Here is a 140,000-nt window from a genome sequence, read left to right as displayed (position 1 = left end):
GAAAGGGGGACACAATGGATCTGTAAGGTCGAAGTGATTAACCCCCCTCCCACTCATTCTAAATTCTAATTCTAAAAAACTGGACCAGAACCGTTCTGTTTTCCAAACGGGAACCAACTGAAAGCGGAACTGAAGAATCTGGAAGACTCCATCCGTAACTTGGAATGGGTGTCCTCCAACGGTCTAAGACACTCGAAAAAGTTCCTCAGAACTTACAACCGAGAAAAATCAAAGGTTTTCCTTGATTTAAGTAAAAACAATCTTGGGATTGTTATGGGGTTTCTAACAGGACACTGTCTCCACCACGAACACCTCATTAGGCTGAAACTGAGAAACAACGGCGAATGCAGATTTTGTGGGGAAAATGGGGAAACACCAGAACACCTTAATACTGAGTGCGCCGAGACGACGACCATTCATGCCATGAACCTTGGTACGTCTGATGTCGAGGATGGAGAGCTGGCCTCTGTGGAGCCGTCTCAGATACTGGCTTTTGTTAAAGCCCTGAGACTGTATGATGAGTTATAACTCGTTATAACTCAAGAAAGGTGAACACACAATAGATCTATACTCTGTTTTTTTTCTCAGGTAAGATTTCGACAGACGATGACAGAGGAAAAGCAGATGACGTCCCATACCAATCTATTTATTTTACTAAAAAAAGTTTCTAATAATTTTTAAGTTATCTATGGATGGGTTTAAATATAAATCCGTCATGCGTCGTGTCTTGTTGTTTTTAACCAGTTTTATTGGTTTATTTAAAAAATGACAGATCGTATTTCAATTTTATTGGTTTGACGGAACGATGAACGATAAACGGACGCCGATGCGTATGAACTCGCCTTTAGATTTTGTCATTTTGACGCTTGTCAAAGTCTTGCCAAATTATAGGTTATAATTTTGTGTCAACTTTTGTTAAATACCCTGCGGTTTGGAAGATGATGCATTTTGATTCGTATTATTAGGTGTGTTTTGTGTCTTTTGAAGTCAAGTGGAGGAAAAATCGAGTGAAAATTAACTGTAGACCCAGAGCACAGTTTATGGTTAATACTCGCTGTCCAGGCAGAAAGTCTTATACACCAATGAAGTTGCCATCGTTAAAGTTTGTATACCATTTCGTCGTAGATAAGTGCAATCTCGTAATAAATAAACTCGTATATGGTAGAAGGATCAAACTAAACACATACTAAAAACTGGAGTAGCTGTAAAATATCGACATCACACGATAGGTAAATAATTGATTTTAGTTCTGCAGAAAAAGAATGTCAAAAGGTACTGGTTTAAAAAAATTAAGATTAAAGTTAATTAATCAACCTTTAAGGTATAAAATTTGGTAGGTGTTATTATTAATAAAATAGTTTGTTTTATTTACCTATGTTGTTTTATTTATTCCTGTGGAATATTACAAATTTGTATTTGTACATAAGTTATATTGATAAATATAATCATAAATGCGGGTAGTTTCATAAAGCTTGAAAGTAAAAAATAGTTCTTTTTCATATTTTTTTGGTATGTAGTCTCTTGTTCTTGTTTGTTTTGTATTAACATATACCGTTTTTATTAAATAAAATAACTCGATTACATTTTTTCAGTTTTATACAGTTTTTTTCACAATATTTTGAAGTAATCACTTGTCATCTTGTCAATCAAATTTTAAATATTTCTTGCTATGCGTTCCAGTTGTACCAACTTATTTCTTTGTAAAATAAAATAAACTAATTTGAAATTAAAATGACAGACACATCTATCACTGTCAAGGATCTTCTCGTTGGACAGACTATATAAGGTCGCGGTGATTAACTCCCCTCCTAAACATTCTACATAGTCAAAAATAGATAACAATCGGGCTCAATTACAAAAATATATTATCTAGATATGTGAGGTTTTGCTATAGCATAATTGGAAATGAATGAAATGGTTGAATAAGCTGAATATGATGATTTATTTCATTTCAGACATTTTTTCACGATTTAAAACATGTGACTAAACAGTAGGTACGTCTTTAAAATTAACCAACAAAATTAAAAATTACAAAAATTTCAATTAACTAAAATATGATATTTTACATAACATAAAATTAGCATCAACTCAGCCATCAATAATTTAAAATAATTACTAGTTCTTGCTCATTTATACAGGGTTGTTCGCCACATACGACGCGGAGTATTGTAGCTAAACATTTAGATTTTTGCAAATTGTAAGTTTTGTGTTCGTTGAAGGACTATTAGAGCTACAATTTAAAAATATTTTTAAAAGACATAGACTGGCCGAAATAAATAAAAAATATCACAGTTGTATTTTTTTAAATAGAACACCCTGTATATTATTACATTTTTAGTTTCTACGATTAAAATAAAGGTAAATTTGATTAAGGTTTACAGCATTTTAATCAAAATACAGTAAATAATTTAATACAGGTTTTTGTCAAAATACAGTAATAATTTTAATGCTTTATTTCTGTAGGTTTATTTAAGTTTTTAAAAACAAATATTGTACTGAAGTATTTCTATTTGCTAAATTTTGTGTTGCAATAATAACAATTATACTACCTTATACAGAGTGTCTAAAATTTATTTTAATTAATAACTTGCTTTAAACGGCAATAACTTCTTTAATTTAAATGGAACACCCTGTATATTTTATGAGAATCAGATCCATAATTTAATTGTCTATCAAATTGTATTATATCATTTTTTACCTATGTCTTCAGGTTTTCGTAGAAAATGCATTTTCTTATAATTTAGACCTCAATTATCAATATACCCATGGAATATTGACGTTTTAGATTATTTTTAAAGATGTAACAAATTTTTAAAGTGTACAGATACTAATATTGTCAATATAGTTCGTTAATGTCATTAAAAAATAAAAAAAAAATGTTTAAATATTTGTAAAAGAGGATCAATTAATATGATTCCAGTATTCAAACTACATTAATTGACTGTTTGCGTTGATTAATAATCGCTCCAAATACTAAAAAATTCAATTTTGTATGTGTATTAGACAGTGTGGTAAAAAGTAACACCTTAAAAATTTTATTTCATTTTTTGACGAATGCTTATTTATATATTCATAACTTATTATTATATTGATTCCTGATTCCAAATCCACAATTGTTTAGAATAATTTATTAACAAACACAATTAAATATGTAATTAATTAATATTTGGGCGGAAATAATGGTGGTATATGTTTAATTAATGGTATACTCTTTTATAAAGATTTAAATAGTTTTATTTTTGTATACAAATAGGCTGGTAATATTATCGTTTTTAGCATCTGTACATTTTATACATTTGTTATTTTAAAAACAATCTAAAATGTCAATATTCCATGGCTATATTGATAAATGAGGTGTAATTTATAAGAAAATGCATTTTCTACGAAAACTTGAAGGGATAGGTAAAAAATGGTTTAATATAATTTGATGGACAATTAAATTGTACATCTGATTCTCCCAAAATATACCGGGTGTTCCATTTAAATTAAACGAGTTATTGCCGTTTAAAGCTAGAAATTATTTAAAATAAATTTTTAGACATCCTGTATAAGGTAGTATTATTTTTATTATTGCAACTTAATAACTGATCAATAATTAAACTTCAGTAAATATTTAGTATCAAAAACTTTGATACCCTTGGAGAAATGAAGCCTAAAAATATTGTTACTGCAATTTCACAAAATTGAAAATATTTCAAAAATTGTAAGGTTTATGGGTGATAAACCTTAATCAAATTTACCTTTATTTTAATCGTTGAAACTAAAAATGTAATAATATACAGGGTGTTCCATTTAAAAAAATAAAACTTTGATATTTTTTATTTATTTGGGACACTCTGTATCTTGTAAAAATATTTTTAAATTGTAGCTCTAATAGTCCTTCGACGAACCCAAAACTTACAATTTGTAAAAATCTAATCGTCTAGCTACAATACTCCGTGTCGTATGTGGTGAACAACCCTGTATATTAAAATAAAAATATGTGTTTAGGGAAACCCCAGGCTTTGAAGTGTTTCTAAATTATTTTTTAAATAAATAAATGTTAAATAAAAAAAAATACCATGAAAAATACGAGAATTTAATTTTGTCTCTCCGATAGTTAAAAAATAAATTACTTATGTTTAAATACTATTTACAGAAATTCTGCGATAATTTTGTATAATATTTTTCCTTAACTCAATATTTTGAAAATAATAATCATCAATAATTCTTAAAAATAATAAATAATATTATTTAAAATATGAATTCATAAAAAAATGAATTTATGTTTTTATTTTGCTCTTATCTTAGTAGAGACTTGAAAAAAGTATTTAAAAAAATTTGAAAAAAGGTTAGTAACCAAAGACCTCCTTGTTGTTATGTACAGATATAAAAAATAATATAACTTAAAATGTTATATTAGGGTTAATAAATATATATCTTTAAACAATACTTTACCAGGTTGAAATAAACAAAGAGTCGTACCTAAAATCACCGCGAAAGAACGAAAAAACTTGCCCTGGTCGTACCCAAAGGTTTCCAAGTACTAAAGCTCTTCGAAGCACACAACTGTTTGTCCTGCAGGTTTACCGACTGACCTGCTTGTGGCTACCTGTAGAATTTTTGTGGCGGAGAACCATATTAAGCACGTCATAGAAATTAGCAAACATAAATATCTATTTTAAACGCGTTTCCACTATAGGAACTTTTTTTTTCAATTCACAATTAATCGTATTTGTGCTATTCTTTTTTATTAATTATGTTAGTTATGTCGGTAATGAACATTTTATTACGTAGAACTCGTTTAAAAAAATCATCTATTAAAAGTATCAAATAAAAACTAGTATTTCTTCTTTGGACAGAGAACAAATGTATAAATATATTTATTAACGGAAATCTAATATAACACTGACTGAAGAATATAATAATGCTTAATTAAACCTGCAGAACACATACAGGTGTATATTCTATGTCCTTGACATTACTTTACTTGAGATAGGTGTAAGAAATTATTCAAATTTATTATGTATCATCAAAATTTGTCATTGCAGACAGAGTATCATGTTTGTCAGAGTTTCTATAAAAAGGGTTTTCGCATAAGCATGCAAGTATCTTTGATAGATTACACAAAAACTTCCGACTGTTATATTGGACAGGGTGGACCATTTTGGTTGTTTCTATAGGGTATCTAGGAAACCGTGAGAAATATTCAAATTTTGATACTGCAGTTTCGGGTTCTTTTTTTGAAAAAATTACAATGGCGCAAACGGATCGTGGCTATCTTGATCGGTTTCGAAGCTACAGGGGGATTCTCAAATTTTGTACTTTTTGAAGATGTTCGATAGTTTGTTTATATCAGCAACCACGGAAAAATAAATTATACATTCTAAAGGCACTTTTCTGTGTAGAATGCAGTGGCGTAGTCAGATTTTTTTCGAAAAAAATATTCTTTGAGATGTTAATTATACTTATGTTTTTTTTTAAATAGAACCCCCTGTATATTTTTAAATTTTCTAATTCGGCTTGGCATGGGGCTTCTCGAAAATATATAACACTCTATTTTTATTTTCACTATTAACCTCAACATTTCAATTTTTTCTTAAAATATCCACTTAGTAGATAGTGGGCCGCGCCGAGTAACAAAGTAAACGGTGGTCATGGTGATCGGGACATACCTTTGATGGATACGTGACATTTCATTTCAACAGATTGAAATTTGTGTATTTTAAATAATAAAAAAATGAGTAAATTTGAAAATTTTGAGAAATATATGTTAGAATGTTATATTGAGTCTAACAAACATAAGCAAATGGCAGCTGATTTATATTTTGAGCGGTATCCAGAGCGCGAGCAACCAAACCCAGCCATTTTTAAAAGGTTAGAAGATAATTTAATCAATTTTGGATCTTTTTAAAAACCGCGTCCGAAAAATTATCAGAAAGAAGATGAAGAAAATCAATATGTTAATGTCCTCGGAGCCGAATACATGAATTAGCAATTAAATAAAATCGAACAATACGAAGCAAATAAAAAATAAGTGTGACAGAAACAAAAGAACATATTTTAATGTAAACTCAAGAGGTTACTTCAATGCAGACAGAGTATCATGTTTGTCAGAGTTTCTATAAAAGGGTTTTCGCATAAGCATGCAAGTATCTTTGATAGATTACACAAAACTTCCGACTGTTATATTGGACAGGATTGGACCATTTTGGTTGTTTCTATAGGGTATCTAGGAAAACCGTGAGAAATATTCAAATTTTGATACTGCAGTTTCGGGTTCTTTTTTAAAAATTACAATGGCGCAAACGGATCGTGGCTATCTTGATCGGTTTCGAAGCTACAGGGGATTCTCAAATTTTGTACTTTTTGAAGATGTTCGATAGTTTGTTTATTTCAGCAACCACGGAAAAATGAATTATACATTCTAAAGGCACTTTTCTGTGTAGAATGCAGTGGCGTAGTCAGACTTTTTTCGAAAATAATATTTTTTGAGATATTAACTACTGTTTGACCAGCGGATCTGTAGCTACGGAAGGAATGCGAGAAAAAAAAATCGATATTGCCACGTTTATCTATAAAATTGCAAAATTGCCAGACATGAACTATAAATTTAATATATTTTTATTATATATAATGTGTTTAGCATATATTCTGACGTATATTACTAAGGAATTTTAACGTAGTTCATATTGTTCGATATGTTTTATTTAATAACTTATTTCTTTCATTCTGTATAATCTGCCTATTATGAAAGTTGAAGATTTTCAACGATATCATTGGCAAACCGGCATCGCCGCGCATGGCCGCCTATTCATCGAACATGATTGGCGAGTACGTCACAGGATTTGTTACCTTTTTGTTACCACGCGGTTGCCATGGCTTTTACGCCTTTCCTATTCGCTTGCTTTATCCCCAACTTCACGGTCTCTTCTGAAAAGAGTAGGAATATTGAATACTATTGAAATATCCAGTGGCGGCGTCATTTTTTTGATCATTATTACTTTATTTCATTATTTTATACCGGTTATCCTAAACTTTATTCCTATATTTTTAGTATATTTGATAGTTAAGTTGTGTTTTATTGTTTTGTTATCTTGTTATAATGTTTTTCGTTCGTAGTTTTTAATTATTAATATCAAGTTTGATCGTATATTTGTGTTTTAAAACGAATAAATTTGTTAAGGGTAAGACGCTACATAGTCAGACAAGAGAAATAATAGCTAATTTATATAGGTAAGTTAATAATAACGTGGATGAAATCTCATTTGGTGTATTTCCTTGTGTTCATAATAGGGTTTGCGATGAAGAAGCTACAGAGAGTTCGCTTGAGTTGCCGCTTAAACGTAAACTTGAGCGGATATTTCTTTATACCGGAGTTAGCGTATCGGCTATAAAAAAATTCACACAGAAGATAAAAAAAAGGCTGAAAACTAACCCCGATAAAATGATATCCTCTCTGGAAAGAAACGACCACGTGAGACTGCTGTCGAAAAGCTCAACGACTTTTTCGAAGTGGTCAGGAATTTGATAAATAGATTTTATCTCGAATTCAAACTCGTCCCCACAATTAGAAAGCTTTTGCAAAAATTGCAGGAAGAATCGAATTTTCCTTTTGCAGGGAAACGCTTAGGGGGTTATTAAAATCAAATGAATTTTTTTGGCGTAAATGTTAAAATAACAGATAAATATTAATGGAGCGGCCCATTATATTGCAGAGAGAGATATAAATATATATACGCGAAATTCGAAAATATAGCCAAGTATTATCTATTTGGATGTAACATATGGGTAGACAATGACCTAACCTTTAAAAACTGCTGGCGGAGCGATACCATATCTGGTGTAATAGGCAATATTGGATCTACTGGTGAGTAAAATTATGTTTTGTTTGCGCTTCCAAAGTTAACTATTTTCAAGATTTTTTTTTTGCTGGAAATAGTTATATCTAAAATTATGTATTATAGAAAAAAATATAGTTAGTACCGATATAAATAAATATACCTCAAGACTCAGTCTTGATCATCTGGTGATGGCAGACATGGTTAGCGAAACGTGCGTCCAGTGTAAAATTAAAAGTGTTTTGGTGTATTGTACTGATTTAGTGTTTTATTTTGCTGTGTAACACCAAAGGTTCCAATCCCCAGCTGTAATTATTTCTTCTATTATATTAACAACACAATAATAAAATGATTCAAAATATTTAAGGGAGCTTTAATAAAAGCTTTTAGTGTTTATCTGCTAACTCAACAGTAACGATTCAAACAGCATAAAGTAGAGTATTATATTTATGATACACATTATTTTCATATAACACCGTACGCCCATGCCTATTTTATGAATGAAATTGGGCGTGTTTTGTTTACAACTGTGTTCCCCTGTCGATACCCCGTAGCTACAGATCCGTTGGTCACACTATATACTTATGTTTTTTTAAATAGAACCTCCTGTTAATTATAAACCTCATGGTTAAACCGCCACTGGTACATACTCCAGAGTCGTTTGAAACAAAATAAATTAATATGATTGTATTACCTGGCTGAACCTAAAGGTAGGCTTGAGCGCCGAAGCCCCCCGTGGTTATTATTATAAATTCTGTAATAATAATCAGAAAAAAGATAAAAGTATCAGGTAAAAAATATTATAAATAATAATAATAAATGTTTTTGTGGTAATTATAAATTTCTAACAACTAAAGTCTACTTTAATACAAAATTACTGATAATTATTATAATTACAATGTTTAAACTTTGTCTGTACTTGTAACAATTAATTAATAATCGTTTTAACTAATGAATAGAAATATGTTTCTGTTATTTTTTAACATAAGTAGGTTATTGTGGCTTAATTTCCTTTTTTTTAATAAATTTACATAATAATAATAATTTCAATTATTATTTTAAAATGCTATTAATAAGTAATTAGCTTCAAGCTAAATTATATAAAGTAACTATACAGGGTGACTCTTAAATAAGTGCAAATATTTGTAGGGGTAGTATACCGGGTGCGTCTCAAAAGTGGCTTACCCCTATAACTTTATTATTTTTTCAGATAAAATATCGAGATTTGGTATGTTAGTGTATGATATAAATTAGGGTTGATTGACGTATTCAATTGTTTTCGCTCACTTCCTGTTTCACCGGAAATGACTACAAGTTTTGATTTTTCAATGGTACCCTCGATATTTTTTACTTTATTCGATAGAAAATAACGCTCTGAATAGAATGATATATCATATGTCATCTTTTGGCATTTTCGCATATGGTTTATTTGAAATGATAACTTGCGGTTCGTAACGAAAATTTGACTGAAAATACCAAGTGTGTAGTATCAAATTATACCCTCGTTCCATTTGAAAAAATTGAGATATGATTAAAAATATGATTTGAGCATTTTCTAACTGGCCATTTTCTAACAATAAGACACAAAAAACATTAGACGATCAAATCTATTTTTCCAACAAAATAGTTTTAAAAATATACTTTTGACGCGCAAAATCAGATTCTACCCCAGAAACACGTCTATGAGGTTTTTTCTGCGAAATAATTTTTTTGAAAATTTGGAATTTTTTGAAAACTTTTTTGAAAACTTCTTTAATTTCTAGTTAAAAAACATAATATCTTCGTAATATGGCAACATGGTTCTCAAAATTTACGCGAAAAATATTTTTTTTTTCGTTAAAGTAAAGTATCTTTTTTTTTGTATTTGGATTTATTTGACTGATTAAGGACATATTTGACAAACTTAAAGTAAAAAACAGTAAAGACAAAATATGTTTCTTTTATCGAAGATCTACCAGCCCTGAAAATATTTGTACTTATTTAAGACCCACCCTGTATGATAGATTTGTGGTTGGGAGGATTTAGACAGGACACCAAATATTAGCTGTGTGCTGTGTGTATAATATAAAAATAAATATTGCAACTAAAAATATGTAAGCTTTCAAAAAACTAAATATTTATGGTTGATTTGCATTTCTAGAATTTTTAAGTATATTTGTATTTACTAAACGATTAAAAAATTACTAGTATTGCTTAATTATCACAGGTCTACAATGATTTTGGTGCTGCCAAAAGGAAAACTGATTTTAAGTATATTTGATTACCCTGATTCTATCAGTATATTTGCTTTTTAAATGCTACGTGTAGTTTTCGAGAAATTACAGGTATAACAAAAAAGCTGAAAAAAAAAGAAATTTTTCTATAGGTTACAAGCTATTTTTTTAATTTTTTTCTACGATGGTGGTCCTAAAAAGGCGGGATGACACGATCAAAGTTACTTGGATCCAGTGGCGGCTCGTGGGTAAAAAATTAGGTGAAGAGTTAATTCTTGAAATTTTTTTGGCGCATACACCATTTTGTCAACATTTTTTAAAATATTATTTGAAAAATTTTTTGCTGCATTCACCATTTTGTCAACATTTTTTTTGTTATATACATACATTAGATCTATAATATTTTTGTTTTAGTTTGGGCTAGAACACATTAAATAAAAAGAGATACAACCAGTTTTCGATAAACACATTATTTTGCATTCCAGTGAAAATATAATTAAATTTACTTAAATTAAATATAATAAACATTATATACTGTTTGACCAGCGGATCTTAAGCTACGGAAGGAATGCGAGAAAAAAAAATCGATATTGCCACGTTTATCTATAAAATTGCAAAATTGCCTGACATGAACTATAAATTTAATATATTTTTATTATATATAATGTGTTTAGCATATATTCTGACGTATATTACTAAGGAATTTTAACGTAGTTCATATTGTTGGATATGTTTTATTTAATAACTTATTTTTTTCATTCTGTATAATCTGCTTATTACGAAAGGTGAAGATATTTCAATGATATCATTGGCAAACCGGCATCGCCGCGCATGGCCGCCTATTCATCGAACATGATTGGCGAGATTACGTCACAGGATTTGTTACCACGCGGCTGCCATGGCTTTTACGCCTTTCCTATTCGCTAGCCTTATCCCCAACTTCACGGTCACTTCTGAAAAGAGTAGAAATATTGAATACTATTGAAATATCCAGTGGCGGTGTCATTGTTTTGATCATTATTACTTTCTCTCATTATTTTATACCGGTTATCCTAAACTTTATTCCTATATTTTTCGTATATTTAATAGTTAAAATGTGTTTTATTATTTTGTTATCTTGTTATAATGTTTTTCGTTCGTAGTTTTTAATTATTAATATCAAGTTTGATCGTATATTTGTGTTTTAAAATGAATAAATTTGTTAAGGGTAAGACGCTACAGAGCCAGGACAAGAGAAATAATAGCTAATTTATATAGGTAAATAGAATAATAATAAAATAATTATTAGAATATTAACATTAAATATTGGCTAAAATGAAAAGCACCCACATTTTACCTAAATATTTTAGCTAAACTAACATATTTTAGCTAAACTAACATTTGGTTTATTTCCTTGTGTTCATAACAGGGTTTGCGACGAAGAAGCTACAGAGAGTTCGCTTAAGTTGCCGCTTAAACGTAAACTTGAGCGGATATCTCTTTATACCGGAGTTCGTATCGGCAATAAAAATATTCACACAGAAGATAAAAAAGACTGGAAACTAACCCCGATAAAATGATATCCAGCCCTGGAAAGAAACGGCTACGTGAGCTCGACGACTTTGATTTCCAAGTGGTCAGGAATTTGATAAATAGATTTTATCTCGAATTCAAAGTCGTCCCCACAATTAGAAAGCTTTTGCAAAAATTGTAGGAAGAATCGAATTTTCCTTTGGCAGGGACACGCTTAGGGGGTTATTGAAATGAAATAGATTTTTTTGGCGTAAATGTTAAAATAACAAAATAACAGATAAATATTAATGGAGCGGCCCATTATATTGCAGAGAGAGATATAAATATATACGCGAAATTCGAAAAAATCGCCAAGTATTATCTATTTGGATGAAACATGGGTAGACAATGATACCATATCTGGTGTAATAGGCAATATTGGATCTAGTGGTGAGTAAAATTATGTTTTGTTTGCGCTTCCAAAGTTAACTATTTTCAAGATTTTTTTTTGCTGGAAATAGTTATATCTAAAATTAGGTATTGTAGAAAAAAATATAGTTAGTACAGATATATAAATAAATATACCTCAAGACTCAGTCTTGATCATCTGCTGATGATGTTAACATAGTTGTAGAGAACATGCGCCCAGTGTAAAAGTAAAAGTGTTTTTGGTGTATTGTGCTGATTTATGTTTTATTTTTGCTGTGTAACACCAAAGGTTCCCAGCTGTAATTATTTCTTCTATTATATTAACAACACATAATAATAAAATTATTCAAAATATTTAAGGGAGCTTTAATAAAAGCTTTTAGTGTGTTTGTCTGCTAACTCAACAGTAACGATTCAAACAGGATAAAGTTTTTTGAAAAAAAAATTATTAATCAGAATTTATATTTATGATACACATTATTTTCATAAAACACCGTACGCCCATGCCTATTTTATGAATGAAATTGGGCGTGTTTTGTTTACAACTGCGTTCCCCTGCCGATACCCCGTAGCTACAGATCCGTTGGTCACACTATACAGTGTCCACCATAAAGTTGAATCCATATGGACGTTTTTTTTTTATATTAGAGTTTTAAAAAATCTTTTTGTGGCAATCGCTTCTGCTTTGAAAATAACTTAAAATGCACAAAGTCAAAGTTGACAGCTAACATCTGGGAGCTGTCAAATACAAAATATTTAAAAGAAATTTTTAAAAATTGGTTAAATTATTATTATTTTAAAAAAAGCGACTAACAAAATTATGTTTATTTTATATTTTTATTTTTTAATCGATTTAAGACCGTCCGAGGGGTAATACGTACCCTGCTGGCAGCCAAAAGGTCCTGGCTGAGCAACGTGTAGTTTCTTGCAGGATCCATCCTAACTCCTCTCATTAAGCTTCGGTCTTCCCTAGCATTTGTGGACCTTGGTCTACCTTCCCTACGCATCTCCATGACAGATCCAGTCTCTTTAAATCGGTTTTTAAGTCTAGAAATTAGACTTTAGGTGACTTTAAATCGATCAGGCACATCGATCTGTCGCGCACCGCCAAGAAGCAACAAGGGTGTTTTTCAAAAATGTGCATTTTTAACAAATCGCTGTAACTTTTTAGCTATGGAAAATTTTCTATTTCTATGAACACATTTCCAAAGCACCTTTTTACGTAGAATTTAATGGTTTAAGTATAATTTTTTTAAAATTAATAATTTAAGAGTTCAATCAACAGAAAAATTGATTTTTTATTTGGGACACCCCCTATATTTTTAATTAATTCAAAAGAATTTAACATTACCTTTCCAAAATATAGCACTTGATATTTTTGTTATAATCCCTTCAAATACAGAATTTTAAAAGTTCGCCACTTTTATAACTAGTAGGCGTTGGACCCCTTATCGATGATATGCCCTTAATGGAACTTGAAAACATATTTTTCCAGCAAGACGACGGACGCACCGCCTCTGAACGCTGAAGTTATCAGCAAATTTTTGCAGCCAATTTCAAGAATAATTGAATAGCTAACCAAGATCCCAGCCGTTGGCCGTCGAGAGGCCGCTTGACTTAGTGCCCATAGATCTAATCCTATGGATATATTTGCGGAAAAATAAAGGTTCCTTATTCTTCCGTTTAATCTAGACAAGAATAATTAGAAATACTTAGCAGTTATAAGAGGGTATCTTTCACCCCTACTGAGTAAATGAATTCCGCGAGAAATGTTCAAAAACTGCCCCGTCTGTCCATAACAGAAGACGGTCGATATGTCGAACACCTGTAGCAAAATCTCATGTCTTGGTTTGCTATTTATTTTTATTGTTATTAGATATAGTTTAAATGTGTTGATGTTGGTTAAATATATTTTAAATTGTCATAAAATTCTGCATCTCTCATAGCAAATATTATTTTCGTTTTAATTGATGCTCACAGCTAGAATTTTTTTGCCTTACAGCCGGTGCCGTTCAAAGTAGCGATGGGAACTATCGAATGAATTAGACTATCGAATGGTTAATGAATGAATGATTTCAACTATCGAATGGTTTTATTCGAATAAAATCATTCATTCATTTGTATACTAAAGCATATGTGATAACCTCGCCGTGCGACTAAATGGTTATCGTTGAGCCACGACTATCGAATGCTTTTGATAAATGAAATTTAGTATTCGTTTGATTTTTGTATGCGTCAGTGCATTATTAGTTCTTCCAAATTTTTATAACTTCACCGTATAAATACTGTGCTATTTTTGCGTTTACTAAAATAGTTAAAATACTAAAATAGTAGTTATTTTTTAATTTTATTTATTGACGATTGTGTGCATGTGCAGGTGGTCAAAATTTTTCCGAAAAGTTGTGTGGTTTTCCGTAGTCCGATCTTTCAATTATTTAATTTTATATGGTATATGGTCTATTTTTTAATGGGAAATTTTGAGAAGTAGCAATTTTTAAGAGAGATGAGATGAACTTAAATTAATTTTAAAAGTACATATTTGTATTTTAGATGTTTTAATAATATGAATTAGTTGAACTTAATAATCATATTAAAGTAATGTGGTTAAGTAAATGGTTATCGAACTCAAACTATGGGGTGAGAAAATTAAAATGAAAGTTTTACACGTGCCAATTTAAAAAAAAAGTTAACGATGTTTGTATTTTGTTTATGCTAATTCTCTTACATGTAGTTTTTGCGAAGAAATATTTCATTTATTTTTTAAAGTAAATGCCAGTAAAAGTAAATATAATTTTTAAATAGTAATATAAAGCACCTAATATAAATAATTTTGATTTCTAATTTTTATTTATATTTCGATACACTGCATGCTTAGAAAATTAATAAATGTTTATATTTCATGATTTTTAAAATTTGTTGTTAATATAACAAATTAGTTCTGTAATTATTATTATTTAATAAACCAACGTTGCCAAAAAATTTAGAAACTATATTATTTTTTAAATAGGATCTAATATAAATAATTTTGACATCTAATTTGTTGTTTATGATTTTGCTACTACTTAAAAGAAAATATTTATATTAACATGATTTAAATTTTGTTGTTAATAGGTATAACAAATTATTACTGTTATTATTATTTATTAAACCAGTCTTTGCTAAAAACATTAAAAAATAATTTTCCTACATCCAAAATAACAAGTATTATTGCAGTGTAACAACAGAATATTAATAAAAAAATGCAGAAATATAATATGTCTATATATTCCTAATTAACTAAAGCCAAACATAATATTCTTTGCTAATATCAACTAATACCAAAATATGGCAGCTTAACTCCTTTCATAATGTATTTTCTGTGTAAATACATGTGTTCTTATCTATATCTGACTCACAAAAAATCAAAATTCAGTGCCGGCTTCTTTCATAGCATTGCCACCGACCGCTGTCTGGGTTTCTCGGAAAAGAAACCTTACGTCGCCGGGCGACAACTAAAATTCAGTTAATATTTTATTATAATCGATCCTGACGAATGAATGAATTTCATAAATGAATATGAATTTTATAAATGAATGGTTTTGCTGCCAGATTACTAGATACAATATTTCAAGGCAGATGACGGATCTATTCGATAATTTTTATTCGAATAGTTTTCAACGAATGTTTTCTTACTAACTATCGAATTATTCGAATGAATTGCAACTATCGAATGTTTCGATAGTATTCATTCGATAGTTCCCACTACTAGTTCAAAGCCTACTTATTTAAAGCGGGCGAATTTTTATATATTCCATATCTCGAAGAGGAATCGAGGAAAATATCAAGTGTGTTATATTTTTGGAAAGGCAATTTTAAATTCTTTTCAATAAATTAAAAATATATAGGGTGTCCCATATAAAAAATCAAATTTTCTGTTGATAATTCTTAAATTAATAATTAAAAAAAAAGGTATACTTAAACCATTAAATTCTACGTAAAAAGGTGCGTTGGAAATGTTTTCATAAAAATACAAAATTTTCCATAGCAAAAAAGTTACGGCGATTTGTTAAAAATTCATATTTTTAAAAAACACCTTGTAACTCCGAAACGGTAACAGATATCGATATGCGGTTTTCGCCATCATGTTTTTGACAAAAATTGAGCTCCAGACACCGATATAGTAAACGCCACGAATGTTTGGGAGTGATTCATCGGTCGTTACCATGTGAACTAATCTGTTCAAGGTCACATAAAACTTAATTTCAGCGCCTTGGTGTTTCAAGTCATATAATAATCAATATATAATCTGTTGTAATTTGTTATTTTAACTGTCAAAGTCTTGTCAAAACATATATTTGGTTATAAATATAAAATGGAATGCCCCATTGGTCGCACACCAATGGACTGACGCACAAAAATGAATCAATCAAAGAAACGCGATATAGTATTGTCTTTGTCAATCACGTTAACGTTTTAGAATAAGTAGGAGGGGCGCAGGTAGATGATTAGATCGGGCCTTTAAAAACCTACGTCTGCGGTAAAAATTTACGTTTTTAATGTAAAAATGATACCGCGCGTGTCGATTCTAACTTCATCGAGCGATGAATCACTCCCAAACATTCGTGGCGTTTACTTTATTAGTTTTTGTCTATCTCCTATAGAAAAGGGCGTTTCCATTTAAAAGCGTCGAATTTGACCAACCCTGTACATTTTTGATGATAATGCTTTTTATTTGTTTGGGTACAATTTAGTTACGAAAGATTCTTTTTTCAAAACTATTAATATAATAAATGATTCGTCAGTTAAAGACGCTTAAGTAATAATAAATAATTTATTTAAAAATAAAATAATAATTAATTAATTAAAATATTAATAATTAAATTAATTACTTCATTTTAAAATCTATTAATGTCAAAAACTATAAAAAGGCTTATAATAGCATTATACCGAATTTTTCTGATTTGAATTTTAAAAAAATGGTTTATGCTAATCTGGTTTTGTATTAGCATTTGTTTTGAATTTCAGAATTCTAAGCCTCAATCAAAAGACAGTCTGTGTACAGTTATACAAGTGAAAAGTAATTGTAAACTGGATTTTTCTTGTAAGTTAAATAGTATCAGTTTCTTAATAAGTATCGTATCTCTATAATTTATATTATTATATACCTACAGTGCCATTTTATATACAGTATGTCCAAGAATATTAGACACAAGTTGGTAGAATAATTAATTAAATGCCCGTTTCGTATGCATAGGTCATGACTGGTAGTACACATTGGTAGAATGTTTTCTTCTTATGATAAAGTAGCTTTCTAGATTTCAATATGACTGAGTTTCTTCCATAAGTACTTCATGCTAGCTCAATTCTTCATTTGATTTCTGACAGTAGAGATCCCGAGCTGTGTATTAGTTGTCTCAAATATACAGGGTCCGGCAATAGTGCGTCGGGCATCTGTAGTTCCTAGAATAAAAAACTTGACAATTTTGTTTAATTGCATATCTTAAGTATGTACCAGGATGTATTTCAGGAAAATATTTTAACTTCTATAGGGTGGCTCAAAAAAGTGTGAGTGGAAGTCATTGACGTTTCGACCTGGTAGGGTCTTTATCAAAATTTATTGCTTGAACGTAGATTTCGGCCGTTTTATTTTAGTTTTTATTTTAATTTTTATTGTTTTCTTTTTACAATTTTATCATTTCCATTCTCAGCGAAGAAAATAATCCAATATCCAACATTGGCATCCACACACATAACATAAACATATCGATACAGTCATCACAATTTTTGTAAAGAGACATATACATTGAAATGGATTTTACAACACTTTGGTTTGGTTTAATTTCAACTTATATTGGTATATTTCTATTCCCGGTATTATACTGGGTATTTACTATGCAGTCGTCGGAAACTCCTTTTATTAAAATTAGGATGTTCATCTAAATCTACAGGTAGGTATATACATATACCCAGATTTTATTTATCTACAAATTGGGTACTTACCCACCATCCATCACTGATCCTTTTCAACTTTTCGATAAGTTATAAGATAATCGAGATTCAAAGGTTATCAAAAAATGCAAAAATTTCTACTAATTAAAAAATAAAAAGTAAAAGAAAGAAATAAGAAATAACTTTGAACTAAGAACTAAGGCTAGGATAAATCTGTGCGTAGCATATTGAGTTTCATAATAAGTAGAACAATGATGTGAAAACGGCATCTTTATCTCTACTCATAAACCAGAAACCCCGATAAATGGAACACCCTGTATATTATTGCATTTTTGGCTTCCCTTCAGATCACTTTACATAGCCCTAAGATATGAATAAATACGTTTCGATAGTTTCAGAGATATTAAAAAATAAATCAAAAATATATATTTTTCAGCCCTTCTTCTAAAAAAATATTAGAAATACAAGAACTGTTCTGAAATCAAAACTACACTAAGTATTTACTTTAGATGGTCTGTACTTACTTTGCTATAAATATGAAAATCTTAAATTATACAGGATGTTCAAAATTCTACGCCAAACTTTCTAAAATATAAAATAATTTTTCTCGTCTTCGTTTTTAAAATGGAACACCCTGTATATTATTTTTTTCAATAGATGGAGAATTAAAAAATGAACATTTTTTTTTATTTAGAGTATTTCAAAATTTTTTAACGGTTTCGCAGATATTTGCGGTTTTATATTTCATATGGCATTTTCCACAGTAAATTTTTATCAAAGCCACCCAATGATTTTTCTCTGGTATTTTACCATTGAAAGCGTCATATGAAATAATACTGCGTGTATCTGCGAAACCGTTAAAAATTTTGAAATACTCTAAATACAAAAAATGTTCATCTTTTTTTGTTCTATTTAAAAAAACAAAGAAAAATTATTTTATATTTTAGAAAGTTTGGCGTTGAATATTGAACATCCTGTATGATTTACGATTACCATATTTATAGCAAAGTAAGAACAGACCATCTATAGTAAATACCTCATATAGTTTTGATTTCAGTACAGTTCTTGTATTTTTAATAATTTTTTTAAGAAGGGCTGACAAATATATATTTTTAATTTATTTTTTAATATCTCTGAAACTATCGAAATATATTTATTCATATCTTAGGGTTATGCAAAGTGATCTGAAAGGAAGCCAAAAATGCAATAATATACAGGGTGTTTCATTTAAAAAAAATCATCCAGGTACACTCACAGTTTTTTGAGCCACTCTATAGAAGTTAAAATATTTTCCTGAAATACATCCTGGTACATACTATTCTAGGAGCTACAGATGCCCGACGCACTATTGCCGGACCCTGTATATTCTTCTACTATTCCCAGTGTTATGTTATTTCTTAAAACGTCTTTTCCGAGGGGCAAACCGCTGCCAAAAATGGTGTACAATAAATACCAATTTTGGGAAAAAAGTACCAAAAATACCAAATTATTTCCAAAAAAATACCAAATTAGAACCAAAAATACCAAATTAGTACCAAAGTCTGTCTTAAACAACATGTTTAAAAATTTGTTTGCTGGCATTGATTCTGGCTTATTCTCATCAGTTTCATTATCGGGTTCATTTAGACAAACCATCATCGTTTCCTTAAGAGCTTTCGATATTTCTCCATTTTCCTTAAGAGTAGAATTTATTTTCTCTAATATCGAAATAAAGTTGGTTATAAGAGGTTGATTATACTGAAACTTTTCAATTTTTCTTTTATTCCTTTGCGAGCGGCTGTATTTTGTAGACTTCCAAATTGAATTATTGCTTGTTGACGGTAAGGTTGAAGCGGCAGCTGATAATGGTAGTAAGGGAGTAACATCGGAGAATTATTATTGCTTGTGGATGGTATGGCTAAAGTGACGGCTGATAAAGGTAGTTCCGAGGCTCGTTTAGTTGGGGGATAATTACGCAGTCTAGTATTTTTACATTAGGATTTCTTTGATTACAGGGAGCTTCACATAGATTAGGGGGTACAAGTTTTCTACATGAGGGTTGGCATGCCTCTGTAATTTCCTCGGTATTTTCCGTAAAAGGCTCGGTAGAAGGCTTTTTTAGAAATGAAGTTATTTTTGGTTGTGCCTCAGAGGTATTTGAAGAATTATTGCTTACCTCGGATTTAAAACTTTGATTATTACTAATTTTTGGTATAAAAAATGTATTTGTATTTATTTGCTTTATCAAGTGTGTTTGAACATTTGAGCTTACCCAGCGTGCCTTTGTAACTCTTGTTTTTTTTTGTTTTTTGTAGAAGGATGATATTTTATTTGTAAAGTTACTTGCTTTTTACAAAAGCAGGTTATTTTGCATATTAAAGTCGATCCCGAAATCGAGTTTGCCTCGAAGTTTGCAGTAGAATTTGTGAGTAAAATTGATGTGCTAAAAATAATGTTATTAAACAGACTAATGCAGTTTAGAGTGCTCCAGAGTTCATCACGAATTTTTTACTTTAACCATTGTTTTTGTATTTTAGAAACTATATTATTTTCTTGGGTATAATCAGTTTCCAAAACATGTAGAGTGGTATCTTCTGAAAGACTTCCAGAACTAACAGGGGCGGATCGTGAATTTGTGGGGCCCTGGGCTGAAACTACTTAGAGGCCTACATAAGTACTCAACTAATAGCCATATCAAAAAACTGTTTCTATAATGATATATTATTATTCTTCTTCCTTACGTGCGGTCTCTTTCGTGGAGGTTGGCGATCACATTGACAAAATCTTCACGATACTCGGCTTTCCTTATGAGTTCTTCAAAAGTTAGGTGAGTCCAGTTTCTGATGTTTCTCAACCAAGATAGTTTCTTCCTGCCGAGACCTCTCATTCAATTAAAATCGTACTTACTCCAATCTATGTCTGAGTCTTACACCTCTTGCAGTGACATTTTTATGCTCATGTATGAAAATAAACTTATTAACGTGTTCCCTAACTGCTATACCATTTTAAAGATTTTTTTAAGATTGCCAATCACTAGCTGTGAAGCAGAACGCTCCTTCTCCAAGATGTATATGGAGAAAATAAATATAGGACAACAATGTCGAACCATCGACTAAATAACTTATCGCTTCTTTCCATAAATTGTGATCTAACAAAAGACTTGGAATGTGATGACCAAATAACTGTCAATTTCTGTGACTACAACCTATCAATTTCTATTACTAATTCATAATAAGTAAATAAATAAAATTGTTTTATTGTTTTTTTAAATTCTTATATAATATCACTATTTCGGTTTCTCTCTCACCCAAAGTTTGCCTGGAAGAGATTGCTGCTACAGCAATTAGGTCGCCTTTCGTACAACTACTACTTGCGTAGATTTAAGTAACATTTATGTTGCTTAAATCCACATATCTCACAAATTCCGAAGTCTACAGCAGAATAGGCAGAGAAAGAGAATTGCTCAATATAATAAAATTAAGAAAAACATCATACTTAGGGCATATATTGAGAAATTAAAAATACCACGTCTTACAATTGATAGTTAAGGGTAAGATTGAAGGAAAGAGGTCTCGGCAGGAAGAAACTATCTTGGTTGAGTAACATCAGAAACTGGACTCACCTAACTTTTGAAGAACTCATAAGGAAAGCCGAGAATCGTAAAGATTTTGTCAATGTGATCGCCAACCTCCACGAAAGAGACGGTACGTAAAGAAGAAGAATAATAATATATCATTATAGAAACAGTTTTTTGATATGGCTGTTAGTTGAGTACTTATGTAGGCCCCTAAGTAGTTTCAGCCCAGGGCTGAGTAATACATGAGCATAAAAATGTCACTGCAAGAGGTGTAAGACTTAGACTTAGATTGGAGTAAGTACGATTTTAATTGAATGCACTCGTTCACTAAATGCTCGTCTACGTGCAATTTCCAAATCTATGTTTTCGATATTTTTGTCTTGCAAATCCATTAAAAATTTGAATTTTTTGCTATATGTCTCATAGATTTGTCTCCTTTTATTTATATCCATAATCAGCTTATCCAAAGCAACTTTTAACGTGTCTCTCTAAATCTTTCTGTGCTGTATACTGAGAATTCACCTGTAGACTTATCTGAAAATTTTGGGATAATGCGTCTCTTGTTTATGTAATTGTAGTCTATTACTACACTAGTACTTAATTTTTTAGCTTTCTCGTCGTATTCCTGTAGCATTTGATCTGATTGGTGTCGTATGTTGCTCACAAAGTCTTTTAAAGACACAATTAACTTGTTGCCTTCACAAATGTCTAAACCAGGGCTCTGTATTTTTTTATTAACTAAATGAAATCTGTCCAAAACTTCTTCCCAAAAGAAAATGAAAATTGCAGTCTCGAGTTTCGCCATTTTATTGAATGAATTTCGTGCCTCTTTCCGGAAATCAACTTTCTCAACCTCATTTTCGCTGAAACTTTTGAAAATTTTCATAATGTCATCATAATTATTTTTAAGGCTATGACAGCATCATAGTGGCAAGGCCATCTGGTCTGGCTAAAATTTTTTAACCTGAATTTTAATTTTATTTCACGATTCAACAGTTCCCACCTATGGGTCTATTGTTTTTAGCGGGGCCTGGGGGCCCCTTGTAACGTTGGGGCCCTGGGCTGCAGCCCAAACAGCCCATAGGTAGATCCGGCCCTGAGAACTAAACGATTCTGTCAAAGAACCTTTAGATTCCAGATATTTTTAAGTATTAGCATGTACTTGGGGCTAGAAATATAGATATTTTTCAGTATTAGCTTTAGATGCAAATGGGCCAGAAATGATGCAATCCAAGTTAAGATATTCTTGGTCTATTTTTAATCCTTTGTTGGTCCAGTCCAGTTGACGGAAGATTTCTTCTAATGTTGCTGTAAACAGTTTTGGGGATATCGTGTCTCCCTGTCGTACTGCTTTGCCAGTTGGGAACTCTTTGGGGTTGTTTCGTATATCATTACTCTTGCTTTGGCTTCTTTGTACATATTGGCGAGAGTTTCTATATGAGGCCTGTCAATACCTTGTTTCGCTAGGGCTTCTATTATTGCCTTCTATTCTAAAGCCGTCTCAAAGTCTATAAGGCAATGGCTAGTGGAAGTTCGTATGCTTTTGTTCGGCTGATAGTTTCTCTTAGTGTATGTAATCGTGCTGAAGCCGCATCTAAAGCCTGCTTGTTTTTGTGGTTGTGCAGCCTTTAGCGTGTCTTGTATTTTGTTGTTTATTATTTTTGTGAATATCTTGTATGTTACTGATAGCTTACAGCTCTTTGCTGCCTTTCTTATGAATTTGAATTATGTTGGTGCTATTCCAATCTTGTGGTATTATGTATTATCCTATATTACATAACGACTATTATATGTAATGTATTTTGCTTCAGATTGACTGATAACTAACATGGACGACGAGACTAACATTCCGATGATTTTGAGAAAGAAGATACCAAAAAAATTTGAAGAAATTAAGAATGGAGATTATACCTTTGATGACTACTACTACCCTGTACATTTGTACTTGCGTGAAAACGATGTAAGAGTTGAAGAAAATAGTAGTGAAATTTCTCAGTTTCTAAAGGGAAAGAATGTTTTAGTTACAGGAGGCACAGGATTTCTTGGTATGTACACGAAATTTAGAATACTTGGTATTTTTTTCTGAATATTAAAAGGCCTAGTAAGGCCTACTGTGTTTGTCCCCACCAGTGTTGCCAGAAATTTTCGAGCGAATTTCTTCATCGGAGCCTTAAAAAACCTTCATATTCCTTCAACTTTACAAAAAAATTCTAGATATCGTGAAAAATCACCAAATTTCCTGTACAGGGTGGCGCCTCTCATACGCCGCGGAAGCTCCAAGGAGAACGGTAGTTTATATAGAAATGAAATTTGGGCACCATATGTAGGTTAGTTGAAAGCATTTTATAAAAATATATAGAATTATACAGGATGTTTTCAAAAAAAGTTACAAATCAAAGTTTTGTTTTTTCTAATGGAACACCCTATCACAGAATATCTAGCTACGCTACGTGGTGTAGGGAATAAATCAGTTTAAGTGAAAATTTGCAGTTTCTTTCAGAACGAAAGAATACTACTATTATAAGGGAAATTATAAAAAAAAGCAAAAATTGTACTGTTTTATAAACATATTTATTTATACATAAAAATAAATAAACTCTATATAGTATAATAACAAAAAATAACAGTGTTTATTCCACCCACCTACCAATTTTAAATGCAGAAGAACTGACTGTTGCAGGAAACGATCGGCCAATTTTTTTAAAGGGCATTAAAAATCTCATTTTTGAAAAAACTGCCTAATTGCAATAACAAAGTGAATATCCAAGCAAAGAAGACTTTACGAGAATCATGATCCTGAACCATTTTCAAGTCCAGTTTTAATCCTAAAACAAAAGTAAAATAGGTATATTAATAAAGTTTCTGGTTACTATAAACCAGCTATAAACTCTACCCAAAAAATGAAAAAAATTAATTGTATTAATTTGTTATGTTAAGAGAGGTTCGAAATATTTTTGACACTACTACTTCTACTTTTTTCTTAATAAGATGATAAATATAACTACTTACTTTTATTTTACCGGGTGTCTTTAACATATCTATCAGAGAAAGGGGGTACCAATACATATAAAAAATAGATGATACTGGCTCCTGCAGCAAATAAAATAACAAATAGTAAAACCTAAAATTATAAGTAACAAAATATAAATACCTATCTGGAACAAAAGAATTTGTTCCCTATCCATATTCATAAGTCAATAAAACGGAAGTTTAGAAAAAAAGGTAAATCACCAAAAAAAATTAACAAATATGACGAATTGTCATGATGTTATCATCTTGGTTGTCATGATAACGAAATCGAAAAGCGATTGTTCTAATTTCTATTTAGAAATTACGTTTTATATGGCTGCTTCTTTCTCTCTTGTTATATTAGAATGAGATAGTGGGCCCAATAGATGCAATGCGCAGATCAACATAAATAGAACGAAATTTTGCGTTCTGAGTTGCGCTACGGGAACGTTGTCCCTCTCTTTGCCATTTAATTTGCCAGTCTCTTTTTATTTGTTTGTCTAAGCCGGAGTCTCATGCATCCGAAATCCGATTGTACGACATCCGAAATTTGAAGTTATCGTGTGAAATAAAAAAAGCCTGTCACATACATCCGAAAGTTCGTTCCGAAATTTGACAGTTTTAACATTTTTCTGCTGCGCTGAATAGAGATTCATGTCATGTTTTATTGGAGAAACACTTATAAAAAATAACTTCCTCGCCAAATATCCCGAAATTGCCCACTTCCCACTAAACTTGTTTTTAAAAAACAAATGTTTTCAAAAAAGTGAGGTTAAAAAACACACGATATCGTACAAAAGTTAAACAAAATTTAACTTTATACGACGTCGGATGATTAGTTAAAATTATCGGATAAAAATTGTTGTCAAAATATTTCGACCAATAGGAGCACCGTCGGATCGTCGTGTCATCGGATTTCGGATGCATGAGACTCCGGCTTATTATGTCTCTACAAGAAACCGTTGACGTTCTGTTAAAATGACATTTTTAACTTGATATTTAAACTTAACTTAAATAAACAAAATTAACAATTACTACCTGATAACAATTACTTAATAAGGTAAAACCAAAAAGCCCCAAACTTTCAGTATGATTATTTTTAAATTTTACGACCATACCAATAGGTATGGTAGGCTATAGGATCGGCAAAAAAAGTTTTTTTAATTTCACTCAAAATGAGTTATTTGGGTCATAAATGACCTAAATACATAATATTTTCATGCTGTCTGTCTGTCTGTCTCTCTGTCTGTCCGTCTGTCCGTCTGTAACACGATAACTCAAAAACCGGTGAACCGATTTTAACCAAATTTGGCACAAAAATACTGTGGCACCCGAGAATCTGGCTATTAGTTTTTGGTGGCGGTGGGGGGTTGGTAAGGGGGTTAAAAATTTTAAAAATCGTAACTCCAAAATTACAGTAGCTAGCGAAACGCGTTTTTTTAAATGAAAGGTATATATGTCTAGATTTGTTATGAAGTATCTTTAAATTGTTGAATGACTATTTCTTTGTGTAAATCGACTAAATATTAAAACATACCTGAAAAGCACCTACACACAATACCTCCAGAAATAAATTATGTTGTCATTGTCAGTGGTTTGTCAGTTAGATTATATATCAAGTTTTTAGATAATTTAGGGATCAGTTCATACAGCCAGCTTTAGATACATAAATATTAGAACAAAGATTCGTTTAAACGACATTAGTGAAGTAGCTACACAAAGCGATTTTAGGAAATTCATCCTCTTAGAGAGTAAAATTATGTCGGAACAATTTGTTGTATGAAAATTCCTTACTATGTGGTCTAGAAGAATGAAATCCTAAAAAAAGAATTAGAAGAGATTTCTGAAATCAAGAGATTTCTTTCATCAACCAAATGGGTAAAGTTAGTAAAAATTTATATAAAACTTGGTGACCTCTGGATTATACACATAAAAATTGGCACAAAGAATCATTTAAAAGACATGAGTTAATTATTTGGATAAAGCGATTTTATGAAATTTCTTAGAGAGTAGAATAGGGAATGAAAGTTTTCTGTACGAAAATGCATTACTATAACATCTAGCAGTATAAAATTTTATACAAGGGTTTATTTAGTGACACATCAATAATATAAACGAAATATTTCTTCTTCAATTATCCTTCAAGGAATAAAAAATAACTATAAATGGAGTATTAGTGCTCTTAATAAACCAAAAAAAGAGATGAAAAATAAAAAAAAATATCAAGGGAGTATATTAAGTAAAGCGACAATTGAAAATTTCAAATATTCAAAAAACTTCATATTTCATTTAAAATTTTGGCGTTATTAAAACCAATGAATACAGACCAACAAACAAAAAATGTAATATACCAAATATGTGTGAATGCGATAAATTTTACATTGGTGAAACATCTAGACCCTTAAATGTCAGAATTAAAGAACATAAAGATTATTTAAGAAAGGTAGATTTTCACAAATCTAAGATTTGTCAGCATTCTTGGGACACAGGGCACAGAATAAATTTTAATAACGCCAAAATTATAATGAAAGAAGCGATAGCCTCTAAAAGAAAAATAAAAGAGGCTTTTTTAATTCAATCTAATAAAAATAAATGTATTGCTCATGCATCTGTGGATGTTAGTAATGTATAGCAATCGCTTCTTTGATTTTAAAGAACAATAGATACAAGATAAATAAACATAACATACGTAAAATTTAAAAATAATCATACAGAAAGTTTGGGGCTTTTTGGTTTTACCTTATTAAGTAATTGTTATCAGGGAGTAATTTTTAATTTTGAAGTTTAAATATCAAGTTAAAAATGTCATTTTAACAGAACTTCAACGGTTTTTGTAGACGTATCTGTTTTAAAAAAGTAAAGTGTTCTCGAATAGTTGAATTGAAATATTTTAAATAGTTTTTTTCTTTATTCTTTGTATTTTTTTTGCTTCCGACGACGGAAAGAGATAACTTTTCGAAACGTTAAGCATTTTTTTAGGCAAATTTGTATTACTATAAACATAATTTCTGACAAGCAGCGTCCGTTTAGGTTTAACGCAGAAGTGTTTACAAAAAATAATTATTTTATTTTGTAGATTTTCTTGCAGTGCAGTGGCAAAAAATGTTCATTTAAAAATAATTAAATGAACTAATAAAGCCAATTATACCGATTATACAGCTGAAACTTTTGATTTTGTTTAGGTTTTGTTCTAGTTGTTTTAGATTTAATTGATTGTTTACTAATTTTGTTTTCAACTTTTCATTTTTTATTTTTACATAATTATTTATAAATTTTTGCAAAAAGGCATAAAATATTGTTCCAAAATCCGATGGGCACATAAAATTTTACATTTAAGAAAAAAGGTTGCACCAGTGCAGTCCCGATTTTTGAAATGGAAAAGGTGGCAACCCTGCTATTGCCTGAACCTTTATAATTTTTTATGTATAAATTATGAAGTTTTTATGCATAAATTTTCAGTCAATATAATCTTTTTTTTTTGGAATAAATAGAATAAATGAATGAATGAATACTAAAGAAGTAAATAAAAAACCTTATACGAGGGCAATAACCTCTGTTATTTTTGCGCCTCTGTATAGCTTCCTGCTATTCCAATGGCATACTTTTTAAACTTATTATGCTGTGACAATATGAATTGTTAGAAATTGCTAGAAAAATAATTGAAACTTGTTTTGATAATTTGCATATAATAAGTTAGTATCAAACAAATTGATTATTCAATTGTTTGTGCTAAATGACGCAATTTTGTGTGTGTTTCTTTAAATAATTTTTGATGATTTATTTTAATAGTATTAAATGACAAAGCTCAACATACATAAAATTGATGTTTTAAACTAATTGATGTTTTTTAGAGACCTTAAACAATTCTGTCTTTTAAATACACAATATGAAATTGCAAATAAAAATGTAAAGTAAACAAACAAACAAACAAAAGAGAATACAAAACATTATACAAATAACGTTTGAATTTTCAAATACAAAATAGTTTTAATTATAATTAAATTTTAAATTTTAGGAAAACTATTAGTCGAAAAACTAATAAGATCATGCAAAGATATTGGTAAAGTTTACATAATTATAAGACAGAAAAAAGGAAAAGACTTCCAAGTTCGAACTAAGGAATTTTTGGATAACTGGGTAAGTTAATAAAATTGAAATGGTGTAAAAAAATCAGGGGGTGATAGTACTCCTAAAAATAGTAAAAAAAGTTCCTATAAATATACGGCGGAAAATGCATATTAAGGGAGTTAGGGGCACTGAAAGGGAAATTTTATTTACACAATACTTTGATCTAAACAAATGAATCGGTAACCGCGCATACTCCTTAAAAAGTAAAAATGAAAAAAACAATTAAACATTTAACTTTAGAGAATAGACAATTAAATTGCCAGGTGTTACAAACATGAATTAAAGAAATACCCAATAAATTATCTATTGAACAATCTAAAGAGGCTACGTACAAATTATGTCCATCAATGGACATAGCAAATCTTGTTAATATTCAAATTGCACAAATTAACAATTCAGCTAAAGGAAGAAAAGTAACTGATGAATTTAAATATAAATGTTTGGCTATATTTTTAAAAGCCAAGCCGGTAAAAAAAATTTGAGCCGTCAAATTTGACAGCTGTCAAAAAAGTTGTCCGATTTTGATAAAAATCGATATATTGGATGCTCCCTACCCCATAGTCGGTTTTCATTTTATTTGTCTCACATTTGAAGTGTCAAATTTGACAGCTGTCGTTTTTTTAAGTTCTCCTTTTTTATGAGAATCGATACACGTATTATTAGGATGCCCATAGGTAGTTATTTAAGAAAAAGAATTGAGTTTAAGTGTGTGTCACTGAGAAACCAGCATAACTTAAAAAGTAAAAAATAAATTTAAGAAAAAAACTTTTTAAAAACAAGCTTTTATTTAAATACATTAAAAAACTTTTTCTTTAAAACTTTTATTATGAACTTATAACGTCATTACACAATTTTATATTATATAAAAGCTTGTCGCGAGATTTGAGTGTACAGTTGCACTCATAAAAATCTGGTACAACTTTATCTTGTAATTCCAATATCTTGTAAACCTATCATTATTCCCATCCAGGATAAATTCATCCAGTTTAGAAGAGAAATGGGGTGTAAAAAAATCAGGGGGTGATAGTACTCCTAAAAATAGCAAAAAAAGTTCCTATAAATATAGGAAAATGCATATTAAGGGAGTTAGGGGCACTGAAAGGGTGAATTTAAAAAACGATTGTTTTGAAATTGCAGGTTTAAAAAACGAGATAAAATTTCGAAAAAAAATGCTCTGCCCTTACGTTTCAGGCCGTGTGGGGTAACTACTATACCACGGCATATAAATCACACGGCAGGCTAACTCTGCCCAGATCCCATTGTTTAAAATTTCTATAAAATTTCACCTTGAAAACACCATTATGGGTGCCGAGTCAGGGCCGGATTAAAACGTATCAAAAAAATTCCCAGAAAATAAACTATTGATAGACAGGGTCGTATTAAAAAAATGCTGTAATTGGCTGAAACTGAATTTTATTTACACAATACTTTGATCTAAACAAATGAATCGGTAACCGCGCATACTCCTCAAAAAGTAAAAATGAAAAAAACAATTAAACATTTAACTTTAGAGAATAGACAATTAAAATTAAAAAACATGCCAGGAGTTACAAACATGAATTAAAGAAATACCCAATAAATTATCTATTGAACAATCTAAAGAGGCTACGTACAAATTATGTCCATCAATGGACATAGCAAATTTTGTTAATATTCAAATTGCACAAATTAACAAATCAGCTAAAGGAAGAAAAGTAACTGATGGATTTAAATATAAATGTTTGGCTATATTTTTAAAAGCCAAGCCGGTAAAAAAATTTGAGCCGTCAAATTTGACAGCTGTCAAAAAAATCTCAAAGTTGTCCGATTTTGATAAAAATCGATATATTGGATGCTCCCTACCCCATAGTCGGTTTTCATTTTATTTGTCTCACATTTGAAGTGTCAAATTTGACAGCTGTCGTTTTTTTAAGTTCTCCTTTTTTATGAAAATTGATACACGTATTATTAGGATGCCCATAGGTAGTTATTTAAGAAAAAGAATTGAGTTTAAGTGTGTGGCACTGAGAAACCAGCATAACTTAAAAAGTAAAAAATAAATTTAAGAAAAAAACTTTTTAAAAACAAGCTTTTATTTAAATACATTAAAAAACTTTTATTATGAACTTATAACGTCATTACACAATTTTATATTATATAAAAGCTTGTCGCGAGATTTGAGTGTACAGTTGCACTCATAAAAATCTGGTACAACTTTATCTTGTAATTCCAATATCTTGTAAACCTATCATTATTCCCATCCAGGATAAATTCATCCAGTTTAGAAGAACATTTAAAAAACTTTGTGTCCGAATATTAAATACGGGTACTGAAAATTGCCAAAATGATCTGGCAAACATCTTATTAAAAACGGCAGACCTTATAAAAAACGAGACCTCTTTTCTTTTCTCTCTGAATTGTCATGAGCTATCCATAAAAATTAAAAATAGATACGGATAATCAGAAAAACATTAATTTAGAAATGAATCTTGTTTGTCATTTTGCAGGATACCTAATAATAAAAATTACTTTGAATGCCGTAGACAATGACTGAGTATTAAAACTAAAAGAATTTCGGACTTTCATTGTACTACTAAACTACAAAAACCAAATATATCACACAATAAACAAAAATAAAACTAAAAAAAACAAAATATATCACTAAAGAAAAGAATGAAATAAATTAAGCCGCACGCTACTGACTCAAAGCTGCCGTAACTGTATGTTGTCGATGACAAAGACTACGACTGACTACGACACTGGTTAATTTCTGTCGCTGGCACCCATAATGGCGGCGTGCGCAAGGGTATGCGCGTAGCGTTCCCGCCAAAGCGAGTCGGCCTGCCGTGTGATTTATATGCCGTGACGATACACCACTGAAATATTTCAAAAACGATTAATATTTTGTCACTCAGGTAATTTATTAGTAATTATTTGTAAAGTTTAATAATAAAACGTCAATAATTTAAATATTTTGTATTTGTTTAATATAAAAAACATTTAATTTTAAAACTCAACTCTTTTTTTATTAGTTTTCTACACATTATTTTGGTACACATTTTTACACATTCTTTACCGAGAATATTAAAAATGGGGTTTTTGGATGTATTACATAATATTTTTGTTTTTCTCTTACGTGATCTGGCGCAAAAGCCGCATCTTCGGTTTGAATTAGGTTGAATCTCTTTAGCAGGATTTATAGAAACTGTGCTTTTGGCAAGAAATCATTTTATTGCTGTTTTTACAGTTTTGTGAAACTTGTTACTATTTTATTTACTTCTTAGAACGTTTAGAAGTACTTAGGTACAAGTCCTTGTGATGAAGGATTGCTCTTCGCAGCTCTCGAAGCAAATTCGGCAGGAATTTTTTTTTTGGGGAATCCATCATCAGTATATTCCTTTTGCGCCATTTTCCAATAAATATACACACTAACTTACTACATCACAGTAAATACCAACACTAAACTGAATATAGAACTTGTTTACGTCTTCATACAAAGTCACCAACACAAAAAAAAACATGAATAGTGCGTGTAGGACTTCGAATCATTGCAGGCCGTGCGGGGTAACGGTGGTACCCCGGGCAGTAAATTTCAGTTTTTCGCCGAGAATAAAAAAATGATTTGGCTATTTTTGTTAACAAAGGGTTTTGTAATATATATTCTAGGATTACCTAATAGGAAAAAAGTGAGAAATAAAAATTGTAAAAGTTATTAAAGAAAAAACGCATCTGGGGTACCTAAAATACCCCGCACGGTCCCGGAAAGGTTAATCACGTGACTAAAAGTTTATTTAGTATGAACTGTAAGTATTCTATAGGTGCCCGGTGCGTAGAGGTACAGGAGACATCTCGTCTACCAATCTCAAGGTAGTGGGTTCGAATCCCACACCCGGCATTTCATCAGCCGACTATTTTTATTAACATAAAAATAGTTTGGGTACCTAGGTCGACTCAGCCTTAAATGAGTACTTGGGATTCACAATCCTGAGGTAATAATAGGCGGTTGAAGCGTAGTCCTAGCCACATTACCTTCCATGTATACCAAACGGCTCTAGTATGGCAAGCTGTACCTTGCTACTCCCAAGGCGTTAAACCATAGTATAAGGAAACTAGTAGTTTTACTCCTTGTCAAATCCTTTGTTCTTTTTCTGCCACTTTATATAACCTTGTTCTCGCCTCCGTAGCCGACGACGTAGCTGTATAGTCATGGTCTATTAACTAGGCAAAGTATAGACGTGGCACTCGCCATAGTTTCACAGATATGTATTTAGGAAAATATGAGTTCACAATAAAATAAAGTAAAAAAAATGGCCATCGAGTAAAAACTTGCTTGAAAACAGAATATTTTCACATTTCGTGTAAGATAACAATTCTTCTGTATCTGAAAAATTTCTGATGGGAAGAAATGCGGAAAAAATATATAATGACATATTTTTATATTATTATCTATTTCAGAGATTTTCTACGACTTTTTTTTTATTTAAAGCAAGTTTAATTTTCTGTAGATAACTGGATTCGACATAAAATTATGCTATAGTACACTGTCTTTATTTAAAGCACACTTCGGTGTTGCCAATCTATTTCTTATTTACTAAAACTTTGGTTAAAAACATTATATACGAAAAGGGGTAAAAAACTAGAGTGAATATAACTTTATTAATACTTTGCTATGTTTTTTTAAACATGAAGGATATCGGAATAAATTCGTGTAGAAAAATTTACTTTATCGTATACAGGATATTTTTTATGGCGTCACCAAAATCGTAATATTTAAAAAATGTTGTATCTCATTTTTTTTAAATGCAACACCTTGTATATTATTTTTCTTTCAGATGTAGAATTAAAAGGTGAACATTTTTGACAAGACAGACAAAGATCATATTAGGTGGCTTTGAAAAAAATTTACTGTTGAAAGAGCCATATGTAATATAATATTGCGAATATCTGCGACAGCGGTAAAAATTTAGAAATACTTTAAATTAATAAAAAAATGTTCACTTTTTAATTCTGCATCTGACAGAAAAATAATATACAGAATGTCGCATTTAAAAAAATTGAGATATACCATTTTAAATATTGCGATTTTGGTGACGCCATAAAAAAATACCCAATATAGAATAATGTATATAGAATGATGTAAAATAATAAAAAAAATCAAACTAACTTTACCATAACTTTTTTTGTGACACCCTGTATATAACAAAATATTTTAAGATACACCCCTTTATAAACCTTGAAACATATGAATAAAACTTTTTTCACATCTTCGACAACGACGACAATATTGGACTTCCTCGCACTAATGGGCCACCCTGTATATTTACGGTGGTTTAAAGCTAGGTGTGGCACTTTTCTTCCCTCAAATATAAACTCAATATTTTGTCTATAATATTTTGAAAATATTGTTATATATTATGACCACTTATAATAAAAAATAAATAAAAAAAACATGAAAAAATACAGTCCACTAAATTTATAAGAGATTATGCTATTATAAAATTCTTTCAATTAAAAAATATGAATAATTTGCGGAGACTTTAGATGTACAAAATATTTACTCTAAAATTGTTTCAAAAACCAATTTATATAAATTACCTCGTAAATTATTATTGAAATGAAAATTTTATGGAAAATCCCCTGACCAAAAAATATTTTCATGTGCATATTTGAGACAACCTGTATATCTAAAAAACTATTTTTAAAATCTGCACATATGCTAAAAAAAATAATAACATTTAATTAATTACATAATATCTCAGGTTCTAAAATAAACAAATATAATTAAATGTTAACTGATAATTACTATCAGCTTGCCGATTTACATCCGATGGAAATCTAAAAGACTCAAAGAACAATTTTTGAATTATTTCCACAATTAATAGCAGCGCATAGTAAGGCACTCATTTTTTGTCAATCCGTCCCTGTGCTCGGACGCAACGCTCGAACCTCACAGCTCGACGGACCGAATTCAACTGAAACGCTTTGCAACCTGCCAGCTTGCAAAAACTGGCAGAAAATATTTGCGAGAGTGCAACTACTCTTTTCCTAACTATGGTTAAACGCTATTATACGGGAGCTATTATTATTAACTGTAACTATTGTGTATTTGTTTTGTCTACCTCTCCAATGGGCACTTACCCTAGTATCCTACAGGCAGAAATCTACGCTATCGAGAGATGCGTACAACTTATCTTAGATAGGAACTATCGGAAACAAGAAATAGCCATCTTATCTGATAGTCAAGCAGCGTTAAAGGCGATCAACTCAGTATCAATCAATTCGAAATTGGTCAAAGAATACATAGAGAAACTGAACAAATTAGGCAAAGAAAACAAAGTCCTCCTACACTGGGTGCCTGCTCACCAAGGGATAAAAGGCAATGAAAAAGCAAATAATCTAGGTAGAAAAGGAGCGAACACTCCACTAACTGGACCAGAACCGTTCTGCTTTCCAAGTGGTAACCAACTCAAGGAGGAACTCAAGAACTTGGAAGATTCCATCCGCAACCTGGAATGGAAATCTTGCAATGGTCTAGGACACTCGAAGAAGTTTCTGAGGGCTTATGATCAATAAAAATCACAGATCTTCCTAGGTCTGAGTAAGAACAATCTTCGGATTGTCACGGGGTTTTAACAGGACACTGTCTCCTCAATGAACACCTCAGTAGATTGAAACTAAGAAGAAACGGCGAATGCAGATTCTGTGGGGAAGATGGTGAAACACCAGTACACCTCATCACTGAGTGCGCCGAGACGACAACCATTCGTGCCATGAATTTTGGTACGACTGATATTGGAGATGGAGAACTACCCTCTATAAAACCGTCCCAGATACTGGCTTTTGTCAAAGCCCTGGGACTGTATGATGAGTTATGATTCAAGAAAGGGGGACACAATGGATCTGTAAGGTCGAAGTGATTAACCCCCCTCCCACTCATTCTAAATTCTAAAAAATTTGTCTACCTCTTTCCTTTATGTTGATACTATATTAATAAAATTAACAGAATTTATATTAATTTTAGGTGTTTTATAAGCTGGCAGAAATTTATCCAGATTTCCGAAAAAAAATTGTTGCACTTAGTGGTGATTTTGCTGAAGAAGATCTAGGATTGTCTGAAGAATCTAGACAAATTATATACGATAATGTATGTATGTGGAATGAACTTAGGCCTATACGAACAGGGTGTCCCATTTTCGTGAGTTTTACGGTGTTTCTCGTTTATGAGTAAAGATACAAAGATGCGGGGGAAAAAGTTTGGATCATATTTCAAGAACGAGAGTTGTCAATAAAAGAACTAGTTACGCCACTGAATTCTACGTAAAAAATCTACTAACTCTGCTTAATTTTTACTTGTTCGATATGTTATAAGATACCCGAGATACGAGGGGAGTAGAAAAATGCAATAATTTCAAATTAACCCTGTATTTCAGAGAACAAATCTTCGGATTGTCACGGGATTTTTAACAGGCCACTGTCTTCTTAATGAACAACTCAGTAGATTGAAGCTAAGAAACAATGGCGAATGTAGATTCTGTGGGAAAATGGGACACCCTGTACATATTTTTTTAAAGAAAAAATTAAAAATTTACAAATATCAGGAGAAAAAAATATTTCTGTTTACTATTATTATTATTAACAAAATTCAATCTATACCATTTTATTTAACACAATATAATTCATAGTGCAGTGGAAATATACTTTTTCAGACAACTGGTTTAAATTAAACCGGTATAATAATAATAATTTGGGATTTTTGATGGAACTTTTTGATCAGATTTCATTAGAATGAATGATATTCATAAAGAAGAAATAAAAAAAGAATATATAGAGTGACACAAAAACACATTTTTGAACCAAACTCGTATATTTTGTATTTTAATTTTATTGGGTATCGAATAATTATGTATACTGGATGCGTCTGTAAAGTGGCTCACCCCTATAACTTTTTTATTTTTTCAGATAAAAAATTGAGATTTGGTATGTTAGTGTATGACATAAATTAGGACTGATTGATATATTCAATTGTTTTCGGTCACTTCCTTTTTCACCGGATATAAATACCGTATGGTCGAGAAAAAACGGCGTCAGCGATGGCTATGAAATGAAGATCGCTGTCAATTTATATGTAAATTTATATGGGAAATGTCATCGACCGTCATTTCCCGGCCAACTGGACGCCATTTTTTTTCGATCATACGGTACATACTTTATTCAATAGAAACAACTTTGAATAGAATGACATATTATATGTGAACTTTTGACTTTTTCGAATATGAAATTGATTGATATTATTTGAAATTGCCACATGAGATTCATATCGACAATTTGACTCGAATTACCAAGTGTGTGGTACCAAATTATTCGTAAAAATTGCTTTTTCCAAATATGCTAATGAACTACCCTCGTTCAATTTGAAAAAATTGAGATGTGATTAAAAATACGATTTGGTCATCTTTGAACTGGCCAGGACGAGACACTAAAAACATTAGACCATCAAATCTATTTTTCCAAGGCTCCTTGATTAAAAATTGGTGTTTTTAACACAACCATGGCACTCTAGATAGAAATTTAAAATATGTTCAATTTTATTTTAAACGAAACTGTCAAAATTTGATATATGATATGTTATTCTATTCGGAGTGTCATTTTCTATCGAATAAAGTAAAAAAATACCGAGTGTTCCGTTTAAAAATCAAAAGTTATAGTCATTTCCGGCGAAACAGGAAGTGACCGGAACGAACTGAATACGTCAATCGTTCCTGATTTATATCTTATACATATACAGCAAATCTCGTTATTTTATCTGAAAAAATAAAAAAGTTATAGAGGTGAAAAACACTATTATAGCACTTTATTTTATCAATTTAGGTAAACATTATATACCATGCAGCTGCAACCATACGATTCGATGAGAAAATCAAGACGGCTGTGGATATAAACATTAAAGGAACAAGAGAAATCATTAGGATCGCAAAACGCTGTAAAAATTTTGATGTGTTCACGTATATAAGCACGGCATATTCAAACTGCCATATGAAACGAATAGGCGAACAACTCTATCAACCTGTCATGGATCCAGATTTACTAATTCAGGTCACTGATAAAACTCCAGAGCCAATTTTAGCTAGAATAACACCAGGGTAAGTTTTTTTAATTTTACCTAAGTAAATAAAAGGAATTATATCCCCTTTCTTGAGTTATAACTCGGCATACAGTCTCAAGGCTTCGACAAAAGCCAGGACGGTTTTGTAGATGTTAGTTTTTCGATACTAGTTGTACACACATGGCCAAAATTACTGCATATATCATTTAAAAATATACGGAAAGGAATTTAAAGAATCTTTTTTTATACATAGCTTTGATAATCTGTAATAAAATTTTTTTGTTAAAATGGATATGGTAAACAATATTATTACAAATTCTTGCACATTTCGATTTGTGGTCTCTTGCGTTTCAGAAGAAATTTGACCATTGTTTTGGCCTTAAAATGCCTAGAAACATTATTTCACAGTTTAATAGAGTCAGAATTGTAACACTGTCTCAACAGGGCTACCGGCAAGTTGCAATACCTGAAATTGTAGGAGTTAACCAAAGCGATGTTGTGCAAATATTAAAAAAAATCAGAGAGATATACGAGGTTACAGACCGGCCTGGAAGAGGTAGAAAGAGAGTTACTACTGCTGTGCAAGACCGTCAAATATCCCTAATTGCACGACGCAATCCCCTGCTTTCTAGTACTGCTATTAAAAATGAGTTAGCTCGCATTGAAGGAGTAAATGTTTCAAGAAAGACCATAGCAAGAAGACTCCATGACAGAGGATTACAATTAAGAAGGCCTCTACGTGTTCCGAAGCTTAATTTACAGCAAAAATTACGCGACTACAATGGGCTGAGGAGATGAGAGAAAATGGACCTAATTGGAATTTCGTCATGTTTAGTGATGAAACACGAATAGGCCTAGTGTTAGACTCGCGACGAACTTTGATCTGGAGAGCATCTGGAAGACGAGCACGCATGAATGCAGCTCAACCCCGTGATCCGTTTCAAGAGGGAAGCATTATGGCATGGGCAGGTATAATGCACGGAGCTCGAACTCCTCTTGATTTTATTGATGGCACAATGACAGGTGCCTCATATCTTAGAGACGTGTTAGAGCCTATTGTGCGTCCATTTCGAGGGGCAGTCGGGGATGAATTTGCTTACATGGACGATAATGCTCTTCCCCATCGCATTTTAGCGGTTCGCGAATTTTGTGAGGAAGAGGGTATAAGAAAACTGTGGTGCCCACCGATATCTCCAGGTATGAATGTGATCGAGCATGCTTGGGACATGCTAAAACGCCATATTGCCAAAAGGAATGATCCCCCGTACCTTAAATGAATTGAAAATTGCTGCGCGCGAAACATGGGAAGCCATTCCTCAACATCTTCTGGACAACTTAATTGAGAGCATGCCAAGTCGTCTCACAACTTGCATTGAGGCTCGAGGAGGCAATACAGACTATTAGTTGTGAGAAATAATTAAAATTGTTTTCAATATTTTCCGTTTAAAATGAAATTTGTTTTTGTTGATTTTCACTCATTATGAAATAAAATTATAATAGCAGCCTAGTTCCACTTAGATTTTTAATTTTATATTAGTTAGTCGTCTAGTAAGCCAATATGTCCAAGAATATCAAAAGAACCATATTAGGTCCAAAACAAAATAAAATTATCATTATATGCAATAATTTTGGCCATGTGGATACTAAAGTTTATAGTACTCAGTGATGAGATGTTTAGCTAGCTAGTTAAAATTATATATAATAGCTCTAAAAGTCTAAAAGGATGATGGCTTGATTGGTTATCTTTCTCCATTTGTTTCTGTCTTTCGCCTTAATTCTCCACCCATCCACTCTTACCCTTCTCAAGTTCTCTTCTACATCCCTTTTCCATCTGATTCTCGGTTTACCCCTCCTTCCCTTTCCACCTATTTCACGGTTCATTATCATACTAGGAATTCTTGCTTCAGCCATTCTGTCAATGTGTCCCAGCCATCTCAGTCTTTGTGCTCTTGCTACTCCCGTTATACTCGGTGACCGATAAAGTTGCTTTAATTCTCCATTTGTTCTTCTGGTCCATATGTTGTCTATCTTCTTTCCTCCAAAAATCTTCCTCAGTATTTTTCTTTCCCAAATCTATAGTCTCGAACTTTCCGTTGCATTGAACGTCCACGTTTCCCATGCATATAGCACTATTGGTCGTATCCAAAGACATTATTAAGATAGACCGAACATCTCATTCATAAATACTCGTTGGATTGTTCTAATGGCCAGTGGCGTATCGTTTTTTGGAAGGAATTTAATTAGTAAAGTAAAAGTAAAGTAATTAGTAAAATTTTTACTCCATATTAATATACTACATTAACACTTTTTCGTCAGATGAGTTTTGTTATAAGGTCTAATATAATAATATAATTAATATCCCATATATACTTATGTTGAAACGTTAGTAGGTAGTTTTCGAAAATCGCTCCAACGTCGATTTTCAATTTAAACTTTCAGTTACTTCTATATAAACTTTCAGTTACTTTTGAATATTTACAGGGTGACTCAAGTTTCTGAAACAGTTCTATATTAGGTTTGTGGTTGGTGACTTTTCTTTCAATTCTTTTCAGAATATGGAGGCAATGGTAAAGCACATTTTAGACATTTTTGTAAACATAGGTGGCCCGAAACATATTTTCAAACTAAAGTTGTAGATTTGCCATTAAATTTCCATTCCAGAAATACCTAGGGTTGCCACCTGTCCTTTTTTGAAAAGGACAGTCCTTTCGACTTTTTTTGACTTAAAAAGTAATTTTTATATACGTATTTTGCCTGAGAAAATTACCTACAGCAAACAGAAATATTTTTCTTACTTTTCGTCCAAATTTAATTAGAGATGTTATAAAACTTATAAATAATTTATTCTTGTTTAGAATAGGCAACATTATTTAGAACTTCCCGTTTAATCTCAAATGATAGTTTAGGTTTTAGTTTTACCTTTATTGATCTTAAAAAGAACTTTTCAAAATTAGTAATTAGTAACGATTTAGTTAGTTCGCAATCGATAGCTTCCTGTGAAGTACTGTGTAATAGTTGTTTAATCTTGTATTATTAATAACTTCCTATACCTAAAATGAATATTTAATGAGAAAATTGTGTTTTTTTGAAAATATAAGACAAGATTTGACTTTCGGTCTTCTTCTTGTAGTACGATGGCTCTGATACGAGGCAATTATCTTTTAGTCTCTCAATAGAAGGCATTTATCATTAAAAGTATCAAATCTGTGTGCTACAGTATGGGATTTCTGTCGCATAATATTGAATATTACGTTTATTTACAAACCCATTACTTTTAAAGGTAGCTTCATCAGACAATCAAATTTTAGTTAAATGTCTGAATCTTCATGAACTGTATTATGTATTGCGGTTTGAATCACCCTGTATGTTGATAAAAATATTTTGAAAATGTGCGTTACAATGGCCCCCATCTTATGTAAAAAATTCAAATAAAAATCACAAACCAAAAAGGTAATAGGTAAAAAGCTTTTTTGGAGGCCTGGGTCACTCTGTATATAGGTCCCATTCTAAAAAAAGGTAAACACACCGTACAAATAACTCTAGGAAGAGGTATTTTTACGGTGGTAAAAAATTGTCTAAACAAGGCCGAAGGGGCAGATAAAGCAGTAAAATGTAAAAAAGGGCGGGTAAACACCTTTGTTTATTTGTTGAGCAAAATTCCCTTAGAATATCGTATATAATGACCAAAATATGACGCAATTTTAAGAAAAAAAAATGTCAATTTCTGGCTTAAAATAAAGTTTCAAATGAAACGTTTATATTCAAATTTGTTATGATCTACAACAGTTAGGTAGTAATTGAGATGAATTATAATTCAATTACCGGCTACTACGTTCTTGTTTTCATAGATCAAAATTCAACAAATATAATTAGAAATTATTTTAATTGTAAGGGGCTCCCTTGTGGGACGCCTATGTACAATTACGGCAGAAATTTGTACCTACCTGGAAAAGACAAATTCGGGTAATTTGAGCTTATTTTTCCACACACTTGACACTGTCGTACCATATTGAAAATTCCCAGATTCAAAAGTACGTTAAACAAAAGCAAAAACTACTGAAAACACTGAAAAGTTCACTTCAGACTTGATTCCGACTTCAAACACACCGTAAGCTAAACTTAGTACGCTATAACGGACCAAGGGCCGTCGCGAGGGGTGGTGGGACGGACGGCTCATTTTCATTCTGGAAGACTAGCAGCGACGTTGCCAATAGTTCTAGACGTTTCAGCACATTAGACAGTAAACATGTCCTTTAATAGTAACGCATATATCCTCTGGTTAATCACGCATGCTTCTTTAAAAATAAACTATTAATTTAATTAAGAAATTGAGATTTATTGATATCCGGTGAAGGTTTTAAAGTCACCTTTTCTGCAAATCAAACTAAGTAGATAGGCGCAAATTTGAAATGTGTGCCTTCTCTATCTCAGTTGGTTTTTACGGTACGTAGTCAACCTCCCATTGTTTGATCGGGTTAAAATGCACAATGTGATATCTGTTCTTCCTAAATCTATGGTCGTATCATTGTTTGGTATATTCAAGGTGTATTCTGATTTTTAAACTTCTAGAGATGTTCTTACTCTTAATAATTTTCTGTAATGCCCTAACACATCTATTTTCTGCCATTATTCTTGCCATAATTTCTTGAGTTACATTTGGAATCCTTAGAAATACGGCTCCTAGATATGTGGATGTATCTACTTCCTCAAACTTTATCGTTCCCTCTCTCAGAATTTATTTGTAGACATTTTCCCTTCTCAAAATCCCTATTTGACCACTCCACAAATTTCGTTTTCTTCCCATTAAACACTAAGCCTACTTTTTGCGATTGATTTTCTAGTCTTTTGGTCACCGATATCAGCTCTTTCCGATCCCTTCCTAAGTTAACTAAATGATCGGCAAAGGCTAGTTAAAATTACTCTTAAAAAAAAACTTAACACATTTATTTATAGTAACATTAGTTCCCTATTTTTTGATTCATCAACCAAACTAGAATATTGAATGACGATAACAGTATAAACATGGACTATGCTATTAAAAATTAAATTAATAATAATTATTCTTCGATATTAATCAATTTTATTTATATTTCTTTAGACTTTTGGGACCTTTACCTAACACCTATGCTTTCACCAAACAAATTGCTGAGCATGTAGTCGGACAAGAGGCTTTAGGTATACCTGCCTGTGTATATCGACCATCTATAGGTAATTATACATTAAAAAATTAAATTCCATTATTTTTATGTGACATATTAAAATGTACGAAATAATTACAAAATGTTGAATAACAAAAATTTAGAAAAGTAGCTATACAAGTTCAGTTTCTTCTTAAAGTTTGGACTGCGTAGAAAAAAACTGTATGTACATGGTTTCCTTTAGTTACAGTTCTTCAAATATAAGATATTTTTTCCAGAGTAATATATCCTTATAAAAACTTTTCACAATGTATAATATCTAAAGTAGTCTTTGATATTGACTGGCTTGAAATGATTTTGTAGTGATTGCTTCAGTAAAGGAACCTATACGATCATGGATAGATAATATATATGGCCCAGTAGGTCTGATCCAAGGTGCTGTAATCGGATTACTACATATAATGATCGGTAATCCAGAAGGCAGGGCAGATTTAGTCCCAGTAGATTACGTTATCAACAGTTGTATAGCTTCATCATATAAAACAGCCCAGGACAGGTAACATTTTTTTATTTTTTTTTGTAAGTTTTCAAGGCTCTTAGAAAGATAGTAAACAAAGGTGTAAAATTATAAAAATGTCAGTGTTTGTTGGAAATTTTATGTAGATTTAGACTGGATTGTTCGAACATTTGTTTTCGAACGATTTTTCATGGTAGCTAATAATATTACCTACAAGTCATACAGAACTGGTAAGGTCAAAATAGCATATGTTTTCGTATTCTACGCCTTTTAATTAGTAAATAACAGTAGTTTTATCAAAATCAGTGACCTGACCAAAATCGACAAATTTTATGTAATGGAAAAAAGTCGAAAAATGTATAATTTTTAGCTAAGTTTTCAAGGCTCTTAGAAAAATAGTAAACATGGTTGTAAAATTATGAAAATTCCAGTATTTGTAGGAAATTTTATGTAGATTTAGAATATATAAGTACTTAATAGCTGAAGTGTTCTGTAAATAATAGTATCTCTATTTTTTTTAGGTCCTTATCTGACATACCAGTGTTCAATTATACTACATCCGACACAAATGCTCTATTATGGAAACATCTGGTACTGTGTACTTACCAAGGATGGAAAGTAGGCTCGGAAAAACTCTTGTGGAAATACTTTTTCAGGTTTACCAATAACAAGTACATATTTCGGACACTGCATTTCCTGTTAGAGATCATACCAGCACATATAATTGATTTCACGGCTGTCAGAGCGGGCAAAAAAGCAATGTAAGTAGTGTTAAGTATCATAATTTTAGTGTTTTAGTATTGTTCTTATACAGGGTGAATTTGAAATCGAATTTCTCGTGTCAAAAAATACCCGGGCACCAATTTTCATCTAAATATTGACTACTATAGTTCAGAAATTATTTGGAAAAAACCGAAATAAAAAATGAAACTTCGAGACCCTGTATATCCAAAAAGAAGCATTTTTTACTTATTTTTACTTACTTTACACCCTGTATATTGTAAAAAATGTCTATACCTATTGTGGCGGATTCATCTCTCCAAAAAAATCCTTTATGGGTATTTCGCCACTGCACTGCAAGAAAATCTACAAAATAAAATAGTTATTTTTTGTTAACACTTCTGCGTTAAACCTAAACGGACACTGCTTGTCAGATGGTAATTGTCAATTTTGAAGTTTAACTTGATATAATGTCATTTTAACAGAACGTCAACGGTTTCTTGCAGACGTACCTGTTAAATAAGTAAAGTGTTCTCGAATAGTTGAATTTAAATAGTTTTTTTCTTTATTCTTTGTATTTTCTTTTGCTTCCGACGACGCGACGGAAAGAGATAAACTTTCCGAAACGTTAAGTATTTTTTTCTTTGTTAGGCAAATTTGTATAACTGTAAACATAACTTCTGACAAGCAGTGTCCGTTTCGGTTTAACGCAGAAGTGTTTACAAAAAATAACTATTTTATTTTGTACATTTTCTTGCAGTGCAGTGGCGAAGTACTCATAAAGGATTTTTTTGGAATAAAATCTGTATATGGAATACCATGTATACAGGGTTGTTCACCACATACGACACGGAGTATTGTAGCTAAACGATTAGATTTTTACAAATTGTAAGTTTTGGGTTCGTTGAAGGACTATTAGAGCTACAATTTAAAAATATTTTTACTTTAGATACAAGAGTGTCCCAAATAAATAAAAAATATCAAAGTTGTATTTTTTAAATGGGACACCCTGTATATTATTGCATTTTACTTTCTGATTAAAATAAAGGTAAATTTGATTAAGGTTTATTACACTTAAACCTTACGGTTTTTGAAATATTTTCATATTTGTATAATTGCAGTATAAATTTTAGGTTTCATTTCTCCGAGGGTATCAAAGTTTTTTAATACTAAATATTTACTGAAGTTTATTTATTGATCAGTTATTGTGTTGCAATAATAAAAATTATATTACCTTTTATACAGGTCTAAAAATTTATTTTAAATAATTACTAATTTTAAACGGCAATAACTTGTTTAATTTAAATGGAATACCCTGTATATTTTATGAGAATCAGATGCACAATTTAATTGTCTATCAAATTGTGTTATACCACTTTTTACCTATCCCTTCAAGTTTTCGTAGAAAATGCATTTACTTATAATTTAGACCTCATTTATCAATATGCCCATGAAATATTGACATTTCAGATCGTTTTTAAAACAACAAATGTACCAAATGTACAATCTAGTAATATTATCGTTTTTAGTAAAACGATGATATTACAAGCCCATTTGTATGCAAAAAGAAAACTATTTAAATCTTTATAAAAGAGTATACCATTAATTAAATATACCACCAGTATTTCCGCCCAAATACTAATTAATTACATACTTAATTGTGTTCGTTAATAAATTATTCTAAATAAATGTGGATTTGAATCAGAAATCAATGTAATAATAAGTTATGTAAATGAACGTCTCTGTTGTTATAAATAAGCATTTGTCAAAAAATGAAATATCATTAGATGTTAGTTTTTTTTACCACACTGTCTAATACAAATAAATAATTCAGTTTTTTAGTATTTGGAGGAATTATTATTAATTAACGCAAACAGACAATTAATTTAGTTTGAATACTGGAATCATATTAACTGATCCTCTATAACAAATATTTAAACAGTTTTTTTTTATTTTTTAAGTAACAAAGTTTTATACAAACAAACGAACTATATTAATAGTGTTAGTATCTGTACTCTTTAAAAATTTGGTACATCTTTAAAAATAATCTAAAATGTCAGTATTCCATGGGTATATTGATAAATGAGTTCTAAATTACAAGAAAATGCATTTTCTACGAAAGCTTAAAGAGATAGGTAAAAAATGGCATAATACAATTTGATAGACAATTAAATTGTGCATCTGATTCTCATAAAATATACAGGGTGTTCCATTTAAATTAAACAAGTTATTTCCGTTTAAAGCTAATAATTATTTAAAATAAATATTTAGACACTCTGTATAAGGTAGTAAAATTTTTATAATTGCAACACAATAACTGATCAATAAATAAACTTCAGCAAATATTTAGTATTAAAAACTTTGATACCCTCGGAGAAATGAAGCCTTAAAATTTATACTGCAATTTCACAAAATTGAAAATATTTCAAAAACGATAAGGTTTAGGTGTAATAAACCTTAATCAAATTTACCTTTATTTTAATCGTAGAAACTAAAAATGTAATAATATACTGGGTGTTCCGTTTAAAAAAATACAACTTTGATATTTTTTATTTATTTGGGACACTCTGTAACTTGTAAAAATATTTTTAAATTGTAGCTCTAATAGTCCTTCAACGAACCCAAAACTTACAATTTGTAAAAATCTAATCGTTTAGCTACAATATTCCGTGTCGTTTGTGGTGAACAACCCTGTATATTTTTCATTGAAAATAAATGAAATCTTTGAATCTTTTATAGGCTAGTGAAAATTCACGAGAAAATTGGGAAATTTGTAGATGTACTGAGTTACTTCACTCTAGGAGAATGGGATTTTGACAGAACCAACACCGTGAATCTGTGGAATTCATTAAATGAGACTGATAAAAAGAATTTTGCCTTCGATATGGACAGTCTGGACTGGGTACACTATTTTGATACATATTTAATCACTTTAAGAGAGTTTCTCTTGTTAGAATACTTAGACAATCATGAGGCAGGAGCTGCAGTTATTAGAAGGTAAATTTATTTTGTAGATTGTATGTGTTTTTTTATTTATTATAAGTATTATAATTATTTGTTATAATTAAGCGTGGAAGTCACTTCGAGAATTTTGGCATTTGGTCGCTACATTAAATTAAAAATTAAGAATGAGGTAAAAAATGTCTATACCTATGTAGCGGATTCATCTCTCCATGAACACTTCTCCGTTAAACCTAAACGGACACTGCTTGAAAGCAGTTAGGTTTACAGATAACGTGCTGGCAACTGTTACTTTTGGGTCGGCATTTACATGTGTGGAAGTAAATCACATAGGGATCTTATTCAGTCGGAGTGAGAGAAATGCGACCGACCGACCGACGCGACGCGCGACTGTGTGCTGTTGCGGCGTTGTCGATACGCCTTTCCCTATATAAATAAAATCGCGATCGCAAACCGCTTATTTTTAAAAGACTTTTTTTTCAAGAGATAACTAGATAAAATCATTAGACATGTTTCTGAGCATCTGAAATGGAATTATAAGGATATCGTGAGGGTGTCATTTTTTTTATAACGAGAAAACGTCAGAAATCGCGATAATTTAAAAATTCAACTTTTTAACACATAACATATAACTCAAGAACCACTTTAGATATTGAAACTTTTTTTTATTTTCAAGGTCGGATATTTTACAATATGTTTACATAAGAAAAATTGGATAAGGTTGTTTTTTCCATTCAAAAATTGTAAACGATCCATCCATTTACTTTTAGAGCATAGCAATTTTCAGCAATCGTGTAATTTTTTTATTGATAAAGATTTTCACATACTGTCTACAAAGAAAATACAGCCAGAAATATTAACAAAGTTCTTGAAAAAACTACAATCTATTATTTCTAATAGATTTCGAGATATCAATTTTTGAATTCAGAGTTCTAATAGCGCGACCACTATCGAACACCCACTCAATTCCACTTATTTTTACCAAAAATGCAAGTGTTTCTAGCTTGCGCTTAAAAAAAAATCAAGTTATAGGGAAAATTACAATGACTCGTTAATAAATAAACAAATTGTCCCATTGCTGCCAAAAGTCACTAACTTACTTTTTATTACTTCCGAGAAAAATGCGTCTAAGCCCACGGCCACACAGAAAGCGTTTTTAGCGTTTTGCGTTTTTTGCGTCTCAAGCGCTTTTTGTGATTTTACCGTTTTAAGCGCTTTTTTCGATTTGTGACCATTAAAAACACGCAAAAGACGCGGTAGGTCTGCAGTTTCTATCAAGTTGTCAATTAGTAACGTCGCAAGCTCGTGGATTCCCGGCCCGTCCAACAATCAATCCTGTGAGAAAGAGATAGGCGAGATCGGCGCCGTTAGCGTTGAAGAGACGAAGATAAAAGATGATGGGATTGAATTGTGGACGAACCGGGGCATATATTCGGAGACAAACACAATCTACTGCTAGTGCCAGTGGTGTGTGTAAAAATAATAATTATTATTTGCCATTTATTTTACGAATTTTAGTTTATATGTGTATAGTTTTTTTATGTTGTAGTGTTGTGCGTGTTTAGTACTTATAATAAATAATTATAATTATATAATAGAATAGTAAATATGTCTAGTTGCTAATGCAATTTTAGGACCTGATTTATGAATCATTTTGGAGTGAAACTTATTTACGCGCGCTGGGAGTAAAAATTCAAGACCGTGACACACGAGCTCGTTGTAACGAAACGTGTTAACGGCTTAGAAATACGTAGTGACGCGTCGTGTATTTGTGAGCAGTCCACGTGTTTATCAAAAAAATTGATAAATTATTACGCGTAAAAATACATTTGTTACACGTAAAAATCTATTTTTATTATTTTACGCGAATAAAACTGTTACACGTAAAAAATTAATATTTACGCGTATAAAACTATTTGTTGTTGGAAGAAAACTATATTTTACGCGTATGAAACTATTTGTTACTGGTAGAAAACTATTTCTTATGCGTATAAAACTATTTGTTACGTGTAAAAATCTATTTATTACACGTAAAAAACTTTCTTTTTACGCGTCAAAAACTTATTGTTTCTGGTAGAAAACCTTTCTTATGCAAAAAAAATTACGTGTAAAAAACTATTTGTTACACGTAAAAGACTAATTTTAACGCGTCAAAAACTTCCACAAACACAGTCCACGTGTTTATCAAAAAAATTGATATTTTAATAAAAATTTTGTAAAAGTGAATCAAATTATTACGCGTAAAAATACATTTGTTACACGTAAAAATCTATTTTTATTATTTTACGCGAATAAAACTGTTACACGTAAAAAACTATTATTTACGCGTATAAAACTATTTGTTGTTGGTAGAAAACTATATTTTACGCGTATAAAACTATTTGTTACTAGAAAACTATTTCTTACGCTTATAAAACTATTTGTTACGTGTAAAAATCTATTTATTACACGTAAAAAACTTTCTTTTTCCGCGTCAAAAACTTATTGTTTCTGGTAGAAAACCTTTCTTACGCAAAAAAAATTGCGTGGAAAGAACTATTTGTTACACGTAAAAAACTAATTTTAACGCGTCAAAAACTTATTGTTTCCGGTATAAAAACTTTTTTACTCAAAAAAAAAGTTTACGTGTAAAAAACTATTTGTGAAACGTAAAAAATTATTTTTTTACGCGTCAAAAACTTTGTTGTTTCTGGTAAAAAACCTTTTGTTACTCAAAAAAAATATTTTTCACGTGTAAAAAACTATTTCTTACACGTAAAAAACTATTTTTTTCCCGTCAAAAACTGATTGTTTCTAGTAAAAAACTCTTTTACCCAAAAAAAATATTTTACGTGTAAAAAACTATTTTTTTCTCTTAAAAAAACTATTTTTTACGAGTAAGAAAATATTCCTATAATTTATTACTTTTTCAACATTTCAAACCACACTTTTTCAAATATTTCCTTCAAATTTCCTGAACAGTAGATGTTCTTTATAAAAATATTTTTAGATAATACCCTAAAATGAAAAAAATATGCATACTATTTAATTTATTTTTACTGTATTATTAAATATAACGTCCGCTTATGACTGGGTCTCATCTTAGAAAACGCTAAAGACGCTACAGAAAACAAACTGATTTGTTTTCATTTGCGTTTTTTGCGAGACACGCCGAACGCTACACGCTTTTGGTGTGGCCACTCCTATATAATCCTGTTATTTTGTTTTAGTCGCTAAAGACGCTTCACGCTAAAAACGCAAAAAACGCTTTCTGTGTGGCCGTGCACTTTGATTTGTGAAAATCTCCCTTGCTTAAATAATCTTTATGTTCTTTAATTCGAACATTTAAAGGTCTAGATGTTTCACCAATGTAAAATTTATCGCATTCACATGGTATTTTGTATACTTCTTACATTTTTTGTTTGTTGTTCTGTATTCATTGGTTTAGTATGTGATAAAATGGACCTAAGTGTATTTTGTGTTTTGAAAGATGTTCGTATGTTATATTGTTTGCCTATCCTTCTTATTTTTTCCGAAACGCTTCGTATGTATGGAATTGTAAGTTGTATACAGGCCCGGCAATGGATCTCTAGGCATAGGAATTACATGCATTGGAATGAAACGCCTATAAAAAGTCTATGCTTAAACAGAGATGGACAACAACTTCCCCGTTTCCACTTCCACTACGACTGTCTACTTAGACAAACTCCAATAAGATAACAAATTTTGGAAATTCCGCCACCTCCCATCCACTCATGATACCCATCTCCCTGCCCTTTATTTATCGCCATTATTTTATTTCCCTTCCCGCGCCTCCGCACCTCGCTATTCTGACTCCCGTCAGTTCATCACAGAGTTGCCAGGTCTACCGGTTTCGTCTGTAAGCTACCGATCTACCGATTTAAAGAAAAATCTAACGATATATTCAACTGCGTCTTTAGTTTTTACAATAGAAGCACTTATAAAAAGCTGACTTATTTGACTAAAAATTAAGCGACTGCCGTGTTGGAATCTGTATAATTTGACTTTATTATTGTTTCATTAAATTTTATTTAGTAATAACACACATACAGGTCATCGTTCTGTCTAGTTGCAGAGTTACAGAGATATTCCTAAAAATCCTTATTACTCCTTATTACTCCTTATTAGGCGCGGTATTGGCGACATGCCCGAAGAAGTTGATATCTTTTGAAAAGATTTTATTTCATTCATCTACTAAAGTTGAACCCATATTTTCCCCAAAAAATGTAAACAAAAAACTAAATTTAAGTTAAGAAACAACCTAAATTCGGACAAATATTTTAGTGGTTTTCCGTCAAAAAAAATATTAATATGAAAAAAGAGTTGAGAGTTGCTACAGCTTTCCCATTGAAATGAAATTAATTTTAGATATCACTGATCAAAATTTGTACAAAGGTAAAAAGTGACTGCTACACTAATTTGTGACTGCTATCCCTACTTGTTCTGGCTTTATGTTTTTATTAATATATTAATATTATTAAATTCAATATTTTTTTTAATATAAAATAACATACCTAGCTATTTCTAATTCTTGTTATATTTATTATATTTGTATTTTATTTGAGTGATCTATTATTACGACACATAGGAATGCTAATTTTGGACTTAAATATTATATTTTATTTCGTTTCTGTACTTTTAATTTTTGTTGAAGATCTACCGAGAATTTTGTTCTCGTATGGAATTATAATCTAACCAACCCGGCAACCCTGTTCGGCTACTCCTTATAAAGTTTTTTTCGGCCTAATTCCTTTGTCACAGCCGCGGCTTTGTCAAGCGCCGCCGCCGACCGACTGTGTCGGGGCGACTGCTAGGAAGATCGTACAGTATTGCCATTTCATAGAATTGCACTTGCTATTTTAGAAATGATTTCAAAGTTTTGCATGTTACTTTTCGTTTTAGAAAGAAGTTATGTGCCTAGAGAAAACATTCTTAAAATTGTTTCGTACTTTATTTAATATTTCATTAAGTAGGCAAGATAATGGGATTAGAAGATTTAGGATTTTGACAAGCCAACATAATTTCGATTTAATTGAATGGCAACACTGTCCGTCCTGTTTCTATTTTTTCGATTCTGTTCTATTAGTAGGCGGTAGCCCCCACACAAGCGTCTTAAAGACCCGCCCGGCGCCCCCTCTCGCAGGGGCTCTCTCGTCGTATCACTTCTATGATCACTTCCCCTATACGATGGTAGGGAAAAGACACTTTATCCGTCTCTGTTGCACTGCAGTGTATTTTGCAGCCTTACCATCTTTTTTTATCGCGTTGATAACCTCCTATTGCTAATATTCCTTTGCCAGCAGTGTATATTGTGTATTGTCATCATTGTGTCTATGATTTGGGGTTTGCATTTCGTTTAATGTTTTGTCAATAAAATATAGTGGATAGTCGTTTTTTATTAATGTATTTTTTATGTGGTTTATATCTCTGTTTAGTGAAATGTCGTCTGAACATATTATTTTTGCCCTATCATATAAACTTTTTATAACAAAAATGAGACGTTTTTTTAGGGCAACGGCCCAGCTACGTCGAACACCGGTTCCCATTAGAACACCGAAGTTAAGCGACGTAAGGCGATGCTAGTTGATGGACGGGTAACCGGTTCGAAACTTTGCATCGTGCTGTTGTCCAAGGGAAAAGTGTAAAATCTATTGATACACACTGCTCATTCACGCCGATTCGAGGCCGGATGAGATCGGATATCTCGTGACTAAGAGTTAATTTAGACACTTCCTAAGTCGGTAGGCCATTGACCATGATATGGCCGAGGACCGCGGTTCGGATTCCGCGTAAACAAAGTAGGTCCCGTCCAGTTTAGCCATTGCAGCAGAAAGGCGACGTTAACTTGAACCTCACACGTTTTTTTTAAATGACCAGTGAGGCCTCTACGGATAGAGCTAGTGGAGCTCTATATTCGCCCTATTTAAACAGTACTTCAAAAAATATATAGTTTCCGAGATATTTAATTTTAATGATTTCGATTGTGGATTTTCTGGATCCCTTTGAAAAAAATAGAATTTTTATTTATTAACTTTTTCCACTTTTCTCACCTGGTACGAATTCTAAATGAAAGAATTCTAAATGCAATTTAACCACATTGACAGATTGAATTTGTTTGTGTAATAATTATGGATGTTTTCTTTGTTTCAGGAATGCAACGCTTCATTACGCTACTGTAGTAATTCTTAACGTACTTTCTGTATACTTTTTGTTGAATACCATTTTCTTTTTCGTTCCTGTTGGTATCATTTCAATTACTATCTATTACTTGTATGACCACTACATGTCTGTGGACAGATATATAAGAAGCAAAGGCCGCAAATAACAAAATTATAGCACAGTTTAAAGAATATAGACTTTAAGATTTTTATATCATCATTTTTTTATTACATTTTTACAAAAAATAGCCCCATAATCATTTTTTTTTTAATTATTACAAATTATTATCAATTTGAAGTTGCTTAATAAAACAAAAGTATGTTGATTTTAAAGTGATGTTTATTTCTGTAACCTAAACATTTTTTTTCAAACTTCACAAAAGTATTATTTTTTTGGGACGTGATTGACAATATAAAAAAGTCATTTGGGTCAACTTTCGTTTAGCTGAAATCAGTTATTAGAAAAAAAATAAATTTTTGTCTTTAAAAAGCTACTGTGAACCACGGAAAACACAAATTTCCAGCGAAAATGCGTAATTTCCAAATTTCGCACTTTAGAATAACTTAAACTGAAATCTGGGCTATAAAAAAATACATTTTGCGTCTTATTTTTAATATTTTTCTGAACATATAAACACAAAAAGAAGAAAGGTAGAGAAGAAAGAGAGAAAGAAAAGATTAGAAAATGAAAAGAGCTTATTTCCGCAGGAAATTTATTAGACTTTAGAATAGCTGAAATCAGTTATATAAAAAATAAATATATTTTTGCGTTTTAGAAGCATTCACGAATTGAGGAAAATAAAAATTTTCCTGCGGAAATAAACTGTATCCGTTTTTTGAGGAAATTTAATAGACTTTAGAATAGCTGAAATCAGTTTGATATAAAAAATAAATATATTTTTGCTTTTTAGAAACGTTTACAAACTCAGGAAAATTTCCTGCGGAAATGCTTGATTTTAATTTTCCATTTGTTCCTTATTATATTATCGGGTTTTGTAAAGTACCCACGAATTTAGCAAAAAAAAATTTTTTGGTAGAAACTCCTATGCTCATAGAACAGTTTAAAAGAAAAAAATCCTTGGATGAAGCACTTTTGAACCAAAAAAAAAAAATCATTTAAATGTGTCTAAAATTACCTAACCAATCTAATAATATTTTTTTTCAAAATCACAGTTAATTATTAAAATATAAAAACCACAGCTTAACACCCTCCACAAAGAAAAGCTAACCAAGCGACCCAAATGCTAACCAATCTAATATTTTTGCAAAATCACAGTTAATTATTAAAATATAAAAGAAAACTGCATGATCCAATGATTTTTTGTTTAGAATCAGCCCTATTTACGTAAAGCTTTTGTTATGATTTTTATGAGTATCTTGTTTATATAATGTATTGTTATGATTAACAAATTATGGTTTATGTATTATGTTAGATTGTATTATTCATAATGCATGGTTTTTATGACAGAGGCGATAGAATGTTACGGGAGATAAGATTGGGAGTGAGGCGTCCGCAGCAGTCAGTCAGTACCGTGCGCTCGCACGATGTACATGTTTGTGTCGTAATCTTAAGTACTAAAATGTAATAAAGAAGTTATGAGGGAAATTCAGTGTTTTATTTGAAAATACAAGATCTATTGTTACACTTTAATAAAAAACAAGAATAAGTGCAACATTCCTAAGTACTTATAATTTACAAGAACCTATATTATCTATTCTACAAGAATTGTAATTCCTCAGAAAGATGTTTACCCCACCCAAACCACCCCTATTCGCTCCCGGGTCCCGTAAGCTTCTAAACTGAAAAATGTATGAAAAACAAAGTGCACGAAATGACATTGACACATTTCCGCAGGAATTTTTTTGTATTTCTTTGCTCGTAAAGGCTCGTATCAAAAAAATATAAGTTTATTTTTCATGTAACTCATTTCGGCTATTCTAAAGTTAAAGCATTTTTTTATGTAAAATAAAAATAAAAATTTTCGCAGACACTTTTTTGTGTTTTTATGTTTAGAAAAATGTCTAAAACACACCCCGAAGACTAGTTTTGATGTAACAGATTTCGGCTATACTAAAGTCCGAAAAATGAAAATGACGCGTTTCCGCAGGAAAATTTTGGTATATTTGTACTCCTAACGCCTCACGGTGGGGTATTAGCATGAAAAAGGTGATCGAAATGCGAAAAAGCAAATATGTTTAAAATTTCCCAAAAAAAGATAAATGATAAGTTAAATCATGTCTGCCATGAATGGCGTGGCTATGGGTGTGTTTAGTTGCATTCATTTGTTTCAACGAAACGTCAAAGTTGTTACTTCTCACAGATAAGAGGTAAATGGCTAAATTTGATGTTTAAAATTATAAATTGTTGTTATTCTTGTGCTCTTTTTACGTTTACGTTATTGTTTTGATTGAAAATGGCTCAGCAAGCTGCAGGTATGTATTCTACAAAGACGTATTATTTACTGATATTCTCTAAGTACTAACGATTTTTTTGCAACTAAAAGTTAGGCGTTCAGAAATTTGGATTAAAATTGCAGGACATTTTTATTATAATTTAGAGATTTAGTTGCGCATTTCTAAGAATCTACGGCTTCATTCATACGCTCACTAAAAACATTTCAGCTTAAGTACAGTAAAAATAAAATACTCGCGGACTCAGATTTTGTTGATAAAATGAGAAAAAGATTCTTGGTTTCCTCTAACTTGCAAATCAGTGATATACCAATGCGATATGTAAACCGCGATGGCATTGTTGTTTACAAAGCGATTGCATTAGTGCCATTAGCAGCATATAGTACAATTGCAATAGCTTAATTTTAGTGGTGGCGTGCATTTGCTCAGGATCAGTCGCATTGCAGTAGTAGTTGGGTGATATTACTACTGGTATTCACCGTGGAAACACTGGAACAGTGATTCTTTTCTTTTTTGAATCGACGAATTATCCTTTATTTTGTTCATTATTTCCCTTTAATTGAAAATAGATCTACATAAAAAAAATTTCGATCAACTATCAGTGTCAAACACCCCTAATTAAAATGCCTTCTAGAACGCATATATAAAGTCATTTTTGATATAACAGATTTCCAGCCAAACGAAAGTTGAGACAGCCTAGCTCTTAACGCTTGCATGCAAAGCTTTTAAATCTAAATAAAAAAAACGAAAAAAAAAAATTAAATAAAGAAATCAAAAGTAAAAAAAAAAAAATTTATTAATAATTTATCAAGTAAATTACAATGCGTTCGTATATGTAAATTCGTAGTATCCAAAGAATATAGTAAGGCCTATTAAGCCTAGTGGTATGAAGAAAAATATAGTGTTGATGCAGAAATATAATGATGCTCCAATTAGTGTTGATAACAGGCAGTTATGGATCCATCTTATTCTGAAATTAAAAAAATAATTATTAAAGGTTTTACCAATTAAAAACACGTTTCAAAATTGTGTTTCAAAAGACTCCGCCGCACTGTGAGGCGCGTCTTAGCGCGGCGCTCCACGCGCCTGGAGCGTGGATCGACGCTCCACACGCCGTGTAATGGCATCTTAAAATAAACGTATTAATTTAATTTTTTGAACAGAAACTGAAACTAATCAAGATACTGGGGTTTTCTTCACAAGTGTGCGTCAAACTTCTAATTACGCAACTTTTGTCCCATTTAATCGAATTCGCATCTGTCGTAGTCGCTTCTGAGATGCCAATGTTGAGCATCGAAATTGTCAATACCACCCTGTATACAATTAGAAGTTAATGTAAGAATTCTAAATGCAATTTAACCACATTGACAGATTGAATTTGTTTGTGTAATAATTATGGATGTTTTCTTTGTTTCAGGAATGCAACGCTTCATTACGCTACTGTAGTAATTCTTAACGTACTTTCTGTATACTTTTTGTTGAATACCATTTTCTTTTTTGTTCCTGTTGGCATTATTTCAATTACTATCTATTACTTGTATGACCACTATATGTCTGTGGACAGATATATAAGAAGCAAAGCCCGCAAATAACAAAATTATAGCACAGTTTAAAGAATATAGATTTTAAGATTTTTATATCATCATTTTTTATTACATTTTACAAGGCTCATATACAAAAATATATTTAAAATCATTTTTTTTTAATTATTACAAATTATTATCAATTTGAAGTTGCTTTTACTAAAACAAAAGTATGTTGATTTTAAAGTGATGTTTATTTCTGTAACCTAAACATTTTTTTTTCAAACTTCACAAAAGTATTATTTTTGAACGTGATTGACAATATAAAAAAGTCATTTGGGTCAACTTTCGTTTAGTTGAAATCAGTTATTAGAAAAAAATAAATTTTTGTCTTTAAAGTTATTACTAGAACCACGGAAAACACAAATTTCCAGCGAAAATGCGTAATTTCCAAATTTCGCACTTTAGAATAACTTAAACTGAAATCTGCTATAAAAAAATACATTTTATGTCTTATTTTTAATATTTTCTTGAAATATAACACAAAAATTTCCTGGTGGAAATAAGCTGTTTTCATTTTCTAAGGAAATTTATTAGACTTTAGAATAGCTGAAATCAGTTATATAAAAAATAAATATATTTTTGCCTTTTAGAAGCATTCACGAATTGAGGAAAATAACAATTTTCCTGCGGAAATAAACTGTATCCGTTTTCTGAGGAAATTTAATAGACTTTAGAATAGCTGAAATCAGTTTTATATAAAAAATAAATATATTTTTGCCTTTTAGAAACGTTTACAAAATCAGGAAAATATCCTGCGGAAATGCTTGATTTTAATTTTCCATTTGTTCCTTATTATATTATCGGGTTTTGTAAAGTACCCACGAATTTAGCAAAAAAATTTTTTTGGTAGAAACTCCTATGCTTATACAACATTTTAAAAGAAAAAAATCCTTGGATGAAGCACTTTTGAACCAAAAAAAAAATCATTTAAATATGTCTAAAATGCTAACCAATCTAATAATATTTTTACAAAATCACAGTTAATTATTAAAATATAAAAACCACAGTTTAACAGCCTCCACAAAGAAAAGCTAACCAAGCAACCCAAATGCTAACCAATCTAATATTTTTGCAAAATCACAGTTAATTACTAAAATATAAAAGGAAAATTTTGGTATATTTGTACTCCTAACGCCTCACGGTGGGGTATTAGCATGAAAAAGGTGATCGAAATTCGAAAAAGCAAATATGTTTAAAATTTCCCAAAAAAAGATAAATGATAAGTTAAATCATCTCTGCCATGAATGGCGTTGCGGTGGGTGTGTTTAGTTGCATTCATTTGTTTCAACGAAACGTCAAAGTTGTTACTTCTCACAGATAAGAGTAAATGGCTAAATTTTATGTTTAAAATTATAAATTGTTGTTGTTCTTGTGCTCTTTTACGTTTATATTATTGTTTTGATTGAAAATGGCTCAGCAAGCTGCAGGTGTGTATTCTACAAAAACGTATTATTTATTTTGATATTCTCTATACTAACGATTTTTTGCAACTAAAAGTTAGGCGTTCAGAAAATTTGATTAAAATTGTGATATTTTTATTATACTTAGAGATTTAGTTGCGCATTTCGAAGAATTCAGCATATTGTCTATATACGTTTTACTTAGTAAACATTGGGCTTTCATACAGTAAAATAAAATACTGCGACTCTTTGCGATTTTGCTGATAAAATGAGAAAAACATTCTTGGTTTCCTCTAATTTGCAAATCAGTGATATACTAATGCGAGGGTAAACCTCGATAGCATTGTTGTTTACAAAGCGATTGCATTAGTGCCATTAGCAGTATAGCACAATTTAGCATTAGTAGCGACTTTAGTGGTATGGGCATTGCTCGCGGATCAGTCGTAGCATTAGTAGTAGTAGTTGCGATATTACTACTGGCACTGACCGTGGAAACACTGGAACAGTGATTTTTCTTTCTTTTTTTAGAATCGACGAATTATCCTTTATTTTGTTCATATTATTTCCTCTTTAATTGAAAATAGATCTACATAAAAAAATTTCGATCAACTATCAGTGTCAAATACCCCACTGTGGCGCCTTCTAGAACGCATATATAAAGTCATTTTTGATATAACAGATTTCAACTAAACGAAAGTTGAGCCAGTCATTTTAACGCCTAGGCATAAAAGTAAAGCTTTAAATCTAAATAAAAAAAAACGAAAAAAAAAAATTAAATAAAAAAATCAAAAGTAAGGAAAAAAGTTACCATTTATTAATAATTACTTATAAATTACAATGCGTTCGTATATGTAAATTCGTAGTATCCAAAGAATATAGTAAGGCATATTAAGCCTAGTGGTATGAAGAAAAATATAGTGTTGATGCAGAAATATAATGATACTCCAATTAGTGTTGATAACAGGCAGTTATGGATCCATCTTATTCTGAAATTAAAAAAATAATTATTAAGAAAAATAATAATTAAAAAACACGTTTCAAAATTGTGTTTCAAAAACACCGCCGCACTGTGAGGCGCGTCTTAGCGCGGCGCTCCACGCGCCTGGAGCGTGGATCGACGCTCCACACGCCGTGTAATGGCATCTTAAAATAAACGTATTAATTTCATTTTTTGAACAGAAATCCGAAACTAATCAAGATACTGGGGTTTTCTTCACAAGTGTGCGTCAAACTTCTAATTACGCAACTTTTGTCCCATTTAATCGAATTCGCATCTGTCGTAGTTTCTGAGATGCCAATGTTGAGCATCGAAATTGTCACCACCCTGTATACAATTAGAAGTTAATGTAAGAATTCTAAATGCAATTTAACCACATTGACAGATTGAATTTGTTTGTGTAATAATTATGGATGTTTTCTTTGTTTCAGGAATGCAACGCTTCATTACGCTACTGTAGTAATTCTTAACGTACTTTCTGTATACTTTTTGTTGAATACCATTTTCTTTTTTGTTCCTGTTGGCATTATTTCAATTACTATCTATTACTTGTATGACCACTATATGTCTGTGGACAGATATATAAGAAGCAAAGCCCGCAAATAACAAAATTATAGCACAGTTTAAAGAATATAGATTTTAAGATTTTTATATCATCATTTTTTTATTACATTTTTACAAAAAATAGCCCCATAATCATTTTTTTTTAATTATTACAAATTATTATCAATTTGAAGTTGCTTAATAAAACAAAAGTATGTTGATTTTAAAGTGATGTTTATTTCTGTAACCTAAACATTTTTTTTCAAACTTCACAAAAGTATTATTTTTTTGGGACGTGATTGACAATATAAAAAAGTCATTTGGGTCAACTTTCGTTCTTATGACCATCAAAAATCGTACATTTCTATTATTATTTATTAAAGTTTATTTTTATTAAGGCCGATTCTACTATGTAAAAATTCCTTCAAATAAAAAAGTTTCTCGCTTACCGAAAACCATGACACAATAAAGTTAATGTTTGAAGTTTAATCCGTTTTCCAAAAAAAAATACCCTTACTATGGAACTTTAATTATCAGTTATCACCGCCTATGTATTCCCAATCGATTAAAAAAAAAGAGTATGTGAATAAGTTGATTAGTTTAGGAGTTATGGTAAAAAAACATGGTTATACATTTTTGACATTTTCCGGGATAAAAAATTATTCATTCATTTCACATGCACAAAGATCTAACCGATCATTTCATAACGAGTTTATGTGGTTATACCTTAAAAAAATTTTTTCGAGAAGGAAGCGACTTTTCTCAGTGATTTTACTCCACTATATGGAAATACATAATTTTAGAGTTACAGGATGTTAAAATTATTAAACTATCATATATTTTCATAAATAAAAAATATTTGAATTTAATTTTTAAACAAATTTTAAATCTCTGGTAAATATTAGATTATATACATACATACATACATATACATACTGCCATTACTCGCTGACGAGTATCTGACGCGCATCAGAAGATGGTCACGCAAGGCGTTTTCTTTCATGAGCTTTTTGTTTAGATTATAACAGAATAAACAACCGACATTAAAACGCACAAAACTTGGTGTATTTATTTCACTTATTTTAAGAACGTTCTAACAATATAAACCAAATGACAATCAAACTTTGAAATAAACCTTTAGTTTAGCTGACAATTGAAAATCATGAAATTAAGGGACAACAAACGGCAACATTGTCGGGTATCACGAGACGACAACCATTCGTGCCATGAACTTTGGCACGACTGATATCGGAGATGGAAAATACCCTCTGTAAAACCGTCTCAGATACTGGCTTTTAGGACTGGCCTTTAATGTTGATGAAAAGAATACCTGTTATAATGCTTTCTTCCTGCGTCCAAGTTATCAAGATTCTCGTGGACTAGTAGTTCCCTCAATGCGACCAAGTACGTGCTGAAGTAGTCTTCCCAATCCAGAGTTTTCATATCGAATGGAAATATTGTTTTGTCTTTTTCGTTGAGGGATTCCCACAACGCCGTAGTATTGCCATAACTGAAGCGGAACTCGCCTAGTGAAAAAAAGCTCACTGACTGTAGGCCATTGTTTATTTTCTTGTAAATTCTTCCTAGTCTGTAAGAAAACGTAAGAAATTAATATTCCAATATTATTTAATTTAAACTGATGATAAGTTTGATTTTTATGTTTCCGTTATCCGACGATACGATATTAATTTTATTGCTTTAATTTAGACTTCGATTGGTTAGAAAATTACGCAGTTCTTAAATTTATTGCATTTTCATGCCTCCGTTTATTGGATATACCTACGATTTGCTGGTGATTGGTGTCATTTTATACAGGGTTGTTCACCACATACGACACGGAGTATTGTAGCTAAACGATTAGATTTTTACAAGTTGTAAGTTTTGGGTTCGTTGAAGGTCTATTAGAGCTACAATTTAAAAATAGTATAGTTGTATTTTTTTAAATGGAACACCCTGTATATTATTCTATTTTTGGATTCTACGATTGAAAAAAAGGTAAATTTGATTAAGGTTTATCACACATAAACCTTACCGTTTTTGAAATATTTTCAATTTTATGAATTTGCAGTACAAATTTTAAGGCTTTATTTCTCCCAGGGTATCAAAGTTTTTAATACTAAATATTTACTGAAGATTATTTATTGATCAGATGTTGTGTTGCAATAATAAAAATTTTACGACCTTATAGAGAGTGTCCAATAATTTATATTAAATAATTACTAGCTTTAAACGGCAATAACTTGTTTAATTTAAATGGAACACCCTATATATTTTACGTGAATCAGATGCACAATGTAATTGTCTATCAAATTGTATTATACCATTTTCACCCATCTCTTGAAGTTTTCGTAGAAAATGCATTTTCTTATAATTTAGACCTCATTTATCACTATACCCATGGAATATTGACATTTCAGATTTTTTTATAGCACCATAATATGTACAAAATGTACAGGTGGTAAATATTGCAAGCCCATTGGCATACAAAGAACTATTTAAATCTTTGTAAAATAGTATACCATCATTATTTCCAACAAAAAACACCAAAAAGTTAGTTAATTACATACTTTTAAATTGTTTTAATTAATAAATTATTCTAAATAAATGTGGATTTGGCTCAGAAATCAATATAATAATAAGTTATGAAAATGAATGTCTCTGTTTTTATAAATAAGCATTCGTCAACAAATGAAATAAAATTTATAAGCTGTTACTTTTTACCACACTGTCTAATACACACACAAAATTCAGTTTTTTAGTATTTGGAACAATTATTACTACAACGTAAACAGTCAATTTAATGTAATTTGAATACTGGGATCATATTAATTGGTCCTCTTTAACAAAAAATATTTATTACAGTTGAGGGTTGGAACCTTTGGTGTTACACAGCAAAATAAAAACACTAAATCACCACAATACACCAAAACACTTTTACCTTTACACTGGACGCGCGTTTCGCTAACCATGTTAGCATCATCAGCAGATGATTATAAACTCAAAAAAAATATTTAAACAGTTTTTTTTTATTTTTTAAATAAGCGAACTATATCGACAATATTAGTATCTGTACCCTTTGAAAATTTGTTACATCGTTAAAAATAAGCTAAAATGTCAATATTCCATGGGTATAGTGATAAATGAGGTCACAAAATGAGGTCTAAATTATAAGAAAATGCATTTTCTATGAAAACTTGAAGAGATGGGTAAAAAATGGAACAATACAATTTAATAGACAATTACATTGTGCATCTGATTCACGTAAAATATATAGGGTGTTCCATTGCTAGATTTTGCCACGCCCACTCGGTGCCCACTGAGCGAGTATATAAACGCTCAACTTGTAGATTGTACTTTAGTTTATAATCATCTGCTGATGATGCTAACATGGTTAGCAAAACGCGCGTCCAGTGTAAAAGTAAAAGTGTTTTGGTGTATTGTGGTGATTTAGTGTTTTTATTTTACCCTTGGAGAAATAAAGCCTTAATTTTTTTACTGCAATTTCATAAAATTGAAAATATTTCAAAAACGGTAAGGTTTAAGTGTGATAAACCTTAATCAAATTTACCTTTATTTCAATCGTAGAATCTAAAAATACAATAATATACAGGGTGTTCCATTTAAAAAAATACAACTATAATATTTTTTACTTATTTGGGACACCCTGTATCTTATAAAATTATTTTTAAATTGTAGCTCTAATAGTCCTTCAACGAACCCAAAATTTACAATTTGTAAAAATCTAATCGTTTAGCCACAATACTGTGTGTCGTATATGGTGAACAACCCTGTATAATATACTTAAAACCGCAGATAAATACCGCATGATCGGAAAAAATGGCATCCAGTTGACTTGGAAATGAACATCAATGACATTCCCCATATAGCTGTGTAACACCAAAGGTTCCAACCCTCAACTGTAATAGTATATACTTACTTGGGTTTTTTTCCTATTAGCTTAGCCGCAACGTCAGCCGCTTGTCCAATAAGAGTGTGCAAAAGAAATTGTAAACTTTTATGAAAGCATTTATTTTTGATAGGTGCAGAGAAGTTCCTATATATTATGTACGACGATCCCACTTTCCAACCCTGCTTGTTAGCGAGATACAAGTTTATCCATTTTATCCTATTCCCTTTGTGAGTGGTGTAATTGAAAATTTGCGCATCGGACAATCTGGAATGATAGAGACCGTCAAATTTCTTTTAACTCACTGTATATTCTTCATAAAGATATACATATTAGAGCTTTAAATCGCTGCATTGTAACCTGCGTTGCAATTTTAATATACCAGGACGGGACATAGGAAATCCCATGTAAATTTTAATGGGGCCAATTCTTGGCTTCCCTAATTATTTTAGAGAATAATTCTATTTAGGTTTATTGAAGGGCACTAAAACCCACATTCAAAAAAATAACTTTAGATATTTTTGATTAGCCCGTTTACGAGTTATCGCCGATTTCTTTTTAAATATTTCTCCTTCCTTATGGCCCTGTATTTTACTTATGAGCACTGAGTCAAGGTAAAAGATAACAAAAATCAGAGTTGTCATTTCAGAGGCCCTATTTAGTGCTTTGTGTAATAAATTCTCAATATTTTTTTTTAAATTATTTTCATCAAAACTGCAAATCTTGAATGTATTTATAAATGCCTAAAATTAATATGAATTAAAGTAATCAATTACAAGGTTAATTATAATTATTATTACAATATTCAATAACTTATTAATTTAGGTACTATTAAATTGTAGAACTTTAGGATTTAAGATGTTCAAATATTCCCCCATCGACTGCTAGACAATAATAACCCAGGCGATCATAAATTCTCTTCTTACATTCCTTTGGTTGGTAGACTGAGAATTCTATTGCTTTCGGCAGAAATAGCATTTGTTAATCGTCTAGATTTGGGTATTTTTTTTATGCTTATATGTAACTTTAAGTAGCTGAGAGAAATCATTTGGCGAAAAATCAGGAGACCTTGCTGTGATTTACTGTATGTTTAGGCCAATAACGTTTCAGTTAAAACTATTGTCTAAATATTCCCAGCAGCCAAGGGTACTATGTACCGAGGGCAGCCATCCAATTGGTACCAAACTTCCTGTTTTTTCCTAGCGGCATCATGTAAACCAGGTAAAATATGATTTTCGAGTAGTTCTAAATAATATTCTGCATTTCAATTTCTCGTAAGAAATAATGGCCCGATATTGTGTCCGAATATCCCTGCAAACATTTACTTTCTGTGGATATTGCGTCCTTGTTTCGATAAACCACCATTATTCGGGTTTTCTTTGTGCATTCGTCAGTGGAACATATGTTTTTTAAAAATTTCCTATCCCTGTTTGCTCTTTCCATCATATCAAATCGACATATACCGCCATTATTTCGGCCCATCGTAGCTTTGGTGCTTCTCCTTATTTGAAGGGAATAGGTATTTATGTCGTTTCAAAATTCAAAATCTGTGGTGGTATATTCTATTAATTTCAACCCTCAAGTTCCCTTGTGCTGATCTTTCCATCGTTTTCTTCCACGCACAATAAACTTCCAAGTCGGTATTATTTCTTGCATCTTCTCTTTGTTTCCTGCCTTGCTTCACATCTGCAGTTATTTATAGGGGGTACCTTTGGTGTCAAATCTCTGGATATTCCTTGGGATTGTAGATTTTCCAGGTATCGGTCTATTCGGATACAAAGCAACAAACGCCGACACACTTTTATTAACTATTTCCTTGATAATACACCATTTTAATCATATTACTTTTTTCTTCAGGAGGTAATTCCATGGCTAATATTTCCGATGTAGGTATGGGTTTTAATAATAATGGCAATAAAACACTAAATAGATAAATTTCACAAATGACAACTTCATTTGACAGTTATCTTTTACCTTGACCTGGTGCTCATAAGTAAATGCAGGAGGCTATAAGAAGGAGAAATATTTAAAAGAAATTATTTTTTGTTTTTTTAATTATGCTTATTAACGAAAAATTTTTAAAGTTATTCTTTTGAGTATGGGTTTTAGTGCTCTTCAATAAAGCCTAAATGAAATTATTCTCTAAAATGATTAGGGAAGCAAATAATGGGTATTATTCAGGGTATAGGGATTTCCTATATCCACTCGAGGGATCACAGCTTACCCAAGCTATATTATAGATTAGAGATGAGCCAAACTGCGATTCTCTAGTAGCAATTGAACGATTGTGATTTTTAAATCACCGCCACTGTAACCTGCGATTTTAATATTTAAATATTGTACTAGATATACAGGGTGTCCCAGTCTGAGCGTGCATTAGAAGTTTCTAGAGAACTACAAGATCTAGATCGGAGATTTTTTGCACGTCATTGTTTCAAAATGAGATTTATCGATTACAAATATTTTCAATATGGCGGCACTTACGGAAATACCGGAACTTAACAGCAACTTTTTTAGTTTAAATAGGTACCCCCATTTTTTGTTACACACTTAAATTCTCTGTAAAATTTTATGAATATTGATATCAAACACTCTACACCTAACATTAACTGTTTTCGAGAAAAAAATATTTAAAATTTTTGGAGGAAACTTGCCTTTCAAAAGAAGTTGTATAGCCTAAACGTCAAATTTAGTGATTACCACAGCCACTGCGACATAAAAAGAAGACATGTAGCTATCTGGCAAAAATTAAATTGTTCAAATGTCATATAATAATGGCGGTAGCTGTCATGGAATTGAGCGATTAAAAAATTATCATAAATTATTTTTTTCAAATGGAAACCCACTTTTTTTATTTCACTAGTGAAAAGATTTTTCAGTTCGTTACTTTTTAACTATACATGTTCCTATACCTAAAATAACTCGTTTTTAAGTTATTTAACATTAAGTTTGAAAAAGTATATTTTTCTTGACTTTATCCAAGGACTGTATACCTATATTCTAAAGGACTGTTCGATCGCGTCAAATCGCCGCTGTCGTAGTCGCCGTGGAATGCTACGTCACGCGCTGACCAGCGCTCCACAGTGCGGCGGATGGTTATTCTAGCAGGACAAAATCTCAAGAGCAATGTTTGGGACAAAATCTAAGAACGTAGCAAATGGTCTAGTATATAGCAACTATATGGGTTAAATTTATTTATTTATTAACAACAATTTATTAATAAACCGTACAAGAGATAACTCAAGAAACTATGATATTATTCGTACATGATACACAAAAACCGTATTGTAAACTATTGCCAAATACATAAAATTATGATATCAAAAACTCTTTAGCAATTTATATTTTTAATTGTTTGTAATCTTGTGACACCTCTAATTTATTTTAAAAGTATGTTTTATTTTTTGAAAATAATGATAAGATGAATACTTTAATTTTAATTTTAACACTCAGTAATTGTAAATTCATATAGTAGAGGTATGTAGAGACAATTTTTTTAAACTCAGTGCCTTTTTGATGGAGTTGTTTGTTTTATACTATCCAGTTGATGCATCTTTTGGGCATTCCCTCACCTGTTAAGATTGAACTCCCTGTGACTATGACTACCTGTGTTGGTAACTATTGGTAACTCAAAGATCTACATCATTCAATATATCGATATTTAGAAAAAAGTAGAAAGTTTGAAAATATATATATTATAAAAAAAAAAAAAAAATTTTAACAAATAATATACATTACAGTGAGAAGAGGTACATACCTTTGTCAATCTTCAACATAATTTGGCTTTCTAATAAGATGTATAAGCACTTGTAAATATTTTGTTTCCGTATGATCTCTGCCTTGCTGAGCAGAAAACGGCAAAATTTGGTTGATAAAATGTATCAAATACAAAGGAATATTCTAGTACATTTTATATCGATTGGAATGTCTACTATTTATTCTTACCAATTTTTACATTTTTGGCTTACTTCTAACCAAACGCTTTTGTCCCGTTAAATTTATCTTCCAACGCACTGTGCCCTCGTCCGTCAAATGCAATAATAACTGTCACTGTCTAAAATCTTTAACATGAAATTCAACTCGGTCCAATTAGATGACGTATAAAAACTGACAGTGCAGGAAGAGAGGAATCGAACTATCCTTATCTCTATAGTATCCCTTGGACTTTATCAGCTTCCTGTGAGTGTTGTCACAGATCAGACCAGAGTTATTTCCATCTGTCCAGAGAAACAATTGGCTCTGAATTTCCTATATTTATATAAATGCACCTGCTCTAAAAGCTTAAAAAGTGTATTATAAAAAAAAAAAAACTCGTATTTTCGCTCTTTAGTGATATCTAATGGTTGTTATTATTAATGGCATACCGCATGATCGAAAAAACAGCGCAAAGTTGGCTTGGAAATGATCGATAATATACTGCTTTTTGAACAAAGTGTCACAATATGACATGACCGGATCTATTGTTTTACATGACTTGACGTTTAAATCATAGGCTACTGGTTAAAATCAAGAAAAATATACGCTTTAAGACAAAATCTTAAATAATATAATATATAATATAATATGATGTTTATTTATTTTATATACTCAATAAATTACAATGTATCAATAAATATACAATAAACATAAATTTACCTCTGAAAAAACTAAAAGTTTTTTGTGCGACGTTTTCTATGCGATCAACAAATACAAATTCAGATTACATTCATACATACACCTAAAGAAATGTAACTAAAAGATACAATTACGTTTATCGTTTCCATAATATAATTCTGACCACTACTTATATGGCCTTATTTTCTATAACTTTAGCCATTCCTATCTTTATTAACATTTCTATAATAAAAACACTAAAAAAAAAAAAAAAAAAAATTATCAACAAAAAAATATATAAATAATAAAAACATATTAATCTTAATCTATAATTAAAATATCTAATCTTTACAACCGGTTTTCACTAAAATGATTTATTAAGATTTGTTGGAATTCGCTCGCGTCGGATACGGAGGTGCTCGTTTCACGTTCGTTTCAGGAAATATATTAGATATGTCTTGCACCTTCCGTGTTCTTTCGGAACCCGGTATATCTTCTCTTGGTAGATCTTCGCTATTTCCTATATTATTATGATTTAGTAATTTTCCAGTTTTTTGAGTTTGCAGTTTTTCTACCTCAGTCTGCGATTGTGGATAATTGTATGGATTCATTTCTTGGAGAAATGACAACGTTCTGGATCCGGATGCTTCTTGATGATACTTTTCTTTAAAATCACCACTAGTATAACTAATACCATCAATTACTAACTTATTTCCTTTTAGCTTAGCGTTTTTGTTTTGAGCTTTTGCTTCTTTCAATTCTTCGACTAAAACCTTTTTGTTCACTCTGTCTTTTGCTACTAAATCTTCGTCTATAAATATACATATTTGTTCCTCTAGAGTTTTCCCTTATTTTAAGAGTTCCGTCCTTTTAAAACAAGACACTAAACATAAGGATAGGTCGATCTTTGGTTATATTTTTTCCAAGTCTGAAACACTCCGATAAATCTTCTATCTTCAAATTTATATCGAGTTTTTGTTTTACAAGATCTATTATGGATTCCACAAGATGTTCACTATTTCTCTCTGGCATTCCATATATTATCAAATTGTTTTTCTTCGTTTTTTTTGTAAGATATACTTGATGTTTTAATTCCTTATTTTCTGTTTCTAATACTTCAATTTTACTTTGAATAGAGTTGGTTAGAGCTGAGATTATCTAGATCTGTCTTGATGTTATCAATCTTATTGCAAACATTTTCGTTAATATTATTCAAGAGTGTGTATAAATCCCTAATTTAATTTCTTGGGTTATTTTATCGATAAACAGCGCTAAATTTTGAGACACTTGACAACACCGTTGGGATGGCTTGTAAGATTGCTTGCTAAATGGCCTGGAATTCTTTAGAGATTCTTCTATGTGATATGGTATTTTGAAATTATTCCAAGAAAACTACTTCTTGTGAAGTCTGAATCAACTGATTTTCACTCACCCGTTCTATCTTAATATACTTTCTAACTTGTAATTTGAATTTTCTAATTTATTTCATAGATAACTCCACTTTTTGAATATATTTAACGGATAACATTCTAATTCACATTAACACTTGACTTGGGACGTTGCCATTTCTTAATAATATGTAATAATAATACTTAAAAACAATTTATTTATTATAATCAATTAATCGCTCAATTCCATAACAGCTGTGGTCATTATTATATGATATTCGAATAATTTAATTTTTGAAATAGATAGCCACATGTCTTCTTATTATGATACAGTGGCTGTGGTAATCACTAAATTTGACGTTTAGGCTATACACATATTTTTGACAGGCAGTTTTTTTCGTCCAAAAATTTTTAAATATTTTTTCTCAAAACAAAAGAAAACAAAAAAAAAAAAATATCAAAATTCATAAAATTCTACAGAGAGTATATATTTAAATTATGTAATAAAAATTGGGGCACCTATTTAAAATGGGAAGTTGCTGTCGGCTTCCGGTATTTCGGAAGTGCCGCCATTGAAGTGATTCCACAGAGGTCTGTTTCGTTCTCGTTAGTCTTCTAGGACATCATAAAGACATCTATTACAATAGGAGGTTGACTGAGTCCAGTAATATTGCCAAAGAAACATGGTCGATTGTGAATGACTTGGGGAGTAAGGTTTCTTCGTCCAACATAACCTCAACTTCACCTGAGGACCTAAACAATCACTTTGTAAATGTGGCGAAGAATATAGTGAATACTATCTCACCCTCCCTAGATCCTCTATCATTTCTCTCTGACTATAATGTTAATTTGCACAGTTTCTTCCTTACACTTATAGCCAGGACAGCAGAGCTTCGCAGTACATTAAATGATATTAAAAATAAATCTTCAGCGGGGACTGACGGACTTACTCTTAAAATGTTCTCTAGTATGCCGGAATGTACATTAAACCATCTTTCAGCCTTAATTAATATGTCATTTGAAGATGGTGCTTTTTCAAATTGCCTTAAGTCGGCGATAATTATTCAGGTGTCAATCAATGCTCAGTCTCAGAATGTCAGGATCATTCTCCATCATCTCCTGGTGGGGTTCTCAGTGCCTCAGTCAATTATGTTGATTGTGTCTCTCAACCATTCATTCAGGATGTCTTCTTACCGAAGCCAGGCCAAGTGAACACCTCAGGGGCTCAGTGCTAGGTCCTATTTTGTTTCTGTTGTTTATTAACGACATTGCTAGTCTGGACATCAGTGGTAAAATCTGTCTCTTCGCGGATGATACTTGTTTCACATGGAGCAGCCCGGACACCACGACACTTCATAGAACCATTTCCAGTGACTTAATCAACATAAAAACATGGTGCGATTCTAATTATCTGTGTCTCAACGTCTCTAAAACTAAAGTCTTATCATATAAAAGTACGTTTCTACCTTTTCAACTTGATAATACCACCATTGACGTCGTTGATTCTGAGAAATTTTTAGGCCTTGTTGTGGTCAACTATTTAAAATGGGATTTGCACATCGATGCTTTAGCTAAGAAATTAAGTTCTGCCTGTTTCGCACTTAGATCAGTTGCTAATGTGCTTAATTTATCAACATCTAGGACAGTCTATTATACCCTTTTTGAGTCGCATCTCCATTACGCACTTCCATTCTAGGGTGCGTGTTGTGCGACTCAATTTGATCGTATCTTCAAATTACAAAAGAGGGCTGTGCGATATTCACTGAGGCTAACCAGTCGTTCTCACTGCCGGGACTTGTTTAAAGATATAAAATATTAACTCTTCCCTTCCCTATTCAGCCTCAGAATCCGTCACCTAGTTCATGGCACGTATCAGTATTCCTCTAGAACCAGTTCCTGGCTATCCAATTAGGAACTCAGAGCATAACATGTATCTGACAACCCCTCACTCTGAGTTAGTAAGGGTTCCATATTGTACGATGCAAAAAAATTTTTCAATCATCTGCCATCTGAAATTAATTCCATTTCATCCTTTCCTGCATTTCACAGAGCCTTGAGATCATACTTACTGGAAAGCCTTTTACGCGATTTATACGATTTTTATTAATATCTAGGGTTCTAAATTTATACGCATTTCACTAAATTTAAGAAATGATTTTTCTGTTTTCTATCAGCTAAATTTAGGTATGACATTATACAGTTGTTTATTTACATGTATGTTTTATATTTTATTTATATTTAATTAAATGAAATTTTTGACAATGTACAATTTCTATAACTGTATAAGGTATTGTTTTAGTTTTGTATGTTTGCTGTTAGTTTTATATGTTTTCTATTGTTAGGAGTGAAGTTTTTATGTTTTTATATTCTTTTTTTTTAAACTTTGTCAACAAAATTTACTAAAAAAAATTTTTTTTTATGACAATCGACAATTTCTTCTTCTTCTTCTTTTTTTTTAAATAAAATATCGTTAAATATCAACCCGTCCTATTTGAAAATATTTTTGTCAATGGAATTTCATGTGAAAAAATGTAGTTATTACCAAAAACTCCGATCTAGATATTGTAGTTCTCTAGAAACTTCTAATGCACGCTCAGTTTGGGACACCCTGTATACTTATACCTGTCTTTGGCGGTCTTGTACGAGGCAGCTATACAATTGTTGACTACGTAGTCAGCTGGAACGAAATCAACTGGTGAGTGAGGAGCGCCAGGAGCCACGTGTATCAAACCCAAACTGATACCAATCATCATACCAACTATACCATAGATATTGTCGCACCATGACTTGACAGGTTCTCTTACTGAGGCCACCACTAAAAAATAAAAGAGATATAATCGACACAAATCCAAGTCCAAATCCATAGTCCAATACATCAGTCTATTTTATAAGTTGCTTTTGAAGGTCACAAAACAAATTTAGCCAAAATATTTTTAAATCCACTTTTCCAAGGAAAATGCTATGACCATTAAGCGTAACTATGAATTTTTCCTGGGGTGGTCCTGGGGGACCCAGGGGCTAGGGCTTTATTTTAAAATGAAAATAATTTTTAAAAACCGCATTTCTTAAATAAAACGTTTACAGGAATTTCTCTATCAACAAATTTCACTTGGTTTACATCAAACCCGTGTTCCCGTAGATTGCTTAAATACCTAGAATTTTCTAAAAATAAAAATTAACACATTTTTTGAGCACAACAAAATAATAGCTAACTAAACAAAACTAGAAAGGTCATTTTTACCATCAGAAACCAAATAAAATAATCGCAGCCCTAGCCAAGAGTCATAATTCAGGAGTTCTCTGGGGGGTGCCCAACTTGGTACCACGGAGACCAAATTAGATTTAATTTATTTATTTAACCCTTTCACGGGGGTGAATTAAAAAAATCTTTCACAACTCGTTTTTAGATCTTTCAAAATAACTTATATCAAAAATTCAAGTTTGTATCAAAACTTCGTATTTTAAATACGGCTTATTTTCTTGGACTATTATACAGGGTGTCCCAGAAATAAGTGCAAATATTTTAAGGGGTGGTAGATCTCGATAAAAGAAACATATTTTCTCTTTATCTAGATTTTTCAAATAAGTCCAAAATATCAGGTTCTATACTTTGAAATTTCCAAAAAAATGATTTTTGCTTAAATTTTGGGGAGACACTGGATCTTTTCTGGATTTTCTTTCTTGTAAATTTAATCACCTACCCATGTTGCCATATTATCAAGAAATTATGTTTTTTAAATAAAAACTAAAAAAAATTTTCAAAAAAATTCGAATTTTAAAATTTTTTTTTTCGCGAAAAAAACTCATAGGCGTGTTTCTGGGGTTGAACTATACTACCAGTTAAAATATTTGCACTTATTTCTGGGACACCCTGTATATGATCATCTTGTAAAAACTAGATAGAGAAAATTTTACCTATGGCTGGTCTGTGAATACAAATCGGTATTTTTGATGATTCTTTTCGTACTATGCTTTCACTGATTTGTTTGGTAAATGTGTAGGTATTTGGCAGGTTTCCTAGAATGCTGAAAAATATATTGTACGTTATATTTTTGATGAAAAATAAACTTAAAAATGTTATAATAACTTTTTTATATATTCTATGGAATAAACATATGAGAGATAATCCAAAGTAGTGAATCATCCTCCCACTAGGGAGGAGGAGGTTACCCCACAAATTAAGAGGAGGAGGTCCTTGATCTTCCTGCTCCTCCCCTCAATCTATACTATAGGTAGTACTACTAGGAGGTAATACTATGAGGACTAGGAGGTAGTACCCAAGCAGCATTTGGACGTCGGGACAACGTTGTGTCACGCGACCAAACGTCGGGGCGCAACGTCGGCACAACCTCGTGCCAACCCTAGTCTGCACTAGTTTGGAGAATAATTTTTGGGTCGAAACGACGTTAGATACCGACATTTGGCTAGAAGCCTAATTAGGTACAAACTGCAACGTTTAAAATTCTGTTCAGAAATACAAAGGCAATATGGCGTCTAAGTCCTTATTTTATCCTAAATTTGGATAATTATAGTAAAATATTATTTTTTATGATTTAGTTAGAGACATATGTCAGATGGGAGTGAAGGAAAACAAAACAAAGGTATTTAAGTGTGGAGGATGTTTAGAGGTCGCATTATTGAAGCACTTTAACCGACTCTGTAACAATTTAAGGCAAAAAGTTAAGCCTGAAACAAGCTTGTGTTGAAATGCATTGTTTCTACTTTAGAAAAATACCAATGGTTTTAAAATTAAAAGAGTTTTAAAATTTTCTTAGATTTTTTTAGTGTTAAAATGAGTGTATTATTCCACTGATGATCGAAAAAAATTGTTTCCATGAGTTTTTGGGTTAAATATTTCAAGTTAATGTATTCAAAGAAAGCAGAAATAGCTATCTTAAGGACGAAATATTTTCTTATTTAACAACACTTGACAGCTTTCCCTTTGTTGTTTTGGAGATTAGATGGAGTAGTTCGAGTAGTCACATACTGGACTAATAAAGTCGTAGTTCGGCCTTAACAGGTAGTATGCTAGTCGCAAGATTACCTAATTTAGTCATCCTAGAGTCTAGCTGGTGCCGCCCTCTATAATCCAAATAAGAAACGAGGGAGTGATAAACTATCGTGTTAATATACATATATCGATGTATATTTAAAATTTAGTTTTATATGTACCTTTCTTATGTCCCATTTTAATTAAGTTTTTATAAAAACAAAACAGCACTGAACTGTGTGACTGAACAGAACAATGAATTGAAAATTTAAGATTTGTGGTATGGTTCAATACAGTTTACTCAAAGGTAGTGACTCGTCGTCCTACCAACGTAAGAATAAGGAAATCCAAACAACGTTGGAATTAGTAAAACAAACGACGTTTGCATAACGTCGGAATAGGTCCTGAAACTGACGTCGGAAAACTCTGTCCAACGTTGTAACTATGTTGTCCGAATCACCTAAAGATCCTTAAGCAAAAGGTTACAAGACAACGTTTATTCGACGTCGCAGAGGCTTCTACTTTGCTGTAGTACTAGTCCAACGTCGCGTCGGCACAACGTTATAAAAACGTTTAAATTTATTTTAATACCCAAGGTAGGGAGCTAACTATTTTTTGTAACTAATCCAACGTTGTGTTTAGTAAACATGTGGTCGCAAGTCGTGAAAATGCTACTTGGGTACTACTAGGAGAAGGAGGACTCATTCACAGCCGTCTTTGACGCCGTTTTTTTCGATCGTATGGTGTTATTTTTGAAAAAGTTTAAATTTTGACTTACCCCGGTGTGATTTTATCTAAAATATCTTCTGATAAGGTGTCAGTGAGGTTAATTAGAACATCTGGGTCCATATACGGCTCGTAGACTGCCTCTTCGATGATATTTTCGAGACAATTTGAGTATGCTGTACCTACATAAGTGAAAACATCAAATTTTTTGCATTTTTTTGCCAATTCTAAAGCTTCCTTCGTTCCTTTAATGTTTATATTTACTGCAGTTTTCAGTTTTTCGTCAAACCTTACAGTTGCAGCTGCGTGGTATATTATATTCACCTGAAATGATGATATTTTCAATTTTAAAAACGTTTCGGGTAACATTACAGCACAGCACATAAGAACAATCAGCACACTAACTACTTAGATTCCATTGTTTTAGATTTCTGCCATAAAATTTGACCTTGTCAGCACCATTATGGTTTCCTAGTCAGGGCCGGATTAAAACAGATCAAAATTTCTCAGAAAATACGACAGGGTTGTATTAAAAAAATACTGTAATTGACTGAAACTGAATTTTGTTTTAATGTTTCTAAACATACTTCTCGAATAAGGTAAATGAAAAATCAATTAAATGGCTACTGTAGGGAATAGACAATTAAAATTATAAAACAAAAAAAAACGTACCATGATTTACAAGGCAAGAATTAAAAAATACCAATAAAATATTTATTGAACAATGTAAAGAGGCTACGTACAAATTATACCCATCAATGGGCGTAGCAAATTTATTATCTTCAAATTCCACAAATTAATGGAAATCCTGAAGTTGTTTTTGAAACTTCTATTTTTTTCGTGGCAGGAAACAAAGTAGTTACCGCATTGTATTTTATGCGGTTACAAAGTTAGTTGAGTGACATTTTAAATTCAAAGTGAACATAACACAACCTGTACTTGTGGGCCTTATTTATATCTTCAATCAAGTCTTCTCCGTTAGCTGCAATTGCCCATGTTCTTGCCCTAAAATGTATTGTTAACTTGTTACTAATCTATTGTTATTTTCGATATACTCATTTTATTTTATTTTTATAATTTTATTTAAATTAATAGTATAATTATTTTAAATTTAATGTTGAATGTCTAGATACAACACATTGGAATTTTACTAAATGTTAACATTTTAATTTTGCTAATATTTTATATACATATAGGGTGAGTCTTGAATGGTCTGGAAATATTTTCAGGGTGGTATATCTCGACCCCAGGAACACGTTTATGAGTTTTTCGCTAAAAATAGATGTGAAATCATTCATTTTCTTTTGCTTCATATATTTTTAAAAAACTTTTTAGAACTACCTGTTCACCATTAATTTTCCACGGTATAATTTCTTAATCTCTAATGTTACCATAGTTGGCTTTACTCTATGGTTATAAAGGGATGCAAATACAGAAAAATCCGGTGGCTCTCAACTCAACATTAAAAAAAACATTTTTTTTAAACAAATAACTCGGTTATTTTGGATTTATCTGAAAAGAGTAAGGGAAAATATGTTTCTTTTATCGGGATCGCCAGCCCTGAAAATATTTGCACTTAGGAACTCACCCTGTATATAGAAGTTTGTTAACATTTAATATAGATGCTGAACTTGTATATTTTTAATTAGATCTTTCTATTTAGCTGAATGTCCTAATATGTATACTACTGTTTTTTAACTAAAATATATTTAAAATGATTAATCACATATATACATACCTAATGGATCTCTAGAGCAGAGAAACTTTTGGTTTAGTCCTCTACTCGGGCAGTTTTTGCTGCACAACTTCGCCAAGGCATTTTAAAAACACGTAAAATTAACGATTTAAAAATGTTCAGAAGAAACAAAAAGAAATAGATTATATAACACAAAACAAAATAAACTAGAACAATAGATATATAACGTAAACAAAAAGAAATAAAACAACAACTATAAAATATAACTCAAAGAAATAAACAAAATAGAATTAATCCGTACGCTACTGACTCGAATCTGTGTGTTGTCGCTGAAAAAACTACTACACTGGTTACTTTCTGTGGATGGAAACTCTAATGGCGGCGTGCGCGTGGTATCGCATTAGCGATTCCATAAAGAGAGTTAAACATATCAGCGCAGCCGAAGCGCGGCGCGGCGCGGCGAATTTTTGATTGGTCCGCTAACTTATGCATGGTTTTGCGTACGCGGTTGGTATTTAAAGAGTTTAAAATTGTTTTGAGCTGACCCTTTCAATTTGGTATTATCTCTGTGACAGTTTGATATAAAGGTGTATTAAATCTTCATTATGTCCTCACGTTCCAGCAGCAGTTCAGAGGGAGATTTTCTTATTTTATGTACAATAACTAAAGAAAAAGATATGGGTGAGAACAAAAAGAGAAAATTTTGGATTCATAACATTAATATAAAAGAAATGCGTACGGAAAATACACCTTCATTCAGATTTAAAGCGGCCCTCACACGGTCAATAATATTATCTCAATATTTTTGATTATTGACAATATTATTGAGCGTTTGAACGTACATATTGATGTACTTTCAATATATTGATGGATTTTCGGGATCCTGAAAATACTCGACAATATTAAAGGCGGAGCTAGTCGTATTAACAATATATTGATCGTTAGGTCGCATGATTGACAAAATTTGACTAGTTTATTCGTAACCATGGCGGAAGACGGAACATCGCCGTCGTTGTTTTTACTAGTTTTAGATCGCAATCATCAGGCTTCCGTTTCTTAACGTACTCTAGAAGATTTGGTTGGCTGAACGCTCTTTTTGATATCCATTTTATATAACGTCTTTTCTTAAATGCTTTTCTCTATTTTTTAACGGCCAGCCTCACTGCCAAAATGTCAAAATGACACGCTTTTTATCTTTAATTTTTTGGCATAGGGTATAATCGAGGGTATAATTCACACTTAATATCTGCACAAAACTTAATATTGATATATGTATTGACCGTATCAGACCAACTTTCAAATATTGATAAAATATTGACAATAAAACATTGACAATATTATTGACCGTGTGAGGGCAAAAATACTGATAGGACTTTTTTGAAAAATTTTATTAAAAGTATTATAGAATGACCCACCAAAAACTTGCTGAACTTCTTTCTTTGACATTCCAACTATAGAGTGTCAAAAAACTAGATTTCGCTGCCCAATTGGCGTTAAGAAAAGACTTTCAGTTTCAAGTTTCAAACAAGTTTTTTAATAATGTCTAAATAAAACTAATAGAGAATAATTTATATTATTTTTATGTGAAATGCCATCTTTTCTTAAATGGGTAGATCTTTCCGTTATTCTAAATTAAATAGTCCATTACATTGGTTGGAACATATTTTTTATTTTATTTATGATCTAAAAATAACAATAATAGCTTATTTTCTTCACAGATATTGTCTCATCTCAATTGGTTGTGATAATTTGGGTCCCCAACATCATATAACTCTTTGTAGCTCTATATAATCAAAATGAATGTTTCATCACCCATGATCTCAATGGTGAAATTACAAGAAACAAATTCAAACAAAATAAGCAGGTTCGCATTAAACACAACCCTAAGTGAAATTAGTAAATACATCAATCATTAGAATCATTAATCCAGAGACACCCAAAGGTAAAATTGATAGTTCTGGGTCCTGTGCAAGCAGTTTACTTCGCTTGAGTCAGCGGACGTGCATTATATAACACAAATTTAATCCGTTGCACGGTTTTTCGCCGCGCTGCGCATAAGTGCGCGGTATGCTTAAGTGCGCGGTATGCTTTAGCCAAGTATGATTTATATGCAATGGTTATAGCCCCTACATCAGTGTTATTCAGCAAAAAATATTGCCATGGTGTAAAATTCAATAAAAGTATACATTTTGACTCAGGGCCGGATCTACCTACGGGCTGTTTGGGCTGCAGCCCAGGGCCCCGCGAAAAACAAAAGACTCATAGGTGGGAACTGTTGAATCGTGAAATAAAATTAAAATTCAGGTTAAAAAGTTTAAGCCAGACAAGATGGCCCTTGCCACTATGATGCTACAAAGCCTTAAAAAATAAAAAAAAAAAAAAAAAATTTTTCAAAAGTTTCAGCGAAATGAGGTTGAGAAAGTTGATTTCAGGAAAGAGGACAAATTTTATTCAATAAAGAGTAAGCGAATCTCGAGACTGCAATTTTGATTATCTTTTGGGAAGAAGTTTTGGAGAGATTTCATTTAGTTAATAAAAAAATACAAGAGCCTAGTTTAGACATTTGTGAAGGCAACAAGTTAATTGTTTCTTTAAAAGACTTTGTGAGCAACATACGACATCAATCAGATCAAATGTTACAGGAATACAACGAAAAAGCTAAAATTAGAAGTACTAGTGTAATAATAGACTACAATTACTTAAACAAGAGACGCATTATCCCAAAATTTTTCAGATAAGTTACAGGTGGATTCTGCCATTATGCAGCGCAGAAGATTTACAAAGAGAGGAGGCCAGAAAGAGTTTAAAAAGTTGCGTTAGATGGCTGATTATGGATTTCAAATGAGACAATTTTATAGGACATAGCAAAATTCAAATTTTAATGGATTTGCAAGACAAAATATCGAAAACATAGATTTGGAAATTGCACGTCATATTATTGATTACTATCCCGATGACGTAAACGAGCACTGAGTGAATGAGTGCATTCAATAAAAATCGTACTCCAATCTAAGCCAGACTCTTACACCTCTTGCAGTAATATTTTTATATTACAAAAAAAAAAAAAAACTTATTAACGTGTTCCCTAACTGCTATACCATTTTAAAGATTTTTTAAGATTTACTTAAATCCACTTCCAAGCTGTGAGGCAGAACGCTCCTTCTCCAAGATGTATATGGAGAAAATAAAGTATAATAGGACAACAGTAACAGAACCATCGACTAAATAACTTATCGCTTCTTTCATAAAATTGTGATCTAACAAAAGACTTGTAATGTAATGACTAAATAACTGTCAATTTCTGTGACTACAACCCATCAATTTCTTTTACCTAATTCACTTAATAGGTAAATAAATAAAATTGTTTATTGTTTTTATATTCTTATCAAAATATCACTATTTCGGTTTCTCTCTCACCCCAAGTTTGCCTGGAAGAGATTACTACCACAGCAATAAGTCGTCTTTTGTACAACTAATACATGCGTAGATTTAAGTAACATTTATGTTACTTAAATCCCACATATCTAAAATACCAGAGTCTACAGCAGATCGGCAGAGAAGAGAGTACTCAATATAATAAAATGAGAAAACATCATACTTAGGACATATATTGAGAAATGAAAATACCACGTCTTACAAATTGATAGTTAAGGGTAAAATTAAGAGGTCTCGGCTGGAAGAAACTATCTTGGTTGAAAAACATCACAAACTGGACTCACCTAACTTTTAAAGAACTTATAAGGAAAGCCGAGAATCTTTATGATTTTGCCAATATGATCGCCAACCTCCACGAAAGGGACGGCACGTAAAGAAGAGAATAATAATATATATCATTATAGAAACAGTTTTTTATGTGGCTATTAGCTGAGTACTTATGTATGCCCCTAAGTAGTTTCAGCACAGGGCCCCACAAATTCACGATCCGCCCCTGATTTCAAATAAACCATAAAAAAAAAAAAAAAAAAAAAAAAAAGACCGTAAAAGAATAGAGTGGATATGACAAGAGAGCCAGATAATAGATGTCATCAGCAGAATCAAATCCCTCAATTGGGCAGGACACCTTGCAAGAAGGACGGACAACAGATGAGACGAGATAGAAGAGATGACCAAACCTAGGATTGAACACAATGATATTAGGAAATTAGCGCATATAGCCAACAATAGACAACGCAAGGGACCCAATTACTAGTAGTTCAGTCATTGGGGATCAAAAAAGGGGCCTGCTTGGAAAAAAGTCCGGAAGTTTTGAAACTTTGCAGGTTTATAGGTTTTGGGGTCCCCAACTAAAATCCATAAAATGCACATTTCCAGACTTGCCGCCGGCGCCGCCATCTTGCCAAGATGGCGCCCAGAATCGGTATTTGTAAATATCTCGAAACTATACGTTTTTTTCGTAAAAATTGAGGAGAGAGAAAATTCAAGAGGCCATTTCCCTATAAAAGGTTCTATGAAAATTTTCGCGAAAGTCAACCGTTTAGGCACAAAATTCCTGGAAATTTTAAAATTTTGCGTAAAGTATGATGGCATGTTTTTTAAGTAAGTACCGTTTTGCGATTCCGCCGTCGCAGCGCTACGGTCGGCGTTCCGCGCATGCGCGCTGGTTACCTACATCTCTTGTCTATGCACAGACGCCAGTACAGTCTGATTCTTCATTGTATACGTTGTTTATTGAGTGTTTAAGATGCCTCCGACAATCGTTGCCGATTGTGAAGTACGGGCTGTCGTACGATTTCTTAGTGCTAAGGCGTAAAACCGATCGATATTCATCGTGAGATCTATGAAGTTTACGGACAAAACATTATAAGTGATGGAATGGTATGGAAATGGGTGAGAGCATTTAGAGATGGCCGCACAAATGTGCGTGATGAAGAACGGAGTGGGCGTCCTTCCGGGGTCGTTAATGAAGATTTAGTGCAGAAAGTGGACGAAAAGGTGTAAGAAAACAGACGCTTTACAGTTTCATCATTGTGCGACTACTTTCCTCATTGTTCTCGTAGTGTTTTGTATCGCATTGTGACCGTGAACTTGAATTACCGGAAATTATGTTCACGTTGGGTTCCGAAAAGGTTGACGGATTTGCACAAAACACAACGTTTAGGCAGTGCAATGACTTTCCTTGACGAACACCACAATGAAGGGTGAGATTTTTAGACAAATTATTTACTGGTGACAGAGCTTGTGGGTGGCCACCGATGCTGGGAGTGAAACAACTGTCCATGGAATGGCGACATACATCATCACCCAAAACAGTGAAGTTTAAGCAAACAATTTCTGCCCGGAAAATCATGTGCACAGTTTTTTGGGACAGAGAAGGAGTATTGCTAGTGGGGTTTCTGCCTCGTAATGAGACAATCAGTGCAGCATCTTATTGTGAGACATTGAACAATCTGCGCCATGCAATCCAAAACAAAAGACGTGGCAAGTTGAGTTAGGGTATTGTTTTGCTGCGTGACAATGCCCGTCCACATGTGGCTAATCGGACCAAAGATCTCATCAAATCTTTTAAATGGGAAACTCTAGATCATCCTCCATACAGCCCTGATCTGGCGCCCAGTGACTACCATTTTTATTCCTGCACTTGAAGAAACACCTGAGCGGTCAGCGTCTTCAAGACGATAACGAGGTCAAAACAGTTGTGATACAGTGGTTAACCAGTCAGGCGGCAGAATTTTATGAGGAAGGTATTGAAAAACTGGTGCCACGTTATGCCAAGTGCCTCAATATTCACGGAAATTATGTAGAAAAGTAGATTAAGTTACAGGCTTTCATGTAAAAATAAAATTGTAAAAAAAAAAAAAAAACATTTTTTTAATTCCAAAACGGTACTTACTTAAAAAACATGCCTCGTATGTATAGTCGATTTTCCGAACTCAAATGTCGATTAGGGTTCACTAAAACGAGTTTTAGTTTAGTTTCTTTAATTTTGTCATAACACAGTGGCGTATCATTAATTCGTTTAATATGATAATAATTAATTTATGAATAATTAATTGTCGTGCTGGACAGCATTCATTGCGAACTTACCACCAGGTTCAGCATTGGTCTGGTTGTACCAAAGATGCCGAAGAATGGGGTTGGAAGAAAACAAAAACAGGCATTACTCCAGTCACAACGTTGACAGATCCAGCTCCAAAATCCCTATTGGCATTTTTATCCTATAAATGCAAAACCAACAATTGTGGTAAAGCCTGCGGATGCAGAAAAGCAGGATTCAAATGTTTAATGATTTGTGCATACTACGAAATCCTGTGACAACGTCACTGAAGTGTCACTCGAAGAATCCGATGAAGAGGAGTTGGACTTGCCTGTAGATATCCCTCTGGCAGCTGAAGACGAAGAGTTGGACGAATTGAGGAACTACCCTGACACGATCGACTTTACGTCAATGAGCCAGGTCCATCGGGCTTGTGCAGATAAGTTAAAATTTTAATTTACCTAGTGGAATAGGCCTCCGGGGAGACCACGTTAAAATAAACGCTCTATGTACTTTACCTCTTGGGTGGTGTGAAAACAAGTACACATTTTCAATAATTATAATAAATTATTCATAAATTAATGGGCGAATTAATGATACGCCACTGTTTCATTACAAAATGGAGATACTAAACTAAAACTAGTTTTAGTGAACCCTAATCGACATTTGATTTCGGAAAATCGATTATACATAATATAAAATATCATATTTTACGCAAAATTCTAAAATTTCCAGGGATTTTGTACCTAAACGGTTGACTTTAGCGAAAATTTTCATAGAACCTTTTTTATAGGAAATTTATTCTCTTTAATTTTGCTCTCCTCAAATTTTTACGAAAAACGCATAGTTTTCGAGATATTTACAAAATACCGATTCTGGGCGCCATCTTGGCAAGATGGCGGTGCCACAACAAATCACACAACCACTTCAACACATTTTATGTCGACGCTTTTAGGACTAACATTAACAAAAATTCTCCAGTTAATAGAATGCAACTAGCCTACAATCAACGCCAGAGCAGTTTGGATATATTTTCAGAGTCCAGCTTTCAGCTTTAATTACTAGTATCGGCTTTTTTTATCAATTTTTTTTGTGTCAATTTTGTTGATCTGATCTTTGTTTTTTACTTTGTATATATTTTGTTTTGTACCTTTTATTATAATTGATTTGGTTTTATGATCTATAAATTGCTTAATTTTAATTTGTAATCGATATAGTACGACCCATTCTGTAATTGGCGCTTGTTGTTGAAAGGAGTACATTAAATAAATAAATAAAATTCTAAAATTTTCAGGGATTTTGTACCTAAACGGTTGACTTTCGCGAAAATTCCACCTCTACTTTTCAACCAATAACATGCTTTAATGTTGACTAGTTACCATGGCAACTGAAAAAATTTCCGGAAATTTTTTCGAGGCGCCACGAAACTATAGTGGAAATTTTTTGACAGTTGAAAAGGTAAACATAAGATCTACAATCATAATGTGAATGAACTACAATGTCTATATATTGAAATATTACCCATTTGAGTTTTAGCATTTGATGTAACTAAGGTTGGTAATATTTTTTATTTAAGGAAATATGTTAGATATACCTACATATGAATTTCTTCAAATTGCCATGTTCTAAAAAATATAGTTCTGCCGCCTTTATTTAACTAAAGCTGGTATTTTCAATTTTGTTGAAATATGATGGATATATCTTGTATGATTTTTTAATTTATATTCATGTTGAATTATCTTCAATGCTAAAATCTTTAATGATATCGACTAATATAGCAAAATAATAACGAAACAAATTTAGTAATTATAGGTTTTATTAAATATTAAAATTCACAAAATATTGTAAATGTTTACCTAGGCTGGACTTGAAATTGGTGGTTTGAATCTGGGTAAATTTTCTGTTTTATTTTGCATTGTGCTCTGATCATGATTGAACATGGCTAGATACTTGATGAAATGTTCCTCATGGACAGCGTCCAACTGTAAGTAAGGTTTGATCGACTGACTATTAACAAAATGTCCAGTCATTTTAATGAGCTGTTGTTCAATCAACGCCTTTCTTGGCCAAATTCAAACAGCTGTTGCTCTTGCAGAATGATTTAATTACTATTTTAACTTTTTTTAGTGTCAATTCCTTTTATCTGAAGCTGTTGATTTAAACCATGAAGATACAATGTTCTTACCAACTGGGCTATTCTTGTACCATCCTTTCGAATTGGGTTGATTCCAGTATGGGTTTGGTGTTAAGAATAGTCTGTCGACCCATTGAATAATTGGATTTCCCCTTTTCCATCAACTTTCTAAACAAGCGAACCGGACACATTTGTGGATTTTCGAAATTTCTAATCAACCATTTACTATCCGACAGTTTTTAGAGAACCACCTTGTGGTTTTAGAGAAAAATTGGATTATATTCTATCCGACCTTTTGGGTTTCCGAAATTATCAGTTTCTTCTTTGAAGTATTGGATGTAAGAATGTCCTTCCCCTCCTCTCCATGCCAGCTCATGTGAAACTATGTGAAAAAATTTACGCTGCAACCCATCTGGAGTATTTTCATCCCACATTTCAATAATTTTTTTGTATTCGTCACTGGTTAAGGCTGAAGCACTCACTTTTCTTTTTGCTGAATCTGTAGTATTTTGCGCTTAGCATCGCGTGCAGCTCTGGCGGTCACAAATTCCACATCAGAAAACGGATTAAATTTTATTTTATATCTTTCGTAATAAATTTCTTGCAACTGCTTAGCAGTAGAGTTCCATCACTTTGACCACACTTTCCTTATAATCTTCAAAATTTTTTTTTTCATATTAAATGCGTAGTCCTCCAGTATAGTAGCCAGCTGTACTACACTCATACACTCATGAATATTATACGACTTTTCATCACAAAATTGAACAAACTGTTTCCATACACTTGATTTTGATTTTCGGGTGTTATCTGGTTTTATATTTTCAATTTCTTCTTTAATGACTTGTTGGTTTACTTTTCCAAATCGCGACATTTCGCTATACACTCGTCTTCGACTCGGGATAATTTTCAAAATATTCGTGCCCTCAAAAAAATTTCCGAAAATAATTTAAGCTCTTGTGATATTATAATTGAAAATTTTCATAGAACCTTTTTTATAGGAAATTTATTCTCTTTAATTTTGCTCTCCTCAAATTTTTACGAAAAACGCATAGTTTTCGAGATATTTACAAAATACCGATTTTGGGCGCCATCTTAGCAAAATGGCGGCGTCGGCGGCAAGCCTGGAAATGTGCATTTTATGGATTTTAGTTAGCGACCCCAAAACGTATAAGACTTTTTTCCAAGCAAAAATCTCCAATGACTGAACTATAGGAGATAATCTAAATATGTAAGGGACATTGGCGTAACTACAGGGGTGCCCGGGGGTGCCCCCCCCCCAGAGAAATCTTGAATTTTACAAATCTTGGCTACATATTAATTTTTATTTGCTTGTGATATAGTAAAAATGACCTTTTCTAGTTTTGTTTAGTTAATGTTATTTTGTTGTGTTCAAAAAATGTGTTAATTTTAATTTTTTTTAGAAAATTGGTAGGTATTTAAGTAATCTACGGGAACACGGTTTGATAACCAAGTCTATGAAATTTATTGATAGAGAAATTCATCTAAACGTTTTATTCAAAAAATGTGTTTTTGAAATTATTTTTCATTCAAAAAAAAAAAAATAAAAGTGCAACAAAAGTGCCCCAGCTGGGCTCAATCCCAGCCCCCCTCCCCCAGGCCCACCCCATAAATTGCTTGTTACGCTAATGGTAAGGGATATTATACACAGGGTGTTTTCCTGAATGTAGCTAATAGTCGAAAATACAGGGTACGTATTTTCGACTATTAGCTACATTCAAAATACGTACCCTATCCATTATAAGTTTTTTAGATTCTTCTGACAGTCCTAAACCAGGTTCGGCAATATCTCCACTCAGTCCTACCAATTTTTTTCTGTAATCCGGATATATTTCTGATAATTTTACGAAAGCCTTAGAAAAAAATTATATAATTAAGAAAAATCGAAATATATTAATAAAATAGATATACTATGGATTATTTTTTTTCTTTACCCAGTTGTCTAAAAATTCATTGATCCTTTCTTCCATTGATTTGCCTTTTTTTGTCCTTATTATTATATAGACGGTTCCTATGTCCTTGCAGCATCTGAGTAATTTTTCTATCAAAAGTTTTCCTAAAAATCAAAAATCAATATAATACTCAATATAATTTTATTAAAAAATTGTATTTATATGGTTAAAATTTAATTTGTAATTACGCAAAATAAATGTAGGACTAGTATCATTTAGTAATAAAAAAGTTGTGTTACCCCTATAACATTTTTATTTCTTCAGACAAAAAAACGAGATTTGGTATGTTAGTTTAAGACATACAGGGTGTCGCACCTCACTCGCCTCGATTAATTATACGAAAACGCAAAATAATTGTTTGTAAATTTTTGTCAAGTCAAATTAATAAGACAAGAGACGACAGTTCGCGCGGTACCTTTCATGTTTGAGTGGTGGGGAGAGTGACCTCGTCTTGCTTGTCCCTTTAAATTTTCGTAATTTTTTCGCGGGAAATTTAAAATAGACTATTATTAAAACTTGCCTGTATAGCTTATAAATAGTTACTGTATGGGTAAAGAAATAAATAGAAACGAAAAAAAATGAGTTTTCTAAATATTTTATATAAAATAAATTATAATTAGAAACATATTTGTCGGGGAATAAAGATAATAAAAGCAATATTTTGTATATCGTTTGTAAACAAGATAAAGTGACCAAGTCGATTTGTAAGAAATGTTTTATTTACGTGTATTTTTTTTACATATGGACTTGAACAAGTGTAAAATCACAATGTGGAGTTTATGTACAAAAAAATAGAGTTGCTGAATTTTTTTTGTAAAAAATATATTACAAGCTTCTAACCATGTCTTCGATCTTAGTTTAATAACTTCTTTAAGTCTTCTTTCTTAGTTTAATAACTTTTCAGGATCCTTTGGAAAAGAGTGAAATATTATGTTTGTCGAAGAATAAGACCTATTTTTGCAGTCTTTGTAAGCACACACATTGCCACCATCTCGTCTTTTCCTGCTACTCGTGTCCTGTTCAGTATTCATATTTAACAATATTTACAAATTAGTACGCAACAAAAACAGTACTAAAATTAAACCTTAAAAACTCTCAAAACTATAAGATATCGAAAAACTCTGAAAACACACTTTAAAAAGGCAAAAATGCAAGAAAACAACTAATCAGATTTGTTTATGTTTAAGCTTGATTAGCACAGCTGATTAGCGTCCTAAAATCATAGGTTATATTTTAGATTAGATAAAATACGCCGTTGTCAGATTTTGAGATTTTATCTGTTTATCTTTGAAATCGATCAACTTAGTCATTCTGTTTCTTTGATATTATCAGTACATTGCGAAAAAAGAACCTAAACCAACCTAAACTAAAAATTTACATTTCCGTATTAACATACGTTACTTATATCCTTCTTATGTTATTAATTTATTTTCAGAAAATCTTGTTTATTTTTCAAAGAAATATACTTGGCAACAGACAAAATGGGACTTGATGGGACCTTTAAATTTTAATATATCTGCGTCTCTCTCGCGAAATTCGACTTCTTTGTTCACTGTCGTCTCTTGTCTTATCTATATACTCTTTGGTCGAGTAAAAATAACTGTCCATAAACTAGAAAATTGCCATAGCGACAACAGCCATCTTAATTGCCATTTTATTGAAAAATCGCTTATTATTCAAAATTTGAGCTAAATAGGCATAGGAAACCCTAATATAGTTTGAAAGAGCATTTGAATCTGCTTCGATTTATTTTAAAAAATACAGGGTGTTGTATTTGAAATAACGAAGTTTTTATATAAAATAAACCCTTAAAATAGATCAGCAATTTTTGGTACTCCTGTATAAATTTAAATAAGCAATAACATTTTTCAGTAAAGTCTATTTCTTTACCTTTAAACTCAGTACAATAATTAATTCTGAAAAGCAATGTATACAGGGTGTTAATAATATATTGTATTGTAGCATGCATATTTAAATATCTCAAAAACCAAAGATTTTCAACATATTCAACACTTATAATAAATGTCTTTTTTTAAGAAGAAATATAACTTTGGTATATACCTTAGTTCTGAAACACCCTGTATATTTCAAAATAATTATAAATTGTGCACATTGCCTTCCTACATATACTCATAAAATACGAGGCATGTTTTTTAAGTAAGTACCGTTTTGCGATTCCGCCGCCGCAGCGCTACGGTCGGCGTTCCGCGCATGCGCGCTGGTTACCTACATCTCTTGTCTATGCACAGACGCCAGTACAGTCTGATTCTTCATTGTATACGTTGTTTATTGAGTGTTTAAGATGCCTCCGACAATCGTGAGCCCCGCCGATTGTGAAGTACGGGCTGTCATACGATTTCTTAGTGCTAAAGGCGTAAAACCGATCGATATTCATCGTGAGATCTGTGAAGTTTACGGACAAAACATTATGAGTGATGGAATGGTAAGGAAATGGGTGAGAGCATTTAAAGATGGCCGCACAAATGTGCATGATGAAGAACGGAGTGGGCGTCCTTCGGTCGTTAATGAAGATTTGGTGCAGAAAGTGGACGAAAACGTGAAAGAAAACAGACGCTTCACAATTTCATCATTGTGCGACTACTTTCCTCAATGTTCTCGTAGTGTTTTGCATCGCATTGTGACCGAGAACTTGAATTACCGGAAATTGTGTTCACGTTGGGTTCCGAAAATGTTGACGGATTTTTACAAAATCCAACGTTTAGGCAGTGCATTGACTTGCCTTGAGCAGTACCACAATGAAGGTGAAGATTTTTTAGACAAAATTGTTACTGGTGACGAAACATGGGTGGCCTACGTCACACCAGAATCGAAATAACAGTCCATGGAATGGCGACATTCATCATCACCCAAAACAGTGAAGTTTACGCAAACAATTTCTGCCCGGAAAATCATGTGCACAGTTTTTTGCGACAGAAAAGGAGTATTGCTAGTGGAGTTTCTGCCTCGTAATGAGACAATCAATGCAGCATCTTATTGTGAGACATTGAACAATCTGCGCCGTGCAATCCAAAACAAAAGACGTGGCAAGTTGAGTAAGGGTATTGTTTTGCTGCATGACAATGCCCGTCCACATGTGGCTAATCGGACCAAAAGATCTCATCAAATCTTTTAAATGGGAAACTCTAGATCATCCTCCATACAGCCCTGATCTGGCGCCCAGTGACTACCATTTATTCCTGCACTTGAAGAAACACCTGGGCGGTCAGCGTCTTCAAGACGATAACGAAGTCAAAACAGTTGTGATACAGTGGTTAACCAGTCAGGCGGCAGAATTTTATGAGGAGGGTATTGAAAAACTGGTGCCACGTTATGACAAGTGCCTCAATATTCACGGAAATTATGTAGAAAAGTAGATTAAGGTACAGGCTTTCATGTAAAAATAAATTTATTGCGATATCTTTGCACGTTTTTTTTTAAATTCCAAAACGGTACTTACTTAAAAAACATGCCTCGTATATTGTTTCTACATCTTTCCGTTTTCGTATAATCAACCGAGGCGAATGAGCTGCTCCACCCTGTATACAGGGTATCTAGGGTGCCAGGGCTGTGTTAAAACTATTAGTTTTTAATCAAGGAGCCTTGGAAAAGTGAAAAATACTATACTTTTTAAGCGCAAATATTTAAAGTCAGCAAAAATAAAAAATTGTGGTCATTTCCGGTAAAATAGGAAGTGACCGAAAATAATTGAATACGTCAATCAATCCTGATTTATGTCATATACATACATACAAAATCTCGTTTTTTGTCTGAAAAAAATAAAAAAGTTTTAGGGGGTGAGATATACTTTGGAAAAACACCCGGTATAGTAAAATTTACCTAAAAATCCGGTACCACCAGTGACTAAAATATTTTTTCCTCTAAGAAACTCAACTACCTCACTACCATTTTCATCGACTCTTAAATCGTTGGGTTTTAAATAGTTATATATAGGATAGTCATAATCTTCTGGAGTATAGTGCCCATTTCTAATTTTTTCTAAATTCTCGGGAAGTTTTTTTCTGAAAACCGTTGGTAATTTTGACTCTTCAGCCATCTTGATTCTTCGGACCTATCTAAAAATAAGAAAAAAAATATTTATTAGTTCTTCTAGAACTTAATATTAGAAATTGAGAATTTTTGTAATAAAATATTATAGTTAAAATAAAATATTATAGTTAATTATTCTTGAGCCTTTAAAAGTCTATTACGCTGTACTTTCGCATCGCTCTCAGGGGTTGGGTAAAGCAGGTGTGTGGCCGAAGGAAATATATATTATATTTCAGAAATTTTTGAGGCCAAAATTTGATCGGTAGCCATACTTTGGTGACAAGATTTCGAGGTGACACCAAGCGAATTTTTATGTTTTTTGTGAATACTGTTTTGTTTTAAATTTATAAACTGTGTTGTTTAGTATGGTGAGATGTTCAGCGTATGGTTGCAAAAGCTGAAGCGAGAAAAAAATGACTGGAATTACATTTTACAGGTAAAAGTTGATACACAACTTGTGCTATGTATAGCCATAAAATGTACATTTTTTTCATTATACCAGTAAAAATATGTAAAATGCTTTTAATATATGTCTTGTACCACATCCAAAGCCAACTATTTTTATTAATTCGAAGTAGTATTTTCAATATCCTATATTATAATTAATTAATGTTTGAAACTATAAATAATGCTACTCAGACAGGATTTCTTCAGGGGCGTAGGGTATTATAATCAGAGAAATACAATTTCTCCAATAAACATTTTTTTATATATTTTACATGTAAAAAAATGTATAAAGTATTGTTATCAAATATGTAAAATAATAATTGTAAACTATGAAAAAAACGTGAAAAATTTTGGATATAAAAAATCTATATGTATAGTTGTTACATAAAACTTAAATTTACCTGCTAACTGCCAAGATTGTGGACAAACTTGTGGTGGGGTACTTGTTACAATATAATGTTTTTAATAAATAATAAATAATGTTTTTTTTAAATATCCTTTCAAAAAATTTGCTAGTTTAGGTGTATAATAATAGTTTCAGTGAGTAATTAATAAAAATTTAAAAATAAATAAATAAAATAACACAAAGCTTCTACAATTGTTTTTTTTTGCGGAAAATTCGGATATACTTATAATTGAAGGCAACAAATATTAAAAATTACATTATTCATTGAATCCGTAGGCAAGTGTGAAGGGGATTGCCTAGATTCATTATTATACCGTATGATCGAAAAAAAACGGCGTCCAGTTGGCTTGTAAATGACTGTCGATGACATTCCTCGCAGCCTTTTTTCGATGTCATTTTATATAGTTTTTATGTCATTTTATATGTAGAATTATATGGGGAATGTCATCGATCGTCATTTCCAAACAAACAGGATGCCGTTATTTTTCGATCATACGGTATTTCAAAATTGTGTTATATATTGGGTATATATGAAAAAGAAAGAAATAGTGAGGCAAATGTATAAAAAAGAAGAAAAAATATTAAAAGGCTCAGCCCTCAACAACTCGTAACCGTATACACCAGTGTACACCAGTGCAGACACGCACACTCACACTCACAAAACCACACCTACACTAGTGCACACTGTTGTAACTGCCTTCAGGCTTCATCAGTACGGTAAGGAATCAGGAAGCGAAGAAACCGATCCCAAAACACAAAAAAACCAGGAAGCAAACGATGCAACGAGGCACCGTGTGCAATCCTGGTTGTTACGCCACTGGCTTTGCCCGATCCTGTCGTGTTAAGCCACACTTAAAATTCCAAACACACGTGTTTTGATTAAGGCTTGATTAAGGTTTGTAGAGCTTCAGCATTTGTCATAAAATAGTGAGCAATTTGTTACAAAACCATATAAATTATGTATCACTGTAATCGCAAAACTTCAAACTATTTCCGTATTGTAACGGAATTTTAAATTATGTCTTTATTTTCGAGAAAATTTAGTTCAAACATAAGGAATATTTTGTTGATGTTTGACCATCAAAATCTTAAAAATAAAGAAGCTGCCTAAAAAATGTACTACAATACTGATATAGTATAATCCTTTATCTTTAATTTCCTTCTTAATTTGTGTAAAAATACCTGGCCAGTTTTACATAAAACGTTAAATGCCCAACGCTTATTTTGCTACTTTTTCGGACTAGTGATATTGGATTCTTAATATTTTGATTGAAAAATATAATATTCTGCACAAGTTCAGAAAAAATTATAATACTCATAATCATTGTAAGACAATAGCAATGTTTTGAAATATTCAAAAGTATCAAAACGATGCTAATTTAATTTAAAAAAATGCAGTTTACGCATGCAGTGATTATAATTATTGTTTTCACGACCTTTAAATCAAAAATTATTGTTTACATTATGCTTTTTTTGAATTCGTATATACTTAAAATTAACCTAGTAAACCGAAAAAGTTATTTTTAAATTCGATTTTTAAAAATAATTAGATTTTATTTAAATATATACATATATGACGGTGATCGAAAAAAAACGGCGTCAAAGATTGCTGGCAAATGAAAATCGATTATAATACTTGTCAAAAATCAACGCTAATTGTATTAGAAAGATTAAAAAAAGATATTTTTTTAATCTTTTTTTTATAATATGTTTTTCTCCAATTTCAAACTACACCATTGAAAAATTATTTTTACTTAATATAAAAATAAATTACAAGCTTCTTAAGGCTCACTGGCAGTAAACGCTATTAAAAATAGAGTACGAGCTAAGTAAATGGAGTCTAGGGCTTGACTTTGGCAAAATTACCATCGATTGTCATTCTCCAGCCGTCTTTGACGCCGTTTTTTTCGATTGTATATACAGAGAATTCTTGCACGTACTATCTTTATTGTTTGACTAATACCACACTAATGATAAGTAAAAATACAAGTTATGTAATCGTATTTATTTGTGAGATTTTGCTCTTTATAACAGTCGCTTTTATGTAAACCTGAGTACTACGATAGAACGAAGGAGTCATGAGAGAAATCCAGTGTTTTATTTGGAGAATGCGTGCTACATTCTGATATCAGAGGTGGGATCGACCTACGAAAAGTACTAAAACAGTTTTAAAAAGTGCCGATATGGGTTGTGTGTGAATCCATGAGTGCTGCAAGGAGATTAAACCATAAAGCAACAAGTCCAGTAGTGTTAGTGAATAAAAAAAAATAATACAGGAAAATTTGAAAACTGGCTATTACTACTTCAAAAAAAAAACCCAGGGCTGTTACGATATGTGCAAGATGCATACTATAAGACATCTTTGCTAAAAATAGATTTTTTGAGTGGTCATGTTGATGTAAAATCTAAAGCAAATGACAGTGAAACTTTGGAGGATACCTTTGGACAAGATAAATATGCACAGGTATCAATCAAGTTACGAATAAAAACGTTTTGGTTGTGTGTTGGTGATAAAGGATTTAAAGGTCCTGCCAGTCTAAATTATCTAAATTAGTTTTTTGTGGATCTGCCCAAGCTCACCTGATGATGGAGTAGGGCTCCGAAACCGGTAGCGAGAGCAGGTTGATTATTAAACCACATTATGACAAACACAGCGTAGAATTAAATTTCTATATCAGCAGTTAAGTAGCAAGAATCCTTATATAATTTTATTATATACCTATACTGCAAGAAATTTGTTTTCTATTTTATAATTTGGCTTGCCTGAAAAAAAGCCTTTTACCATCCTTTTACTATCGATAGTTACGCCTCGGTGGAACGAAAGTACTATCATTGCACGCAGGCCGCAATCTCCCGTTCGGGACTTAATATCTAGCCGATACGACAGATTATAGAGATTATAAACTTTGCTTTTTGTTTATTGTTTTGTTTTTCGTGGTTCCAATTTTCGGAATCGGGCACTAGTTAGGTTACTAGTTTGCGCACATAGCACGCCCACTTATGGCCTCTAAAATTGTGCACAGCGCCTGACCGGCACAGTTATTAGAGAGTTATCGGAAAACCGAATAGCGTCATGCAGTATTTACGCGTACCTTATCATGGTTACGATATGCGCGAGTCAATTTTTAACGCAACACCCGCTAATAACGTTACCGCCTGACGTAATTTGCGGATCAATTACACCAAGCGTTATTTCTGAATAACGTTTAAAAATTGCTTAAATGGGCATGTGCGGGTGTTGACAACCGGGAATGGCCGGCGAGATTTTTATTTTAGGTTATGTTTTGAATTGTTTTGAATTATTACTTTAGTTTTATTTGGTAATTTGATATTTAAGTAGCTGGGATTAGTTTTAATTAAATAAATATGGCCCAAAATATGGATTCCACCTCTTCCAATATTAAAGAACCTATAAAGAGGCTTATTATAGGTTTACAGCAGATGACGACTTATCCCTACTAAGAAAATTTGTTGCTTGTTGCCCTAACAAACCCACTGACAGACGTTGAACAATAAAAACACTGGAAATAAGCACTTTAGCCCTTTAGTTTTAAAATACCTAGTAAACAAAACAATTTCAAAGTTTTAAATTAAAAGTTAGGTTAAGTTTAAATAGCGGACGCGACGCGAACAGAATTCTTTCCGATCCGATAACTATTATATAAATGAAGAGAGTTAATACCTCCTCACGTAAAGGAAATAACACCTGGCCTTATTAACGTCCATGCACGCTATTCGGTTTAGCGATATCTCTCTATTACGCTGTTTATTGTTATTTTACACGAGTTTATTTTTGCGCACAGGAAATTTGACTCGTTTGCACATCGTCATAAAAAACAATTTTCGTACCACGAATTAGGAACAAGATTTTTATTTGTATACTTATAGGATACCTAATCTGTGTCGATACTTTCCGACAATCTTTCCGTGGTTGTCATTTTGTGGATCTGCCTAAGCTCACCTGATGATGGAGTAGGGCTCCGAAACTCCGAAACCGGTAGTGAGAGCAGAGTGATCATTATGACAAACACAGCGTAGAATTAAATTTCTATATCAGTAGTTAAATGGCAAGAATCCTTATATAATTTTATTAATCAGTTTTCTTAGAGCTGTTCATTTTTAGTGAATCAATAATTGGAACAATATATCTAACAGTTTAAAATATCACCAATGAATTTATGTTCATGACGTTAATTAAAATTCTATCAGCAACAATCTCTATCAAAGAAGAAAAACAAAATTATATTACAATAGAAACGCGTTTTGATTTTTAGGAGTTGGAAAAAATTCAACTATATTTTCATGCTTTTTTTAATTTTCTCTAAAACGGTACGGAAATTTAGAAAAGTATAAAAAGGATTAACCATTTTAGAACAAGCAAAAATTTTTATGACGAATGCGTTTTTCTCAAAATCTCAATAATAAAAAAGTTTTCCTCTTTTAAAGACTATCCGGGGACATATATTAGCTAATTTAGAAATCTAAAAATACTATCAGATAGTTCTGATGAGGTAGCTATGAGAGTGTGCAATTAGTTTTTGGATTTTCTAAAAAATAACGACAGGAAAAAAATAAATGTTTGTAAAATTTTTCTTTTAACCTTAAATTATTACAAAAATATTTTACCTGTAGAGCACTTTTAGTAGAACAACAGTGATACGAAAGATAATAGTTGTTTCTGCAGTAATAACCCTACTTACTAAAACGAGTAAACTATATGCATTCCTTTCAATGTAAATTAAAAATGTATCTGCTTTAATAAATTTTTAAATAAGCATTCAATTGCATTTTCCATTAATTAAACGTAAAAAAAAACGGATAATACTGTTTTTACGTAATTGGCGTATTGTAGTCTAAAAAAAATAACGTGCTTTATGATGCTTCTAAAACCAAAGCAGGGACAGGGATAGGAGTATTTTAACATGCGTACAACTTATCTCGGATAGGAACTATCGGAAACAAGAAATAGCCATCTTATATTGCCTAGGTTTTCTTCATCTCAGTCATGACTGATATTTAAGTCTGATAATACCATGGTATTATCACACAAGATGCCAAATGTAGAAACGAGAAAAACTTACGCATTGAAAATTATACCAAAAATTAAAACACGTATACACGACGAGGCTGCTGCTATACCAGAAAATAAATTTCTTTTTACATTGTGTAAGAAAGTATATACCTGAAAAGCTAATAACAGTGTATTTCACAGAGGATTGGGCTGTGATTGGGCCAGCTGGACTGAGTCAATCAGGAAGTCTTTAAGTTTCTCAAAATCGTAGCCTATTCAAGATCAAATTACCGTTATCGATAATGGAAATAAAACAGTAGAACCCTGTGAAAGTGAGCCATTTTTTTTTAGTAAAAATTCAGATGACCGACCCTTTGATATATTGATCTTTATAAAATTTCGATCAAGACAATTTCAATTTTTTTAAAAAACAAGGAGGCAAAAGAGTTTTTTTTCTCGAGCAAAAATCACCCCTTTACTTATACATGGTGCTACAACTTCGAGGTACGAGCATTGGTATCTCGGTTTATTTATAATAACTACGATTAATATTATGCATATTTTTAGCTCGTACACTGAGAATTTCAAATTCACAATAAAAAAATTAAAATAATATCTTTAAATTGCTGAGCTGGATATTATTTATTTGGATCTTTCAATTGGCTCGATTTTCCTAATTCAATGTTAATTAGCGCTGATCAATATTGTTGCATGAATATAATTGGATTAAATATTTAAGAAACCAGGGTCGGACTTGAAAATATTTTAAAAAATCTTTATAAATAGTTTTTGTTGTTGTTAAGATTTACCCAAACAAACAAAAACTATAAAAGTGTGTCATATCGTTGAACTCAGGAGACCGAGTTCTTTCAAAAACTGAAATAAAAATGCAGGTCCGTATTTAAAAAAATGAAGTTAGCCTCTGTATCTCACAAATTATCAAGTTAATTTGAAAATCTAAAATACGTCATCAGATAGCCCTAATAAAGTGGCTATGAGAATATGCAATTAGTTTTTGATTTTCTAAAAAAGTAACGACAGGAAAAAATAAAATTGATTTTCAAAAAATCGTTTTCCAAAAACTCAGCAATCCTTGAAATTTTAAAAATTTTTGATAGCATCTTGGTGAACATCCCAAGGCACTACTTTGCCCCAATTTAACCATCTTCGTATCTATTACGGGTTTCGAGATACAAATGCTCGTACCTCGAATTTGTAGCACCCCTGTATATTAATAAATAAAATATATTTCTTTGTTATGGTCATTTTGTTTTTGTAGATTTGGGCCGGTTGCCTGTTATTCCCAGGCCGGTTTCCACTTCCCCATCCACCCCTGAATCTTATCCGATGGTCAAGCAGCATTAAAATGATCAATTCAGTAACCATCAATTCGCAGCTGGTCAATGAATGCATAGGTAGCTGCAACAAATTAATAAAAAGAAAATAAAGCCACTCCTACCTGGATGCCAGGCCACGAAAAGATAGAAGGCATGGGCGCCGGAAGAATGAAATTTAGGGAGGGGGGGCAAGGTAAAAATGAAAAAATTGACATTTTGGTGGTATTGGGAAAAACTGAAATCGTCCGATTTTCACCAAAATAATGGTATACACCCTATTTTGAAGTCGTAGATTACGAATCTGAACTTTTTCTTGGCGGTCTCTTACCGTTTATCAGAAATACGGAAAATAATTTCAATATCGAAGATTTTCTTAATTTCTCATATTTTTAAAGTTTTCTAGCACATATTTTGTTAGGTATTCAATAATCAATAATGTTTTTGCTATTTTCTGTTACTTTTAACCAATTCTATGCATAATAGAGAAAATTTTGCTAAAATAAATTTGTATACAATCTGAAAATGTTAGGTTATAGCTTTGTTCGGGTTCTTAGTTATTACCGATTCAGAATCGTCCAAGAACTCTGCAGCGCATACGCAAATGAAATAATGTCTTCATATTTCCTTCTGCGCATACGCATCACAGTTCTAGGACGGTTCAGAATCGGTAATAAGCAGAAACCCGAAGTAAACTTATGTGTTTCTGGCATTTAAAGCAACGCTGCCAATGCTAAACCTAAATTTAGCGTGTTTTTCCCTCATTCTGGAATTAAGAAAGGCGGTCGCCTGAAGAACGGCTCCTTCCCACTTAACTGATATTTTACCAACGAGATCTGACTATTTATACCCACGAAGTTGCACGAAGAGTTTGATTACATTGGTTATTAACTTCCATGCAGAGGGTGTTAATCTTTTGTTGTTATATTATATCCAAAAGATTAACCCCTCCGCAAAAAGTTAAAAACCATGTAATCAAAACTCTTCCACTATATTTTGTGGATATAATTGTATATTTAATTACTGTCGATCTCATAATAGGTAATTTATTTAAAATCCTAATCACTTGAAAAAAATAGAAGATATGGCAACGTTGTAAATTTTCAAATTTCTAGATTAGGTCTAGGAAAAATCTTTTGTCTCTCTTATTACATAGGAGAAAGAAGGATATATCAAATGTCAAACTTCCATCTGGTCTCAATTTTCTTTGCTATTTTGTTAAGAAAAGTGTTTTCAGTAAAATGTTGGACATTTTCTATCCCCAATCAAGTGTGGCTTTTAGATAAACTTTTAGATAATATAATGAAAACATAGTGAAATTATTACTTTATAGGGCCGAAATAAAGAAAAATTCAATGTTGAAATAATTTTCCGTTTTTCTGAAAAACGGTAAGAGACCGCCAAGAAAAAAGTAGATTCGTAATCTACGACCTCAAAATAGTGTGTATACCAATTTGGTGAAAATCGAACGATTTCCAGTTTCCCAATAATTACCACATTTTTTATTATTTTACAGGTAGATAACACCTAAAAATTTCATAATAATGATTATTTTTTTACAGATGGATGTAAGAAGATAGCTTTTATTTTTATTGTTTCAGTGATCCAGGGGGGGGGGGCAAATGCCCCCTCTTGCCTCCCCTGTCCGGCACCCATGATAGGAGGTAATGAAAAAGTAAATGATCTAGCTAGAAAAGGAGCTAACACTCCCCTAACCGGACCAGAACCGTTCTGCTTGCCTGAAGAACCTGGAAGACTCCATTCGTAACCTTGAATGGAACAGTCTGGAACAGAAGACACTCGAAGAGATTTCCCAGAACTTACAAGGGTTGTCACATGGTTTTTAACATGACACTGTCTCCTCACTCCTCAATGAACAACTAGTACAGTAAATTGAAGATAAGAAACAACAGCAAATACAGATTCTGTAGGGAAAATGGAGTTACATCAGAAAATATCATCACTAAGTGCCCCGAGAGGAATAGAGGACCACAATACGTGCTATAAACTTTGGTATATACAAGGGTACAACTGATATCGGAGATGGAGAACTAACCTCTGTAAAACCGTCTCAAATACTGGCTTTTTCCAAAGCTCTGAGACTGTATACTGAGTTATACCCCTGGTTATACCTATAAAAATCAGTGTGAATTATTTCTAAAATTTTAAAATCCTTATCAGAATTTTTTTTAATTAATTCAGGCTATACAAAATAAACAAAAATATATTTCAACACCTAGTTTCTAAAATAGATAATATCACTTTCTATAAAGCAGAAATAAAACACATTTATATTATCTGCACAGATTTTTCTTATTCTATATGGAATTCATTTTATTTTTTAACAATTATTTATTTTATATTTATCCGTGCCATTATTTTTTTAATTTATAAAAATTCCTTCACCATTTTGTCAAGAAAATTGTCATTTAAAATATCAAAGACACTATTACATATTTCTATAAGACTAAAAGTACTATGAATCATTTCTAATGATTAAAAACAAATATTTTGAAGTGATTTTTAACACTAATAAGCTGTAGACAAAGTTAAAACAACAAGTTTTTCAAGTCAACTCTAGCATTCTAGTTCCTGCGATTTAAGATTAAAATTTTTGATTTAAATTATTTTCTTTAAAATTAAGTAATTTTCGTGTCAATATAATGTACCGTATGACCGAAAAAAAAACGGCGATGGCTATGAAATGAACATCGATGACATATAAATTTACATGTATACCATTTACAGACCCATATAAATTTACATATAAAATGACAGCGATCTTCATTTCATAGCCATCGCTGACGCCGTTTTTTTTTCGATCATACGGTAATTTAAATCGTTTATATCACTTACAATCTACAAAAATGAGAAAACGGAACCAGAATTCAATGTCAGATTAGGCAAGAAACCCCCCGTTTCTGTAAAGTGGCTCCACTATCAACTAAATTCCGTGGCTTCTATATGAACTAAATGCATTCCGTAATGTGGCGCCTCAGATATGAAGCGAAGAGTATTTGAACTATTTTTTAAGATGAAATGCAGAAATCTATACTGATTAAAAAATAGAGATGTCTGTAGTTTAGAGACTGATGCTTTTCATTTTGTGGAAATTTTATGGGACGTAATTTGAAAGTTTCGATAGATGCACAATTTACTAATTGTTTGTTAATTTCTAGCTCTTATTAAAAATAATTTAAGCATATTAAAATGCTTATTTCGCCACTTGCCCTATGAGAATATACCCACAGGACATTTTTGAAGAGTTGAATCCGCCTCAGAGGTATAGATTATATATTTTTTACTCTTTTCCGTTGGCAAATTTCGGCGAGGTCAAGCCCTAGACGTCATTTACTTGGCTCGTAGATACTTTTTATTTTTTTAATGGCGTTTACTGTCAGTAGGTTTTAATTTATCTTTATATCGGTGGAGTACAAATTATTTTTAAATTGTGTTTGTAGCTTAAAATTGGAGATAAAATATTTTTTTGGAATTAGAATAGTGTTAATTTTTAGTAAATCACGTTTAGAGATTGGCCTTCCCAAAACTGCTATCGATAGTCATCCTCCAGGCGCTCTGTCGCGGTTTTTTTTTGATCATACGGTGTTATTACTGTTAAAGATACAATATTCGAGGTTTTACCTCTGATTTTACCTCTATATCAAGGTAGATTAGGTAAGAGTATTGATACACAGGGCGTCCCAGAAATAAGTGCAAGTATTTTAACTGGTTGTATAGTTCAACCCCAGAAACACGCCTATAAGGTTTTTTTCGCGAAAAAAAATTTGAAAATTCGAATTTTTTGGAATTTTTTTTAGTTTTTAATTAAAAAACATAATTTCTTGATAATATGGCAACATAGGTATTAGATTAAATCTACTCTGTGAAACAAAATCCTGAAAAGATCCAGTGTTCTCAAAATTTTAGCAAAAATATTTGTTTTGGGAATTTCAAAGTAAAATAACTCGGACTTATTTGAAAACGACAAAGAGGAAATATGTTTCTTTTATCGAGATCTACCACCAAAATAAAAACACTAAAATCACCACAATACACCAAAAACACTTTTTATTTTTACACTGGACGCGCGTTTCGCAATATTTTTTCCTCTAAGAAACTCAACTACCTCACTACCATTTTCATCGACTCTTAAATCGTTGGGTTTTAAATAGTTATATATAGGATAGTCATAATCTTCTGGAGTATAGTGCCCATTTCTAATTTTTTCTAAATTCTCGGGAAGTTTTTTTCTGAAAACCGTTGGTAATTTTGACTCGTCAGCCATCTTGATTCTTCGGACCTATCTAAAAATAAGAAAAAAATATTTATTAGTTCTTCTAGAACTTAATAATTAAAAATTGAGAACTTATGTAATAAAATATTATAGTTAAAATAAAATATTATGGTTAATTATTCTTGAGCCTTTAAAAGTCTATTAGGCTGTACTTTCGCATCGCTCTCAGGGGTTGGGCAAAGCGGGTGTATGGCCGAAGGAAATATATATTAGATATATTTCAGAAATTTTTGAGGCCAAAATTTGATCGGTGGCCATACTTTGGTGACAAGATTTCGAGGTGACACCAAGCGAATTTTTATGTTTTTTGTGAATACTGTTTTGTTTTAAATTTATAAACTGTGTTGTTTAGTATGGTGGGATGTTCAGCCGTATGGTTGCAAAAGCTGAAGCGAGAAAAAAATGACTGGAATTACATTTTACAAGTAAAAGTTGATACACAACTTGTGCTATGTAGTCATAAAATGTACATTTTTTTCATTGTACCAGTAAAAATATGTAAAATGCTTTTAATATGTCTTGTATAACACCCAAAGCCAACTATTTTTATTAATTCCAAGTAGAATTTTTATGTTTTTTGTGAATACTGTTTTGTTTTAAATTTATAAACTGTGTTGTTTAGTATGGTGGGATGTTCAGCCGTATGGTTGCAAAAGCTGAAGCGAGAAAAAAACGACTGGAATTACATTTTACAGGTAAAAGTTGATACACAACTTGTGCTATGTAGTCATAAAATGTACATTTTTTTCATTATACCAGTAAAAATATGTAAAATGCTTTTAATATGTCTTGTATAACATCCAAAGCCAACTATTTTTATTAATTCCAAGTAGTATTTTCAATATCCTATATTATAATTAATTAATGTTTGAAACTATAAATAATGCTACTCAGACAGGATTTCTCCAGGGGCGTTGGGTATTATAATCAGAGAAATACAATTTCTGCTATAAACATTTTTTTATATATTTTACATGTAAAAAAATGTATAAAGTATTGTTATCAAATATGTAAAATAATAATTGTAAACTATGAAGAAAACATGAAAAATTTTGGATATAAAAAATCTATATGTATAGTTGTTACATAAAACTTAAATTTACCTGCTAACTGCCAAGATTTGCTCGGGGTGGACAAACTTGTGGTGGGGTACTTGTTACAATATAATGTTTTTAATAAATAATAAATAATGTTTTTTTTAAATATCCTTTCAAAAAATTTGCTAGTTTAGGTGTATAATAAATAATAGTTTCAGTGAGTAATTAATAAAAATTTAAAAATAAATAAATAAAATAACACAAAGCTTCTAGAATTGTTTTTTTTTGCGGAAAATTCGGATATACTTATAATTGAAGGCAACAAATATTAAAAATTACATTATTCATTGAATCCGTAGGCAAGTGTGAAGGGGATTGCCTAGATTCATTATTATACCGTATGATCGAAAAAAAACGGCGTCCAGTTGGCTTGTAAATGACTGTCGATGACATTCCTCTCAGTCTTTTTTCGATGTCATTTTATATAGTTTTTATGTCATTTTATATGTAGAATTATATGGGGAATGTCATCGATCGTCATTTCCAAACAAACAGGATGCCGTTATTTTTCGATCATACGGTATTTCAAAATTGTGTTATATATTGGGTATATATGAAAAAGAAAGAAATTGTGAGGGAAATGTATAAAAAAGAAGAAAAAACATTAAACGGCTCAGCCCTCAACAACTCGTAACCGTATACACCAGTGTACACCAGTGCAGACACGCACACTCACACTCACACAACCACACCTACACTAGTGCACACTGATGTAACTGCCTTCAGGCTTCATCAGTACGGTAAGGAATCAGGAAGCGAAGAAACCGATCCCAAAACACAAAAAAACCAGGAAGCAAACGATGCAACGAGGCACCGTGTGCAATCCTGGTTGTTACGCCACTGGCTTAGCCCGATTCTGTCGTGTTAAGCCACACTTAAAATTCCAAACACACGTGTTTTGATTAAGGCTTGATTAAGGTTTGTAGAGCTTTAGCATTTGTCATAAAATAGTGAGCAATTTGTTACAAAACCATATAAATTATATATCACTGTAATCACTAAATTTCAATCTATTTCCGTATTGTAACGGAATTTTAAATTATGTCTTTATTTTCGAGAAAATTTAGTTCAAACATAAGGAATATTTTGTTGATGTTTGACCATCAAAATCTTAAAAATAAAGAAGCTGCCTAAAAATGTACTACAATACTGATATAGTATAATCCTTTATCTTTAATTTCCTTCTTAATTTGTGTAAAAATACCTGGCCAGTTTTACATAAAACTTTAAATGCCGAACGCTTATTTTGCTACTTTTTCGGACTAGTGATATTGGATTCTTAATATTTTGATTGAAAAATATAATATTTTGCACAAGTTCAGAAAAAATTATAATACTCATAATCATTGTAAGACAATAGCAATGTTTTGAAATATTCAAAAGTATCAAAACGATGCTAATTTAATTTAAAAAAATGCAGTTTACGCATGCAGTGATTATAATTATTGTTTTCACGACCTTTAAATCAAAAATTATTGTTAATATGATGCTTTTTTTGAATTCGAATATACTTAAAATTAACCTAGTAAACCGAAAAAGTTATTTTTAAATTCGATTTTTAAAAACAATTAGATTTTATTTAAATATATACATATATGACGGTGATCGAAAAAAAAACGGCGTCAAAGATAGCTGGCAAATGAAAATCGATTATAATACTTGTCAAAAATTAACGCTAATTTAGAAAGTTTAAAAAAAGATATTTTTTTAATCTTTTTTTTACAATATATTTTTCTCCAATTTCAAACTACACCATTGAAAAATTATTTTTTCTTAATATAAAAATAAATTACAAGCTTCTTAAGGCTCACTGGCAGTAAGCGCCATTAAAAATAGAGTACGAGCTAAGTAAATGGAGTCTAGGGCTTGACCTTGGCAAAATTACCATCGATTGTCATTCTCCAGCCGTTTTTGACGCCGTTTTTTTCGATTGTATATACAGAGAATGCTTGCACGTACTATCTTTATTGTTTGACTAATACCACACTAATGATAAGTAAAAATACAAGTTATGTAATCGTATTTATTTGTGAGATTTTGCTCTTTATAACAGTCGCTTTTTTGTAAACCTGAGTACTACGATAGAAAGAAGGAGTCATTAGAGAAATCCAGTGTTTTATTTGGAAAATGCGGGCTACATTCTGATATCAGAAGTGGGATCGACCTACGAAAAGTACCAAAACAGTTTTAAAACGTGCCGATATGGGTTGTGTGTGAATCCATGAGTGCTGGAAAAGGAAATAAAACCATAACCCAACAAGTCCAGAAGTGTTAGTGAATATAAAAACTGATTCAGGAAAATTTGAAAACTGGCTAGTACTACTTCAAAAAATAGAAAAATAGCCAAGGCTGTTACGATGTGTGCAAGATGCAAACTACAAGACATCTCTGCTAAAATAGATCTTTTGAGTGGCCATTTTGATGTAAAATCATAAGCAGTGAGAAAGTGAAACTTTGGAGAATACATTTGAACAAGATAAGTATACACAGGTATCAATCAAGTTACGAATATAAAAGTTTTATCTCCTGCTAAGTTATCTGAATCATTTTTTAGATCTTATTTTAAGTGAATCAATAATTAGAACAATATAACAGTTTAAAATATCACCGGGGAGCAAGGAAGGAGACTCCACGTGTGTATTTTCTCAGCAGCCAAACAATAAGCTAGAAAATGCCGGCGCTCCCTGGTAACGATGCCCGCAAGGACATCGGCCAATCCTTCCACCACCGGAACCCAATGCAAGGAGCTAAGAACAGAAACAAAAGGCACTTCTCAGAGCTATCTCTGACATTTGCTAGCCTGAACGTCGAAGGATTTACCCGGAACAAACAAGACCTGATCTCCCAACTATGCCAAATTCACAAATGGGACATATTATGCCTACAGGAAACGCATAGGGATGAACAAGCGCACAGGCCTAAAATAGAAGGAATGCGACTCGCTATCGAGACACCACACAACAAATACGGCAGTGCAATCTTCGTCAAGCCCGACAGGTTTTATCGGCTGTATGGGCGGACTTTACCGAGGAATTGGATAAGGCAATCAAAAAGGTCGACGCTACACCTAATCACTACACGGACTTTGTGGACACCCTGCGCAAAGTATCAAGAAAACATTTTCCAAGAGGTTGTAAACAAAACTGTATCCCAGGGCTGACTAGTAACACGAAGGACATACTAACCAAATATGAAGAGCTATATTCCAAGGACCCCTTTAGTGATGAAACAATAACATGCGGAACAACTCTGATGACCACACTTAGCGAGACAAGACAAAAAAAGTGGATAGAGTCCCTAGAAAGGGTGGACATGAAACACAGCAGTAAGATAGCATGGAACCCCATCAAGAAACTTGATGGTGTCCCCAAACAAACCCAAGAACCATCCAAAGTAACAGCCAATCAAGTAGCCCACCAACTCCTCCTAAATGGAAAGCCAACGACAAAAGGTCAGAAAGCACGACTGCATCGAGATATCCGCAGTGAAAATAGATATTTTGGTTCTCCTTTTACAATAAAGGAACTGAACGATGGCATAAATACGCTGAAAAACGGAAAAGCTGCCGGAGTCGATGATATGCGCGTCGAACAAATCAAACATTTTGGGCCAGACACAAAAGAATGGCTCTTACAACTCTTCAACCACTGCCGAGAGAATTTCAGGACACCAAAGCTATGGAAAAAGTTAGAAGTAGTTGCCCTCCTAAAACCAGGGAAAGATCCCAACTCTGCGAACAGCTACAGACCAATCTCGCTGCTGTGTCATCTATTTAAACTATATGAAAGACTGATACTAAACCGAATTAGCAACGTCGTCGATTCAAAAATCATACCCCAACAGGCTGGCTTCAAACCTGGTAAATCATGCACCAATCAAGTCTTAGCGCTGACAGAGCATATAGAAAAGGGATATGAAAACAAAGTAATTACGGGGCTGGTCCTCGTCGACCTAACCGCTGCCTATGACACCGTCAACCACAGCAAAATGCTGTCAAAAGTATATAACACAACAGGAGACTACCAATTAATGAAGATAATAGAATCACTCCAGCAAAACCGTCAATTCTATGTCACCCTTGAAGGGAAAAAATCCGCTGGAGATACCAAAGAAACGGCCGAGCCCAGGGAAGCGTGCTGGCTCCGATTTTGTTTAATATCTACACCAACGACCAACCAGCACCGGAAGACACAAAACACTTTGTATACGCTGATGACCTGGGTATTACGGCTCAAGGAAGAACCTTTGAAGAGGTTGAAGCAAGGTTAGAGAGCGCTTTAAACGCCATATCTGCCTACTATGAACTGAACTTCTTAAAACCAAATCCTTCCAAAATACAGGTCTGTGCATTCCACCTTCACACACGACTAGCAAACCGCAAACTTAAGGTCGCTTGGAACGGAGAGACCCTTGAACACACAAATAAACCTGTGTACCTTGGAGTCACACTCGACAGATCTCTAACCTACAAACACTACTGCGAAAAAAACCGTCAAAAAGTGGCTGCGAGGAACAATATATTAAGAAAACGGACCCACAGTAAGCGCTAAACCTGATGTCCTAAGAACGACGGCACAAGCGCTATGTTTCTCCACAGCCGAATACGCCTGCCATGTCTGGTCAAGATCGGCGCATGCCAAAAAGGTCGATGTAAGCCTCAACGAAACTTAGACTTATGACAGCGTACAACTTATCTTAGATAGGAACTATCGGAAACAAGAAATAGCCATCTTATCTGATAGTCAAGCAGCGTTAAAGGCGATCAACTCAGTATCAATCAATTCGAAATTGGTCAAAGAATGCATAGAGAAGCTGAATAAATTAGGCAAAGAAAACAAAGTCCTCTCTACACTGGGTGCCTGCTCACCAAGGGATAGAAGGCAATGAAAAAAGCAAATAATCTAGCTAGGAAAGGAGCGAACACTCCAACTAACTGGACCAGAACCGTTCTGCTTGCCAAGTGGTAACCAACTCAAGGCGGAACTCAAGAACTTGGAAGATTCCATCCGCAACCTGAATGGAAATCTTGCAATGGTCTAAGACACTCGAAGAAGTTTCTGAGGGCTTATGATCAAGAAAAATCACAGATCTTCCTGGGTCTGAGTAAGAACAATCTTCGGATTGTCACGGGGTTTTTAACAGGACACTGTTTCCTCAATGAACATCTCAGTAGATTGAAAACTAAGAAGAAACGGCGAATGCAGATTCTGTGGGGAAGATGGTGAAACACCAGTACACCTCATCACTGAGTGCCGAGACGACAACCATTCGTGCCATGAATTTTGGTACGACTGGATATTGGAGATGGAGAACTACCTTTCTATAAAACCGTCCCAGATACTGGCTTTTGTCAAAGCCCTGGGACTGTATGAGTTTTTGATTCAAGAAAGGGGGACACAATGGATCTGTAAGGTCGAAGTGATTAACCCCCCTCCCACTCATTCTAAATTCTCATTCTAAAAGCCTCAACGAAAACTTGTAGACTTATGACAGGGTGCATGAAGGTTGCTTCGCTGGATAAACTGTACCAAGCAGCAGGTTTTCACAGTCCTAACTCACGTAGGGAGGCACATGAATTCAGCGAGAAGTTTAAAAAAACATTCGACAATCGTCATCCACTTTTCGGGCAATACCAAGAATCTAAAAGACTAAAATCCAGACGACGATTTCTCAGCAGCCCCCTGGATGAACCACCCACAAACTATCCTCTGTCAGAAAGCCTGCCGAGTGGTGCCTCGTTCAACTTTAAAACCCGGAGAATGTTGAACCGCATAAGAACAGGAGTTGCTCCGGTAAAAACCAATCTGATCAGATGGGGCCTTGCGCAACCAAATGACGACAAATGCGACTGTGGGATGATACAAGATATGGAACACCTTCTAAAGTGCGTTAATTGTCCTGCACATTGTAACTCCGACGATTTATCCCAAAGCAAACCCGAAGCATTGGACGTGGCTCAATATTGGGCCGAGAAAATATAGAATGTTCCGGACACGAAAAAGTAAAGAAAGTAAGTAAAATATCACCAATCAATTCAGTTCATGAAGTTAATTAAAATTCAGCAACAATCTATCAAAGAAGGAAAACAAAACTATATTACCATAGAAACAACACGTTTTGATTTTTAGGACTTGGAAAAAATCCAACTATATTTTCATGCTTTTTTTAATTTTCTCTAAAACGGTACGGAAATTTAGAAAAGTATAAAAAGGATTAACCATTTTAGAACAAGCAAACATTTTTATGAAGCATTTTCAGAATGCGTTTTTCTCAAAATCTCAATAATAAAAAAGTTTTTCCTCTTGTAAAGACTATCCGGGGACATATATTAGCTAATTTAGAAATCTAAAAATACTATCAGATAGTTCTGATGAGGTAGCTATGAGAGTGTGCAATTAGTTTTTGGATTTTCTAAAAAATAACGACAGGAAAAAAATAAATGTTTGTAAAATTTTTCTTTTAACCTAAAATTTTTACAAAAATATTTTACCTGTAGAGCACTTTTAGTAGAACAACAGTGATACGAAAGATAATAGTTGTTTCTGCAGTAATAACCCTACTCACTAAAACGAGTAAACTATATGCATTCCTTTCAATGTAAATTAAAAATGTATCTGCTTTAATAAATTTTTAAATAAGCATTCAATTGCATTTTCCATTAATTAAACGTAAAAAAAAACGGATAATACTGTTTTTACGTAATTGGCGTATTGTAGTCTAAAAAAAATAACGTGCGTTATGATGCTTCTAAAACAAAGAAGGGACAGGGATAGTAGTATTTTAACATGCGTACAATTTATCTCGGATAGGAACTATCGGAAACAAGAAATAGCCATCTTATATTGCCTAGGTTTTCTTCATCTGAGTCATGACTGATATTTAAGTCTGATAATACCATGGTATTATCATACAAGATGCCAAATGTAGAAACGAGAAAAACTTACGCATTGAAAATTATACCAAAAATTAAAACACGTATACACGACGAGGCTGCTGCTATACCTGAAAATAAATTTCTTTTTACATTGTATAAGAAAGTATATACCTGAAAAGCTAATAACAGTGTATTTCACAGAGGATTGGGCTGTGATTGGGCCAGCTGGACTGAGTCAATCAGGAAGTCTTTAAGTTTCTCAAAATCGTAGCCTATTCAAGATCAAATTACCGTTATCGATAATGGAAATAAAACAGTAGAACCCTGTGAAAGTGAGCCATTTTTTTTTAGTAAAAATTCAGATGACCGACCCTTTGATATATTGATCTTTATAAAATTTCGATCAAGACAATTTCAATTTTTTTAAAAAACAAGGAGGCAAAAGAGTTTTTTTTCTCGAGCAAAAATCACCCCTTTACTTATACATGGTGCTACAACTTCGAGGTACGAGCATTGGTATCTCGGTTTATTTATAATAACTACGATTAATATTATGCATATTTTTAGCTCGTACACTGAGAATTTCAAATTCACAATAAAAAAATTAAAATAATATCTTTAAATTGCTGAGCTGGATATTATTTATTTGGATCTTTCAATTGGCTCGATTTTCCTAATTCAATGTTAATTAGCGCTGATCAATATTGTTGCAATGAATATAATTGGATTAAATATTTTAAGAAACCAGGGTCGGACTTGAAAATATTTTAAAAAATCATTATAAATAGTTTTGTTGTTGTTAAGGTACCCAAAACAAAAAAAAAACTATAAAGTGTGTCATATCGTTGAACTCAGGAGACCGAGTTCTTTCAAAAACTGAAATAAAAAATGCAGGTCCGTATTTAAAAAAATGAAGTTAGCCTCTGTATCTCACAAATTATCAGTTAATTTGAAAATCTAAAAATACTGTCAGATAGCCCTAATAAAGTGGCTATAGAATATGCAATTAGTTTTTTGATTTTCTAAAAAGTAACGACAGGAAAAAATAAAATTGATTTTCAAAAAAATTCGTTTTTCCAAAAAACTCAGCAATCCTTGAAATTTTAAAAAAAATTTTGATAGCATCTTGGTGAACATCCCAAGGCACAACTTTGCCCCAATTTAACCATCTTCGTATCTATTACGGTTTCCGAGATACCAATGCTCGTACCTCGAATTTGTAGCACCCTGTATATTAATAAATAAAATATATTTCTTCGTTATGGTCATTTTGTTTTTGTAGATTTGGGCCGGTTGCCTGTTATTCCAGGGCCGGTTTCCACTTCCCCATCCACCCCTGAATCTTATCCGATGGTCAAGCAGCATTAAAAATGATCAATTCAGTAACCATCAATTCGCAGCTGGTCAATGAATGCATAGATAAGCTGCAACAAATTAGCCAAAGAAAATAAAGCTCTCCTACCTGGATGCCAGGCCACGAAAAGATAGAAGGCATGGGCGCCGGAAAAATGAAATTTAGGGGGGGCAAGGTAAAAATGAATAAAAAATTGACATTTTTGGTAATTATTGGGAAAACTGGAAATCGTCCGATTTTCACCAAAATTGGTATACACCCTATTTTGAAGTCGTAGATTACGAATCTGAACGTTACGAATCTTTTTTCTTGGCGGTCTCTTACCGTTTTTGAGAAAAACGGAAAATAATTTCAATATCGAATTTTTCTTAATTTCTCATATGTTTAAGGTTTTCTAGCACATATTTTGTTAGGTATTCAATAATCAATAATGTTTTTGCTCTTTTCTGTTACTTTTTTAACCAATTCTATGCATAATAGAGGAAAATTTGTTAAAATAAATTTGTAAACAATCTGAAAATGTTAGATTATGGCTTTGTTCGGGTTCTTGTTATTACCGATTCTGAACCGTCCAAGAACTCTGCAGCGCATGCGCAAATGAAGTAATGTCTTCATATTTCCTTCTGCGCATACACATCACAGTTCTAGGACGGTTCAGAATCGGTAATAAGAGAAACCCGAAGTAAGTTTATGTCTTTCTGGCATTTAAAGCAACGTTGCCAATGTTAAACCTAAATTTAGCGTGTTTTTTTCGCTCATTCTGGAATTACGAAAGGCGGTCGCCAGAAGAACGGCTCCTTCCCATAACTGCTATTTTACCAACGAGATCTGACTATTTATACCCACGAAGTTGCACGAAAAAGTTTTGATTGCATTGGTTACAACTTCCATGCAGAGGGTGTTAATCTTTTGTTGTTATATTATTAGATTAACTAAGAAAAGATTAACCTCCTCCGCAAAGAAGTTAAAACCAATGCAATCAAAACTTTTCCGCGTAATTTTGTGGATATAGGTGTATATTTAATTATTGTCGATCTCATAATAGGTAATTTATTTAAAATCCGTAATCACCCGAAAAAATAGAAGATATGGCAACGTTGTAAATTTTCAAATTTCTAGATTAGGTCTAGAATAAATTTGTCTCTCTTATTACATAGGAGAGAGAAAGAAGGATATATCAAATGTCAAACTTCCATCTGGTCTCAATTTTCTTTGCTATTTTGTTAAGAAAAGTGTTTTTCAGTAAAATGTTGGACACTTTTCTATCCCCAATCAAGTGTGGCTTTTAGATAAACTATAATATAATGAAAATATAGTGAAATTATTACTTTATAGGGCCGAAATAAAGAAAAATTCAATGTTGAAATAATTTTCCGTTTTTCTGAAAAACGGTAAGAGACCGCCAAGAAAAAAGTAGATTCGTAATCTACGACCTCAAAATAGTGTGTATACCAATTTGGTGAAAATCGGACGATTTCCAGTTTTCCCAATAATTACCACATTTTTTATTATTTTACAGGTAGATAACACCTAAAAATTTCATAATAATGATTATTTTTTTACAGATGGATGTAAGAAGATAGCTTTTATTTTTATTGTTTCAGTTATCCAGGGTGGGGGGAGGGCAAATGCCCCCTCTTGCCTCCCCTGTCCGGCACCCATGATAGGAGGTAATGAAAAAGTAAATGATCTAGCTAGAAAAGGAGCTAACACTCCCCTAACCGGACCAGAACCGTTCTGCTTGCCTGAAGAACCTGGAAGACTCCATTCGTAACCTGGAATGGAACAGTCTGGAACAGAAGACACTCGAAGAGATTTCCCAGAACTTACAAGGGTTGTCACAGGGTTTTTAACATGACACTGTCTCCTCAATGAACAACTAGTACAGTAAATTGAAGATAAGAAACAACAGCAAATACAGATTCTGTAGGGAAAATGGAGTTACACCAGAAAATATCATCACTGAGTGCCCCGAGAGGACTAGAGGACCACAATACGTGCTATAAACTTTGGTACAACTGATATCGGAGATGGAGAACTAACCCCTATAAAACCGTCTCAGATACTGGCTTTTGCCAAAGCTCTGAGACTGTATGATGAGTTATACCCCTGGTTATACCTATAAAAATCAGTCTGAATTATTTCTAAAATTTTAAAATCCTTATCAGAAATTCTTTTAATTAATTCAGGCTATACAAAATAAACAAAAATATATTTCAACACTTCAGTTTCTAAAATAGATAATATCACTTTCTATAAAGCAGAAAAAAACACATTTATATTATCTGCACAGATTTTTCTTATTCTATATGGAATTCATTTTATTTTTTAACAATTATTTATTTTATATTATTTATCCGTGCCATTATTTTTTTAATTTTATATAAATTCCTTCACCATTTTGTCAAGAAAATTGTCTTTTAAAATATCAAAGACACTAATACATATTTCTATAAGCCTAAAAGTACTATGAATCATTTCTAATGATTAAAAACAAATATTTTGAAGTGATTTTTAACACTAATAAGCTGTAGACAAAGTTAAAACAACAAGTTTTTCAAGTCAACTCTAGCATTCTAGTTCCTGCGATTTAAGATTTAAATTTTTGATTTAAATTATTTTCTTTAAAATTAAGTAATTTTCGTGTCAATATAATGTACCGTATGACCGAAAAAAAACGGCGATGGCTATGAAATGAACATCGATGACATATAAATTTACATGTATACCATTTACAGACCCATATAAATTTACATATAAACTGACAGCGATCTTCATTTCATAGCCGCTGATTTTTCGCTGACGCCGTTTTTTTTTTTCGATCATACGGTAATTTAAATCGTTTATATCACTTAAAATGTACAAAAATGAGAAAACGGAACCAGAATTCAATGTCAGATTAGGCAAGAAACCCCCGTTTCCGTAAAGTGGCTCCAGTATCTACTAAATTCCGTGGCTTCTATATGAACTAAATGCATTCCGTAATGTGGCGCCTCAGATATGAAGCGAAGAGTATTTGAACTATTTTTTAAGATAAAATGCAGAAATCTATACTGATTAAAAAATAGAGATGTCTGTGGTTTAGAAACTTTGATGCTGTTCATTTTGAGGAAATTTTATGGGACGTAATTTTAAAGTTTCGATAGATGCACAATTTACTAATTGTTTGTTAATTTCTAGCTCTTATTAACAATAATTTAAGCATATTAAAATGCTTATTTCGCCACTTGTCCTATCAGGAAATACCCACAGAACTTTTTTGAAGAGTTGAATCCGCCACAGAGATATAGACATTTTTTACTATTTTCCGTTGGCAAATTTCGGCGAGGTCAAGCCCTAGACTTACTTGGCACGTAGATACTCTTTATTTTTTTAATGGCGTTTACTGTCAGTAGGCCTTAAGAAGGTTTTAATTTATCTTTATATCGAGTACAAATTAATTTTAAATTGTGTTTGTTTAAATTAGTTTAAAATTCGAGATAAAATATTTTTTTGGAATTAGAATAGTGTTAATTTTTAGTAAATCACGTTTAGAGATTGGCCTTCCCAAAACTGCTATCGATAGTCATCCCCCAGGCGCTCTGACGCCGTTTTTTTTTCGATCGTACGGTGTTATTACTGTTAAAGATACAATATTCGAGATTTTACCTCTGATTTTACCTCTATATCAAGGTAGATTAGGTAAGAGTATTGATACACAGGGCGTCCCAGAAATAAGTGCAAGTATTTTAACTGGTTGTATAGTTCAACTCCAGAAACACGCCTATAAGGTTTTTTTCGCGAAAAAAAATTTGAAAATTCGGATTTTTTGTAATTTTTTTTAGTTTTTAGTTAGAAAACATAATTTCTTGATAATATGGCAACATAGGTATTAGATTAACTTTACCAGAAACAAAATCCTGAAAAGATCCAGTGGTTCTCAAAATTTTAGCAAAAAATATTTTTTTGGGAATTTTCAAAGTAAAATAACTCGGACTTATTTGAAAAACGACAAAGAGGAAATATGTTTCTTTTATCGAGATCTACCACCAAAATAAAAACACTAAAATCACCACAATACACCAAAACACTTTTACTTTTACACTGGACGCGCGTTTCGCTAACCATGTTAGCATCATCAGCAGATGATTATAAACTGACCCACCCCTTAAAATACTTGCACTTATTTCTGGGACACCCTGTATTGTGTAAGCTTTGTTCATTGCCTGGAAACTTATATGGTGAAATTTTGATAAAATAATTTAGTACATACTAAAAATACGGTATGTCGGTAGGAACAATAATTTTTAGAGGTTACTAGTTTATTTGGTTGCCTGTAATATGCATATACAGGGTGTTTCCTAATTAATCTAAAAAATAAAAAATCGTTAGAAAATGAATTAAGGCGGGCTTTGACAAACGTTTGATGAACAAGAAAAACTCAAAAGATCAATTTTGTTGAAAAAGGATGGCCAGTCAAGAAAAAAATATATTTTCTTGAAAAAAGCAGTGGTGTACCATTTATGTTAAGCAAAAAAATCGATTTTTTTAAATTTTTAACACCCTGTAGATCAGAAAGGAAGTACTTTAGACCCAATGGTCATATAAAAATTGTTCTAAGAAAACAAGGAGGAATCACACCATATTTTTTTAGACTAATTCGAAAAAACCCTGTATATTGTCAACTTGACAATGACTGCTGATAAATCAGAAAATACCTTTTCAGTGAAAAAGCCTGATTTTCGCAGGAAAAATTTTGATTTTTATTGAATTTGGACCTGCCTCTGCAAATACTGGTTTGTTTTTTAATTTTCTATCTATCTAAATTTTAAATATCATGGTCAGAAATAGTTTTATTATTTATTAACTGTAAAAATGGTGTTTTCTTGTTGTGTTGCATCTTGCAAAGAAACTAACAAAACTGCAAAAATGCGCGTGTTTCCAAAAGACGGTAAGGTATGTACCTTAGATAAAAGAAAAATATATGGTATGTATTCGTTGTTTGATTTTTTTTTCGTTCGCTTTAAAATCTATAAATCTCGGTCTATTCATTAGACAGCCAGTCGACTTACGATCATTTAATGAAACTCTGTAAAATAAATAAAAAAAATAAATTGTAAAATATATATATATATTCTATAGCCTTCTATTAAAGTTACTCTGATATAATAATATATCAGTGTAACTTTAAAATAAATCCTTTGAATTCTAATATAAATATAAAAAACATTTACAGCAGAAAAGGCGAAGGCGCTGGGTTAAACGTAGTCTCTACTAAAAACACGGAGGGGCGCTTTGACCCAAAATTTTACTATTAAGTTTCATATCTATCTTAATAGTAGATTATTTTCTTTTATCTATGGCTTTAGGCAATGGTTATAGTAGTTGTCAAACAGTTATAATGTGTCATTGTTTCGATTCCACGTTCTGTAATATTTTCAAGCCTAATATACAAGATACAAGATAGTGTATCTAATATTAGAACAAAAAGAGTAAAATATTAGAAAAATACATGCCGCCTTTTCGGCGGTATTTCAAGGGCTGTCTGATCCCCTTGTATTTATTTTTAATTACCTTACCCTGCAGTATAGCCTATTTACAATTTAAATTATTGGGGAATATCTCCAGATTCGCCAGACGGGGTTACATCAAAGAAATCCACTTTTTCCCCCGCGAAAATAAATAAAAATGGCGCTTGAAAAGAGGGATGACTCCCCTCACCCTTAAGCTCCACTAAGATCAAAGATTTAGAGAGTGTTGATCTCTTGAAATCTCCTGTATAACGTTAGAGGGTTAGAAAGTTTGTGATACTTATCAGATACGTTTTAGGTAAGCGAATAAAAATAATAGAATAACCTACAGGGTGTAAAAAAACTGTGTGTGCACTATGTAAACTTCTTACTAACAGCTATTAAATTGGAGGATTTGAAGAACATGTTTGAAAAAGTGGTATACAGGTTGTGTATATACACAATTCGAGGTACGAGCATTGGTATGTCGGTAACCGTAATAGATGCGAACATGGTTAAATTGATGCGAATATGGTTAATTGGGCTTTAAATAAAAAGGTTAAATTAATAAAAAAATTAAATTTTAGTTGCGCTTTCGGATGTTCACCAAGATGCCATCAAAACAGCTTCAAAACTTCCAAGGATTGCTGAGTTTTTTGAAAAAAAAAAACGGATTTCTTTTTAAATTAATTTTATTTTTTCCTGTCGTTACTTTTAAGACAATCTATTGAGGCGCGGTCTCTTCATTTATAAATAAATAACTTTTATCTAACAAATAACCATCTGAAAGATAAACAATCTAGAGCCTGATATCTATAGGATATAACATTTATGTATTTTCATACAAAATAATCCAATAGATAACAATTTGGAGGACGGCCGCCTACGGACCGGTAGACACTCCGTAGAGAAAGTGTTGCCAATATAAGATATCTGAAATTGAGATGGTTATATATGAAAAGTCGATACAACAGACAGAGACAAAAACTCGGAATTTCAAATCGTTAGATTAAAATGTGAGGTTATTGTTCAGTTGTCAAAAGATCGTCAAAATGAAAATAAAAACAATAAAATTCAACTAAAATATATTTTGTGTTCTCTCCAACTCCAACTAGTCCTATAATGGTATAGGCTATTTAAATTTACCTTTATGGAAAAAGGGAAACATAATTCAATTTCAGCAGTGGTGGTGGTGCAATAGATCTATTGATGGAATGCGATTTATAAGAAATTAAAACAAGAAGAAATAATCTGTAAGTAATTTATAGTTTACTTACATGATATTACTGTTATATTTATTATATTAACATTTTAGTACAATTGATAATAGAAAATATGGAAGAAGCTGGTGAAGTGCAAGCAGAGATTTATAAAACTTCTCATAGTAAAGAAATAGGTAGGATAGCATCAATGATAGTAATTAAGGTGAGTTTTTATTTTATAAAATAGATAAATGCACTTATACTTTTGTCTTAATAATAATAAATGAATAGTACCTATAATAATTGTTACATTTACACATTATATGTACAAATTATTTAATAAAAAAAATTAAATAAAAACAATTTTGTCATATTACTTTTATTTTTAAGAACTCCAAGTGATGGAACTTCAAAAAAAAAAATAAAAAATAAAGGAAAAATCTTGTCTAAACAAAGTTGAACTAACTGGAATTCAAAGGACCACAATACAGATGTTTTAGCAAGGTTTAGCTAGAGAGTTCTTAAAAAACAGCATGGAGAAGAGATGTACCGTATGATCGAAAAAAACGGCGTCAGCAATGGCTATGAAATAAAGATTACTGTCATTTCATATGTAAATTTATATGGGAAATATCATCGATCATCATTTCCCAGCCAACTGGACGCCGTTTTTTCTTTTCGATCATACGGTATAAGGTACATAGTGCAAGAAATTAAAATAAAATTGTAACACAAAAGAAATTAAAGCAAATGTGAGTTGAATAACAGGTTTTATAAGGTTCCTGTTATAATATTAATGAATTGAGATATGCGAATTAAAAATGAAATAAATAGTTTGATTTAAAAAGTTTTATTTATTTTTTACCTACTTTAGAGCTTTATTAAAAACTAGTTGAAGCCTGGCGCATCCGCCACGAGATCAGGAAAAAACAATACTTTTTATTTTTTTTTTAATTAAATGAAAAACAAAAAATCCGGCGACAACAGTTTTTAGAAGAGCCATTTAGCTATCTTTTAGTAAAAAAAGCAATTTTCTAGAGCAAGTCGTTACTTCAGTAGGGACGACACAGATAAACATTAGCATTTTATATAAAATGGTTTATAATTGAAAGGATTTAAATAAAATATTTTATAAATTACTGTTTTATCACTATTATCTGAACTTAATGCATTCTCTTCGTTCTGATGCTCTAACAGAACGGAGACTCTCTTTATTTTGTAACAGTCGTTATAAAGTCCGGCACTAGCAACAATAGTTTTTTGCACCATTTCAATGTGTTTATACCCCATACGTTCTAAAATGATTATAGCCTACATACTCAGAATAGGTAAGTCTTCCAAATAATCTAAAATCGAATTTATTGGAATAAACGAAATCTTCAATAATAACAATGTCTTGGTTATGTTTTTTGTCAAATATATCAAATAAAATCAATATCTCCTCATGCCTTTGCTCATGCGTCAAATTTTTATCCGACAAATAAAGCACTATTTGGCAGTTCGGGCGCCAGATAGAATATCTGGGAGATAAGTTTAATTTATCTAATCGATACTGTTATCTATAGGTGAAGATACGCGTCTTTCTGCTATCCGTCAAATAAAATATATCTGGCAGATTATAACACGCTATGCGTACCTGAAAACACCGGGGGTGAATCTATTACACATTCTCATAGCCACTTTATTAGGGCTATCTGACAGTATTATTATATTTTCAAATTAACTGATAATTTGTGAGATACAGAGACCAACTTAATTTTTTTAAATACGGACCTGCATTTTTTATTTCTGGTTTTGAAAGAACTCGGTCTCCTGAGTACAATGATATGCCACACTTTATATTTTTTTTTGTTTTGGGTACCTTAACAACAACAAAACTATTTAGTTATTATTTAAAATAATTTCAAGTCCGACTTTGGTTTTTTAAATTATTTAATCTGATTATATTCATCGCAACAATATTGATCAGCGCTAATTAACATTGAATAAGGAAAATCGAGCTAATTGGAAGATTCAAATAAATTATATCCAGGTCAGCAATTTAAAGATATTATTTTTTACTTTTTTTATTGTGAATTTCAAATCTCAGTGTGCGATCTAATAATATGCGTAATATTAATCGTAGTTATTATAAATAAATCAACTTCTACAAACTAGTTTTTAATGCTCTACATGTTTGAAAGGGTTACCACCCTACCTATTGCACAAATTTATTTTTCGTTCAATTTTATTTATCGCTCTTTGAACTTTCTTCTTATATTTCCGAATGCATTTTGTACTCTATATTGTAAATGTTGAGATGTATTATTTTTACAAAAATGACGTGAAGAAGCAATGTATTCATTTATATATTATTTTTTATTATTTTATTGCATTTGGTTTTGCATATTTAATGTTTTACCCCACGTCATTGTTAAGTTTGAAAGCTTATCAATATTGTAACGATGAATAGATTAAATATTTAAAAAAACACAGAGCCGGACTTGAAATCAGTTTAAACAAATTGTGTTCAAATGTCCAAAACAAAAAAAAATATTAAGTGTGGCATACCATTGTACTCAGGAGACCGAGTTCTTTCAAAATCTGAAATAAAAAATGCAGATCTGTGTTTAAAAAAATTAAGTTGGCCTCTGTATCTCACAAATTATCAGCTAATTTGAAAATCTAAAAATGCTATCAGATAGCCCATATAAAGTGGCTATGAGAATGTGCAATTAGTTTTTTGATTTTCTTAAATGTAACGACAGGAAAAAACAAAATTCGTTTTCAAAAAAATCCGTTTTTCCCAAAAAAACTCAGAAATCAATCCTTGAAATTTTTTAAACTTATTTAATGGCATCTTGGTGAACATCCCAAAGCGCAACTTTGCCCCAATTTAACCATGTTCGTATCTCTTACGGTTACCGAGATACCAATGCTCGTATCTCGAATTTGTAGCATCCTGTATAATGCTATTTTAATATAAATACTATTTTCAATTTATTTTTGTAATCTGTACAGGGTGTCCCATTTTGGTTGAAATCATACGGTATCTCCGTTATTAGTAAAGATAGGAGGATGCGGTTTGCACAAACCTGTCCCACTTTTTTGTCAAACGGAAGATGCTGCAAACAAAATTTTCATAGCCTTCTTCGTTTCTGAGCTACAGGGTCTGTTTGAAAATTTTGCAATTTGGGACACACCCTGTATCTCTGTTATTGTTAAAGGTATCGAGAAGGTGAAAACTGTTTATTGTAGAACTTTTTACGTAGAATACAGTGGCGTAGACTCGTTTTCTACGAAAAAAATATTTTTGAAAGTATGAACTAAAGTTAGGTTTTTTCAAATGGAACTCCCTGTATATTTATAAATAATATGATCTGCCTTACTATGAGCTTCTCAAAAATGTATATCACTCTATATTTATTTTCAGTATTTACTGCAATATTTAAAATATATAATTTTCTTATTAGTAGGCCGTGATAAATAACAAAAAAAATAAAATGGTAGGTATTTACTAAAATAATCTACACATATTCAAATTTTATTTGGGATTAATATATTACACTTTTGTGTTACTGTTACCACTGAATCTGTGAATATATTTTTCTTTTTCTCATAACGAAATTTATTTATAACGGGATGCGTTTGCAAATATCTAAAAGCTTGCATTATTAAAGCATTTTTCAGGTGTTCGACATTGTTGTAGTTGCCAGGATATATGCCTTCATATTTCAAAAAAAAACAAAATCAGAAATCGAGAACGAACAAATCCGGGAATCAGTGGGGCCACCATATGGGTTCATTGGTTCCATATGTTGGGATTAATTCATTCATTTGAGAAATAATAATTTAGCAAAATTCTAATATTTTCAAAGTTGTGAGCTGGAACCTCATCTTGCTGAAAGTATATTTCACGTAAATTAGCTAAAGGAATATCTAAAATTTCCTGTGCTGTAGCTTCTAAGATTTACAAATAGCGGTAGAGAGTTAAGTTTCCCTAATATATAAAGAATTTATTAGTGGCTTCCAAAATAAAACAAGAGACAGATAGTAGTATACTTTTAATAATTCCTTAGTTTCATCATTCAATCATGGCCTACTAATAAATATGATCTTTTAATAAAAACTTTTAAATATTGCAGTAAATAGTGAAAATAAATATAGAGTGATATATATTTTTGAGAAGCTTATGGTAAGTCAGATCATATAATTTATAAATATACAGGGTGTTCCATTTAGGAAAACATAACTTTAGTCCATATCTTTAAAATATACTTTTCGTAGACTGACAGACTACGCCACTATATTCTACGTAAAAAGTTCTAGAATAAACAGTTTTCACCTTCTCGATAGCTTTAACAATAACAGAGATACAGGGGGTGTCCCAAATTGCAAAATTTTCAAAAAGACCCTGTAGCTCAGAAACGAAGAGGGCTATGAAAATTTTGTTTACGGCATCTTCCGTTTGACAAAAAAGTGAGACAGGTTTGTGCAAACCGCACCCTTCTATCTTCACTATTAACGGAGATACCGTATGATTTCAACCAAAATGGGACACACTGTACAGGGACCTCATTTTAAGCGTCTCACTCATTTTATAATTTTTCTGTTTCGTATTTAAAGATAGTAGAAAGATTAACTGTTTCCAAGATATTCTATTAATTTTAATTATATTTTTTAGACATTGTGAATGGTCATAAACTCATAAGTATACCGGGTGTTGTCTAGTCGGACGGGACCTAGGAAATCCCATGTAAATTTTAATGGGGTCAATTATTGGCTTCCCTAATTATTGTAGACAATAATTCTATTTAGGTTTATTGAAGAGAATAACTTTAGATATTTTTGATTAGCCCGTTTACGAGTTAGCGCCGATTTCTTTTTAAATATTTCTCCTTTCTTATGGCCCTGTATTTACTTATGAGCACCAGTCAAGATAAAAGATAACTGTCAAATGAAGTTGTCATTTCAGAAATTTACCTATGTAGTGCTTTATTATTATTGAAAACTCATTCCTACATCGGAAATCTTAAAGATGTATTTATAAATACAAATTAATATGAATTAAAGTAAAATAAAGTAATCAATTACAAGGTTAATTATAGTATTATTAGAATATTCAATAACTTACTAATTTAGGTACTATTAAATTGTTAGAACTTTAGGATTTAAGATGTTCAAATATTCCTCTATCGACTGCTAGACAATAACCCAGGCGATCATAAAATTCTCTTCTTACATTCGTTAGTTGGTAAACTGAAATTCTATTGCATTCGGCAGAAATAGCATTTTTTAACTCGTCTAGATTTGGGTATTTTTTATCCTTGTATATCCTGTTTTTTAAATGGCCCCAGAGAAAGAAATCATTTGGCGAAATACCAGGAGACCTTGCCGGACAATTTACTGTATGATTTAGGCCAATAACGTTTCCGTTAAAACTATTGTCTAAATATTCCCGAACAACCAGGGTACTATGTGCCAGGCAACCATCCATTTGGTACCAAACTTCCTGATTTTCCCTAGCGGCATTATGTAAAGCAGGTAAAATATGATTTTCGAGTAGTTCAAAATAATATTCTGCATTTAAATTTCGCGTAAGAAATAATGGCCCGATAATATTGTGTCCGAATATCCCTGCCCAAACATTTACTTTCTGTGGATATTGCGTCCTTGTTTCGACAAACCTGTCTTTGTTCCAATATCGATAGTTTTGAACATTGGGTTCATTATTTAAGGTAAACGTGCATTCGTCAGTAAAACATATGTTTTTTAAAAATTTCCTATCCGTGTTTGCTCTTTCCATCATATCAAAACAAAACGCCTGCCGCCGTATTTCGTCCCCATCTCATAGCTCTTGGTGCTTTTCATATTTGAAGGAATAGTATTTATGTCGTTTCAAAATTCGAAACGCTGTAGTGTGATCTATTCCTATTTCATCCTCAAGTTTCCTTGTGTTGATCTTCCCATCGTTCTCTTCCATGCACAATAAAACTTCCAAGTCGGTATCATTTCTTGCATCTTCTCTTTGTTCCTGCCGTGCTTCACATCTGCAGTTATTTATTAGGGTACCTTTGGTCTCAAATCTCTGGATATTCCTTGCGCTTGTAGATTTTCCAGGTATCGGTCTATTCGAATACAGAGCAGCAAACATGTCCGACATATTTTGATAACTATTTCCTTGATAATACCATTTAATCATAAATACTTTTTCTTCGGTAGTGTAATTTATGGCTAATATTTTCGATGTAGGTATGAGTTTTTAATAATAATAATAAAGCACTAAATAGAAAAATTTCTGAAATGACAACTTCATTTGACAGTTATCTTTGACTGGTGCTCATAAGTAAATACAGGGCCATAAGAAAGGAGAAATATTTCAAAAGAAATCGGCGATAACTCGTAAACGGGCTAATCAAAAATATCTAAAGTTATTCTTTTGAATGTGGGTTTTAGTGCTCTTCAATAAACCTAAATAGAATTATTCTCTAAAATAATTAGAGAAGGCAATAATTGACCCCATTAAAATTTACATGGGATTCCCGCTCGACGATGCAACACCCGGTATAGTATAATTGTAACAACTAATTTCGAGATTCTGAATCAAGCTTCGTTCTTTTTATTCAAAGGTTTTAATCCAATTATTTTTTCTTTTATACATTTTCCAGGCGTTCTATCGCTTTTAAATTCTAAGTTTATGCAAATGATGAAAGAAATCCCAAAAAAACTAAGCGTCGGACTGTAAATGCTTGAAGAAAAATCATCTACGCTTTCTCCAAAGGGATTTGTGCCCAAGACAATCTAAATCCCGTATCAATAATTACAACCCTTTTACTCTAAAGGGGGTTCCATTCCTCTCTCTCCGAAACAAAAGCTTTGCGAATGTAAATAGCGTTTTTGTGATATCTTTTTAACGAAGTCGGCCTTGCTTCTTTCTTTCTTTTGCTTCATCTCTTCTCAGTGCAGTGGCACAGGTAGAGAAATAACAGAGAAAAAAAAATGTTTTAGTAAAGGACCCACTACACATAATGTTTTACGTTGTTCAGTCAAAACGTATCAATTAAAACGTATGTGTAGTGACAGGAAACGGATATTCTAGCTAACCATGTTAGACCACAGTTTAAAGAATATAAATATATCAGTTGACCCACTCTTCGCCCGTATCAAAATTCCTCCCGCCGCTCCCCGCCTGTTTTGTAGACTTGGGTCAGTCTACATCTGTTGCTCGACGTGTATACAGCGTTCAAGGTTGTTTTAGTTGTTTTCTTCGAATTGTGAATAAAATGTCTACTAGAAATATTTGTGGAGTGGATGGTTGTGAAAGTAGAATGACAGACAATATATCGTTCTTTAGGTGCCCAAAAGATGAAGGAAGGTTATATAGTATAGGATATTAAGTATATAATAAATAATTAAAGTATTAGACATATTAAGTATATTATAATTATGGAAACCTAACTATGAATAAATTGTTTTAAAAATATATGTACATATAAATTAAGAAAATATTTTACTCGAAATATGCAACAAATATTTATTTTTAACAATTAGTTTATTATTTTAGTAGATATTTTAGAGTAGTAGTAGACACTTTACTATTATGTTTTGGATTTTGCAGTATTTACCGGTTTGCAAAGTGCATATTAAATTATTTTTTAAGATATTTGCATTTTTTTAAATAGCATGTTTTACTTTTTAGATGTTTGTATTTATAACTTTAACTACCTACCTAGAAAGTCCAAATTTTACCGTCAGGTAATAAAAATACGTGCAAACAACTTGTTCTGCTATTGACAAGTTGTTTAGAGTTTTTACTAAATTTTATGTAACAGTAAATATAACAATTGACGAGCACATGGGAAAAACGATGAGTATCCAGAAATGATAAATGTTCAGGAAACCGTTTCTTTAATTCAAATTATGCATGGACTTTTATATCCGAGTTTATATCGTTTTTCCTATTTTTAAAAGCCTGTTTCTATGTGGCCGTTATCGATATTCCCGTTTATTTAGGTATCAAAAGGTGTAGCCCCTCCCATTTTTGGTACTTTCATTATTTTTCCCGTGTGCTCTTCAATTAATAGTAAATACTGTAATAAATTATATTTGCATATTTCCTAAGTTATAGCATGTTTTGCTTTTTAGCTATTTGCATTTAACTTGAATTATCTACCTTTTTATCAAAAGGTAATAAAAAGTACTTGGATACAACTGGTCTTGCCATTGTCAATTTTTTTTTCAGTTTTTACTAAATTTCATCGAACAGTGAAATTTATTACACAATTAACTACTAACAGTCATAATTACTGTTCATGATAATCATAAAATTTAGAAAAAATTTCAAAAAAATTGACAATGACAACACAAGGGTTGTATGCCTCGAACAAAAGTAGTAACCCCTTCGAGGTTGTATGCAAAGGTACTTTTATTACCTTACGATAAAATTTGGGCTTTCCGGGTAGGTAATTAAAGTAAAATGCAAACATCTATAAAGCAAAACATGCTATAATTTAAGAAATATGCAAATTATTATTATGTATATTAAAAAAATTAACTTATTATATTTATTTAGTATACATTTTTCATATGGGGTTCCCATAATAATTATTAATAATAATTACCCTATTACCCACCATAATATGTATAAGTAGAGTCCGATAAGGAAAATAACTTTTAGGTGTGGATCCTGGTAAAGTGCCTTAGGATTTATAGGATCCCACAGATATGCTGTTAATCAATAAAACTAGTACTGTATTTTTATTTTTCTACTTGCTATATTAAAATTCCTTAGTATTTTTAATTGATCCCTCGTATACGGCCAGCGACTGATAAAATAGCACTTCCGCTGCACCCGGTAAACGTACAAATTTTTTGTCACCTCGAAGGGTCACGGGCTGCCTTTGAAGTCAAAATAACAATAGAATTCTTTAGAGTGGGCCAACTGGTATGTATTCTTTAAACTGTGGTTAGACCATCAGTGGATGATTAAAACTGAGTTTTAATCATCTGTAGATGAGATATTATAAAATCATTTTGTTTTTTCCATAGCAACTGTTAAAATTGCTTTATATCTATCAAAAATAGTAGATAAAATAGTACTTTAACAGTAAGGATAGGTTAAACATTTTATTTCTTCTGGCACGTTTTTTAAATGTTTCCATTTTTGAAAATTTTTGTATTCCTTTTCATAAGTTATTCGGGATTTAAATGGAACTAGGTTGGATATGGCGTTTGTCGCCCCAGCCTGAATATCTGTTGGTAATCTACTTATTTCGTTTTGAGCCATTTCTGGCTCCAATTCAATCAGCAATCGACACGAAAGGGAATTAAAAAATATTGACTCAAAACTGACAACTAAAGAGACAGCTTTATTTATTTCTCAAATTACATAGAAACCAACGCCAACCCAGCACAATATTTTTTCTACTCGTAATGAATTCCTTGAAATCATAATTTCTGAATATTTTCTAAAAAGTAACTCGCTATGGAGAAACATATTGTTTTACACAGGACGATAAAATTGCATTATCGTCTCCCGAAATTAATTCAATTGTGATTTCATCGCTCGTGAATTAATCTTTTCGGCTGACGATAAAATACCATTTTATTGCCTTGTATAAAAAATATTTAAATATATATAATTTAATTTAAATAATTAAATTATTGTTAGCAGTGTTTTATACAGATTTTACTCAAATATCCTTGAATTTCTATTGTATATCTTTTGATATGTAAATATACTGTTTTTTATAACCCTGTTTTAAGAGTTTTTTTGCTTATTTAAATACGACAGGTACAACAAAACAAAATATTAAGGGTTGAAAAAGAAACACGATTAAAAAAATATTTAAATCAGTTTTTTTCGTTAGTTAGTTAAATGATATGTGTAGAATGAAATAATTACATTACTATGGTTAAAGATTATATTTTTTTGTAGTATTTTATAGCACTTTTTATATTTATTTTATTATTAAATCAATTCAGTCATCACTCTTATTGGCTCTATTAATTTATGTTGAATATACATAAGAACAAATTTTTGAATATATTCATACTTTCATTTACTCATATACAGTATACAGGGTGAGTCTTAATTAAGTGCAAATATTTTCAGGATTGGCAGATCTCGATACAAGAAACATATTTTCTCTTTACCGTTTTTCAAATAAGCCCAAAACAACCGAGTCATTTTACTTTGAAAATTAAAAAAAATGCTTAAATTTTGAGGATCTTTTTTGGGTTTCCTTTCTGTAGATTTAATCAACCGCCTATGTTGCCTCATTTTATCAACACATGATGTTTTTCAACCAAAAAAAAAAAATCCAAAATTTTTTTCAAAAAATTTCTAATTTAAAAAACTCGTGTTTCTAGAGTAGAAATACAGGGTGGTCCGAACTGTATTCCAGAAACTTCGGCAGCATATTCTGCAGATAAAAATAAGTAAAAAGGTTCGTATAAATGTATATCTTAAAATACTTAGTTTCGGAGATACAGGGTGTAGAAGTTTCATTTTTATTTCGATTTTTTCGAAATAATTTATGAAGTAACGTCAATATTTGGATGAAAATTGGTGTCTGCATTGACTACAGGGTTGGCATGATTTAAATCAAATGATTTAAATCATGATTTAAATCGTGATTTAAATCAAGTGTTTTTTAAGTTTTAATCATTAAAACTCAGTTTTATAACTTTAAAGTTATAAAACTGTGTCCTAGAAGACTAGAAAAAAATATTTCGATAACAGATAGTAAATCGAAAAATAATTGTAAATGTTATAAAACTACAAAAAAACAATAAACATATCTATTCATCAAGTTAAATGTTGGACCGATTTTTCAAGTAATTTCGTGTGAATTCATTAGACTGCTAAATGCAGGAATTTATTTTAAAATTTATGTATAAGTGACAAAAACTCGCTGTTCGAATACATAATATCATTCGCAAAGTCTTGTACCCCAGAACTAGGTTCTTCTGATATAAAGACTATTAATTAATAATATTAATTAATTAATAAATCAGATTTTTTTGATTTAAAAAAAAAAATATGATTTTTTCCAACCCTGATTGACTATTTCCATTCCAAATATCTTGAGAATGATTGCTCGAAGCTCGTAGCGATTTTTTACGTAAAAAGTCACGGAAATATATATTTTTTCACTCAGTAGTTTTATACAGGTACGGACGAAAAGTTATTACATTCAAAACAGTTAAAACACATGTAGGTGGCGCCCCCTACAAATAGGTGTCAGATTGACATGAAAATCAAATTTATCATGTCAAAAAACTCCCAGACACCAAATTTCATCCAAAACTTGACGTTACTTCAGAAATTAGTTGGAAAAAATCGAATTACAAATGAAACTTCTACACCCTGTATCTCCGAAACTAAGTATTTTAGGACATACATTTATACGAACTTTTTTGCTTATTTTTATCTGCAGAATATGCTGTCAAAGTTTCCGGAATACAGTTCGGGTCACCCTATATACTACCCCTAAAAATATTTGCACTTATTTAAGATTCACCCTGTATACTAACATTTATTTATTTTGACGCTCTTATATGCATTTAATTGCTCGCAATTTGATACTGGTTTGATTAATTTTAAATTATTAACAATATGCCCCATCCTACGGAAGAAGTTTCGAGCCACGCCACTGGCCACATTCATTTATTTCTTTGCCCGAGCTTTTGGTGTCGTCCGTTCGCCGTTACTCTTTTGTTTCTCCTCCCCGGAACAAAACACAACCTTAACTACCTTTTGTCCGAGTGTCACTTTCTTTTGTTTCTTCTTCGCCGGCTTCGGGCTTCTTCTGTTTTTAAGAGATCGTCGTTTGTCGTAAAAGTTTTACTGCCGCGGAGGTTTTTATCGGAGGGCTCCGCCGGATAAAATCGTAGAGGGCCGTGGAAAAAGAGGGAGAGGGTCTTTATGCAAATCGGGAGATTTCGAATTGAAGGGGCTTGAAACAGAGGGATATTTTAGATAAAAAAAAATGATTTAAGATTATTTTTTTAAGGTTCAGATTTTAAAAAAATGGCTAGGAATAGGAGAACTGGCTTAAGAGTCCATTTACTAGTCCGAAGAAGTAGCAAAATAATCGTTTGGCATTTAACTTTTTATGTAAAACTGGCTAGGTATTTTTACACAAATGAAGAAGGAAATTAAAGATAAAGGATTATACTATATTTGTCTTGCAGCACATTTTTGGACAACCTCTTTATTTTTAAGATTTTGATGGTCAAACATCACCAAAATATTTCTTATGTTTGGACTAAATTTTCTCGAAAATAAAGATATAATTTGAAATTCCGTGACAATACGGAAATAGATTGAAGCTGTGTGATTACAGTGATATATAATTTATATAGTTTTGTAACAAATTGCTCGCTATTTTATAGGAAATGCTGAAGCTCTGCAAACCTTAATCAAGCCTTAATCAAGCACGTGTGTTTGGAAACTTGGATGTGGCTTAAAAGATCGCGCACACTATACCTGCACGGACCGGCACGGACCAGACCAGTAAAATCTACCGGTGAAGGTGACCGTGTTATTTAATAGAGTAGAGCACACTAGACCAGTACCAGCACGTACCGCCACAAGCCACGACCGTCAAAACAGGTCGTGTCGGTCAGGGACAAATATGACCGGCAATATTTATGCCTGGTCGTGCTGGTCCGACCTAATGTGCGCACCGGCGAACCAGCACACCTCCACAAACATGCAAATATTGAAGGGTTTGTCAGTATTTCGAGTACGCTAGCTGGCTCAAGTTGCATGATGTAGGTTAGATTTCGTTTATTTTTGTTCGAACCTTTAAATCGTTTTAAATATGAATGAAAAAAAGCTTATTTTACTGGTACAAAAGTATTCAGAGCTGTGCGATACGAGCCAAGCATTTTATATATAGAGACCAAGAAAGAAAAGATGCAATATGGGAGTCGATAGCAAAAAAAAATAATTAAATTTGATTTGTGACATTCGAAAATATTGGAAAAACTTTTCTTCGAATCTTTTTAATTCAGGAAACAAATAATGAAATTCGCCATATTGCTTTCTCTTTTGATTTATAGGGTGAACCCAAAATCTTCTTTTTTTCTTAGCTTCCTTCTCTTCCTCCTCTTCTTCACACAACATGGCTAAAATAATAATTTCTTCCTCTGAACTACTCATTTTCAATACTTCTATGTTGCACGCTCTAGTAGTTGAGCCTTGACAACTGTACTTTTTTCGAAACTCTCGCTTATGTTGCTGGGCTGTGGCGGTAAAGTGTGCGATGTCATGCAGGATGCAGGTTTGTGCTGTGCTGGTCCGTACTGGTCCGTGTAGGTATAGTGTGCGCGATCTTTAACACGAAAGGATCGGGCTAAGCCTCAGGCAGATTTCTGAAATATAATATATATTTCCTTCGGTCACACACCCGTTTTACCCGACCCCTGAGAGCGCTTTGAACAGTACAGTGTAATGACTCCCAAGTAGCATTTGGACGTTACCTAACGTCGGGTATACGTCGCGTTCAATAAACCCGACGTCGGGTACCAACGTCGGTTCGACCGCCTGACGACCCTTATTTGCACCTAAATGGGGAATACAGATTCGGGTCGCCTCGACGTCGGTATCTGACCTAATAGGGAATATAATCCTACCAATAACCAACGTCATATTACGTTGGATTTTAGTCACTTAAAATTCGTCGCTAAGCACTTACGTTACGTTTGGTTTCATATTCGCTACCAAGAATACATAAAAACCTAACCAAACTACCTAATTACAAATGTGCACTTCATAATCACTCCTCGAATATAACTATAAGTGCCTATCTAATTTCATATTATAATAATTCTGAATCATTAATCCAGACATCAGTTTTGTCAACGGAAGTCACTTTTTTGATATATCTGATTAAAATACTCCGGAAAACAACGAGCGCTTTCAAAATTAGGTAGATTTATGAAATAAAAATATCTATAAAAAAGTAACTCGCAAATTATTTTTTTTAATTTTCTAGCTGGTTTAATCATAAAACTGTATGTGGTTCCCCCCAAATATTAAAAAATTTGAAAACTATATGTTTATCGACAAGTTAAGAAAATGTATTGTATATGATAACGGCAGAATACATTTTAAAAGTTTAATTAAAAATAATTGTAAAAATTTGCCTAACGTATTTAAAAAAATGTGGATATCAGATAGAATTAACTATTAACATTAAGTAATTTGTAGTTCGATGTTCATCAAGTAACCATCTCCATAAATCGTAAATAAAAAGATAAAGATATCATTTTTTTTATATAAAATACTGAAATAAAGTACAAATTCATTTAATTTCTTTAAAATATATTGCCATTTCATAATAATAATTATACTTTTCAATATTTATTTCATCCTGAATTTCCAAATCTTGTTTTCTTTCATCGGGACGTTTTTCTTTATGGAAACATGCACAGAGGGTTCATAAGAGGGTTGATTTTGGAAAATTGTAGGCACAGCATGTTCTGTAGGTTTTGGACGTGACCTAGTTACAGTTAATATTGTTGGGAAAGAGAATGTAGACAGATCCTGAGGACTTATTATAATTGCAGCTACAAGGCACAGGCACAGAACAATGTCACACAATGTCGCGGAATTTTTTTATTTCACAAAGTAAAAATAAAGAAATGAAAAACTGTTTTTATATAAAAATACACGTCACTTACGTTGGTTTAACACTATACACTATTTATTTTTATATAAATTCCCCAACTTTTCCCTAGCCGGACACACAGCCGGCATCGCCGGTGTTACTATAATTTTACGAAAGTATGTTTTTTTCGCGGGTACGATGTTATGAATCGGATGTACCTAGATAGTTCACTATTCACTCAAAAATTATTTAGTATAATTTTATTAGCATAGAAACGCGTAAAAAACACAGATTTGTTTATGAAACTAATGAAAACAATTGATTTGTTTACGACTACTAATTCTGGACCACTTCGGTAGAACTGTCAAAACAGTCAGGCCTTGAATATGACGTTAGCCACGTTCCAACGTACGCCACGTAAAATTTGCGATCGGCCGGCATACGTCGGAGCATCCGTCGTCGGCCACACAGCATATAATTTTTCGTATTCCTGGTAAACGATTCCCTGACGTTGTCTGTTATTGGTCTATGAGAGGTCAATTGTTTGTTGTCAAAAAAATGTTTGACGGTTCAACGGTTTTCTGTAGGCGTAACCTCACTTTGCGTATCAGTGATTTGTGGATTTGTGCAATTATATTTTAGTTTTTATTTTCTCCTTAAAAAAATGGGCAGCCGCTTTTTAAGATAGTATATATACAAGATATAAAAGAATTGGAACCAGTACCTCACATGTGGGAGAAGGATGGGGTCTGCTGGTTTCCTAAGCTAAAAAGAAATTAAGATGCACCAGTGTAATGCAGCATCTCTACCGGATAAAAAAGCATTCGTGGGTGGAGGCAAGACATCATTACTACTATTATTATTTTGCAAAAGCCTCGACCTCTTTCTGTAAAATGTAGATGAATGTCTAAATGCCTTTTTAGTGTTTTTTTAGGCATAATAAAAAAAATTAAGTTTGTTTACAAAAACTTTTTATTAGGTTATGTTTATGATGTTCATTAGGGTTGTATTTACGGACGTAAATAGAGATACGTAAATTAGGTTATAAATATGAACATAAAATACAACAAAATATAATTGGACGTTACTTTAGAGATTATCAATGAGACGTATCCTGTTCGGACAACGGGTAGACGTCGGGCTAGTTCAAGTATATGTACTTTTGCAAGCCAACGTGGGAACGACGTTGGGAAATTAATAAAAATGGTACGTTGTTATTTTGTACGTCGACAGATCGTTGGATTTACCGACTCCGGATCCAACGACGTCGCTTTTAATAGGAAAGCGACGTCACCGGTCGTATCACCAGCACCCGACCTAAATTTGCACAAAGTCTGACGTCGCTTCAGGTCAGATTTAGTTCGAAGTCAGATAGATGCTACTTGGGCTCTTAACAATGAAGTGATATTTTTTTTTTCGTTTGTCAATTTTCTGGCACCAATAACTGACTGACATTGGGTCAATCAGTCATCCGTACCGCAAGATCGTAATTAGACCAATCGATTTGACAGAATCGTCGATGATAATTTTAGCGAGGTCAAGCTCTAGACGTCATTTACTTAGTCCGTGTTCTTTATTCTTTAATAGTGCTTTAAGAATGGTGTTATTTATTTTTATATTGAGTAAAACTGTTTTTAAATGGTGCAAGTCGATTTAGTTTAAGATTGAAGAAAATAGAATTTTTTGGAAATAGATTTATATGTCTGGAAACGTTCTATCCTTTTTTAATCTTCCTATAATTGTTGAGATGAGCAACAAACCGCAAACTGCGATTCCATCGCAGCGATTTTAAAATCGCAATCGCAACCTGTGATTGGCTCTCATAGGAAACTGCGCCTACAATTTCTTCTATTTGCAAGTTTCAATTTAGGCAACCAATATTACTATAGTTGCGATTTGGCTGCGATTTCTTCTATTTACAAGTTTCAATTTTAGGCAACCAATATTATTGTAGTTGCAATTTGCGATTTTGCTGCGATTTCTTCTATTTGCAAGTTTCAATTTAGGCAACTAATATTACTATAGTTGCGATTTCCGATTTTGCTGCGATTGTGATTTTGTAAACTAGGATCGTGATAGTCTTCTCTCTGCGAGGTTTAATTTTTAGGAGTTGCGATTTGCGATTTTGTTGCGAATGTAATTTTGTGGTCTATTGAAGCATTTTATAGTAAAGTGCGATTGATTTTTTTTCTCTGATTTTATTTATGTATAGAGAAGGTATTATTTTCTACGCACAAGATCAATAATATACCGAGTGTTTCTCAAGAGTGGTTCGCCCTTAAAACTTTTTTATTTTTTCTGATAAAAAAACAAACAAGATTTGGTATGTTAGCATACCTATGACATAAATTAGGATTGATTGACGTATTCAATTCGTTTCGATCACTTCTTGTTTCACCGGAAATGACTACAACTTTTGATTTTTAAATGGTACCCTCGGTATTTTTTTACTTTATTCGACAGAAAATGACACTCTCAATAGAATGACATATATCATAATATGTCAACTTTGACAATTACGCTTAAAATAATCGTATTTTAAATTTCAATCTAGAGTGGCATGGCTGTGTTAAAAACACTAATTTTTAATCAAGAATCCTTAAAAAAAAGGTACTTAATAAATGTTTTCAAATGAAACCACGGTGGCTCATTAGCATATTTAGAAAGAGCATTTTTTACGAATAATTTGGTACCACACATTTAGTATTTCGAGTCAAATTGTCAGGTGTTAAAAAACTTAAAAACTAAACAACTAATTTTTATTAACTATTTTTAACTGTTAAATGTTAACAGTTACAGTCGCAGCGATTTAAAAATAGCAATAACAGTTTTTGAATTGCGATTGCAGAATCGCAGTTTAGCTCATTTCCAATAAGTAGTAGTATTAATTTTTGACAAGTTTTACGTCAGTTTTGTAGTAAATTGACTTCGCCAAAACTATCATCGATTGTGTTACGCTTTTTTGACATACTTTTTTTCTATCATACAGTATTAGAAAACTTGCAAGGATGAATGAAATCGGTAAACTCGTTCTCAAGTTATGACGTTTTTAGAACGAGAGGGATAGTAGGTATAATGCAATGGATAACAATAATAATACAATAATATTTTACATACAATAGGAAATACCGGTTTATACTTATCCCGTAATTAAATTTAAAATTTGCGGTGCAGCGTGTGGTGTCACCTTTGCTCTAATTAAGTCGGGGAATATATTATATAGAATAAAACACAATGCAGCACGACTCATATCCGCAACTCTGCGGTCATTCCCGGCAACATTTGTCGGGGGCCTGTTTTTTGGGACACCCGTGAAGCGTCGGTTAATTAAGGGCGACGAAATAAAAGTCCTAGGTGGCCTTTTGACCCTTTAGAGTTCACCTGGGCAACGGCAGTATAGGAAACATATCGGATAATACGTGTTTTATCATATTTATACGCATTCGGCAATAGTGCGTCGGGCATTGGTACTTAGCTCCTAGAATAAAAAAATTAGGAATTTTGTTTAACAACCTAAAGAATGTACTAGGATGTATTTCAGGAAAATATTTTAACATGTACAGGGTGTCCCATTTTGGTTGAAATCATACGGTATCTCCGTTGTTAGTGAAGATAGAAAGGTGCGGTTTGCACAAACCTATCTCACTTTTTTGTCAAACGGAAGATGCCGTAAGCAAAATTTTCATAGCCCTCTTCGTTTCCGAGCTACAGGGTCTTTTTGAAAGTTTTGCAATTTGGGACACCCCCTGTATCTCTGTTATTGTTAAAGCTATCGAGAAGGTGAAAACTGTTTATTCTAGAACTGTTTACGTAGAATACAGTGGCGTAGTCTGGTTTTCTACCAAAAAAATATTTTTGAAAATATGAACTAAAGTTATGTTTTTTTAAATGGAACACCCTGTATATTTATAAATCATATGATCTCTTTTGCCATAAGGTTCTCAAAAATATATATTACTCTATATTTATTTTCACTATTTACTGCAATATTTAAAAGTTTTTATTAAAAGATCATATTTATTAGTAAGCTATGATTGATAATAAAAGAAACTAAAGAATTATTAAAAGTATACTGCTATCTGTCTCTTGTATTATTTCCTTGGGAGCCGCTAATAAATTCTTTATATATTAGGAAACTTAACTCCCTACCGCTATTTGTAAATCTTGTAATACGTGTATACGTACGAATAATCTATCGTATCGGAAATTTTAGAAATTCCTTTAGCTAATTTGACGTGAAATATACTTTCAGCAAGATGGGGAACATTCCCCTTCATAACTATGAAAATATTAGAATACTGTTAAATTATTATTTTTCAAATCAATGAATTGAAACCAATGAACACATATTGATAGCCCCCTCGATTCCCGGATTTCGCCGTTCTCGATTTCTGATGTTGGGAATTTTTGAAATACGAAATATATCGTGGGCACTACAACCTACAACAATGTCGAACACCTGAAAAATGCTTTAATAATTCAAGCTTTTAGATATTTGCAAACCCATTCCGTTATAAAAAAAAGAAAAATAAATTCACAGTTTCAGTGGTAACAGTTATTTCAAAAAGTAAAATATCAATATATCCAATCCCAAAATTTATTTTAATATGTGTATGACTATATTAGTAAATACCATTTTGATTTTTGTTATTTATCACGGCCTACTAATAAGAAAATGATATATTTTAAATATTGCAGTAAATAGTAAAAAATAAATATAGAGTGATATATATTTTTGAGAAGCTCATAGCAAGACAGATCATATGATTTATAAATATACAGGGTGTATCATTTGAAAAAACATAACTTTAGTCCATATTTTCAAAACTATTTTTTGGTAGAAAAACAGACTACGCCACTGTATTCCACGTAAAAAGTTCTACAATATGCAGTTTTCGCCTTCTCGATAGCTTTAACAATAACAGAGATACAGGGGTGTCCCAAATTGCAAACTTTCGAAAAGACCCTGCGTAGCTCAGAACTAGAGAGCTATGAAAATTTCGTTGCAGCATCTTCCGTTTGACGAAAAAAGTGGGACAGGTTTGTGCAAACGCACCCTTCTATCTTCACTAATAACGGAGATACCCTATGATTTCAACCAAAATGGGACACACACTGTACATTGGTCTGTATAAAAATGGTTAATTTTCTTTTTAAAATATTTCAGAATTTTATTCACTTTTATATAGTTATATTTTGTGCTTGTTAAAAATAAAATTCTCGCTGCTGGGCAGAGAATACAAAGACTTTTCTGGATTTAAATTTGCGATTCATAAAACATTCTTTGCCGAGCAACTACGCTTTTTCTATCTGTCTCTCACTCGCTCAAGCTGTCTGTCTCTCTCTCTCTCTCTTTCTCGTTTCGTATTCTTCTAATAAAGAATTAGCGAAAAGGCTTTTAAAAGATTTGCTTTGATGCTGGAATATTTATATTTCTCTTTTGCAGAACGGACTTGGATGCTTTAAATTAATGTTGGAGAACAGTACGGAATTGTTTCTTGTCTTTTTCTTCTCTGGCAGCAGCAAAAAATGTCCGCTATTTCGAAATAAACAAAATTAGACACACTGTGCAAAGAAACAGCCCATACAGCACATCAAATCACATTAACGATGTGTTTACATTATTAGATGTAGACACAGGGTGACACAATTCCCCCGATGTAAATATAATACGTTTACACATTGTAGTTTAACACGTATACACAAAGGTTAAACGTCCGCCTCACAATATAGCCACAGTATAGCATTTACGTATACACAAAGTAAGGGATACACAGTGTGCCGTAGGATACACAGTGCTTGTGTATTACATTTAAACTTTGTTTACACATTGCAGTTGTGACTACCGCGTGTATGCGTATGTATTTTGCTTCGTATGCTTATCTTGTGCTAGATAAAACTACTTATAAACGAATTTAGGAAATAATACAAGTTTTGATGTCTAACTTTTCGTTCTTTTTAAGAAATATGTATTCAATGATACCAATTATATATTTTTAGAACGAAAATTAGGAAGACAAAACTTTGTATTTTCCAAAAGTATTTCGATCGTAAGTTCAAGAGAAGTAGCCTTAAAATTGTTCCATTTTTGTTTTGTATTAAATGTACCATTTTTCTTCCATAAAATGGATTAAGTGGTTAAAAAATAAAATTCTTATATTTTTTTATATCATGAAACACAACAGCGCAAATAACACAATAATAATAATTATTTACACTGCAGAAACCAGAACTAAGAAAACACTGTAAAAGAACAGAATTTGTATCAAAATGTATTGAAAATATAGAAAGAAAGAATATACTATAACAACATACTAAAATGGTAAACACTGGTATATCGCCACGATTTGGTGGACCTCCTTTAGTCATTTTTTTCTCC

At 32.0% G+C, this 140,000-nt stretch overlaps 3 protein-coding genes and 1 long non-coding RNA gene across 6 annotated transcripts in view; 1 reads left to right on the top strand and 3 right to left on the bottom strand.

Moving 5' to 3' along the window:
* LOC115882579 (fatty acyl-CoA reductase wat-like) overlaps positions 1-4,628 on the bottom strand; it is a 32,628-nt gene extending 28,000 nt beyond the window's left edge. Inside the window, exon 1 of one of the 2 annotated variants that reach the window (XM_030900771.1) lies at positions 4,438-4,628. The gene's annotated coding sequence lies outside the window, so the exon portion shown is untranslated. The remainder of the gene's footprint in view (positions 1-4,437) is intronic. The other variant, XM_030900770.1, reaches the window with a different exon arrangement.
* Positions 4,629-16,948: 12,320 nt separating this feature from the next.
* On the top strand, positions 16,949-53,369 carry LOC115882577 (fatty acyl-CoA reductase wat-like). Its single transcript, XM_030900766.1, has 10 exons — positions 16,949-17,033; positions 23,249-23,482; positions 28,462-28,583; positions 35,575-35,697; positions 37,422-37,693; positions 42,755-42,864; positions 43,158-43,350; positions 43,833-44,072; positions 46,771-47,028; positions 53,143-53,369. The coding sequence occupies exons 2-10, from the start codon at positions 23,266-23,268 to the stop codon at positions 53,315-53,317; spliced, it is 1,710 nt and encodes a 569-aa protein (XP_030756626.1). The 5' UTR covers positions 16,949-17,033; positions 23,249-23,265; the 3' UTR covers positions 53,318-53,369.
* A 5,971-nt stretch (positions 53,370-59,340) lies between these two features.
* LOC115882575 (fatty acyl-CoA reductase wat-like) lies at positions 59,341-110,684 on the bottom strand. 2 transcript variants are annotated; one of them, XM_030900765.1, is made up of 11 exons: positions 110,593-110,684; positions 102,873-103,015; positions 91,304-91,396; positions 87,449-87,570; positions 87,245-87,367; positions 75,745-76,016; positions 73,892-74,001; positions 72,599-72,791; positions 64,026-64,262; positions 61,419-61,676; positions 59,341-59,534 (listed from the first exon to the last, which is right to left on the bottom strand). In XM_030900765.1, the coding sequence occupies exons 2-11, from the start codon at positions 102,994-102,996 to the stop codon at positions 59,381-59,383; spliced, it is 1,686 nt and encodes a 561-aa protein (XP_030756625.1). In that variant the 5' UTR covers positions 102,997-103,015; positions 110,593-110,684; the 3' UTR covers positions 59,341-59,380. The 2 variants fall into 2 exon arrangements, with proteins under 2 accessions (XP_030756625.1, XP_030756623.1); XM_030900763.1 differs by lacking the exons at positions 102,873-103,015; positions 110,593-110,684 and adding an exon at positions 96,993-97,080 and having other exon boundaries at positions 91,304-91,539.
* On the bottom strand, positions 88,284-88,502 carry LOC115882576. Its single transcript, XR_004050204.1, has 2 exons — positions 88,364-88,502; positions 88,284-88,318 (listed from the first exon to the last, which is right to left on the bottom strand). It is a non-coding gene; the product is annotated as an uncharacterized LOC115882576 (long non-coding RNA).
* Positions 110,685-140,000: the final 29,316 nt, after the last annotated feature.

Source organism: Sitophilus oryzae, unplaced genomic scaffold (genome assembly GCF_002938485.1).
Source record: "Sitophilus oryzae breed Bouriz unplaced genomic scaffold, Soryzae_2.0 scaffold_1789_pilon_pilon, whole genome shotgun sequence".
Taxonomy (NCBI): Eukaryota; Metazoa; Arthropoda; class Insecta; order Coleoptera; family Curculionidae; genus Sitophilus; species Sitophilus oryzae.
The sequence above is the reverse complement of the archived record's forward strand: the minus strand, read 5'-3'. Positions and strand labels throughout refer to the sequence as shown.

Bases quoted from the DNA above. Each gene is read 5' to 3' on its own strand.
- LOC115882577 (XM_030900766.1), top strand. From the start codon at position 23,266: ATGGACGACGAGACTAACATTCCGATGATTTTGAGAAAGAAGATACCA. The intron at 35,698-37,421 runs GTATGTATGTGG...TTATCAATTTAG, and splicing joins GACAAATTATATACGATAAT to GTAAACATTATATACCATGC. The intron at 43,351-43,832 runs GTAACATTTTTT...TATTTTTTTTAG, and splicing joins TATAAAACAGCCCAGGACAG to GTCCTTATCTGACATACCAG.
- LOC115882575 (XM_030900765.1), bottom strand. From the start codon at position 102,996: ATGGCTGACGAGTCAAAATTACCAACGGTTTTCAGAAAAAAACTTCCC. The intron at 76,017-87,244 runs GTACGTATTTTG...TCATCATTTCAG, and splicing joins AAAAACTTATAATGGATAGG to GTGAATATAATATACCACGC. The intron at 64,263-72,598 runs GTATAAGTATAC...CTATCATTCCAG, and splicing joins TACAAGACCGCCAAAGACAG to ATTGTCCGATGCGCAAATTT.